General features: G+C 44.4%; 1 long non-coding RNA gene, 1 other non-coding gene and 1 pseudogene across 2 annotated transcripts; 2 read left to right on the top strand and 1 right to left on the bottom strand.

The window, feature by feature from the left end:
- The first annotated feature begins 44,097 nt into the window (after positions 1-44,097).
- LOC128094897 (uncharacterized) lies at positions 44,098-72,593 on the top strand. Its single transcript, XR_008213106.1, has 3 exons — positions 44,098-45,162; positions 63,784-63,973; positions 71,278-72,593. It is a non-coding gene; the product is annotated as an uncharacterized LOC128094897 (long non-coding RNA).
- On the top strand, positions 47,631-47,740 carry LOC128095755 (U6 spliceosomal RNA). Its single transcript, XR_008213366.1, has one exon. It is a non-coding gene; the product is annotated as a U6 spliceosomal RNA (small nuclear RNA).
- A 55,445-nt stretch (positions 72,594-128,038) lies between the features above and the next one.
- Positions 128,039-128,514, bottom strand: LOC128123798 (60S ribosomal protein L21-like; annotated as a pseudogene).
- Between the last annotated feature and the right edge of the window lie 15,665 nt (positions 128,515-144,179).

Here is a 144,179-nt window from a genome sequence, read left to right as displayed (position 1 = left end):
CTTGCAGAGGCCCATAATTTCTTTCCCAGGCTGAGGCTGGGCTGTTCAAAATTGCCTATAACTCCAGATTCAGGGCATCCATGCCTTGTTCTGGCCTCCAAGGGCATCTACACACACACACACACACACACACACACACACACACACACACACACACACATACAGTGTCTGAAAGTTAGACATCTCAAGTACACATGATTTTTACTTCCGTCTCTCAAGGGGGCCAGTCTTAAAATGCCTACCATCTAGTGTGAGAAAATAATTATTTCAATCCAGCTAATTGTCTATGAAGTGAAGATTATTTCATTTTGGCCATAAGGTAGAGGTATATTTTAAAACATCTGCATAGTATTTTATTGTATTTCTTCTATAGTGTGTAACCATCTCATTGTTGATAGGCATTTATAGCTTTTCCAACCTTTGTCTTATAGAAACAGATCTGTAGTGTCAGTATTGATTCTTGATTGATTTCATCTATTTTTTTGTGCATTTGCAGAAGAAATTCCCAAGAGTGAAAAATGGGACAAATGTCATGATTACTTTTATTACTCTTTGCATTTGTAAAGCTTACTTATTTGATGTATGTTTGTGTGTGTGGATGCCCAGGCATGCATTGGAGGCCAGAGGACAGCTTGGGGGAGTTAGTTTTCCCCTTGTACCATGAGGTTCCAGAGACTGGACTAGGGAGATCAGACTTAGTGGCAAATGCCTTTATCTGCTGAGCTGTTATTCTAACCCTGCGTTTGCAATTCAACAGATATTTGCACATTGCTCTATAGAACATTTAAAAAATATTTTTGCCAACAACTGAATGTCTTTTACACTTTTAGAAGTTTTTGGTCTTCATATATCTGGTGAATAATCATCATTTATCTTATCATACATGAAGGTAAGCAACTGTTCACATTTTTAGGGGCCACTAGTATTTCATTTTCTGTCAAATGCCCAGCATAACTTCTTATTTACCTATTATTACTTCTTTTTCTTTTTGAGACAGAGTCTTGTTGTATATGTAGTGTGGCTGGCCTGGAACTCATGGTCCTCATGTCTCCACCTCCACAGTACAGTTATTATATGTATGTGTTATCATACTTGGTTTCTCTACTCTTCACAATGATAAAAGCCAAACATAATTAAAACATAAGCACATACAGAAGCTAGACTTTCTCTTTTTGGTCATTGTATGATGAAATTTTAAAGCAAAACCGCTTAGTGCAAGCAACATCAGCAAGCAAACTAGCAGACACAGACAACCCCAGCAGTTCTTCACACATTGGAGTAGAGAGCCCAGGAAAATGAAGTAGAGCTATAGTAGGTGTGTGATTCAGCGCCAGGATTAGTCCAGATGCAACCACCTCATGAACACCCAGGCTGTGGCTTACTCACATGTGTGAAACAGACCTACTTGGCTGGAAAAATGCCCATCTGGGTCCACAGTGTGCAGGAAGTGCCAATCCAGAGTCAGGCAGAGAGGATAGTACTGAGCTTTCTGGAAAGGGGAGGGTTTCCCTCTAGGCAGCTTGTGAGAACTCACCACTGGCTTCCACCCTTGGCTTTTGGAGAATGAAATGGAAATTTGCCCGGAGAAGAGATATGAAACCAGATCATGTGCCAGGTGATGGAAAGGGCGGGGGATATCTCATAGGCAGAAGAGAAGGTTCCAGGGCCTTATGAGTTAAATTGTCACACAAAGAAAGGCATGCTTGTCCCATGGGAGAATTTGTTATGCCCATTTCAAAGGGGAAATCAGCGATCCACAAACAGGATGAGCAGAGAAGCAAATCCCAGATCACTGTAAGAGAGTCAAAGGGAGAACTTTCCAGAAGAGGTATCCAAAGATGACAAATGCTTCTCCATTGGTGATGAGCACTTGATGATAAGTAATTCTCAGCTATAGATATCTATCTCATGCCCCAGGAAGGGCTTGCAATATCTTATGGCTGCTTGGACTAGCTGGGCAGCCAGGTCCCTTAGAATGTGAGTGTTCTCTGCTTCTTACATTCTCCCTATGGAAATAGAAGATCAGACTTCAGAAGGACTTTCTTCAGGTGAAAAAACTGAGAAGTGATACATGTCATCTCAGAGTTGGTATGTACAGTCAAGGTGGAATTTGTCTGAATGGATCTTTGTCTATGCTATCTTGAGACAGGACCAAGTGAGAACTCAGGAGAGCTGTCTGTGAGGGGAGGTGTGTGAACGTTTTAGACACATCTATAACCCAGATTCTGGAGAACTGAGTTTGAATTTGGGTCCCATCATATCATCCTCATTGCTGTTTCAATTTTCTTAGTTTCAACCAAATCATTATCTCAAATTGTCCCATATCTGCCCCACCAGTCTCTGGAACTTCCCCATCCTCAAGACTCTTGTAGAATTTAACACTGGCACCTGTCCTGCCACTTTTCATCAGGCTTAGCTCTCTGAGCACCAGGGCCATGCCCTGCGATGGCTCACAGTTCTGAAGCCTCTGATGCAGGGCCTGGTTTTCAGCAGGTACACACAGAAAGTGTCTTGTTTCTATCACTCCTGTGCCCAGTTCCTGGGCCCTGGGGAGGCTCCATGAGTTAGCAAACAGAATCTCTCTTTACACATGTTAAGAGAAGGTAATAAATCAATAAAGGTGTTCAACGAGATAAAAAGAAGACCAGGACATCTGCTCTATCCAGGTGGTTGAAATCAACATGTTTCCTGAGGAAGTCACCTCAAAAAGTCTGCTGCTTTAACTGTTGTATGGGGTTTAATGATAAAAATATGTCTTGCACAGGAGTCTGTGTCTGATGTGGAGCCCAGCCAATGGCTTTGCTTCCAGCCATGGGTGTGAGATGCTGGGGACCCTGGTAACCCACAAAGATGAGAAATGTTAAAAGACAAAATCGGATCTTCCTATTCTGCTACATGTAGCCCCGGCCTTAGGACTTTCCCTTCTTTGAGAGGATAGAATTTTAAGCCTATGATATCACTTTGGCCATTTCTATTGTGGAACCTATACATTGAGAAGCTTCAGAGGATGGGCTGGTCCTGTAGCAGCACAGGGCTAGCTGATTTACTGCTGTGGGATGTCTTTCTGTACACTGTGAATATATATTGTTCCCATTGGTTGATAAATAAGCTGCTTTGGCCTATGGCAAGGCAGCTTAGAGGCAGGTGGGAATCCAAGGAGACAGGAAAGAGAAAGGCAGAGTCTAGAGAGATGCCTAACCGCTGCCCAAGGAGAAGCAAGATGCCAGCAGACTCTTAACACCACAGCCATGTGGCAAAACATAGATTAATAGAAATGGGCTAATTTAAGATGAAAGAGCTAGCTAGCAAGAAGCCTGCCATATGCCATGCAGTTTGTGAATAATATTAAGGCTCTGAGTGATTATTTTATAAGCGGCTGCGGGACCGAAGAAACCCTCTGGCTATAATCTGCTTGTTAACCTCCAGCTTGGAACTGATGTGACTGTGGAAGGAGGAATGGAAAGGTGAGGGACCCACAGTGGCAGATGCCAACATTGGGAGGAATTCTTCCCTCCATTTAGGAGTCTTCTACACTTACCCCTGGTTACAGTTTCCCCGTGAACAGGAGGGAGGTTCTTTGACTCTGGGTTTCACTATGTCATTTGCTTTGACCAATGAGTTTTCTCAGATGTGGTAGGAGGAGAAGGTGAACATCCGTAGGCTTTCTCTCTAGTGTCTGTGTCATTGTCACGACAAGTGTATACCTCAGGTTGCCACTGTCCATTTATATAAACCACAGAAGGAAGGGCTGGAGAGATGGCTCACTGGTTAAGAGCATTGGCTGCTTTTCCAGAGGACCCAGGTTCAATTCTCAGTATACACATGGCAGCTCACAACTCTCTGTGACTCCAGTTCCAGAGGACCCAACACCCTCACACAGATACATATATATGTATATATTTGGTTATATATATACATATATATATGACTATAGTCAAAACATCAATGTACATAAACAAATAAATCACAGAAGGAGACAGGGAAGGAACATAGGGAAGAGGGAACCCCAGCTGAAGCTAAAACACATCTGAATCCCAGTTTATCCACAGACCTTCCAACAAGAACAATGAAATTAATGGTATGAGGTTGTTCATTATGCAGCGTTATACTTTAATGGCTGACCAATATAGAGCTGAAAGCTGATATGTGTAGGGGAATCACAGTGATAAAAGTTCCAGTTCCTTTCTCAGATTTTTGGCTAGACCTAACAGTTACAGCTAGCTATTTCATCTCTGTGGTTCCTCTGGTGCTCTTCAGTGCTCCCAACCTCAGAGGAACTTGTGGAATTGCTCCCCTTCCCCCCTAAAACCTTCTCTGGGTTACTTCATATAGTAAGTTGTTACACAGATGACATCTGATAAATGCCTTAGTGTGGTCCCTTCTCAGGTTGACTCTGGGCTTGGCTGTCTTAGTTAGCAGTTTTATCTATTATATATCAAGACCAGGAGGTGAGTGTGTTATCCTGCTTGTTACCATCCCGTACAGCCTGGAGATTCTCATACTGTAATACGGGTCCAGACAGGGACCAGAGGGCAGGTGTTAGGCAACCTCATTTCAGCTTTGTGGGATTTGGGAATTGATGTGAAGGACTCACTGCCTATGAATTGTCTCTAGCGCCGAGATGTCAGCTTATTGCACTATTCATCACCTGAGCAATGCAGTGGAGATACAGTGTGCAGTGGATCCAGTGGCCCTCTGAATGGTACATGCTCTGTTACCCAATTCAGGAACCTCACAGAAGAAATTCTCTTGGGACATTCAAATGCAAAGGAACAGCGGTCTGCAAGTATGTTTTAGGTCAGGTTAGATGGAGGATAACTCGGGAGTGCTTAACATTGCTTAATGGCTGTTGGCAGCTTCTCTGGGCTTTGTGGATTTTGCAGGACATAGAACCCGGGTGCTACCTCTACATGAGCCTGCTCTTTACCATTCTTCTCTGGGGCTCTTGGACCTTCTAACATCCAAAGTACTCCCCTGAGTGGGATTAGCCAAATAGAGCTCAGGTAGAGTCTTGGAGGATAGGGACAGCTCAGGAACCTTCTAGTAAGCATCCTAACTGGACAATATACTCAGTGATGAGATGTGTAGCAGTAAACGTTGTACAGTATGACAGAGGACTAAGTTGTCCCCATGTATACATCTTTCCAGATCATGGAGTGTTTTCATCCAAACTTCAACTCTTTGTTTTTTAACAATTTTTTTTAACATTTTTAAATTATGTATATGGGTATGTATCTGTGTGTTGGTATGTGCATTTGAGTGCAGGGCCCTCAAAGGCCAGAAGAGGGTTCCAAATAACCCAGAGCTGGAGTTATAGGTGTCTGTGAGCTGTATGAAGTGAGTTCTGGCATCTTAAATTTGGCCCTCTGCAAGAGCAGCAAGAGCTCTTACCCACAGAGCCATCTCTCCAGACTCCAAGCCTCAATTCTTAATATTTATATCTAGTAGAACCATTTAAAATGTGTTGTTGGGGCTGGAAAGATGGCCCAGTAGTTAGGAGCACTTGTTTTTGCAGAGGACCTTGGTTCAGCAACATCTCTAATTACAGGGTATCTGATGCTTTCTCCTCAACTCTGCAGGCACAAGGGATGAATGTAATAGACATACATACATGCAGGCAAAATGCTCATACACACAAAATAAAGTAAGTAAATGTACAAATAATTTTAAATGCTACCATACTATTTCATTTTTTTTTTTAAAGATTTATTTATTTATTATGTATACAGCATATATGACTGCAGGCCAGAAGAGGGCACCAGATCTCATTACAGGTGGTTGTGAGCCACCATGTGGTTGCTGGGAATTGAACTCAGGACCTCTGGAAGAGCACTCAGTGCTCCTAACCTCTGAGCCATCTCTCCAGCCCCTATTTCATTTTTAATAGGATCCAACAGAACAGTCTTTGGCCCAAGGCTTGGCGACAGTGTGATGGAGAGGTGTATCATGTAAACCTAGTGACCACAGGTCCAAATGCTGACGGTTGCAGAGCCGTGGGATCCTCCGCTTTACTTTACATTACTTTCTTTTTTCTTGTCAATTGTCATCACTGGTTCCCCTTGAGTTTTCTCTTCAATATGCTGTTTCTAATCACATTAGTTTTTTTTCTGGTAAAATGGAAATCAAAACAGCTGCTTGTTCTGGCAGTTTGGCCGTATACCCAGTAACACCCTCCTGTACCTAGTGTGGGGATGCAGATGCCAATGCCACACAGGGCCCTGCCCTGAAGGAGCCCACATCTGAGGCTGGTAACCAGACACAGAAAGGGTCATGGGAGAGTCTGACTTTGAGAAGACCTCCTAAAGAATCATTTAGAACTAAAGAAGAATCTAGAAACTCCTGCTTTCCAACTTGGGCATGACAGGAGCTCACAACTGGAGCAAGATGAAGGGGGCATGCAAGACTTACACGGTGCTGGGAGCTGCCACTTATAGAAGCAGGAGGCAGGGCGGTGGGTCTCTTCTAGCATCGGTTCTTCCTTCTCTGCATCCTGCCTCAGGGTCACTTGGTCCCCATCTAATGCAGTCAATGGACAGGGATTAAATTTGTGAATCAGCAGTCCAGTCAGGTGGACTGTTCTGTGTGCTGCCCTGTCAGGAACTGCTTGTTGGGAGTCCTTTTCAAATGTAGGCCTCACATATGGAGGTCCAAGATGGCGGGTTGTAACTGAGGAATCACACATAGGGGCTTTGAGTCCCATTTTGCCTCTTCTTAAATGTTTTGAATTTAGCAATATAATGTTTTTTGAATATCTAATGCCTCTATATAGTTCAAATTCCAAGCTATAGCTAACAATTTTTGAGGGGTGGGTGGGTGGAGTGGATATGGTGGGGATCTGATCTTGGGCTTTGCATGTGCTAGGCAAACATTCTACCACCAAACTATCACTTAGACTCCACCTTTTAATTTACTTTTTGAGACAGACCCTAAGTTCAGGCTGTCCTTGAACTCAATCTGTAGTCAACATTGGCCTTGAACTTGAGATTTTTCTGCCCCACCCTGTAGTCAGTGGCCAGGACTACAGGCTAGGCTCTGATGAAACATCATTTTTTTTTTTTTTGGCCTCAGCTGCTTAGACCTCTTTGCCTAGAAGGCACCTGTAAGAAGGGGCCACTGTGTCTTATAGATACCACAATGATTAAAATGTATAAGCATGCAAATGTCTATGTGGGTTACTTCAGGAATTAGAACATATAAGAAAATGTCATCGTGGATTCTTGTTTTCTCCAGTGTTATGGCAAGAGATTAGTTATTCTGTATGTTTTCAACTTAAATACAGCTTGGGGATATTTCCTTTTTCCTTTTTAGAAGGAGAATACCTTTTATCCTTTGACAGTTTTATCCAAGTAAATGATATATCTTGATCATATCCACCCCTAACTCCCCCTCACCCCTCAGGCACTACCAACTTGCTGCCCTCTTTCCTACTTTATTTTGTAACCCACTGAGCTCAATTAGTGCTGCCTGTTGGAATATTGACTAATCCATCAGCTTGACCGTGTGCAGGTAACCTTAGCTGCTGTGAGTTCATGAGTGCAAAGGTTACATCATGTCCAGAATGTGGCATATCACAGCACCCTGTCCCATCCTCAGGTTCTTAGATTCTTTCCATCCTTTTCCCATGGTAGTCAGCTGGGTACATTTCTCTGCCTCTCCCTCCCTCCCTCCCTTCCTTCATTTTTTTCCTTCTTTTGAGACAAGGTCTCACTATATATCTCTGGCTACCCTGGAACTCACTATGTAGACCAGGCTAGCTTTGAACTTACAGAGATCCATGTGCCTCTGACTCCCAAGTGACAGGGTTAAAGGCGTGCACCAGAGTGCCTGGAACATTTCCATCTCTGTTCAGAGACCTGACTCACGTGTTTAGTTACAGCTGCATGGATTCTACTGTATGGGAGAACATTTACACAATGTACATAATACATCATACATTTATACACACATCATATATTTAGCAAACTATCAGCCTTAGATAATTTGTACTCATATGGATTCTTGTATATTGATACAAATGTAAACTATTTTTATATTCCTATGTAAGATAACTTGTATATTGATGCAAATTCAAAACTATAATTGTCATATTATATACATGTTCCTACTCCCATTTGAAATATTTTGTTTATTGATACAAATGTAAAATTATATTTGTCATACTGTATGTATGTTCTAACTCTGTTTAGAATATTTTGTATATTGATACATATTAAGGATATTGTTATGTTGTTCAAATCTTAGATGGCCTTTTAATAAAAAACACAGAGCCAGATATTGGGGTAAAAGCTGAAAGGTCAGAGAAGCAGAGCAAGCCACAGCCACCACCTATAATAACTTTACCAACTCCATGAATCCTTTGACTGAAATCCTCTGAGTCTTCACCCAAAAGGGTCTCAGCTGAAGTTCCTATTTCTTCAAGCTTTATATACCTTTCTCCACCCTGCCATCACTTCCTGGGATTAAAGGCATATGTGCTTCCCAGTACTGAGATTAAAGGTGTGAGCCTGCCTGGCTCTGTTCCCAGTGTGGCCTTGAACTCACAGGGATCTCTGCCTCCTGAGTGGTAGGATTAAGGGTGTGTGCCACCACTGTCTGGCCTCTATGTCTAATCTAGTAGCTGGCTCTGTCCTCTGATCCTCTGGCAAGCTCTACTGGGGTACACAATATATCACCACATTGTTATCATATTGCACTATACATTTCTACCTCCATTTAAGATATTTTGCATACTGTCACAATTTTGAGGTCATTGTCCTTATACTGTACTTCTGTTTACAGATTGCTTGACCTGTTTATGTGAAGCCTTAGTCCTTAGGATATTTGGGTAGATAAGACTTATAGATTAATAGTCAACCATGAGTGTCATATCTGTAGTTATGTTAGTTAGGTTCTCCAGATTTACAGAAACATATTCAGATGGATAGGTAATTTTCAAATACTTCATAGACCTAGAGAATATGACATTTAAATGTTTTGATAACTTAGAATTCTGTTGACTTGAGACACATTTGCTCCTGGCAGTACCGATCTACTCCCAAAAGAATGTTGGGCTTCAAAGATACTCTGTATGGAAGTTTGTCTTCTTCTTGGCACAAAATGGCCTGCTGGGCAAAGAACTGCCCTTGCCTTGACTGCTGACAGTATGAATGCTGTCCTTTCTGGAGGAGCGGGACACAAGGAAAAGTGACTACTGAAACTCGCTAAGACAGGGTAAGATGGTCTTTCAAAATTCCTGCTTCTGAAAATGGTCTGTCAGATATTCTAGGCCTGTATCCAAAAATGGATGCCCCAGTGGTGCTGAGAAACTTTAGGTGACTGTCCAGGCTGCCAGCTGTCTTTGTCTATTCTTACAATTTTTCAGAAGTTGCTCTCTTGCACTTCCTGTTTACTTAGGTAATGTTATTTTCCTTCTCAGGTCTTTGATGGGGTTGAAAACTAGATAATTACAGTTATAATCCTCTCATGTCTTAGCTATGAACATTTTAGATACTAAAGTTAGAATCTTCAGGATAGGACAGCTATTGGAGTAATCTTGGTAATTCGCCATTTACCTATGATCTAGACATTTCTGGACATTTAGCATGTGTTCCTTGTTTGATGTTGTTCTTGTTGGTTGTAGTTCCATTTTTGTTTATGTTATTACCCTTTGCTTTTCCTGGACAATACTTGATAATCATTCTTATTGTATATAGTTTGCATTAGGTTTAGAACCTTCTTATATAGACAAAAAGGGGAAATGTAGTGGTATTTGCTCCGCCAAATGACCTTGGGCTATAGGACCCCAAAGAGGTGGTGCTTCTTGCCATTGTGTGTGACCTCTTAAGGAAAGGGAGAGGGGTCACAAGGTCCCTTCTCCCTGCTTCCTGCTTCCTGGTGTGATCTGTGAGGTGGATTCGCTCCTGGTCAGATCAGAGGACAACTTCAGCTGTCTACTCAGTTCTGTATTTGTGAGTGTAATTCCTCAATTTATCCTAATAAATTTCCCCTAATACTCCTTAAGCATACTCCCATGGATTTCTTGCATTATAGGACCATCTGAGTTGATCAAATATGAGTTTTTATACAAAGCCTGTGAAGGATCTCCCTGTTGGTCATCGTGGTAAGAGCTTCTGTTTTGGTGGGGGTCTGTATAGTCATAGCAGGCTGGTCACAGGGCTGGAGAGATGGCTCAGTGGTTAAGAGCACTTATGCTCTTCTAGAAGGCCTGGATTTGGTTCCCAGCACCCACTGGCAGCTCACAACTACTTGCAACTCCAGTTCCAGGAGATACAATCCCCTCTCTGGCCTCTGCAGGCACCTGAAGATACACCATACACATTTATACACCCAGACACACACACATAAACAAACAAATCTTTTTTTAAAAAAGAAGCCTGACCACAGTCCTTAGAGAGCCATTAGGGTGACTATGACTGAGACCACCCCTGGGGACAATGTCCTTCTTGGGGGAAGCATCTGTGAGATGACCAAGAAGAAGAGCTGGTGTCGCTCTATATAGACTAACGATGGGTCCTGGTGAGGCTCCAGTTCCCAGGGATACCTGGTGGCTCGGGTGTGACCCTGGATCACTCTCACAGCGAGTGGCTCCTACATGTCTGACTCTGCAGTACTGAGACTGAGCACTCAGTACTCAGCAGATCTCTGTAGTCTGAGTGGGGGTGGGGTGGCTTACAGCAAAACCTCTTATTGATAAAATCCTGTCCTTGTGAAGTATAGGATGGAATTTGGAATTCTCCCGTACTCACTCGCAGGGTGGCACGGCCTTTCTATCTGGCAGTTGTTTGTTGTCAGTCACGGACATTTTTGTGATTGTCCCATGAGGTCAAGGGGAGTCATGGGCAAAGGAGGCATATGAAATAGAACTGTTGGTTCTTTGGCCCCAAGAGTAGGCTCAGGACATAAGAATAATGCATCATGGAGGTCTATTGGTAAAATTAATAAGGCCACTCCACGTAGTTAAAAGGGAGATTTATTTAGTGGCGTAACTTACAAATGAAGGGATAGGTTGCAGGTTCTGGGAAAGACGCAGCGCAGTCCGGCGGTGTTCTCTGGAGAACTCTCCTCGGTCTGCCTCTAGCGTCCAGGGTCCAGGAAACAAGAAAAAGCGGCGCATCTGGATCTCGGGTCTTCAGGGTCCTCCCTTGGCCCTGCCTTGTAGGCGTGACAGTTACCGAAGTCTCAGTAGGGGTTGGAACTTCCAGACCAAAGCTGGAATGGCTACCCACTACAGAGGTCAGTCAACATGGAGGGAAACTGAGGGCATTAAAACTAGCAGATGAGTTGGTAGGAATGGAGATTCTACCTCTTGACATAGAGTCAGGGAAGGATCCGGGTTTTTGGCATCACAGTGACCTAGGTCTAAAACACAGGATAACCGTGCCTTGGAGTAAGTGACAACCTCTGTAGGTCTCACTTTCTCATCTTTCCAGTAGGGACACTAGCATGTACTTTGCAGGATTCCCTGGATGCTAAGGAAGGATATGAATCCTATACAGTAAGCTGTGCAAGACCTCCTTGCATTTCCTCTCCTTCTTGCATACAAAGACATAGTTCAGATATGTCCAATTCTCTTCTTCTCAGTGTGTGAAGTAAACATACTCACTCAAAAAACTTTGTAATTGTGCAGTTGGAATGTCAGCAAGGAAACCCTGAAAGCCCCTCCAGTCAGTCAGTTGAGTGTGCACATATGCAAGAAGAAATTGAGTGGAGAATGGTTTGGTTTCCCTAATTCTACCACGGACTTGCTCTAGGTGTCAGTTTTTCAGCCTCCCTTTTCTATTTCAAATGATTTATTTTAAGGCCAACTATAAAAGCAAGCCAATGCTTAATTGTCTCTCCATAAAATGCACCAATTGTTATACTACCGGGGCTCACCAGCTAAAACAGAACCACTGCTTAGAAATCCATAAGGACTGTTAATGAACGATGCAAATGATTCTCCTAACTGCTCAAAGAGTAATAATAGACAGCTCGAACAAACAAGTTTCTGATCCCCAGAGGGCATGGAGACACTGGATAATAATTAGATGGAGGGGCAGAGCAACCATCCCTGTTTGTGTGGGTCTGCTTCCCTTTGTACCCAGGTCTACAGAAGTGGGGAACACTTCTTCCTTACTCTTATTTTGGGGAAGGATCCTTCCCTGCCTGGTAGAAGTAATCCCTGGGTGGTCCTAAGAGGACAGATTCTGTTCCTCTACGTAGATGCCTTTTGAGCAGAGTGGTGGTGTCAACAGTTCCCCTGAGAACAGGGCTTGGATTCATTATTTTTATCCATTGCATAGTTCTAACAGAGCAGAGAGTAGGTGCTGTTTGTAAGAGGTGAGTGTTTTTAGCCACCACTGTGTAAAAACCAACCTGTTCTTGGAATGGTACTTTTTTTGAAAAATTAAATATAGACTGACTATTGGACAGAGCAATTCGTTTCTGGGTATCCATCCCCCGGCCCCTGAATCAAACTTGAAGTAGAGACTTGAGCAGATGTCCATACACTCGTGTTTACAGCGGTGCTGTGCACATTAGCCAACAGGTAAAGACAACCCAAATGTCTGATGAACGGATGAAGAAAATGCACTGTCTAAAAAAGGGTGTGGGGGACTATCGTCTCGTAATGTAGTTGAAGCTTCCAGACTTTGTGAAAATTGCATTGTGGTTTATGTATGAGGGTTTCCTTGTTCTAAGAAAACTGACTTTGAAATACTGAGAGATTAAAAAAAAAAGTCAAGAAGTACCCTCCTTCCTCCCCGTGTTTCAGAGAAGCGAAATCAAATGTATCCATACAGATGTTTGTATACATGAGAAAGAAAATATAAGGGTGAAAAGATGTTCTCTTTTGGAGAAGCTGAGATGTGGGAAAGTGAATGAAAATTGTGTGTGTATGTGTGTGTGTAGTGTGTGTGTGTGTGAGTGTGTGTGTGTGTGTGTGTGTGTGTGTGTGTGTGTGTGTGTGTGTACCTGTGTGCAGGTATGTGCATATAGGTCTTAAGTATCTTTCCTTGGGTGGCTGTCCACTTTTGTTTATGTTTTTGGGACAGGGTCTCCCATTGGCCTGGAATTCAGTAAATAGGCAAGGCTGGATGGCCAGAGAGTCTGAGGATCTGCATGTCTGCCTCACCAGAGCTGGAATTACTACCATGCACCACTATTGGTGAAATTATTAAGGCCACTCCACGTAGTTAAAAGGAGATTTATTTAATGGTGTAACTTACAAATTAAGGGATAGGTAGGTCGCGGAGTCTGGGGAAGGTGTATCGCAGTCCAGTGGTGTTCTCTGGAGCTCTGCTTGGTACACCTCTCCAGTCCAGGGTCCCGCAACAGAGAGAGAGCCCGCCGATCCAGATCTCGGGTCCCCAGGCACCTCCTTTTGCCCCGCCTTGTAGGCGTGACAGTTGCCGAAGTCTCAATGGGGTTTGGAACTTCCAGATCAAAGCTGGAATGGCTACCCACTACATCTCCCCCTTTTTGTCTAAATAAGAAAGTTCTAACCTAATACAAGACTATATACAAAGGAATGGTTATCAAATATAGTCCAGGAATAATGAGGGATAATGACCTAGATAAGATGGAACTACAACCAATGCAAACAATATCAAGCAAGAAACACATACTATAATCCAGAGAAGTATAGAGCATAGGTAAATGGCATGTTATAAAGATCATTCCAAAAGGTGTCCTATCCTAAAGAACCTGAATCTAATACTTAATATGTTCTATCTACTAAGTTGTAACTATAACTGCTAGTCTTCAATCCCATCAAAGACCTGAGAAGGAATATAATGGTACCTGAGGAATGGTAGATGGATGCAAGCAACTTTCGGGAATCTTGCGAGAGTAGACCAAGACAGCTGGCAGCCTGGACAGTCACCTAATGTTTCTCAGTATTGTTGGTGCATTTAAATTGGCTACAGGCCTAAAGTATCTGACAGACCATTTTTAGAAGCAGGAATTCTGAAAGACCATCTTACCCTGTCTTGGCAGAGTACAGTGGTCGCTTTCCTTGTGTCCCGCTTGTCCAGAAAGGATAGCATTGCATTTGTACTGTCATCCGTCGAGGCAAGGGCAGTTCTTTGCCCAGTAGGCCATTTTGTGCCAAGAAGACAAACTTCCAAATGGAAATGTCTTAGAAGCCCAACATTCTCTCGGGATCAAATTGGTGCAGCCAGGAGCAATTGTGTCTCACATCAACAGAATTCTAAGTTATTTAAATGCCATATTCTCTAGGTCTATGAAGTGTTTGAAGATTAGCTGTCCATCTGACCTATGTATCTGTAAATCTGGATAACCTAACTAACATAACTATAGAGATGACCAGCATAGGTGACTATAAATCTATAAGTCTTATCTACTGAAATAACCTAAGGACTAAGGCTTCACGTAAACAAGGTAAACAGTCTATAAGCAAGTGTATGGTAAAGAACGATGACTTTAAAATTGTGACAATACACAAGATGTTATAACAGAGGTAGGAGTATATAGTGCGATTGCAATATGACAATAATCTTAAATATATATCGATATTTATAACAGAGGTAGGAGTATGTAGTGTGATATGCAATATGACAATAATCTTAAATATATATCAATATACCGAATATCCTAAACAGAAGTAGAACCTACATAAAGTATGACAGACTCTTAATCTCAGGGTCATGGGTTCATGCCCCACGTTGGGCGCCAGATATTGATGAAATTATTAAGGCCACTCCACGTAGTTAAAAGGAGATTTATTTAATGGCGTAACTTACAAATTAAGGGATAGGTAGGTCGCGGAGTCTGGGGAAGGTGTATCGCAGTCCAGTGGTGTTCTCTGGAGCTCTGCTTGGTACACCTCTCCAGTCCAGGGTCCCGCAACAGAGAGAGAGCCCACCGATCCAGATCTCGGGTCCCCAGGCGCCTCCTTTTGCCCCACCTTGTAGGTGTGACAGTTGCCAAAGTCTCAATGGGGTTTGGAACTTCCAGATCAAAGCTGGAATGGCTACCCACTACACACTACCACCCTCAGATTCTGAAAATTCATTCACCCACTCTTCAAATGAACTTAAAATAATCACACACACTATCCTATCATTTCTTTAATGCCTGTATTATTTAATTAAGTTCTTCCTCCAGGCCATGGTGGAAGGTTGGGTGGCAGATATGGGATAGTTACCCCATTTTAAAGCTGAGAGAATGGAGGTTCAGCAAGATGAAGTCAATTGCCCTGCCCCTAGGGACCCCTGGTGGCAGCATTGTGACTCAATGAGTGACCATTCTCTCCAGTGTGTGCGTACTCAAATACATCATCACAAACTCTGAGTACCTATTTCATGCAAGGCTTCACCAAATTCTCACTATGATCCTCTGAGTTTTGTAGAAGCGGGCCATGGATGCTTAGAAGGCTGAAATGATGGATCAGGATCCTGCAGCCAAGAGATGGCAGAGCCAGGATTTCAAATCAGGTCCCCTTGAGGCCAAAATGTGTTTTGTCTTGTGCCATGTGCTTCCAGATCAGGTCTAGGTGGGGGACAGCCAGAGTGCTCGGCTGGGAGGCATGCTGCCTCTTTTGAGAAAAAAAGTATCTTCCTATCACATCCACAGTCCCTCTGGTAGGGCAAGAGATAAATGCTAAGATGTGCCACAACTATGGATGGAAAATCTGGAGACGACTGGGGGAAGTGCCATAGAGATGCCACACCAGGACCTGATGATGCTGTTGCCATCAGAGTGGCATTGTGCTCAGGTCTGGGCCACTCTTTGTAGAGGTGGGCTTGGAAGGGGACTCTGTATCCCCAGAAGCAGTTTTGATTGTGATCTCAGAAACTTGGATTCAGAGACCCTCACCAGTGTTTAAAGGATTTACTCACATCCCCCAGGCTCCTCTCTTGGAGGAGTGACTGTGGCCAGACTGCTTGTGTTCATAGTTTTGGCAAGGCAGATTGATCATGAGTTAGATATAAAAATATTCAGGGGAAGACAGTGACTCATAATTGAGGAATCAGAGGGGACACACTCAATGTAATATGGTTTTAGTACAAAATTCAGAGTGACTGCTCTGATCCTTAGAGGAAAAGGCAGAGGGAAAAGGGAATATTGGCTCATTTAAACAACTTGTAGGTGTCATTTGGATTTTTGTGTGAATTAAAAGTACATATGATGTTATTAGATGTGGATATATGGGTCTTGGAATATGTAAATAAGTCATCTTCCAAAGCAGGATCTTGTTTGTTTGTGTGGTGTGTGTGTGTAGGCTAGACGTCAACATCATGTGTCTTTCTCAATTACTCTCCACTTTAATTTTTGAGGCAGTTTTTCATTAAACCTGGAACTTTCTGATTCAGCTAGATTGACAGATCAGCAAGCCCTTATGTCCCTGCCTCCCCATTACTGGGATTACAGGTCCATGTGGCTCTATTTTATTATTTTATTTTTATTTTCTGTGCGTGCTTGGACTCAAACATAGGTCCTCACCCTTGCATGACTAGCACTTTACCAGCAGAGGAATCTCCCTAGGTGATGGCTCTCGGGCCGTGCTGGCAGAATCTTAGTTCATGCTGGCTGGAGCCGAAGGCAGCCGATGTTCATTACCCACATGTCGACTGCAGAATCTGAAGCTAGGGAAACCCTGTGGGTTCTGACTCGTAACCCAGTGTTCTTCACTACACATTCTCCTACAACCCTCTCCTCATTACCTAAGCTGCTTGCATTATAGCTGTGGCCCCCACCCCAGGTCCATGTCCCTTAAACATCTTTGACTATAACTCATAGTAAGAAGAATATTTTACAGTATGATCCAGAAGACATACATTCACACATACTCTCAAATTCACAAGTGTGCATCAAAATTTGCATGTGTGCACACAGGCACACATCCAAGTAGACACACATAAATATGCTGGGTCAGCAGTGTCCCCGATCCCCACAGGAAACAGAATTCCTAGAAATGGTCCTGTGTAGAGCTTTCACAAAAGGCCACACAGAGCCAACCAAGTTGGGTGAAGGAGACAGTTGTGTGGACACTCACATCCTCACAGGATTTGTCACCTTAAGATAGGATAGACAAGATGAAAAAGGACTTTTCTTGGGCCCATAGAAACCTGGAGTCCCGATGGGGGCTCTTGGTAGGAACTGTGGCCTTATGGGTGCACCTTGTGCCAGAGGCCACAGTGTTGTCCTGAGGCTAGGAGAGAAAGAAAGCAATGACCTCATGATTTCAAACAGGTCACCCATGAATCAAACCCACCCAAAAAAATAGCCAGTGAGATACCACTCTGAGGGGGCAGTCTGTAGCAGTCAGACTAGGAACGGTGGGAACAGGTAGTGATATGTGTGGCTAACCAATCTGACAGTCAATGGCACCTGTGCATCAGACACTGTTTACCCACATGCTGGTAGACACACAGCACAGACTGGGCACTGGATAAAGGTGCACTTGGCTCTGGGATTGTGATCCACCATCAGAACATGGGGCTGGTGAACAAAGGTCTGGCTGGATGATCAGACTGGGCTGGCACGTAAAGGCCAGCCTGCCAGCTGTTCCCCTTGTCTCTGCACACACATGCAAGACTGAAATAAAATGTCCTAAAACAATACTTACCTTTACTTCTTACGTTGATCTAGTTCATTCCCTTCCCACCTCACCCCTCCTTTCCCCTCTCCTCCCACCCCACCCCACCCCTCCACCCCTTTCCATCTCATCTCATCCCATCCCATCTTTTCTTTCTTTTTTTTTTTTTAAAGAGGGGCTCAGGCTTTATTGGAAAGAACTTTTTGTTTTCATGATTTTTGTATTCTTTTATTTAAAACTTTTTTTTATTCGTTTTACATACCAACCACAGATCCCCCTCTCATCCCTCCTCCTACTCCCACACCCCTGTCTTTTCCCCAATCCCTTCCTCCAAAAGGGTAAGTTCTCCCCTGGGGGGACAGCTAAGCCTGGTACGTTCGGTTGAGGCAGGACCAACCCCCCCACCCCCCTGCATCAAGGGTGGGCAAGGTGTCTGACCCTAGTTAATGGGATCCAGAAAGTTGGTTCATACACCAGGAATAGATTCTGATCACACTGCCAGGGGCCCCTCAGATCCAGCTATACAACTGTTTCCTGTATGCAGAGGGCCTAGTCCAGTCCCATTCAGGTTCCACAGTTATTGGTCTAAAGTTCATAAGTTCCTACGAGCTTGGTTCAGTTGTCTCTGTAGATTTCCCCATCATGATCTAGATGCCCCTCACTCTTATAATCCCTCTTCCCTCTCTTCAACTAGACTCCCCGATGCTCGGCCTGGTGCTTGGCTGTGGCTGTCTGCATCTGCTTCCATCAGTTACTGGATGAAGGCTCTATGATAACAGTTAGGGTATTCACCAATCGGATTACCAGGGTAGGCCAGTTCAGGCACCCTCTCCACTATTGCTAGGAGTCTAATCTGGGGTCATCCTTGTGGATTCCTGAGAATTTCCCTAGCACCCCTTACCCCATAATGTCTCTCTCTATCAAGATATCTCTTTCATTGCTCTCCCACTCCATCCTTCCCCCAGCTCAACCATCCCATCTTTTCAAGAAAGACTGGTCTTGAGGCAAGAGAGATGGCTCAGCAGTTAAGAGCACTGACTGCTCCTCCAAAGGGCCTGGCACTCACATAGCATCTTACAACTCTTTGTAACTCTAGTCCTATGGATCTAATCTGTGTGTAGTGTGGGGTCCAGCGAGGTCCTGAGATGGGGACAGAGTCTACTCTACACCTCCATTGTTTGGCATATGCAGCTCCATACCCCAAAGCTGATTGTCCCGCTCATCCCTAGCTTTGCGGTCCACAGCTTCCTCACAGTCCCTAGCTACCACTCAGTTCAGCAGCAATGGAGTCGCAGTGGTAACTGGAACCATCACCAGCTACGCTGTAGTGGAGGACAGCGTTACAGCTGCTGCACTTGGCCTGGCGGTTTGGCTTTCGGTCCCACCTTAGGACTTCTCTCCTAGAAAGACATCCCTGGCCTGGTCAGTCTCCCAGTGAGCTCGGAGGGGTGGGGTGGGGCCTTCCTACTACTCAGTGCTTCCCTAGCTCAGGATTCCCCACATTTCTGGAAATTCTTTCTGAGCTTAGGGGGCCCTTAGATGACATAGAGATGCTTGGGAATGGGGCCTGGCTGGTTCATCTCTCCACCCTGACCTCCAGCAATGAGCTGTGCATGTGGTGAGTGCTGACTCCATTCATGTGGAATGAGTGGAGTGTGAATCTCTTAGATGCAGTTTTCAAACTTGCTGTACTTTGCAGGCGTATGGTAAGCTTATGACCTTTGGAAAAGGCTACTTAGTTAAATGAAAACCAAATGCAAGTCCAGATTATATCCTGTGCTGGGCTAGTTTTATGTCATCTTGACACAGGCAAAGTCATCTGAGCAGAGGTAACCTCAATTAAGAAAATACTTATAGAGTAAGACTGGACTAGAGGCAAGCCTATAGGGCATTTTCTAATTAGTAACTGATGTGGGAGGGCACAGCCTATTGTGGGTGGTGCCATCCCTGGGCTGGTGGTCCTGGGTTACATAAGAAAGCAGGCTGAGCAAGCCATGGGGAGCAAGTCAGTAAGCAGCACCCTCCGATGGCCTCTGCATCAGCTCCTGCCCCCAGGTTCCTGCCCTGTTTGAGTCCCTGCCCTGACTTCCTTCAGTGATGAATGGTGTTGTGGAAATGTAAGCCAAAGAAACCCTTCCCTCACCAGATTGCTTTCACTCATGGCGTTCCATCACAGCAATAGTAACTTTAACAGATCCTTTCCACCCCAACTCGTCATTTTGCATCAGAAAACTGAAAGTCACAGAACCTTGGGGGAAAAGGAAATCTAGGCACGATTGCTCCCCAGTTTTCATTGTGTTTTACTTGTAGATTCTTCCTCCCACACTGACCAGTAAAGAAATATACACTTGCTATAAAGAATCAGACAATGTAGAGATAGAGTCAAAATTTCCTGTAAGGCCGGGCGGTGGTGGCGCACGCCTTTAATCCCAGCACTCGGGAGGCAGAGCCAGGCGGATCTCTGTGAGTTCGAGGCCAGCCTGGGCTACCAAGTGAGTCCCAGGAAAGGCGCAAAGCTACACAGAGAAACCCTGTCTCGAAATAAAAAAAACCAAAAAAAAAAAAATTTCCTGTATACCTCCTCCTGAGAACCCGGTCGTCAGAGTTGAGTGGGCTTTTGCAGATTGTGTGTGTGTGTGTGTGTGTGTGTGTGTGTGTGTGTGTGTGTGTGTGCCACAGTGCACATGTGGAGGTCAGAGAGCAACCTCAGGCATTGGCCTTGAGCTCATTTGAGACAGAGTCTCTTGATGTTTCCTATTGTATAAACCAGGTTAACTGGCCTTCAAGCTTCCAACACTTTTGTCTCCAGCTCCCCTCATTGCAGGAATGCTGGGATTACAGATGTCTGCTACTGCATCTCCTTCATGTGGGTTCTGAGAATTTGTACACAGGTCTTCACTCTTGTGCATTAAGTTTCACTCACTGAGCTGTCTCCCCAGCCCTTACTTCCAGAATTTTCTCAGTATATGCAATGTTCTGTGGACAGGTGGCTTCACCATGCAGTCAGTTCCCACTGGGTGTGGAGGCTGTCAGTGCTCACTTCGAAAACAAGTACTTGCCTTGGAAGCAGCTAAGACCAAGCAACGTGGTGCTCCAAATCTGAATGGAACATGTTTGTCCTTTTAAAGAGAGGCTTGACAATGAGACTCGCTGTTTATTCCCTCACTAAATAGACCAATTAGTGTGTAGACAGTGCGTTTGCTCCTCTGCCGGGGCCACAGCCAACTGGACGGGAAGGAAGGAGGGAACCCGGGTGTTTTTCAAGCTCATGAGAGAAATAAGCTGCCCTCCCTCTCTGGCTGAGCGTTCAGGGAGCAGAGTTTTCCCTGCGGCCATCAAGCCCATCCTAGGGGCTGTGGCCCTCCCTCTGCCAGTACACAGATGCGTGTTTTACTCTCTGGCATGACAACGTACTAGGGAAATACAGGCAGAAAGCCCCAGAGAGCTCCATAAAACGACATAAACATGCCTATGTCTAAAAGATACAAATGATCGCCAAGGCTTGAAGATCTCTTCTTCCCTGCTGCCTCCTTCTGGAACAGGGCTTGTTTCTAGGAGCAGCTATCAAATGGAAAAGGGTGCACCACCATACAAAGGCAGCCACATTTGTGAGCTCAGGGAAAAAGCCTGGTGATGTAACTTGATTGTGTTGACAAATTAACCTAATGAGAATACTTTCCCACTAAGAATTCATTAAGCAAAAATGTGCAAAGATGGTATTTGCTGCCTGTTAACCCTTAATTGGCTCAACACCCAAAACACTTAATTGTGACGTGTGTCACCAAAATCCCTAATGCAGTTAATCACTGTTAGACTTACAAAATTATACATCTTAAATGATGATCTATAATTAAAAATTATATGGGATTATCTTTAGCTTGTGCTTTCAAGTGAGCAGCTTCGGCACACTTGAGGAAATGGTGGCAAAGTCAGCCGTGGAAGGAGGTGACTTTTGTGTGTCACCAAGTCTGTGCCTATGGAAAACAGGAAACAGAAGGGAAGTCCTTCTTTAGTAAGTGCCAGACATTTCAAAGTGGTACTGCAGAAGGTGCTGACCCAGACTAGAAGAGAGGCCCTGCCTCCCACGTGACCTAGAGCAGGTCACTTCTTCCTGAGACCCAGGGTCATGATTGAATTAGGTTGGATTTGGGGAAGTTTTGTATTTATAAATATGCATATCCCTATGTTTGTTGGCTCACTCCAAAGACTACTTTCTCACTCCGTGTGTCCATGTATAAAATTTACCACAGACTCCAAAATGTGCTAGAAAACCTAACTGAAATAACCAGTAACAACAAGAAATGTGGGGGGCAATTAGATTTTTCCTCTATCTCCCAACACACCTGCCTTTGGAGGACTCATGGGCATAAGCATCTAATTACCTCCTTCTTCTGTGGTGGTCCCATAGGCAAGGAGGAGACTTTTCATCCTAACTCACAAGCCCCACAAGAAGAAAAGAAAATACTTTCTGTAAGTTAAAAAAAATCACATTCTGGAATTGTGTTAATCTGCCTTCCTCCTTCCCCACCCTGCACGATCCATTTCAGAGTTCAATCCAAATTATAGTAGCATCTGGGCTCCCTGGTGGCCCATCATCATGTACACAATTTTAATGATCTATATTCTGAGGTGCTTGAACAGTGGTCTCCCCATAGAGATCTGGAAGTCTCTGAGGTATGTGTTCAGAAAACACAGGTGGTGGCAGGCATGGAAGCCCCAGTGGGGTTGAATGGAGAGCAGCAGGAAGAGGAGGAGATGAGCCGATGACCACATGGACAGGGACCACAGCCCACTGGACTGTAAGGAAGCCAGTGACATGAGCCGCTGTAGGAAAGGGGCTTTGAGAAGGGCATGAGGCTAGACGGACTGGAGGTGACGTGGCAGAAATGAAGCTCAGCTCAGGTGTTCACCTCTCATTGTGATTACAGACCAAGATCAAAGAACACCAGGTTTTCTGGGTGGGATTGCTCTCATAGGAAGCCCAGGGCATGTTGTTCCCTCAGCAGTTACTGAATGTGTCTTAAGGTCAAGAGACCTGCTGAGCCCCATAGATTCATGCCAGAGGCCCTAGAACCTTCCATTTACCTCCTCCCCCTCCTCTTCCCTCCACTTCTGTCTCAAACCAAAGGGACTCCACAGACACCCACCAGAGCTGACAACTGGTGGCTGGTAGTGTCACAGAGGCCTGTTCTTCACGAGGCTCCTGGCATGGGCCCCTCTATTGCTTGGTTTTGCTGTGCATTGGACTATCCTCCTAACCAATTGGGTGACTCCACAACTCTTGAGCTTACACTGTCCTGGGCTGTCCTATTTCTCTTATTGTTGTGCTGGTGAAGGACACCCACCAATGCCACTGTTGCTGGCTCCATCCCCCTTACCAGAGGGAAGTTACAGGAGATACCACAAGGTAACACAAAACATTCTTGACTTTATGAGCATCCAGGCTGCTGGGAGAGGGATCATGATGCCCATGAGCCATATACAGTATGCCTGTGTGCCAGGAACCTGAGAGAAAGCTTGTGTGGGAAAGCCAGAGGAAAATCTTTCCTAAACACCAGTGCAAGCTACTTCTTTCCTCTCTGATGAAACTGCATAATCAAGAACAGATAATGGCTAAACCCAGCGCTTCTGTTGTTAAAGCAAGAGATGGGGGTGTCCAAAGAACATAAAAAAATGACTAGTTATTTCATAAATGGATGCTTTGTTAAGGCACTGGGCACTAAAAGACTAAGTTAAGACCCATGGATCCTTCCCTGTCCTTGTAATCATAAACACATATAAATCATTCTTTTCACTTGCCATGAAGTGTTTATGATCATGAAAAGTAGGAACCAGGTGTGGCTCCTCCACATTTTGTAGAGCAGTCCTCAACAGATGGACACATAGTTGCTTCCTACTTTTCATGATCAGAAACAAAGCTTGCATATGTTTTTCATAGACACAAAAGAGAGTCTCTATTCCAAGAAGGAACATTCTTCCTGATAGCTTAGGAATCACTTAAGGTGCTTGGGTTTGGTCAGGGGGCAGTCATCAGGGAAGGATAAAATAGGGTGGTGGGCTCTCATAGGGAAAGTCCAACACACAGCAAAATCCAAGCAATAGAGAGGCACATGCCTAGAGCCTCATGGAGAACAGGCCTCGGTGACACTACCAGCCACCAGTTATCAGTTCTGGGGGGGTGTCTATGGAGCCCCTTTGGTATGAAATAGGAGTGGATGGAGGAGGAGGAGATGGAAGAAAAGAGTGTTGCTCTTTGGAGGGCTTCTAAGTTTATTCCTATCTATGAGGTCCTGGGAGGGGCTCTTACACAACTATTCTCCCTCCCCTTGGTTTAGTAACCCAGAAACTTCTTTTAGCTACCAGCAGCAGTCAGAGGGAGGAGCCAAGCTGAGCATTACTAGCTTCGTGAGGTTGGAAATGGGTGGATGGGTGGGATCATTGGGATGCTCACAGCCAACCTTAGAGGCTTGCAGGAGTGGTGCATCACAGCTACCTCTGGTGATCCTGGTAGGTCCCTCTTGTCACCTCTGTAGCCTCACTGCTTCACAGAGATGGCAATCATGGCTGTCACTTGATCATACCGTTGCTGTGAGCTTGTCAGAGAAGGCCTTTGACTGACCCTCAAACAATTCTGAGGTTGTGGGGTAGGCTTCTAGATGAGTGGGAAGCTAGAAGCATGGGCTGTAGAGGGATGAAGGGGGATGCGGACTAGGAAGCCAGGGATGGGTGGATTGATTTGGTGAATATCCCTTGTTTGGGATGATGACATCTCTCCCAAGGTTATTCTTGCCATGACCACATTCATATCAGGAGACATCCAGAAGTAGCTCCAGCTTCTCCTCAGTTTCCCTTTGTGTCTTAGGTTTGTCTCTCAGAGTGGATCTGAGAGTTCATGTCTTCCCTCTGATGAAGACCTATTCTGTGGGGACCAGGGGACAAGTAGGAAGACTTCTAACATCTGCCTGCTGCTACCTGGGATCTCTCAGCTCACACTCTGCAGAGGTAGAGGATCAACCCTCAGTGGCTGCCAGGCGGGGAGTAGGGAAGAAGAGAAGCAGGTTGGAAAATGTGGGGCGCTTACCCACCAACCCCACAGCTCCCCAGAGTTTTCTTGAGTGTGAGCAGCAGAAAATATTAGATAGAAGGATTTATTGCAGAGAATCTTGCGGAGATAAACAGATAGAAAATAAAGGATAGCCTCGAAAGGGCCTGGAACCTTTTCCAACGGGCCCCGACTGTCTCTGCCCCAGGGTTTTTATAGAGATGCCAAGGGGTGGAGCAAAAGACCTCCTCCCCCAGCACAGCCAAGTGCAGACCATCTCAGACACCTGCACTCAGGCCCGTGGTCTAATCATCCTCTATGCGGACCTGCTGGGCAAAGCCACGAGGAACCCGAGAACGGGCTCCCACAGGAAAAGAGACCCAGCTACACTTCGCTGGCTCTGAATGCTGCTGAGGAACTCCCTCCATTACAGGCAAGAATGGAGCCATGAAAACACAGAGGCCAAGCCCTGGCTAAGCAACTGGGCCAAGGGCTGGGTGCCTGGGGCAGTGCTCAGCTGCAGGGTTGAGTGACAAAAAGTGGCACCTTGGGAAGGTGGAGCAGGAGGGAAGTAGAGGCAGGAGGAATTCTGGAAAGTTCAGAGACTATGTTACAAAGACCCACCCGAGCTCCCAGCCCTGCCTCCCCATTTCCTTCAAGAGTCTGACTAATGAAGGTGACTTTTGTCAGGTGGATGAGTAATTAAAAGAGCAGGGCATCTAACCTTTGAGGCCCTTAGGAATCCCAGGTCAAAAATAACACTCTGGTCCTCAGAGACAGTTAATGCCATAGTAACAGGAGAAAAGCCTCCAGGAAGGGCACCAGTGTGGTGCCTGGCACAGCTTCTAGGCATATTTAAGACTAGCTTTGTGCCCCAGAGCAAGCACCAGCTTCTCTGAACCTGTGTTTTCTTATGTGGAAAGTATGGTTGATGCCAGTCTAGATCTCCAGGATGTGGAAGGAGTAGCTACAGGCACAGTGGAGAGGGAGCCCGGCGCACAGTGCATACTTTGTAAGGGTTGTTGTACTCAGAACAGCCTGGTTGAGATAGCATCCAAAATTCTTCCTTCTGTAGACACAGAGAGTTAGCTCAGCAGTTAAGAGCACTTGTTACTCTTGTAGAGGACCCAAGTTTGAGTCCCAGAAACCACATGGTGGTTCACAACTATCTATATCTTCTGACCTCAGTGGGCACCAGGCATGTATGTAGTACACATGCATACAGGTAGGCAAAACACTTATACACATAAAATAATAAAACAATTTTTTAGAAAAGTTCTTTGTGAGTCCCCACAGATGGCAGGTGTTTACAGTTCCATAGGACTGTCTATGCTGGGGTACTATTTCTTGAAGGGCATCTGGACTCACGCCCTTTCTTTCCCTTTCACATCCTTTCAGAATCACTGAAGATGGGTGTTTTTCTGGAACCAGGCATACAAGTCGTGAGTTTCCCTAACCACTTTCCCTCTTATACTAAGAACCAAGCAACGTTCTTGGTCTAATACTGACAAACATTTACACAGTGGCTTGGCCGAAAGCATTACCATGGCAGGGAGCCCCACAAGTAAGTTATATAACTCTGAATACAGTGCCTTTGGGTACAGACCTTCCTTCTATGTTAGGTAGGTCTTCCTGGCATACATGAAGTGAGCCAGTGCCCAATATTCAGCCGAGAGTGCAGAGGACCAGGTTTGTGGGGCCTCTGGATGGAGAATGTCATGATAGGAAAAGGTTTGGATACTCAGGGACAAGGAAGTCAGTTCCTCACAGGCTGATGAAAATTGTCCTTGTGAAAGGCAGCTTGGAGATAGCCGCTGGTGTGTGGTACTTGGTTGGGGAGAGGAGGAGAGCAGGTGTTATTTCCACTCCCTTTCAAATGTGGAAATCAAGCAGGACATTTGTGTCTACTCAAGGACCAGAAGGAATTCCTGGGAGAGCACTGAGCTCTCTCTGACTTCAGAAATCTGTGGGACTTTATTTTTGGGGAAAATCTGATTCTTTCCTCATCCATATGGATTTTTATGTGTCTCTGAATTTAAAGATATACAGTAATGTGGATGAGCTGAGGGGGCAGGTACCTATATCAATGGCCAGAAGAGTCTATCTTAAGAATGTGGATAGAGGTAGTGAGTGTGATGTCACAATGTAAGGGACAAAAAGGGTGCACTGCCTAAGAAGTTGTAGCTACCAAGTCACAGATCTCTAGTGTTCCAGGAGGCAGCTACAGTCCTCCTCCTCCTCCTCCTCTTCCTCCTCCGCTTGTCCTTCTTTCTTCTTTTCCTCCCACCCCCCTTCAAAATTGGCACAGAGTTCATTTTATTGGAAAACATAATCTTATTTTGCTCCTTTCTATTTTAAATTCATTCTTTTTGAGTGGGCTGACACCACGTCTAAATCCATCACATTCCACTGCCCTTGACCATGTTGCATAGTCAGGGGCAGGTGACACATGTCTGTTCAGAGATCTTTCCTGGCACTGTTTAGATTGTTCATCGGCTACAGGTATTGAGTACTATGTAAGCCTAAAGCTACTGGCAATCATGTGGGAGAGCTAATTTGAAAATGATTCAGCTAGAACGGAAAGGAGAGTTTAGAGATGGACAGAAACAATTTTTTTTATTACACAACATCTGTATTTAGCTGTGCTTGAAGGCCACTCCAACTATCAAATAAGCTTACGCACTTTTTCTGATTTCTGTTTATGTCCTTGGCAACCCAACCACACTGGTTAACTCAATGTCTTCAAGGTGGAGCAACCCAGCATCTGAGCTTCCATCTAGATGCAGGGAGACCTGGGGAAACTATCCAAAACATCTCTTCTGGGAATGGATTCATATACACTCTGCTTACTGATGTCCTCTCTGTTGATTTTTCTTGCCACACATAGAAGCTGTGCGGTGCTCTGGTGAAGAGCTGTGGGATATCTGAGATGTGACGCCATCTTTAAAAGGGGTTCACGGGCCATCTTAGAAGGGCAATTGTGGGGAAGTAGCCGCCATTGACTCCCCAAGCTGGAGATGTGAGCTCCAGACCAGCTACTTCAAGGCACAAAGTTATGACTCCAGCAAATTACTTTCCAATTAATGTTATAATTTTTTGTCTTGTATAAGGATGAATATTATTTCTTTAACGATAACAACCCAGGACTTCCAGGTGAGATGGCAGATTAGGTGCTATCTCTGCGTGACTTGGTGTAAAGGAGATCAGGATAAAAAGAGGTTCTACTCCCATGAGAGAAAGAATTGAGAAAAGAACTAGGTCTAGGTGAGATGTCCAAAGAGAAACATCCAGGAGCAGGAAGAGCAGTCTGGAGAGAGACTAACTAGCCATGGAGACTTGGCCAGGGCTGGATGCACTGTGGGAGGAAGAACAGTGCAGGCTGTGAAGATGAACGTGGTGTGTGAAGTGGGAGCCTGATGCTGAGATTCTCCTCCTGCCTTGGAATGAAGCCTGGGAAGAAGCTACTACCATTGCTGCCCACATGAATAACACAGGAGACGTGAAGAGTGTTCAGGGAAGTCTCCCTGACAGGCATGAGTAAATGTGGCAGAGGAGATGAGAACATCCAGCCACTCAATGCACACACAAGTGCTGGGCCCTCCACACCCCACCAGAGACCCAGCAACAGAAAGCCCCATGTGCATAGCACGGTCTCCAAATCACCGGAAAGGAAATTGGAACTGTCAGGCCCAGGGTCTCGAACTGGGGGATTCTGGAAGGTAACAGAGCCCTTCTCTCAGCAGGAAGGACAGACTGACATGTTTGAATTACTGAGCAGAATGGCCTTCTTGCCACCGGCAGCAAGTGCTGGAAAAGACAGTCAAGGGGGAGGGAACCCTAAGTTACAGCATTGTCTGCACCATTTTATTTACTTGGCTTTTATGACTATCCTTTTTTTAAATCTACTCAACAATTCTTTTTCTATCATTTCTTATATTGCTACATGTTATTCATACTTTCCTCTTTCCCCCATCTCTTCATTTTACTGCTTAATTATTAATGCCCTTAGCTCAGAAAATCTATAAGCTACATTTTTCCCAGTGAATACCCCACTGCCACTGTCTCTAACCTTACTGATGATGTGAGGGAAGAACTTAAGTGTCTTCTACTGCAAATCACAACCAGGACATCTGTCAGATCTTGTTATGACAGTTGTCTGCCCCTTTAGTGGTCATAAATACAACATTAAGACAATTTGTCAGGAAGACTCATAAAATAAAACAAGCCAAAAAAGAGAGGAAAAATGGGGGAAAAACTGAACGAGCTATCACTTCCAACAGATGTGCAAAACACAACAAAAAAACACAAATATGCCAGCATGACACTCCACAAGCTCCAAACTCCATAATAGCAAAAACTAAAGGTAGTGGACTGAGATGCTGGAAAAACATTTCAGAGTCCTACTTTTAAAAAAGAGTGAACAAATTGCAGGTCAGAGGTTATGTGTCTGGATTGGTGTCCCAATTCCTCCACTGGAAGTCTTGCCTGGTTACAGGAGATGGCCAGTTCAGGCTCCTTATCTCCCATTGCTAGGAGTCTTAGCCGGGGTCACCCTCATCGATTCCTGGGAGTTCCCCTGATTCCAGTTGTCTCTCCCAGGACTCTCTCCCTCCACCCTCCCACTACTTGATCCCTCTTGTTCCCATCCACACCCCCATCCAGACCTCTCCCTCATCTACCTGTGACATCTCTTCTACTTCCCTTTCACAGTGAGATTTATGTGTCCCACCTTGAGACTTCCTTGCTACTTAGCTTCTTTGGGTCTGTGGATTGTAGCATGGTTACCCTTTACCTTACAGCTAATATCCCCCTATAAGTGAGTACATACTATGTTTGTCTTTCCAGGTCTGGCTTACCTCACGCAGGATTACACTGAGTAATACTCCATTATATAAATGTACCACATTTTCTTTTTTTATTCCTTGGTTGATGGACATCTAGGTTGTTTCCAATTTCTGGCTATTATGAATAAAGCTACTGTGAACATAGCTGAGCAAGTGTCCCTGTGGTACAGTAGAGAGTCCTTTGGGTATATGCCCATGAGTAGTATAGCTGGGTCATGAGGTGGGTCAGTTCCCAATTCTCTGAGAAACTGCCATATTCATTTCCAAAGTGGTTGATTTGCCTGCCTACAAGATATGCTGGGACAAATGTGGTGCAGAAATTATGGGAGTAGCCAACCAATGACTGGTCCAGCTTGAGACCCATACTATGAGAGGGAGCCCATGCCTGCCACTGCCTGGAGGACCAGGACCTAGAGGCTGGACAGCCCAGAGAACCAAAAATGACTGGAAAAAAAGAAAAAAAAAAGAAAATGAAATGATTCCTAATGATATTCTGCTATACTCATAGATTGGTGCCTAGCCCAACTGTCATCAGAGAGGCTTCACCTAGCAACTGATGGAAACAGATGCAGAGACCCACAGTCAAACATTAGCTATACCCCCAGAGAAATCTTGTGAAAGAGGGGGAGGAAAGATTATGGGAGCCAGAGGGACCAAGGACACAAGGGAAAAATACAGAGTCAACTGACCTGGGCTCCTGGGGGTTCATGGAGACTGAACTACCAAACAGAACTTGCATGGGACTGACCTGGGTCCTCTGCACATGTGTTTCAGTTGTGTGGCTTGATCTTCTTGTGGGACTCTGGCAGAAGGAGAGCGGACTATCTCTGACTCTGTTGGCTGCTCTTGGGGCCTTTCCTCCTCCTGGGTTGACTTTTCCAGCCTCAATAGGAGAGGAGATGCCTAGTCTTGCTGCAACTTGATATGCCATGGCTGGCTTATATACACGGGAGGCCTGCACTTCTCAGAAGGGAGAAGGGAGTTGATGGGGGAGGTTGGGGAGAGAGACTGGGAGGAGAGGAGGGAGGGAGGGGAAACTAGGATCAGACTGGGGAAAATTAATTAACTGATTAATTAATAAAAAAGAGTGAACAAGCTGGGCGGTGGTGGCACATGCCTTTAATTCCAACACCCAGGAAGCAGAGGCAGCCACATCTCTGTAGCTGGAGAACTTCTCTCTGGGTCCTGCCAAGCCCCCGCAGTCCCACAGCTCACTTATATAATAAACACACAGACACTTACTTTATTTGTAAACTGTATGGCTGTGGCAGGCTTCTTGCTATTTATTCTTATATCTTAAATTTCTATTAATCTATAAGTTGTCATGTGGCTCGTGGCTTACTAGTACCTTACATGTTGGTACTCCTGGCAATGGCTGGCAGCGTCTCCTGACTCAGCCTTCCTGTTCCCAGCACTCTTTTCTCTGCTTGTCCCGCCTATACTTCCTGCCTGGCTGCTGGCCAATCAGCACTTCATTTATACAGAGTGATATCCACAGCAGATCTCTCTGATTTGAGGCCAGCATACTCTACAGAATGAGTTCCAGGACAGCCAAGGCTGCACAGTGAAACCTTGTCTTGGAAAAACAAAACAAAATAAAAGATTGAACAGAAAACTCAAACAGATGAAAGAAGTAAGGAGACCAGTTCAGGACCAAAAGAAAAAAGAAAAATAGTTTAAGCAGCAATTTGGAGAAGAAACTTAAAAGTATATAGTAAAAACTTCATTAAGGAAATCTGTATCTGAAAAAGAACTCAACAGAAATGTTGAAAATGAAAGTCAATCGATCAAATAAAAACACAGTTGGAATCATGATCAACAGATGAGGCCAAGGAGAAGAATAAATTTCAGGGACAGAGGAAAAAGTTGAGACAATAATGAATTCTGACATACATAAAAATAACAAATATGATCCAAACTGCAATAATTCTGGGATGCACTCAGCAGTTAAACCCTAAGAATCTGTGTGGTAGAAGAAAGAGCTGGAATATAGTCTAAAGGCACAGACATGTTAATTCAATAAAATTATAATAGAAACAATTTCAAACTTAGATAAAGACACAAGCATCCAACACAAGAAGCATTTAGAATTCCAAAGAGATGGCCAGAGAATAACTTCACAATATATCATAGTTAAGATGTCAAAAATATAAAGCAAAGAAACATTAAAATTAAAATCTCTAACTTGGGGAGTGTGTTGATAGCTCACATACAAAGGCAAGCCCATCAGAATAACACCGGATCTCCCTAGAGCTGGGAAAGCATGAAGTAAGATGTTTAAAGGCCTGAACTGAGCACATCCCAACCATGATTGTAATACTCAGCAAGGTTATCTTTAAAAATGGATGGAGAAATGTAATATTCCATCCAACAGATAGTAAATATATATGTTCTTCTCTGTAGCCCATGTAGCCTTCTCTAAAAATGATACATTGTAAGCCCCAAAGCAAGCCTTAAGAAAACAGATTTGGGGCTAGAGAGATAATTCAGTGGTCAAGAGTATGTATTGCTCTTGCAGAGGACCCAAACTCAGTCCTCAACATCTATGTTGGGCAGCTCTAAATTCTGGAATATCTAAAGCCACTGACCTCTGTGGAAAAACACAGTAAGGTACACATACTTGCTTGCATGTGCACACACAGAGAATTAAAAAATTATTATTACTTCTATGTTATTAGATAATGGTGGAATTAAACTAGAAATCAACAGCAAAAGAAACCAAAAAGACTACAGAAATTATTGGAACTGGAAATTGAAGAGTATAAGTTTAAACGAAGAGTGGATCATTGAAGCCATCAACGAAGAAAAAAAAAGAATTAAATATGACAACACAAATGTCTCTGAACCCCAAGGATTCAGCCAAGACAGCTCTAAGAGGAATATTTATAGCTGCAAGTGCTTGTATCTTAAATAAAAAGGATCCAGATATCTAAAACAAGTAACCCAACAATATACCTCAAGTTCTTAGAAACACAAGAACACACTAAACCCCACACCAGCAGATATCCAGAGATAAAGGGCAGACATTAACAAAATGAAGAAAAAATACATAGAATGAATAAAAAAATGTTTTCCAACTAACTAAAAGAAAGAATTACTAATTTACTCAAATTAGTAAAATTAGAGCAGAAGAGGGAGATGTTACAAAAGAATATACTGAAAACTGGAGACTTATTGGGGAATATTTTTAAAAAGATTTTAAAAATCTTTGAAAAAATCTAGAGGAAACACATGAATTCTTAAGCATCTATGACCTACCAAAATTAAATTAAGAGGATATAAACAACTTAAACAGATATAACAAGCAATAGAATTGAAGCAGTAATTTAAAGGCTCCTCCATAGAACAGCAAAAGACTGAATGGATTCAGTGGTGACTGCCCCTCCCCCCGGCCCCCACAGGGTTTGTCTGTGTACCTCTGGCTGTCCTGGAACTTGCTCAGTAGACCAGGCTAGCCTCGAACTCAGAAATCTGCCAGCCTCTGCTTTCCGAGTGCTGGAATTAAAGGTGTGAAACTTTCCAAGAAAGTCCTAATGGTACTGCTTTTCAAACTGTTCCAAAAACAGAAAGTAGAGGGAAACTACCAATTGCATTTTATTAAGCCAGTATTAACCTGATACCCAAACCAGATAAAGGCAAAATGAAAAAGAAAATTATAGATCAATTTATCTGGTGAATGTAGTTGTAAAAATTATGTGCTTAAGAATACATTAAGGAGATCATTCACTACAGCCAAACTGATGTCATGGACAAGGAGGCATCTTTTGCAGTGGTATGGATGACTGCAGACTCATAACTGAGAATGAGAGACATGGAGGGCTTCTGTGCCAACCTCTCCCACCCTCCGCACAAAAGGAAAGGAGAGACAGACATGAGGCTATTGTGGGAAGTCCTTAAGACATGGGGTGGAGAGGCTGAGGTGTGGCTCTTCATGGTTGATGGTTCCTGGTGGGGGTGGTGGTGGGAAGGACTCAGTTTTCTTTGAGGGGCCACTGGGAGTTTGACCAGGCTCTAATAGGTATGTGGAGAATACAAATTGGAGTTAGTGTTTTGTTTTGTTTTTTTGTCTGGGGGGCAGGGCACAGGGGTGGGAGGGCAGACCTCAGAGGAATGGGAAGCAAGTGTGATCGGAGTGCATTGTATGAAATTCCCAAATAATTAATAAAAATATTATATTGAGGGGGGAAAGAACATATCTCAAAATAGTAAAGGATTATGTATGATAACACCATAGGCAACACTATACAAAAACAAAACAAACCCTAAGAAACAAAGTCCAGCACTTCCTTTAAAATTGGAAACAAATAAGGATTCTCATTTTCTCCACTTCTATCCAATATAATACTCAAAATCTTAGCCAGAACAATAAGATAAGAGAAAGAAAAGTCACACATACAGAAAAGTCAAATAATACCTATTTGCAGAGGACATAATCCTGTACTGAAAAGACCCCAGAGACTCCCCCAGAAAACTCTTAAATACTTCCAGCAATGTAGCAGGACATAAAATCAGTAGCTTTTTATAATCTACCAATAAAGAACTTACTATGAAAGAAACAGGAAAAAATGTCTGATGCAAAATAGCTTAAAAATGTCCGGGGAACAAACCTAACCAAAGAGGTGAAAGGTTTCAACAGTGAAAACTTTAAGCTAAGGAAAGAAACTGAAGAAGTCATTCAAAGATGGAAAGCCCAAACATGCTCAGCATTGGCAGAATTACTTTTATGAAAATGGTTATATTACTGAAAATGCTCTGCTTTGCAGATTCAGTGAGACAACCCATCAAAAATTTAATGATACTCTTCAAAGAGGGAGAAAAAACAATCCTAAAATTTTCATGGCACCATGAAAGGCCCTGGACCATCAAAGCAATCCTCAGCAGAGCAATGTTGGAAGTATCATGATACCTGTTTTCACATTATACTACAGAGCCACAGTGAGAAAGATGGTTGACACTGGCACAGAACCAGGAACACAGACCAGTGAAATAAAACAGAGGGTCTAGAAATAAACACATAGCTACATCCACTCAACATCTGTCAAAGTGTCAAAAAATATCTTGGTAAAAAGACTACCTCTCTAACAGATGATACTGGGAAAAGTGGCTATCCAAATGCAGAAGAAGGAAACTAGATCTATATCTCTGATCCTATGCAAAAATGAACTCAAAGTGGGTCAAAGACTTTAATGAAACACCTGAAAGCTTGAACCTGCCCGAGGGAAACAAAGACGTAATACTTTTCCTTGTGTAGGCATAGGCAAGGACATTGTGAAAAGGACTCCAACAGCACAGGAAACAGTCCCAAGAATGGACAGAAGCTCTACATAGAGTGAAGCGGCAGCTTCTAGAATGGCAGAAAATCTTTGCTAATTACATATCAGACAGGGGATTCATATTCAACACATACGAAGAGTTACAAAAATTCGATACTTAAAGTCAAATCTTCCTATTCATAAATGGTCTAAGAAGAATAATGTCTGTATGAAATTCAACAATGAAGTCCATTACCTTTTATGGTAACACAGTAACTTAAAACTAAATTTAAAAAAAGTGAAAGTGTAACACCTGGCTGTATCTTAGTCTATTTCCTTGCCCACTTATTAGTACTCTGCACCTGAATACTCAAGATAAGGAATGCCAGGGTGTCGGCTACTCATTCCAGGAGTGGTGGCGCAGTTGTTAGGGAAGCCATGGAGCCAGCTGAGCTCTTACCTAGTGCTGGGGGCTGGAAGTGTTGTGTAGAGAGTTTAGAGGATGTAAGGATGCCGCTGTGGATGCTGAGCAGGAGAGAGGTGGATCAAGATCACCATCAGTGCACTCTGGCTTCTGCCCAGGCCAACTAATTCCCTAGCCTCGCCATGCCATTTACTGACTGCAGGATAATGCTGTAGCTGGAGAGTTTTCTCTCTGGGTCCCGCCAAGCCCTGGCAGTCCAACAGCCCACTTATAAAATAAACACACAGACGCTTGTATTATTTAAACTGTTTGGTCTAATGGCTCAGGCTTCTAGCTATCTAGTTCTTACATCTTCAATTAATCCATTTCCATAAATCTTTACCTTGCCATGTGGCTCGTGGCTTACCGGCACCTTCACATGCTGCTTGTCCTGGCAACGGCTGGGACTGTGGGGCTTGGTGGGACCTGGAGAGAAGCTCTCCAGCTACAAATGGCGCCCAACAGGTTGGCAAGAGTTTCCACCTAAACCTAGAAAAAAGATTCTAAAATGGAGCTAAAAACAGCTTCCTAGTTGTCTCTCTCAAGTTGGCGGGTTCCTGGCGTGCGAGCATTTGACTGGCAGTATGGCGGGAATGAGGCATCTGCCAGTGGCACATTACGCTGTGTGGTAGATTTAGTCTTTACTAGTATAAAAAAAAAAAGAGGTTTCTGGGCTACACGCTGCTTTGATAGAAGCATAGACCCACTATTTTTGAGAATTGATGGCTCCCAGAGCTGGCGGAAAATGTACCACCGCCATGTTGGGAAGCTGAAGTGGGCGGAGCCAGCAGCCACAGCACCGTTTCAGTCTTAGAATGCTGTAGTTTAAACCAATAGGTTCACAATAAGACTGATTCAGATGGAATAGTTTACAATGTATGGAAAAATGTACGTAGGCTTGAAAGAGAGACAAAAAGGAATATATGCAGTTATATAAACAAATAGATAGTTTTTGAAAATAAAGTCTTTAAAGAGACAGTAAAGATAATATAAAAAATAAGCTACATAAAGATGGCTATCACACAGAGAATCTGGATTATGTTCTCTTTGATATTCGTAACTGAAGAAAAACATTTAATTGTAAAAGCTGTTGAGTTGTGCCAAAATGTATATTTTAAAGGTACCTTGACTTTAAAATTTGGATATAAGGATATGTTGTTTTGGAAAAGAGGCTCTGCTTTTGTTTCTACAGAAAGCCAGAGGCTATGGATTTGTTTCAGATTAAGATACATCAGGTTTGACCAGCCAAGACCCCCTGAAAGGTCTCCGATGACACCATGGCCCAGATGATCCAACATCCAGAACCGTTTCAAGGCAACTGGCTCAGACAATACACCCTCACGGACTACTCCATGATCCTAAAATTTTCTTTGTGTCCCCATAAGATACAGTGCCCCCCTCCAGCAGGAAGTAGTAAGAGAAGCTACGCCCAAATTCCCAAATATACCAAGCTGGCTTGGGAGATGGAATTGGCTCATTCCTTCTCTAAACCCAGACATATTGCTTAAAGAAAAGAATGGTTAAGAGATTCTTGTGTCCCAAGTCAGAAGAGCCCTCTGGTGTGAGACAGAGAAAAACCAATATTTTTATTTAAAACATGTTGATTATAAATGCAATCTCTTTCTAAAAAAGAAAAGGGGATATGATATAGATATATAGGACATAGAGATGACAGGATAAAAGGGTAGATTAATGAACCTACTTTTAAAGAGCAACAACTTGTTTAAAATGTTTTACATTGGTATAGATTTTAGTTTATGTTTAAAATGTTTTACATTGGTATAGATTTTAGTCTATTGATACAAGTTTAAACTTAATTTTGTTATACTATATATATATTTCTATTCACGTTTGAGGTATTATGTTTATGTAACTCATTTAGATTGTAAAGGATAATTAAGAAATACAGATTAATAATTAGTCTTCTATGATAGTCAAACTTATACCATGTTAGTTAAGTTTTCTGGATATACATAGATATATTTCAGATAGACAGGTAATCTTCAAACACTTCAAAGACCTACAGAATATGGCATTTAAAATATTTTTAAAAATTTAGACTTTCTGGACAGTAAGACATGTCTGCTCCTGGCAGCATCAATTTACTTCAGAGAGAAGGATGGGCATCGAAGACACTCCATATGGAGTTTATCTTTGCCTTGGCAAAAATAGCCATTTGGACAAGAAACTGTTCTTGCCTGGACTGCTTGATAGACTGGACATGCAGGACCCATGGAAAGGTGACCACTAAACTTTGCTTGACAAAATGGTCCTTCAGGTTCCTGCTTCACAGAAAAAAACTGCCAGACATTTGTAGCAGGAATCTTAGAGAGTCTTATTAATAAAATCAAACTGGAGCCAGTTATTGGGGTGAAATGCTGGATGGTCAGAGAGACAGAACAAGCCACAGCTAACCTCACCTGGCCAACTTCTCAGCTGATCCTGTTTCCTCAGATTGGAAGCCTCTGTGTCCTCATATCCAAATGGCTCTCAGCTGAACTGTGCTGCTAGAAACCTGAAAGCTTAACCAGCCAAATGCTGCTAGTTTCTGGTCCTCACGCCTTGTATATCTTTCCTTTCTACCATCACTCCCTGGGATTAAAGGCTCGCTTTCTGGGATTAAAGGCATGTGTCACCATGCCTGGCTGTTTCCAATGTGGCCTTGAACTCACAGAGATCCAGAGGGATTTCTACCTCTGAAATCCTAGGATTAAAGGTGTGAGTGCCACCATTTTCTAGCCTCTGTATCTAGTGGCTGTTCTGTCTCTGACCCCAGATAAGTTTATTAGGGTGCACAATATTTTGGGCAACACAATACCACCATAGACATTCTACAAAACACAGAAAAAAAAATGACTGAAAAACCCTAGCCCTGTGGGCTAAAGACAGATGCCCCAACTTTACAAAAAAACTTTGGATGACTGTCCAGGCTGCCAGCTGTCTCTGTCTACCCTGCAAGACTCCCAAAAGTTTCTTGCATCTTTCTCCCATTTCTCAGGTAATATTATATCCTTCTGAGGTCTTTGATGTAGTTGAAGCTAGTTACAATTTTCCTTAGTTATTATAAAAGATAAGTTAGATACAAAACTTTAGACCCTCAAATATAAGATAGGATATCTTCATTAATTTTGCCAAATAAACTAGTTATTATAGACTAGATATCGTAACTGTAATTCTTGCGTGATAATTGTTTTGTTATATGTAATTTTACTATGTGAAAGTTAAAACCTTCCTTTTTGAAAAAAAAGAAAAGGGGAAGTGCTGTGGATATCGCTCTGTATAAATAAAATGCTGATTGGCCAGTAGCCAAGCAGGAAGTATAGGCGGGACAAGCAGAAAAGAGAATTCTGGGAAGTGGAAGGCTGAGGGAGAGAGACGCTGCCAGCTGCTGCCATGACAAGCGAGATGTAAGGTACCGGTAAGCCATGAGCCATGTGGGAACTTATAGATTAATAGAAATGGGTTAATTTAAGATAGAAGTAGATAACAAGAAGCCTGCCATGGCCATACAGTTTATAAGTAATGTAAGCATCTGAGTGATTATTTTATACGTGGTTTGTGGGACTGCAGGGGCTTGGTGGGACCTGGAGAGAAGCTCTCCAGATACATGATGCAGCCTTCACTGATTTCTATTATACTGCAGAACTGGAAGGCTAGTGATAGACTTTGCTTCAGGCCAGCCAGGCCCAGCCAGGGTTTGAACAGTGTCACCATTCCCCTTGTCTCTGCTCTGTTTCTGCAGTAAACCCTCTGTAAGTCCCAATCTGGCCTTCCTGGGAAAGCTTTTTTTGCCACTTGATCACTGCCAGAATTGTGTCCCATGCTCTTTCCAATTAAGTGGTAGAGATCTGATTGGCCTTCCCAGAAGAAGTGCATGTGGCCCTTTCATTGTTATTGTTAGAATTTTATTAGAATTGGGTGAAATAGGTATTTCTTGAAGTAAGCAACACCATGCAAATGTAGGCCAGAAGGTTCATGCTAATATAATGATGGATTTCTCTTTACAAACCAGCCCCATTGGATTGGTGTTGCCCTTCTGCAGTCATTGGATAAGACTATTGATTGGCAGGGTCTTCCTAAGTGTAGGTTACTGATATGGTAGCCACTTAACTGAATTTGCTGCCTCTGAGCTTCTACAGCACAAGGGGCTAGAAGTTCACAGTGACGTTCCTGGAGGAGTTTGCAGTGGTACCTTGGAGGAGACGTTTCAGAAGTTCTAGGGCATATGATCAACTCACTCTGCCCTCTTCTGGACCCCATCTGTTTGCTTCTCAGGAGCACTTCCTCCAGTGAAAGGCCCCTTTGGGGCAGAAGTCCAAGACACTATGATCCTGAGAGTCCTTCTCCATGGTGCCTTGCAGATGTCCTTCAATGTCTTCTTTTGAGAGAAGGAATGTTTTAGGGCTAGGTGTTTCCTTCCATCCTGGACTGAGGAGAGAAACCAATGAAGGAAAGATGGAAGAGGTGACTGTTGTGTGATATTTTGTTTGTGTTCTGACAAGTAAAGCTTGTCTGGAGGTCAGAGGACAGAGCTAGCCACTAGTTAACCATAGAAGCCAGGCAGTGGTGGCACACACTTTTAATCCCAGCACTTGGGAGGAGGAATCAGGAAGATCAGGAATTCAAGGCTACCCTGGCAGTCTAAAAGAGAAACAGATTCAGGCGGTGGTGGTGCATGCCTTTGATCCCAGCAATGAGAGGCTCAAGCCTTTAATCCCAGCACTAGGGAGGTGGAGACAGGACTATAAAGTGGGGAGACAGGATCTCGCCCCCATTCAGTCTGAGGATTCACAGAGGCAGGATCACCCCACCCCCCAATTCAGGCTGCGGATTTGTGGAGGTAAGAACTCTCTGGGGGCTGCTGCTCTGCTTCTCTGATCTTTCAACTTTCACCCTCGGTATCTGACTCTGGGTTTTTATTGTTAAGACTAATTAGGATCACACATCAGGTGATGGCTTGGGATGTTTCACTTGGAATTGAGTTTCCTTTTCCTACTTAACAGCATGGCTGGAGGAGGGGGAGGGACATGACCTGGACATCTGGGGTCTAGAAACATGTCTGACGTGATGGGTAGGTACCAAGCTTCCACAGTTTCCCAGTCTCTAAAACAAGGATCAGTGCTTACAGCCTTGTCTAACCCAAACATCCCAGAGTGACACTAGAATTGAGACTGAACGCTAGTTGTTCCTTTACATTTTTGCCTTATGTAGGTCAGGAAAAGAGGGTTTTTGTTCACATATGATCATACACCTATGCCCCCCAAGTTCCAAGATTGTGTTTATACAAAGATATCTTTTAAGAACGAAGAGAAGTACATTCTTGTGGTCCAGACACAGCTCAACTCTCACAGAGTGGTGACTTTGTTCCTGGTCATGGAAGATCTTCACCTTGGACAAGTCCCTGCTTCTATGACCATTGTTTTTCTCCTCAGTAAAGAGAATACCAGGGCATATACTAACTTTATGGAGCTGAGATATTTGAGCATGCACAAGGCTTTGGAAACCATAAAGAGTTATACAAGAGACATTTGATGGTCTCATCAAATGGACCTGAAAATCGGTTTGACCCTTTTCTCCTGTGCCTTAGTCATGGTAAAAACACAGTGAAGGTCTGTGGAGCGCTGGACTCAAGTTGCTTTTTGGTATTGTAGTGAAAGGCACCGAGTTTGTGCTGTGCTATGTCCTAGCCTCAGGTGTCTGGTGGGGCAGTTGAAGGGAGGGTGAGGGCCAGGACATCAGGGCAACTGGTAACTGTGGGACTCTGGAGACTTTGTGATGCTGAGGACACTTGCTGGCTGTGGATGGGGCAGCTATGAATGCATGAGCTAGGCTGGAAAGAGAGAATTGCTTAGCAGTAGGCATGGTGTGTGTGTGCGTGTGCGTGTGCGTGTGTGTGTATGTGTGTGCATGTGTGTGCGTATGTGTGTGTATGTGTGTGTGTGTGTATGTGTGTGTATATGTGTGTGTATGTGTGTGTGTATGTGTGTGTGTGTGTGTGTGTGTGTGTGTGTGTGTGTGTGTGTGTGTGTTTCTGTTTGTATCTCAGGAAATGTAGTTATTCTACTCTTCTCTTTGGGGAATAAATTACTGTGACTTTATAGCCCTTACAGGAGTTTCTGGAAACTCCATCTGGATGAATCCCAAAACCAAAATTCTTTTCTGAGCTTCCAGCTCCCCCAGATCCCCACTGGGGAGGGGAAAGGGGTCAGCTTCCTTGCCTCTGACAAACTCTGTTTCACCCTCCAGATGGAGCAATCTTTGTATGATCTAAGTCTTTTTCCTTTAGTTTTCCTTCTCCACACGAGTCCAAGAACATGGCTGAGCTGTCCCTTCCAGCCTCACCCCTACCAGGGTAGAGGGGCTGCTTAGCAGTCATGCCACACCCTTAACTAAGATTCTTGTCCAATCAGAAAAGAGCTGGGACTGGTGAAAGCTTCTTCGTCATCTAGTGTCATGACTCTGCCCATTTTCCTTCTAATATTTGCACACTGACATCTGAATGCTTCCACACCACCATCCGTCTATGGCTTAGGAAACATTACTGATGTTATACTGTCTATGAATTGAATGACTCCCACTTTCCTTGTCCCCTGGTGCCAAACGTCTGTCATCCTGGCTCCACAGTTTCCTTCTGTGTTGTTTATGGTGGATGAGCTGAAACTTATGCCTTTGGAATCTGAGGTATTAACTGTGGTAAATCGGCCTTTGGTGCCCAGAGGTAACAATTACCACTCTCATTAATAGATTTCCCCAGCCTCACTCATAAAAAAAGCATGGAACATCTCTGGGGACAGGGTAGGGAAGTGTATCCAGGATCGGGAACAGTCAGGAAACCAGGGTGGGTGTGGGGAGCTTGTGCCCTCTCTCCCTAGAGCCTTCCCAGCAGACTTGAAAGCTGTGTCCTACCCCAGCACCTCAGGGCCAAGTCTCCTTGCATGAGGAAGGTGGGAAGGCCAAGCAGAACTCCGGATCCAGAGCTCTAAGCATTGACTGACTCGGGGAGGAGAAAGGTAGTCTCTTGGGAACATCAGGCTGATCCAGGTCTTGTAATCATGGGGTCTTTAGAGTACTTGAAAACATCAGGGTCTTAGGGACTTCTGAAGGGTCATTCAGCAAGTTGATGGCTGAGCTGGGTGACATGAAGGAAAAGAGCAGGTGGCCAGGCTGCACTGCATTTCTGGAGTCTTTGGCATGCGATCTCTCTTTGGTTGGGAAATAAACTGAATTCTAACTTGCTGTTCTCTAGAGGGTACAGGGGTTGCAGTTCTGAGGCTGCATGGCTGCTGGGTATGGTAGATTATGGGGTTCCACCGTCCCCCTCCTTCTGCACCTCACTGTAGCATGATGGAGCACAGCTGGCTTCCTCTGCCCGTGGTTGCTCTGAGGGATTTTTGAGGTGGGGTCCTATATCTCTTCAGGAATGCTAGTTTGTGAAAAGAATCCTTACGATTTGCATAGAGACCAGTCTCATCTTCAGGCTTAACTTCATTAGCTAAGAGACATGCAGGCCTTGGCTCTCACAGGGTGCCTCTGTCCTTGTCTGCTGAAGACACCTGAGTTCCCATGTGACACATGGGTATGGTGGTATTTTATTTGTATTAAAATGTTATTTGTATGTTAATAAATAAAGTTGCCTGGGGTCAGAGCTATTAGCAAGCCATAGGAAAGCAGGGCAGTGGTGGCATACTCTTGTAATCCCAGCACTTGGTAGGCAGAGCTAGGTAAGTCTCTGTGTGTTCAGGGATACAGCCAGTATTGGATACACATGCCTTTAATCTCAATACCAATCATGGAAAACCTGGAGGTCTATACAGACAGGCCGTGACGAGGCAGTCATGTGGTTGGGTTTACAACCAATGAGAAGGCAGAACAGAAATTCTATATAAAGACTTTAACACAGAAAGTAGCTCTGGTTCGGAGAGGTAGGACCACTGCAGGAGGAAGGGTAAGGTTTTAGCTCTTAGCTCTGACCTCTTGGCTTTCTTCTTTGCATTGGTTCTGTGTTTCTTATTTAATAAGAAGGTCGGTTACATCTACAAATGGGTGGGTGGGTCTCCTTGCTCCTTTGTGTACCTAACAGTGTGCAGCTCAAAGGTAGTTATCTAGCAAACAGTAAATGGTAAATAAAATCCCTTCACATTTCAGCACATGATGGGGTGCTATCCTCCCAGTTCTGTTTAGTTCTTAACTCCCAGTTCTCTCAGATGAGAAAATCAAAGGCTGCCTGATTGCTGGCATGGCCTGACCCTGGGGGAGAGCTTGGCCCAGAGAGCCATTTAGGATGCATGGCAATGGGCAGGTGCCAGGTTCCATGGACCCTGCGCCTCCCTTTGCTCATCTTCCTTTGTTTCCAGTGCATAGTATTCAGCCAGGCAGGTGGCTTTAGGAGTTAGCTTTTGTTTTTGTTTTTATGTACCTGGGAAAATATACACAAAATCATTATTCAAACCATTCTCAAATGACATTAGATACCTTCACATCTGCATAACCACCAGCATGATTATCTCATCTTCCTAGAGAGAAATTCTGCACATTCGTTTTTGTTATGTCTGCATGAATTTTCTCCATCTACTCTTGCTGTGTGAGGAGAATCACACACCTGTCAGGCATATTCATTCTGCATAAAGTCTTCCAAGGTTCATCCATGTAGCTTATGTCCCTCCTCCTCCTCCTCCTCCTCCTCCTCCTCCTCCTCCTCCTCCTCCTCCTCTTCCTCCTCCTCCTCCTCTTCTGGTAGCAGCTCAGGTCCACGAGCTTTCAAGGTTAGCATCCATTTTACCAACTGAACTGTCTCTCCAGCCCAGCAGGGAATGTTGTTTATGAAGTCATAGCACAGCCTTAAAGATAAGGCAAAAGCTCGTAGGAAGTCCACAGGAAATGGAAGTTGCTTGGGTTTGTTCCTAACTTCCGCTCTGTCATCCTGTTCTAGGGCATCTAAGCACCTCGCAGAACCCAGGGAGCAAATCAGCATCCGGCTCAGTCTGCCCCCGCCCCGGGTACGATGAGAAGATGACAGGGCCCAGAAGGGGTGGGTTTAAAGAGTCTCCCTTCCCCACAGCTTGGCACCCAGCCTAAACCCTCTGCTCGCTGAAAGGGTGCCAAGCTGCCCAGCACGTTTGAATTTGCAAATCGTCTCCTGTTTACTATCAGAGGATCTGCAAAGCTGAATCTCCTCGTGGGTTTTCGTGCGGCTGTCATGAGTCCTGTTGGGAAGCGAGCCTTCACAAACCTCAGTGTGTAAGTAACAGGCTGCTTCGTCTGTAGGTGAACGAGTCATAAAAGGATTATTCAAGGAGTTTTTTCTTTTTTTACCCTGGACTGGATTTGAGCATTTGCTCGTTTGGAGGTGGGGACAGGAAACGGCTGAGCCTTTGAGAGTGGGAAGAGAGTCCAGGATTGGAAACCATCGCTTGTTAGGGGACTCCGCTGTACCGCTCAGCTGTGATGACAATCCACTCGAGATATGTTGTATTAAAAGAAAGTGTGGCGTGAGTCCAGCGGTTGAAATGCAGACGCCCACATGTATTTATATTCTCGGGGCCTGGGCCATGTGTGCGGTGACACAGCGTGCTGGAAAGTCGTGGAACTGAAAATAACATATGTCTGTCTCAAGTGCCAGAGGAAATTGTAGCGCTAGTGAGAAGGAGCAGGGTGCAGATTTAGAAAGGGGAGCGAAATGCCTCCTGTGTCACTGTGGTGTTTATCCCCAGGCCCTGGCTTCTCCTCACACATAGCAGGAGCCGCTGCAAAACCGCCAGGAAAACAAATGCTGAACTGTGCCCCGGCCTCCTTCCAGAGCAGGTTGGCTTTAAGCAGCTCTGCCTTGGAAATGAGGTTCTGGCAGACTGAATTTTGACCCTCACTGTGGTTTGCTGAGTACCTGGAAGGCTCGTCCGTGAGTAAGAAGCTGTTGATGGTGCTGAAACTGGGCAGGGAGGTGCTGGCAAGAAAGGAGGTCTCTTTCACCTCAGAACTGCCTGGACTTAAACATGACTCAGAGAGAGGACTGAAGAGGTGGCCAAGTAAGTACTTATTGTGCAAGCACATGGTCCTGAGTTCAATTCTCGGAACCCATGTAAAAAGCAAAAAGCTGGATGTGTGCTTGTAAGCCCTGGAGAGGCTGAGCAGGCAGATCCTTGGGGCTGCTAGCCTATTTGGTAAGTTCTAGGCTAGTGAGAGACCCTGCCTCAACAAAACAAAGCAAAAACGGACGGAATGATAGCACCTGTGGAATGATAGCTAAGGCTGTCCCTTGGCCTCCGTGTGCACATGTGTTCTTGCATGTACATTAATGTGTGCGTGGCGTACTTTTAGTCATGGACACACACACACACACACACACACACACACACACACACACACACACCCCCTTCCCAGAAAAAAACCCAAATCAAGTACTTGCAGTCTTTTGGGAACCAGAGAGCCAACTAGATCTTTTCTGGATTCAGAAACACGTGGGATCACTGCCTTCCTCTGTATAGGGTGCCATCCCTAAAGATGGCTACTGTCTTTAAATTCTGATACTGAGTGTTTCTATAAAGAGGCTACAAAGTTAAAGAAGGAAAAATTGGTCAAAAATACTTTTTTTTTAATTCCCTGAAAGCAAGTAAATGATTCAGCTTCCTTGTTCCCATTTATTTACTCTGCCATTTTGACCATATCAGGCACAGCCCAAGATGTGGAGCACATTGGGTTTTTATAGGTAGAACTGAGCAGAAAGAATGGGATTTAGATACTTTCCTCTGACTCTGGGGTTCATCTTCTTAGAACACCATTGGCAACCTGGAGTCCTCTCTCAGCAACATTATGGTCTGGAACCATCCTGTTAGACCCTCAGCAGGGGCTCCAAGCCACACGATTTTATCCTGTGCACGGGCTTATGTGCAAACAACATCTCACTTCTCTTTTTCTCCTGTAGAGTGGACCTGTTCTCTCTCCTCCCTCCCTGCCCCCAATCCAGTGGATCACACAGATCCTTCCCTTGAACCTTCCTTCCTCCTGCTCATTTTTATCCCAGCCCACAACTCCAGGAGGCATCCCATGGGAACCTGCCAGCCAAGCCTGACAGAGAGGCAAGTAGGCCGTCAAAGCAGATAGGAGAGCTTCAGATCTCACTTTCCCTCTTCTCCTCCGAATCCAGTCCCCGTTCTCATTCCCAACTTTGTAGCAGACTACCTGTTGCGTCCTCTCCTCACCCTCTGCCTCCATCCCACAAGGACTAGGTAGATCTTGGTGGAACACCCTATGGTGGTATTTTACTTGTACTGAAATGTGCTGTGGGAAGTTCTGTATGGCAAATGTGTTGCTAATTAGTCAATAAATAAAACACTGATTGGCCATTGGCTAGGCAGGAAATGTAGGCGGGACAAGGAGGAGAATAAAGCTGGGAAGTGGAAGGCTGAGTCAGAGAGACACTGTCAGCCGCCATGATGAGAAACAGCATGTGAAGATGCCGGTAAGCCACGAGCCATGTGGCAAGGTATAGATTAATGGAAATGGATTAATTTAAGCTGTAAGAACAGTTAGCAAGAAGCCTGCCACGACCATACAGTTTGTAACCAATATAAGTCTCTGTGTTTACTTGGTCGGGTCTGAGAGGCTGTGGGACTGGCAGGTGAGAGAGATTTATCCTGACTGTGGGCCAGGCAGGAAAACTCTAAGCTACAGAAATGTGATTTTAATTGTATGTTAATAAATAAAGTTGCCTGGGGGTCAGAGCTATTAGAGCCATAGCAAGAGTGTGTCAGTGGTGGTGCACGCCTTTAATCCCAGCACTTGGTAGACAGAGCTAGGTAGATCTCTGTGTGTTCAAGGATACAGCCAGCATTGGAGACACACGCCTTTAATCTCAATCCCAACCATAAGACCTGGAAGTCTTTACAGACAGGCAGTGACGAGGCATGGGTTTACAACCAATGAGAAGGCAGAACCGAAAGTCTTTATAAAGACAAAGACACAGGAAGTAGCTCCCTTTCAGAGAGCTCTCTGGGCTGAAGAGGATCACTGAATCAGGAAGGGTGAGGCTCTTAGCTTTGACCTCTTGGCTTTCTTCTCTGAATCGGCTCTGTTTCTTATTTAATAAGATGGTTGGTTACATCTACAACACCCTGCTTTCCTCTCTCCTGGGGACCCCCTCAGCCCACTCCTCCAAGCCCAGCCCTTTCCTTAGTGTCAGCTCCTAACACCTAGAAACATTTTTTACCAGTAATTCCCAGTGGCCATACCTAGCAGGATCCCAGAAGAATTCCCTACCAGACAACACATAGACACCACACTCTCTCAAGAACCAGAGAGGGCAACAGAAACCAAGGAACAAAACACCTGCTCAACAAAGACAAGATCAGATATTAGCACCTAGAATTACAATCACCTCAAACCTAGATGCCTACACTCCAGCATAAAAACACAATCAATAACAGCCACTAGAGCCCAGCTATTGTACTACACGAGGCCCTGAGAATTCCAACATAGCTGAAGCACAATAGAAAGACCTTAAAATAGCCTTTATAAGTGTTTGCTTCAGCAGCACATATACAGAGAAGATTATCATGGCCCCTACGCAAGGATGACATGCAAATTCGTGAAACATTCCATATTTTTAAACCCTTATCCAAACTAACTAAAAGGCAGAGAGAGAACATCCAAAACAACAAAATCAGAAACAAAAAGGGGGACATAACAACAGACTCGAGGAAATAAAGAGAAGCATTAGGTCATACTTCAAAAACCTATGCTCCACAAAATTGGAAAATCTAAAAGAAACAGACAAATTTCTTGATAGTTAACACTTACCTAAATTAAATCAAGATCAGATAAATGATTTAAACAGATCAATAATCCCTGAGGAAATAGAAGCAGTCATTAAAAGTTTCAGTCATGAAAAACATTCCGGAGCCAGATGGTTTTAGTGCAGAATTCTACCAGACTTTCAAAGAAGAGCCAATACCAATACTCTTCAAATGTTATTCCACAACATAGAAACAGACGGAACATTGCCAAACTCTTTCTATGAGGCCACAATCACCCTGATACCCAAACCACACAAAGATTCAACAAAGATACAACAAAGAGAGTTGTAGACCAATTTCACTCATGAACATAGATGCAAAAATACTCAACAAAATACTGGCAAACTGAATCCAAGAATACATTAAAAAGATTGTACACCATGACCAAGTAGGCTTCATCCCAGAGATGCAGGGATGGTTCAACATACAAAAATTTGTCAATGTAATCTCCCATATAAACAAACTGAAAGAAAAAAAAAACCCACACGATCATCTCCTTAGATGCTGAAAAAAACCTTTGACAAAATCCAACAAACCTTCATGATAAAAGTCTTGGAGAGATAAGGGATGCAAGGAACATACCTAAACATAATAAAAGCAATATACAGCAAGCCAATTGCCAACATCAAATTAAATGGAGAGAAACTCAAAGCACTTCCACTAAAATCAGGAACAAGACAAGGTTGTCCACTCTTTCCATACCTATTCAGTATAGTATTTGAAGTTCTAACTAGAGCAATAAGACAACTAAAGGAAATAAAAGGGATACAAATAGGAAAGGAAGGAAGAAGTCAAAGTATCATTATTCACAGATGATATGATAGTGTACATAAGTGACCCCAAAAACTCTACCAGGAAACTCCTACAGCTGATAAACACCTTTAGTTAAGTGGTTGTATACAAGATTAACTAAAAAAAAAAATCAGTAACCCTCCAATATACAAATGAAAAATAGGCTAAGAAAGAAATCAGAGAATCAATATGCTTTACAATAGCTTCAAATAACATAAAATATCTTGTTGTAACTCTAACCAAGCAAGTGAAAGACCTGAATGACAAGAACTTCAAGTCTTTGAAGAAAGAAACTTAAGAAGATATCAGAAAATGGAAAGATCTCCCATGCTCATGGATCAGTGGGATCAACATAGTAAAAATGACCATCCTACCCAAAGTAATCTACAAATTCAATGCAATTCCCATTAAAATCCAAACAATTCTTTACAGACCTTGAGAGAACAACACTCAACTTTGTATGGAAAAACAAAAAATCCAGGATAGCTAAAACATTCCTGTACAATAAAAGAGCTTCTGGAGGTATCACCATCCCCGATCTCAAGCTCTACTACATAGATATAGCAATAAAACCCACATGGTATTGGTAGAAAAACAGATAGTGGATCAATGGAATCGAATTGAAGAGCTAGATGTAAAACCACATACCTATGGACACCCGATTTTTGACAAGGAAGCCAAAATTATACAATGAAAGAAAGAAAGCATCTTCAACAAATGGTGCTGCTGGTCTACTGGATGTTGGAATGTGGAAGGATGTGAAACAATTCATATTTATCACCCTGCACGAAACTCAAGTCCAAGTGGATCAAAGACTTCAACATAAATACAGATACACTGAACTTGATAGAAGAGAAAGTGGGAAATACTCTCAAACACATTGACACAGGAGACAACTTCCTGAATGGAATACCAATAGCACAGGCCTGATTTTGGTTTTATTATGTGCTGTGGGATGTTCTGTATGGCAAATGTGTTGCTGATTAGTCAATAAATAAAACACTGATTGGCCAGTGGCCAGGCAGGAAGTGTAGGCGGGACAAGGAGGAGAATAAAGCTGGGAAGTGGAAGGCTGAGTCAGAGAGACACTGTCAGCCGCCATGATGAGAAACAGCATGTGAAGATGCCGGTAAGCCACGAGCCATATGGCAAGGTATAGATTAATGGAAATGGATTAATTTAAGCTATAAGAACAGTTAGCAAGAAGCCTGCCACGGCCATACAGCTTGTAACCAATATAAGTCTCTGTGTTTACTTGGTCGGGTCTGAGCGGCTGTGGGACTGGCGGGTGACAGAGATTTATCCTGACTGTGGGCCAGGCAGGAAAACTCTAGCTACAATTATGTTTAGGTATGTTCCTTGTATCCCTTTGAAAATATGGTACATTTACACAATGGAGTATTACTCAGCTGTCAACAAAGACACTGTGGAATTTGAAGGCAAATGGATGGAACTAGAAAAAAATCATCCTGAGTGAGGTAACCCAGAAAGACGAACATGGTATGTATTCACTCATAAGTGGATATTAGCTGTAAAATAAAGGATAATTATACTATAATCCACAGACCTAGAGAGATTAGATAACAAGGAGGGTTCATGGGGGGACACCTAGATCTCCCCGGGAAGGAGAAATAGAAGAGATTTTGTGAGTGGGCTGAGGGCAGGTGGGATTGGGAACATGAATGATTAAGTTGTGGGGGCATAGAGGAAGAGAGTGCTGAGAGACTGCTTGGGGTGCATTTTGGGGCTGGATGGAAGCCTGGTGCAGGAGAATCTCCTAGGAGTCCACAGGGAGGACCCCAGCTTAGACTCTTAACAATAGTGGATAAATAGCCTTAACTTGCCATCTCCTGTGACCAGATTGGTGCCTGCCCCAAATGTCATCAGATAGGTGCCATCTAGCAACTGATGGAGGCAGATACAGAGACCCACAGCCAAATATTAGGTGGAGCCCAGGAATCCTTTGGAGGAGGAGGAAGAGAGGGATAAGGAGGAGGTAAAAGGAGTGTAGAAGTCAGAGGGGTCGAGGAACCACAGGAAGGCTCACACAGTCAGTTAACCTGAGCTCATAGGGGCTCCCAGAGACTGAATGGATGACCAGGTAGCCTGCATAGGACTGACTTAGGGACTCTGCACATATGTTACAGTTGTGTAGCTTGGTACTCTTGTAGGACTCCTAACAGTGGGAACGGGGACTACTTCTGACTCTTTTACTGGCTTTTGGGACCCTACTCCTCATACTTGCCCATCCTTGCTTAATACATGAGGAGGTGCTTAGTCTTACTCCAGCTTGATATGCCATGTTTTATTGATACTCATGTGTGGAGGCCCGAAAAGGTTTCCTAGTAAGATCTGAGCTTGCTTTATCCAACAGGGCTGCATTAGAGAATTGTTTGACCACATGTGTGGTTACCAGGTGATTGGAAGGCTCTGCACTTGGCTGTGCTAGGGGGAGGTATTTTGCTCCACCCTATATTGGTATTCCTATAAAAGGGCCCTTAGAAGATACCAGTGGGGCCAGTGGTTAAGGATCCAGGAGCTCCTAAGGTTATCCTGTGTTCCTATCTGTTTCTCTCCCCTCTATCCTTCTATCTAAATATTTCTCACTTCACCATCCTCAAGAGTGCCCTGGGGAAAAAGTGAGAGTGGGTCCCCCACACTCATGGGAGACCTACTCTTTCCTGGATGGAGAGAGAAGGGGAGGTGATGAGGGATGGGAGCAGGGGGTATGACTGGGGAGGGGCTGGGAATGGAGGATAGAGGGGAGCCTGTGTCCAGGATGTAAAATAAATAGATGAATAAAAAATAGCTTTTATGAACATGATAGAGGTCATTAAAGAGAAAATGAATAAATCTAAGAAAACACAAACAAAAACTGGAAGGAAATGAAAAAAAGACAGTTGAAGATCTAAAAGTAGAAATAGATTCAATAAAAAAACCCAGAGGGAAACCTGGGAATAAAAAAAATATTAGTAACTCAAACAAGAACCTCAGAGGCAAGCCTCACCAATGAAATATAATAAAGAGAAGAGAGAATCTCAGGTATTGGAGGCACGACAGAAGGAATGGATATCTTGGTCAAAGAAAATGTTAAATCTAAAGAAATTCTGGCACAAAACATCAAGAAAATCTGGGACACCATGAAAAGACCAAATCTATGAATAATAGAAATAGAGGAAGGAGAAGAAATCCAGGTGAAAGGCACAGAAAATATTTTCAACAAAATCATAGAAGAAAAATTCCCTAACCTAAAGAAGGAGAAGCCTACCAAGGTACAAGAAAATGTTAAATCTCAAGTCATAAGAGAAGCAGATTATGCAGTCTCAGTGGCAGGGGTTAAAGGGAGCAAACTGGTTGGACTGGTCTAGTGCCTGGCACCCAGTAAACTATGGAGAAATGCAGGGAAAATGTAGAAAAACTTGGCTTTCTACATGTTGAATGGCATGACCCTTTTGGTCTGACCCTTTTGGTCTGCACTGGACAGGGGAGAAGCTTTTTATCTTATAGAGAAACTAAGGCTTAGAGAACCCATGGTCATCTGGAGGTGCCTGGTCTGATGAATGGCTGGGCAGGAGTTGAACGCCTCATTCTCCAACTGCTCTTCCACCCTGGCTCTGAGAACAACCTCATATTAGCTCAGATCCAAGTGATAACCTGAGTCTTTCTCACCAGCCAGTGGCTTCATCACTCTCGGAAGCATATCTTAGGAAGGGCCATGCACCCAGAGGCTGAACCACTTGGGCTTCTTGGTCCTAGGACCTCTACTGTGTCCTTGTCTTTCTCCCCTATCTTAGTTACCATTTGTATCTCAAACAACAGATTTCCAAGGCACGCCTACCACTCTTAAGTGTTCTTCCTCATCTGGCTCCTTGTTTTGACAAACCACATCAGGTTTTGTCTGATTTTAGAGCACTGAACATTCGAGGTCAGGAGGAGATTGAAGATGGCTTGTTAGTCAAGCCATCCCAAGACAACTGCTGCACCCCTCCTTCCTTAGTGAGTCCATCTTGAGACACCTTTGGTCTCTCTCTTCTCTGATGTTTTTTGCCTGGAGTGTGTGTCTGGGGCCAGTCAGTTCTTAGGTGTGGGTAGGTCATTCCAGCACGTCCTCAGTTGTTCTCATGACTCTTTCACTTTCATGAGTTCTGGTTCTAGAATATGGGTAGTTGTCCAAGGCTGCCAAAGTGTCTCAACCCGTGTCTTGTGTCCTTATATACCTCCCGGTCATGTTCCTTTCTAGCTCCAGGGTCTTCATTGAGAGAGTGGTTTGAATAGGTCATTATGATCAGCCAATGGCAGGAAGAAAAGTGTGGAGGACAGAGTATATTCTCACCCTCAATCTCTTTCTTTCTCTCCTGACTCCAGGGAGCCAGCCAACAGCTTTCCTCACTCTGAGGTCCTTCCCAGGATCCCTGCTCCATGTGTTGCATGCTTGGGGGGCTCAGGACTTAGGAGTAGGAGAGTCACTCAAGATGGGCAGTGTTGTTGGGCTGAGCCTCTGCCCTCTAGGGAGCACAGAGGCTGTAGACCTGCTCAGGGAGAAGAGTGGATAGTGGTGGGTTGTGGAAAACTAAGGCTGTATGAACAAGCCTTATGGAAATCCACTGTTTAGTAAGCTAATTTTTAGCAACAACTTTGAAAAAAGTATTAAAGCAGAATTACCATGCATGGGCAGATAATGTCACTTTCTACATTCATTGAAAAAATGTTTATGTTTGTATGTGCCACTAGGTGTTCATGTATGTATATAGAGGTCAGAGGTCAATGCTGAATGTCTTCCTCTATTTTCCTAAGTGTCTCATATAGCTCAGGCTGGCCCCAATTGTAAGCTGTAACTGAGGATGAACTTGAACTTCTTGCCTCTTATTCCTGAGTGCTGGGATTATAGGTGTGCATCTTCAGGCCCAGTTTATGAGTGCTAGGCAAGTACTTTTCCACCTGAGGTACAACTCCAGCCTAGAGGAATCCTTCATGTTAATGAGCTACAATGAATCAGTCTTTTGTTTTACGATTATTGCTTTTTATACTCCATTTTTATATCCTAAAAAATGCTTGTCTACCTCAAGGCCATGGAGATATTCTGTTACCTTCTAGAAGGTTCATGGCTCATCATTCACATTTACTTCTATATATCTCACGGGATTGACTTTTATGAGTGGTGAGAGGCTTGACCTTTCCTCCTTTTCCAACTTCCCACAGGAAATTCTATTGGCTGAGAAAATTGAACCATAAAATGGAGACCCTTTTAGGGTCCTTCAGGTCTGTCCTAAGTGTTTTAACTCAGGTTATACTCCAACTGGTACTGTTGTTGTCTTCCTGTTTCCTGATGGAACCAAGGCCACAGGGGTTGTCAGTGCCCAAGCTGGAGTTTGAACCTGGGTGTCCTGCCTTGTGTCCACATTGTAAGCACGACTAGCCAATGAGAGGAAGTTGAGTGTGAAAGAAGGAATCACCCTGGCTTCAGAGAACAGCCATCTGAGTTCTAATCTTGGTTCCTGAGCCAACTGCTTGTGAGACTTTGGACACCTTGATTAAAGCAAGCGAGTAAAATGATACGGGATGTTCTTCTCAGTTTTGACATTTGACAATATTTATTTGGAAGACTCCTAGAGAGACAGTGTGCTTTTGGGAGATGAAAATTATATCATGGGGACAAGGACTGAGGTGTGTGTGTGTGAGTGTGTGTGTGTGTGTGTGTGTGTGTGTGTGTGTGTGTGTGTGTGTGTCCCCTAGTGACAGTGGTGAGAGGCAGAGATCATGTTGAAAGCTGGCCTCTTCCCATAAGCTTAGCACCTTCCTGGATCACCAGAGCTTGGAGATGGCCTTTTAGATTACTTGCTGGAGGAGTGATGTCTAGGTGTTACGTTTTCTAATTGACTTCCCTCCCTTTCTGGGAATTACTTTGAGAGTTTCCGATTTCTCCTCAAGGTGTGGTTCCTGGGAGAGCCTCTGGGCTCTGCCCAGAGCTGGCTAATCGCTCACCAACCACCACTGTGTCTGGTCTCAGCTCGTGACACCATGCCAGACGCCTCCACAGGTTATCTTCCTCAGATTATTGAGGAACTGCACAGGAGCGAGACTGTGACCTTAGGAGAGTTCACAGCCAGAGACTGGGTGTGGGAAACTACTTTTATCATTAATTCACCAACAGCAACACGGGGAAGGGGCTGTTAAAGTAACAAAAATTTCACACAAATAGTATATGCTATTTAGAAAGAAAATTTAGATAAACAAAAAGGAGGAAAGAAGTGAAAAGGCCACCTATAACCCTTTAATCCACAGGTAATCATTTTTTAACATTTTTGGAGTAATTTTTTTTTAGACTTTCTTTGGCTTTCTCTCTTGGGCATGCACTTTCTCTGTGTATGATTCTTTGTTTGTTTGTTCTTTTGAAACAGGGTTTCTCTGAGTAGTTTTGGTGCCTGTCCTGGATCTTGCTCTGTAGACCAGGCTGGCCTCAAACTCACAGAGATCCACCTGGCTCTGCCTCCCTAGTTCTGGGATTAAAGGCGTGCGCCACTGCCGCCCAGTGATTCATTTGTATATAAACATACTTACTTAAAGTGTGTATGCATATATGCACACAATAATTCCATAGTTCTGTATCTGGATTTTTATATTTTCCAGTGTACTGTAGGCATCACTCCTATCACTCAGCATATTTTCTATCTTTTATAGCTGTTTATTGAACCACTAGGGACTGCTTACCATGGTCACTGTTAAACACAGATTATCCTTGCTCATAGAACATATTTCTAACTATTTCCTGAAGAAACTTATGAAATGAACATACCCGAGAAGATTTTCAAAAGACTGTAAAACCTTTTACACTGTCTTCAACATTATCAACACATGTAAACAAACTGCCATAATGGTTAGTGTTGTGTCAGCCTGACACAGACCGAGGTCATCAAGGAAGAGGGAACTTCAATTGAGAAAACGCCTGTCACACTGATTACAGGCAAGCCATGGTGTTGTGATATGTTGTGTATCCTAATAAACTTGCCTGAGGATCAGAGGACAGAGCCAGCCACTAGATTAGACATAGAGGCCAGACAGTGGTGGCACACACCCTTAATGCTATCTCTTGGGAGGCAGAGATCTGTCTGGATCTCTGTGAGTTCAAGGCCACACTGGAAACAGAGCCAGGCAGTGGTGGCACACACCTTTACTCCCAGGACGTGATGGTAGGGCAGAGGAAAGTATATGAGGCATGAGGAAACAGGAACTAAAGCAGTTCAGCTGAGATCCTTTCAGGTGAGGACTCAGCAGCTTTCAGTCTGAGGAAACAGGATCAGCTGAGGAGTTGGCGAGGTGAGGTTGGCTGTGGCCTGTTCTGCTTCTCTGATGTTTCAGTTTTCACCCCAATATCTGGCTCCAGGTTTTTTATTAAGAGACCATCTAAGCTTAGAACAACACATGGGGGCATGTTTTTGATGATTATTGATGTGGTAGGGTCCAGCTCACTGTGGGTGGTGCCACCCATGGGCAAGTGGTCTTGGGCGGTATAAGGTAGCTGGACATGAGCCTGGAGAGCAAGTCAATAAGTTGGGTTCCTCCATAGCTCCTGCCTCCATCCAGTTCCTGCTTTGAGCTTTGCCTTAACTTTCCTCCATGAGTGATTCCTTATGTCCTAAACTCATGACTGATCCTTTGTGCCTGCTAACCATTGATTTTATGTCTTGCCCTCCTCTACAAGCTGCTCTCTCGGCTTCTCCTGCCTTTATCTAACTTGTTCTTTCTCAAGTGCGCTGGACTGGGGAAAGAGATAAATTGTGTGTTGAGATCAGAGTGAAATTAAGAGTGAATAGGAGCTGAGTGGGGATTTGGTGGGACGCAGAGCCGAGTGTGTGCAGAGGCGTGTCCCTTTACCCTGTCTCCCGTCTGCACTGCAGTTTCCTGAGTGTTGGAAGGGTGACAGCTGCTGACAGTATATGGAGACACTGTTACTCATGACAGACTCAGGGACAAATCAGAGTCCAGTGGATCCTGGTACATTCTCAAAGGACTTTTCAGGACACAGTGTGCATTTGCCTAATTGCCTCCCTCAAACCCATCCTTACCTTCTGTAAAGTCAGAATGATGACCTTGCGCCTGTGGCTCTGAGAAGCCAAGTGACTTTTCTGCATTCTTTCCCTTCCTGTTACTCTTTTCTTTTGAGTTAGTGCCTCCTATGTGTATTCCAGGTGACACTGAAACTCATGGTCCTCCTGCCTCAACTTCCTGAGTGCCAGGATGGTAGACATGTGCTGCCACACCCACTTTATGTGGTGATAGAAATCTAATTTAGGGCATCATGCATGCTTAAGCAAGCATACGCTATCCATTGAACTACATCACAAGCCTCTCAAGTGACCTTTGCAAAGACCCCATAGATGTAGGATGGCAGAGCTATGACTCAACCCAGGTCTCCATGGCGAATCTGGTGACTTTCACCTTTTTTTTTCTTGCTCATTCACAACCAAGCTAGAAGCCTCTGAGGGGTCTTTGCATGCTGAGAACTTGCTAGGGGAAGGTACTGGTAAGGGCAGATCCCTCTTACAGCCAAGAACTATACCACCAGGGCATTCACCTATCCCAGAAGGGAGCAGAATGCTTTCAAGGTCCAAAGGCATGGGACTCAGTCAGAGGCCAGATCTGGGGGATAGTTGCTATGAGGGGTGTGGCTCACATGTGTCTCAAAATGTCCTTAGTCAAAAGGACAGCTGGGCAGGAGCAGGGGCCAAGAACACAAAGTACTCATTAGCTTGTCCTGCTGGCTGTAGGAAGAACAGGGCCCCAGAATCCATGAGCTTGGGTCTAGAGCCTTCATGGCTGTGTCCCCGAGTCAGGAAACACTGATTTTGAGCTTCAGTTGAGCCAAGGCTCAGGCTTGGTTGGAACCTTCCAGTTTAAGGGGAAGAGGAAGGACAGCCTTCCTCTGCGTCCCTCTGAACGGCCAATATTCAAAGCACTTTGCTCTTGTTCTCTCCTTAAGACTTACTTTGAAGGCTTCTGGGGCCAACAAAAATGATCTTACAATCCTGCATGTTTTACTCTAGTCCCATTTTCATCCTGATTCCTGCCAAACCCCCTTTTGCACCAAACATAACACCTTGAATTCTCCCGCCCTTAGGTGTCTTCACTGCATTATCTTCATACCACTGCCTCAGTGTCCTGTCAAATTCTGCCTTTATTCAGCTACTATGACTTTCCACCTTCAATGTACACCCTTCCCTTGGTCTCAGTTAAATTCCATGATGCCCATAGCCTGAGATACAAGGCATAGGTGCTCTGTGCTCCTGGACCTCTGTTCTCAGCCTTCTCTTCCTCCTGGCCTGCCACAGTCTCCTTTCTGCAGTGTCTGGGTCCTTCTTCTCTTCACTGTGCTCAAGCATGTGCTCCAGCTGCTCCCTCTGTCTGGAATGTTCCTTCTGCTTGCTGTCAGCATGATGCCGTGGGACCCGCCCTTGTAGACGTGTTCCTCCAATCACTTGCTGCCTCTCTGTCCCAACACCTTTCTATGGGTTGGGGTCCATGTTAGCATCTCGTCTTCATTCCAGATCCCTGACACTATTGTCTCTGGCAGCTCCAGGCCCCACTGAGGCAAACACTTGTTGAAAAACAAATGTATTTTTGGCTGTAGCTGGCCCTGGGCCAAACATAGGAATAGGATTCTCTCTCCTTGCATCCTGAACACATCTAGAATCTTCATTTTGGTCACCAGAACCCCCTGATTACAGCTTATGATTATATTACTTTGAAAAATTAGGATTAAACAATCTGCCCAGAAAGGCATTTCCATGAAGCTAGCTGGCTACTTTCCATAGAACTTGCTTAAGCAGGTCTTGCTTTCCTTCCGGGGGAAAAATCATATTAGTTTTTTTCCAAGTAGAGTTTAGACTATAGATTTGTTTTTCAGCTTTTCTGGCCCTTCTTAAAATTTACAAATTATAGATATAACTTTTCTGTAATGAATTTCATTCTAAAATTTTTATCAGTATGATTTGAGTTTTCTGTCAATTTAAGATTTATGAAACACATTGACATGTCCCGTTTGAGCTGCTGTCATATGTGTTTGTGTGGAATCCTTTTAACAACAACCCATTGAAATTAATTCTCTTTGCCTCTCAGGTTATTTCTAGAATATCTGAAGGGTATTGCAGGCTTTATTGTCCAGGAACAGGCTAGTGTCCCTCCCTATTGGTGTGACAAAGAGTCTTCTCTGAAGTGAGAGGGTGGATGGTGCTTGTCCCTTCTCAAGCCCTGCTGTCCTCTCTGTTCCCTCTGATTGAGAGATGATTTATTTGTTCCAGAATCCCAAATAGCTTATGTCCTTGGTCAGAGTCCTAAAGCCCATAGTGAGATCAGAGTCAAAACCCAAACCTGCCAGCATGGCTCTGAAGCCTATATTCTTTAACCGGGTCCTTGTCCTTCCCTGCAACTATCCCAGGGGACGACAAAGTTTCACAGAGACTTTGATGGAGTTGTCCCATCAATCACCATGAGAGACCATGGAAATCAGATGAACCCCTGGGTTATGATTACTATGAGTGTAGTCAAAGCCTCCCAGGAGCAGGAGAGTGCCTCCTATACCCAGTTCTGTAACCTCTTTGAAGAGTTGGCACTCCATCTTCTTGTCTTGGAGTCTTTTCCTTAGACACTTCTTTTCTAAATTACCACCAATCCCCTAAACATCTCCATCATATTATCTCATTTGTTTCCTTCACAACACATGCCACAGTTAGAAGTTGGCTTTAATGTTTTGGTTGCTTGCAGGCAATGCCTAAAAGGTCTGACTAATAGATGCATCTTGGTAACTATTCTTTCAAATGATACATCATCATGCTTGCATCTTATAACATATGCAGAGCATGCTCCTTGCTGTCCACTGTGATCCCCATGCTTCCTGGGTTTGGGTTATGGAGTCATGGTGATGCTGAGACGCTTTGTGCACAGTGGCTAGATATTTGCTAGTTAGAGAAGTCTTAAGTCTTCTGCCCTTGGGGTGTTGTTATCCCATCAGGAGAAGAGAAGACAACACCCATATTGATGACAGTGCTTGAGCTCTGGAGTTCCTTGTATGACTTGGATATTCTTCTGATATAAAGTACAGATCCCTCTGCCATCCCACTTGTAGGCATTAAGTGGACAACAGCCTGGTGAATGTTCTTCAAGATAAATTTCATGTCATCTTTTCTTGCGCAAAGAGGTTTATTCCATCCCTTCAAAAAATCTGTAAGGTCTCCTGCTTCTATTTTTCAAAACTATATTTAGTTTGCTTTGAAGATGAATAAAACTGAGATGCTACACACTCCTCCCCTGCTTTGCAGTGTCCAGAAATTCCTTTGCTATTAATACTCCACAGAAACAGATTTCTTTGATTTTTTTTTCAGTTTAGAAGATCAAAAGCTGCCAAAAATTGTTTCAAAAGAAAAATAAATCTCAGAGAAGTTGAATTTGGAATTGCGAGGGAGCTTGCCTGTGTCCACTACTCAGGGAGTCATGCAAGAGGTGCTTGCATTGCAGAGCTGGCCTCTTCTCTCTGTGCCCTTCATGCCTGGGCCCTCACTCAGCTTCCACCATCTGCTTTGTCTCATGAAGTCCAATGATACTGGCCCTCAATTTAAACTTCTTCCAAATTGAGCAGGCAAGATCAGTTCCTGGTTCAATCTATTTCGATCTAGGAGATTTGTTCTCAGACTTAAGGGCTTTGAATGAAGGACTTGTTGTTTTTTTTTTTTTTTTTTGGATCTGAACTCTGTCTCTGTCTCTGTCTCTCTCTCTTATATACAGACACAGACACACATGCACACACACACACACACACACACACACACACACACACACACACACACACACATCACAGATACCGTTCAGCATCTCCTTTCTATCTGTGAAGGGTGGCCTGGGTCAAGGCCCCTAAATGCTTCCTATCTTGGCCTGAGATGGTGAAGGGATTGGGATCCATCTCCCCTCATGTCTCTTGTAGACATTCATTGGCTTTTGAAGAAGACTCAGGTCTTGGGAACCAAAGATGAAACCCTCATGGTTAGAGATTAGATACCTGCTTGAAGACAGAAATCGAAGGAGGAAGAGAAGACTCAACGCTTCCCAAGATTCCCTAGGATGATGTGGGGACTGGGTGGAGAGGGCTTCAAGTACATGGTCCCCATCCCCATGTTCTCATGCCTTGGGCCTCAGTATTGGAGGTAGATCTTCCTCCAACCATTAATCCAGCTCTATACTAGATTACACACAAAAATTAAATTGTAAAAGTTGGGAAATGCCCATTAAAAGAGGTTAGTGACAGAAGAATTAGAAAGTAATGATATAAAAGAAGAAAAGACGGCATCATCTATAATCTTTTCCCTGAGAATACAGGGGTGAATAACATTCATTATCACTTTACATTTTGAGTGTGTTGTGGTGTGATGTAGGGCATGCTAATCACACACACACACACACACACACACACACACACACACACACACACACACAGCACATGTATGTACACAATACAAGTTGCTACTGCTAATGCATACACAGATCAGCCCCACCTTATGAAACTTCAATCTTGGAATCTTTGAGCTTTTTTCCTTTACATTGGTGCAAAAATCAATGCATGTTTGGTGGGAACTACCATTCAGTTTTGAATTGGGACATATTTCTGGGCTGTACTATGATAATCAAAATTCAAAAATTAACACTCACTGAACTGTGGATTTTATTTGGGCATCCCAGTCCTTCTGTCCCAAAGTCATTGCTGTAATTCCTCCTGAAGCACTGTGGCTCTCCTGCCTTTCTTTGTTTTTTTGTGATGTTGACACTTTTGAAGGGACATCAATTTTGAGGACTCTTACTGGGTTTTGCCTGGTCTGATTAAATCAAAGCAGAGTGTTTTGGGTAACGGTGCTGTGTGCTGTTTTCAGTGCTTCCTGAGGGACACAGGATGTCCCTAAGGATGTTAGCTTCCCTCATCTGGTTAAAATAATGACTGCTGGACTTCTCCAACATCAAGGTGCTGTGTGCCTGTTTCAGGGGAGGTGTGAGCAAACATCTCTTTACCTCAGTTAGGGCACCAACGACAGATCAAAGAAAGAATTCTACCCAAGTTCTAGTCCAGTGAGATACTGAGCTTATTGGGGTTACTTATGGGGACAGGGGCAACTCAAAGCAGCTTCCTCACCAAAACGTCCCACCCCAGCGTGGATGATGTGAACCTTGTTCCTGAGTATGCCACTCCTCTCTCCAATAGGAATGCTTTAAAAAATGGGAGGACATGGCTATAGAATATGAGGTATTATTTTTCCCCTTTACAATGAATAGATATCTCAGAAGAGATGCCTTGAGAGTGTATCCCATTTCCAATCAAACATTAGTGAGTTATTAGCTTTCCATGGATGTGTCAGAATACCTGAGAAAATCATCTAAGGAAAAAGGTTTATGTTGGACCATGGTTCCAGTCACCTGGCCCACTTGCTTTGGTCCTGTGATGCATTGTCATGGTGGTATCATCTTATGGCACAAAAAGAAACAGATGAAGAAGGGGCTGATCTCAATAGCTCCTTCAAGGGCACACACCACTTTCCAAAGCCTCCACCAACACCAGACAGTACTTCAGGCTGTTGGCCTTCAGCATGTGCCTTGGGGTGGGCTTGGGAGACCTAACAATTAGCTAACTTTAGCATTCACTAGTAGATCCTGTCTGTAACACTTTAGGGCGACTCTCTTCAGCATCCTTTCTAGATTCATTGGATGTAATTTTTCTGTCCTGAAGACCAGTCCCTTCTCATTAATTAACACTAGTAGGCCTTATGATTTGTTCTGCTCCATGGTGATAATCCGGTGCTGCCCTTACTTACATTGTGGTTCAAGATGTTCCAGCTGTGAATCTTTCCAGCCTTCTTTGCTTGGCTTGCAAGCTTTAGTAACACCCCTTTGCCTTCACGTCATTAATTTCCCGTTCCTTCCTTTGTGGTACCTGGAGATGTTTCATTCAGGCTTGCTGTGTGGTTTTCTGGCTGGTCTTGGAAACCATGATCTGGCTAGCTTGTCTCATTTCTACAGGACGTGACCGTTTCTAAGCCCACTCAGCAGCCAGGCTTGGGGAATGTATATGTTTACAGTATTCTGTGTGTGCGCCTGTTTGTGTGCCCACATGTTGTCTTAGTTTCTTTTACATTACTGTGCAGGCATCATGATCAAGACAATTTATAAAAGAAAAATGCTCATTGGGGCTCTCAGTCCAGAGAATTAGAATCCATGATCATCACAGTGGGGAGTGTGGTGGCGGGGAGCATGGCGGCAGGCAGACAGGCTTGGTGCTGGAGCAGGAGCTGAGGGCTTACATCCGATTCATAAGCATGCAGCAGATTAAAAATGACTGCGAACAGCATGGGCTTTTGAAAACTCAAAGCTTACCCCCAGTGACACACCTCCTCCAACAAGGACTCACCTCTTAATCCTTACCACACAGTTCCACCAACTGGGGGTCACATGTTCAAATACACAAGTCTGCAGGGGATATTTCTCGTTTAAGCCATGACAGAGTCATACAGTTTTTATGAATATTATTTTGAGACAGAATTTAGCTATGTAGTGTAGGCTGTCCTTAAACTTGTGGTCCTCCTGGCCCCATCTCTGAGTGTTGAGATCACAGCTGCATGCAGGCTTAGTTCTATGAAAACAGCAATCCATAGGGACCCCATCTTGATAACCACCAAATTGCTTTCCATTTCTGTAGTTTTACTTTATCCCAAATGCCCTTTAAGCCAAGCAATACAACCTGTTTCCTTGGGGCCTGACATCTTGCATTCAGAAAAGTGTGTGTGATCAAATTTATCCCTGTTGTCATGTGAATCAATAGTTTGTTTTATTGCTGAGTAATATTCCACTTTATTTCTACTTATTGAAGTGAGTTTGGGTTGTTTTTGTTTTGGGAATTAACAAATAAAACTGTTTTAGATATTTATGTAGAAGGATTTTTTTGTGAGGGGATTGTGTCTCAGTTTTTTTTCTGGTTGCTGTGATAAAAATCCAATAAAGGCAGCTTAAGGGAAAAAGATTTATTTTTGTTCACAGTTCAAGGACAGTCATCATGTCAGGAAGCTGAAGCAGGAGCTGCGGCAGCTGGTCATGTCTGTAGTCAGAAGAGAGAACAATGAATGCTTTGCCACAGCTCAGATTCTCTTTTATCACGTACACGGTCCAGGACCAACCAGGGAATGGTGCCGCCAACAGTGGACTGGTCTTCCCACTCAAAGGAATTAAGGTAACCCTCCATAGATGTGCTTGGAGGCCTGAATCCAAGGTGGTTCCAGATTATGTCAAGTTGACAATGATCACTAACTATCATAGGGGAAACAAATTTTTCTCTTTAGTATAAATATTTGGTGATTATTTGGTTCTCTGTGTAAACTGCTAAACTCTTTTCTGTGCTAGCTTCAGTTTCCACCAGCAATACATGAAAGTGACCTTTCTCATCCACACTTGATATTGGCAGTTTTTAATAAAAAATTAGTCATAATAGATGTATAGTGATGTTTAATATGTGATGCTAATTCAAACTTCCCCAGTGACTAACAACGTTAAGCGTTTTCATTTGCTTATTGCTGTTTACACATCTTCTTTGGTGAGGTCTTTGTTCCTATCTTTTGTCATTTTAAAATTGGGTGGTATGTTTTATTATTGATGAGTCTGAGACTTTAGGTATTCTCAATGCAAGTTATTTGTTAGAAATAAGATTTGTAACTGTTTTGTTTTACAGTGTGACCTATGCTTTTACTTCCTTGAAAAAAGACTTATTTTGCTTTGTGTATATGAATTTTTCTGCATGTATATATATATATATACACATATACATAGATATATAAATATGTGTGTGTATATGTACCACTTGTGCCTAGTGTCAGTGGAGGCCAGAGGAGGGTGTAGGTTCCCTACAAATGGTTGTGAGCTTCCATGTGGGTGCTGGGAACTCAACCTGACTTCTCTGTCAGAGTAGGAAGTGTTCTTAGCCATAGAGCCACCTCTCCAGCCCCCTAATTGTGCTTTCTTAACAAGTGTCTTCTGCAAGCAAAATTGTACATTTTGATAAAGTTCCACTTATGTTTTTCTTTTATGGATCTTGCTCTTGGTGTTATATTTATTTGTTAACCCAAGGTCACAAAAGTTTTTCCTATGTTTTATCTAGTAATTTCATAAGATCTTATTTGCATTTAGGTATACAATCCATTTTTGATTCATATTTGTATTATGATGAAGTAGAGGTATCTTTTTATGCTTGTATGTTTTTACATATGTATATCCAATTTTGTCACATTATTTTTGAAAAGCATATTCTAAATTTAATTATTATTATATTTTGTATAATCAACTTTAGTATATACATGCATGCTATATATATGCATGTATACATATCAATATGTGTTAGCTCTAGTTGGTTTTTGTAAATTTCTAACAAAAATAAATGTGGGAGGGCAGTGACATAGCTGAGTAGGTAAAGGTACTTTCTGCCAAGCCTGATGACCTGAATTTGATTTTCATGACTCACATAGTGGAGGAAAATAGCCAGTTTTCTCAGTTGTCCTCTGACTACTGTAGCTTGAGTTTTCCTGCCTGGCCCACAGTCAGGACAAGTCTCTATCACCTGCCAGTCCCACAGCCTCTCAGACCTGACCAAGTGAACACAGAGACTTATATTGGTTTCAAACTGTATGGCCATGGCAGGCTTCTTGCTAACTGTTCTTACAGCTTAAATTAATCCATTTCTATTAATCTATACCTTGCCACATGGCTCGTGGCTTACCGGCATCTTTACATGCTGTTTCTCATCGTGGCGGCTGGCAGTGTCTCTCTGACTCAGCTTTCCACTTCCCAGCTTTATTCTCCTCCTTGTCCTGCCTACACTTCCTGCCTAGCCAATGGCCAATCAGTGTTTTATTTATTGACTAATCAGCAACACATTTGCCATACAGAACATCCCACAGCAGACTGCCACATGCATGGTGTGGCAGATATGTGCTCCCCACACAAAATAATTAAATGTAATAAAAAATGGAAGTGGGGAGATGGCTCAGTGAGTAAGATGCCTTACCATGTAAGCATAAGAACCAGAGCTAAAATTCCAGAGCCTGTGTAAGAGCAGGGCACGGTCACTTGCGCTTGTAACCCCAGTGCTACGCTAAGTGAAGAGAGGAGGATTACTAGGGGTTGGTTGTGGTGGTATTTTACTTGTACTGAAATGTGATTTTAATTGTATGTTAATAAATAAAGTTGCCTGGGGGTCAGAGCTATTAGAGCCATAGCAAGTGCGTGGCGGCGGTGGCGCACGCCTTTAATCTCAATACCATAGAGGACCTGGAGGGCTGTACATACAGGCAGTGACGAGGCAGGCACGTGTTTGGGTTTACAACCAATGAGAAGGCAGAACAGCTAGACTATATAAAGACATACACACAGGAAGTAGGTCCCTTTCGGAGAGCTCTCCAGGGCCAGCAAGAGACTCTGTCTCAAGGGAATAAGATAAGATGGGGAGTGATAGAGAAGGACAGTTAACATCTTCCTTTGACCTCCATGTGCACTCAGATGGGCACATTCTACACCTACACCACACACACACACACACACACACACACACACACACACACACACACACAATAAATCAATAAATCAATCTACCTAGCCTATGGTAGTGTTTTTCACACTACCATAAGAAAGAGTGGGTACATTTGATCTAAGTTGTCTGACTTGGGGATACAGAGTCACTCATCTTGTCCCACTCATACTCTACTGACATCTGTGAGATCTGTAGTGATGTCCCTTCTTGCATTCCTGATGTTGATTATCTTGTGTCATTTCTCTTTTTTCTTGTTCGGCCAAGATCTTTGCAAAGAATCAGCTTTTAGTTTGTCTACTTTTTCAATTTCAACTATTTTAGCTGCCATATTTATTATTTCTTCTTTTTGCTTGCTTTGAGTTTATCATGTATTTTTTGTTTGTTTTCTACTTTACTCATTTGATTTATAAAGCTTAGTTTACCCACCTGAGACTTCTTCCAAATATAAAAGATAATATTACAAAGTTATCCCCAAACTCTGCTTTGGCAATTATCCCACAATATTTCAATATGCATCTTCATTTTCTTAACATTCCATTTTTAGTTTCCACTGTGAACTCTTCCCTCTTTGGATTATTTTGATGTGTTTCAAAAACTACCAACTAGTTATTTTTCAGAACATTTGCTACCAGTTTTATGATTTGAGAACCATCTCAGGTCTGCCATGATATGAAAATTTTGATTTCTCTTATTGTAAATTTGTTAATGTTAATAGTTTAGAATAGTCTGTCTTTGTGAATGTGCATTTAAGTTTGAATATGCCCTTAAAACATTGTATTCTTAGGCATGTAAGGTGGCTCAAAGGTGCTTGCCATCAAGTTTGATGACCTGAGTTTAGTCTCCAGGACCCACATGGTAAAATGAGGAAACAAACCCCTGTGAATTGTCCTCTGATCTCCATATACATGCTATTGCATACATGTATCCCTTACCACCCACACACAGAAGAAAAAAGTTATGTTCCACTCTGTAATATGTTTCAAACTTTCAGTTATGTTAATTTGACATAGAGCCTTTATATATCCTTCTGTTTTTATAGCTACTGTTTATTAATTACTGAAAGAAGTACTGATGCAGCATGTAAAGCTCTAGATTGATTTACTTATTTCTTTTTTCATGCTCTGTTTTCAGGTCTATCATGTTTAAGACTGTTATGTAGAGATTTCCTGAAGAACTAGTGAGGAATACTGTTATCTATGATAATACTCTTTATTCTAATCTAATTTTATGATATGAATGTAGGGACTCTGATTTATTTTTGCTAGCATTTCCTGGCCTATTTTCCTGTCTTTGCTCTTTTACCCTTTTAAAAATGAGTTTCTTGCAAACAGCATATAGTTGGGTTTTAATTTTATAAATGAAGTCTTCTTGAAATTCTTGTCTTTTAATTTTTATATTTAGATAATTCACATTTACTGTAATTTTTCTACAAAGTTGAAGTAAAATCTATCATCTTGCTGGCTGCTGTTGTCCCATCTGCTCCCCCCCCAACATATGGTATAAGAATTTTAGAGAGGTATTACCACTTTCTCTAGCTTGTGATGTATTTGCCACTCATTTAAACTTTGTTATGAGCATTTATTTGGTTGCTTCTGTTTTCATGTTAGTTGTCCTTTAGGATAGTTAGTACCAAAAAAAATGATCTTATCTTGCATTTCTAAGGTTTTTCATTTATTTGTTTAGCTTTCCTGGTTTCTGTTTTATATTATATTCCTTCTGCCCAAAGAAATCATTTTAAGGAGTCTTCTTCTGTATATCTCCAACAATGAATTCTGTTTCTGTTCACCAGAACAATATCTTTATTCCTCTTTTATTTAAGAAATGTTCACATTGGGTATAGAGTTCTGAATTTTCCGATCTCCACTTGGCCACATATTTTATCATTTAAAAGCTGTTGCTTCATTATCTTCTAGCTTGAGGAGTGGTTTATCATAATTATGTTTTTAAAGTCCCCCTTTACCTTATTACCTACATTTTTTTGTTTTGTATTTATCTTGCTTTGTTTTCTAACTCTTTCAGATCTATGTTTAGTGTCTGTCATTCACTTGGTAAATCCTTGGCTTTTATTTCTTTCACTTTTTTTCTTGCTCATTCTCTCTCTTTTCTTCAGGTGTTTGCTGTAATTTGGTGGATGAGTATTTGTGTCTTTTCTTTCCTTCTAGGCACCTGTCTGGCTCTAAATCTTTTTTAAACTAATTATTTTATGACTCCAGGTCTACAGTGATTCAAGAAATGTCATGATCATGTATCCTGCCTGGATTTTTTTTCTTATTCAACAGGCAGGACTAATGCTGTTTTCAGTTTTTTTCTGTCCCTGAGTGGAAACAAGGGATCTACAGCATAATTCTTAGTGGTTCTATCTCATTTTATTGATGTGGTATGCCTTTGTTAAAAACTATTTCTTGCTATTTGGTAATTAGGTTGCTTGTATTTGTTTTACTATTAATATTGAAATAATATCTTTGAACATACAGCTTAATACTCTTATATGAGTAGGAAAAGGGTCAAAAGTGTGATTGTAGATGTTTATTGTTCAAGGGATTTTATTGTTCCCATTCTGACTTTCAGGAAATCTCTGATAATAACCAACACTCTATCATAGATGACGATGTTTTCGAGTTGCAGCTTGGGGGCTTTTGGGAAATTTTTTTCATGGCTATGAGTAACAGCTCCTCATCACAGACTTGGACCTGACATTTGCTTGGGGTATGTGGTATTCACACAGAGAAGCCCAGGTTTATATCTGTGACCAGCTCTCACTGCATAGAGCACTTGTCATAAAGGAAGGCCTGGGCCAGGCTGGGATCGACACTGATGAGCTCCACCCAGGCTGTACTGCAGGGCAATCCTCTGACAGCATAAAGATACTTGAGGAGCATTTTGGCAATTCCTGTTATAGGAGTTCTAAAGCACAGAGCAATGACACTCACACAACATGAAAGCACAAATTGAACATGATAGAGATGAGTTTCTGATAAAGTCAACTTCTAATTATGGTGCTAGCAAATAAATAGCAAGCAGTCTTTGGATTTCTTACTTTTTCTTTTCTTTTCTTTTTCTTTCTTTCCTTTTTTTTGGTACTGAAGAGAATGCTGTGGCTGGTACTTTTAGTTTCAAATTAAAGTGTTTAGTGCTTTATAGAGCAGTTGCTGTTTAAACTGCCAATAGTATTTAACATGAATTTACTCACCATTCCCCAGCCTCACACTGAATAATTTGTAACACTAAACCTGCTCAGTACTCCAAAATGCCAGATAAACTTTTCTCATTTGCTCTTAATTTGGCCATGCAGGACCAACATCTGAAGGTTCTTTAAACCACTTTTGAGAATGCATTCCTATGAGTGCCACCCATAGACCCTCTGCTCCTTGTCATTATCCATAATTATTTCTGATCCAGAGCATCCCTTAATGCATGTATCAAACTGGCATTCTCCTCAGTGTGAAGCACATTCATCTCTATTAATTTTACCCTCCCTCCCAGTTTTTAAAGGGGACTGCAGATGTTTGGCTATTAAGAAAAAGCTATTAGAAGTTAACACCTTTCTCTCCCTGGAGGCTGGCATTTTCCTCAGTCTCCAAATGCTACCCTATTTCACATTATCATCTGCTAAGATGAAGTACTAGCGCCTTCTCCCAGTTTTACTTTAGAGCAGCAATGCTATTATGAGCTGAAGATGGGACTCTGCTCAGCCTGTGGCCTTTCTTCCCTCTTCTTTCTTTTCAGATGGGTCTTGCTAGACAGCCCTGGCTGGCTTTGTGCCCTTGCTGCTTCTTCCTCAGCCTCCTGAATGCTCAATGCATGGAACCCAAGTGTGTGCCACCATACTTGACAGAACTGACTTTTAGATATTTATTTTGAGAGTGTGCTTCCAGCTGGTGGGCAGGTGAGGCCTCAGGCGAAAGAGGTGGAGCTGACTTGTAGGAGAGAAAGGGGTCTGCTTCTTGCCTGTCCTTCCAGTGACCCCTTACGCTCTCTTCACTGACTCCTTCCACTTCCTTCCCCGGCCCCTTCCGCTTGCATGATTTCTCTCTTAGTGATTCTACTGTTGTGATAAAAACACCATGGCCAAAAGCGACTTTGGGAAGAATGCTTTTATTTCATCTTATAACTCTCATGTCACACTTCATTACTGAGGGAAGTCAGGGTAGGAACTCAAGGCAGGAACTGAAGCAGAGGCTGTGGAAGAATGCTGCTTACTGGCTTTCTCCTCATGGCTTACTCAGTCTGCTTTTTTATACAACCCAGGACCACCTGCCCAGAGGTGGCATCCTTCATGGTGCTGGGCCCTCACACATCAATTGCTAATCAAGAAAGTGTTCTATAGACTTGGCTACAGGGCAATCTTATGGAGGTATTTTCTCAATTAAGATACCCTCTTCCTAGATGTCTGTTTTTTTTTTCAAGTTGACAACAAAACAAAACAAAAACTAAAATCAACCAACCAAACAAACAAATGCCCCACCAGTACAGTGTCAGTGGAGTATTCCAAGCATCATTGACACACAAAATGGCTAAGGCTGATGTAGCAACAAACCCAAGGAACTACAACTGGCACACCAGGATGGTGATTTTAGCACCATAAGGCAAGGAATACCGGAGGCCTGGGAAGAGAAGAGATGCTAATACATAATCTGCTATGATCTGTTTTGGGATATGAGGTTTTAAGGCTTGTAGGGCTTGGGTTCCAGATCACCTGCTGGGAAGAAGCGCACAGGAATGGGGAGGCCAGGATATAGACAGATGTGGTTGCCCCCTACTGCTAGCTGGAGTTTGGGACCCTCAGTGAGGAGCAAGCTGAGGGGGTGAGCACCAGTCTGGCAAGTAGAGTCTCCCATGAACCTCCTGGGCACTCTGACTGACCCAAGCAGGTCTACCTGCCGAGCACTGACTTGTCTGAGGATGCCGAGGATGTTTTGTCTCATGGTTCTCCCCGTCTTCTCCGTGTTTGTATTTAGGAAGACAGAAGTCAGGGAAGCAAAGCTGAAGATGCTAAACCGTGGACCACCTACACTACAGGTCTCTTCGGTGCTCTGCCCAGGACCTTCACCTGAAGCTTGGACAGTAGTAACACCCAAGTCCCTGTAAAAGGTTCCTGTGGGGAACGTGCCATGAGAATATGTCTGTCAGTAATGCCACGGAAGATGCAGATGAGGAAATGGATTCTGTAGCAAGTTACATCCTGGCCTGGGGGCCCTTTTTGATGGGAACAGGATTCAGTTTGTTTCTTGTTACTGTTGATATCTGTTCTTATTATATTTCAACACCTTGTTTCAGAGGAGTTTTGAGTCAAGCAAAAAGTAAACAAAAGCCATACAATCCTGTACACTTCAGCTATTGCTGGTCACTGTGTGCTTCTCTCTCCTGTGGGTAGATTCCTTGATTCTCTGAAGAAAAAAATCTAAGGAATTAAGACATGGACCAGTAAATATCCCAAGAATATGAATTAATTATGACTGTGGTGATATTTTATCTGTGTAACCTAATAAAGCTTATCTGAGGATCAGAGGAAAAAGTCAGCCACTCTAGTAAACATAGAAGTCAGACAAAGGTAGCACACGCCTTTAATCCTAGCATTCAGGAGGCAGAGATCCATCTGGATCTCTGTGAGTTCAAGACCACACTGGGAACAGAGCCAGGCATGGTGGCACATGCCTTTAATTCCAATGTTAGTTAACCATAAAGGTCTGTACAGACAGATAGGAAGAGACAGAGCTGGGCAGAAAGAGGAAGTGATGTAGCTGGGCGGAGAGAGGAAGTGAGATTGTGGAACAGAAAGGCATGTAGGTGTGGGTATACAGAAAGTAGCTTGCTCTGGAGGCTGAGGACCAGGAACTAGAGGCCTTTAAGCTTTTAGGCTTTTAGCAGTAGTTCAGCTGAGATCCATTTGGGTGAGGACTTAGAAGCGTCCAGTCTGAGGAAACAGGATCAGTTGAGAAGTTGGCAAGGTGAGGTTGGCTGTGGCTTTCCCTATTTCTCTGATCTTCCAGTGTTCACCCCAATACCTGGCTCCAAGTTTTCTATTAACAAGACCGTCTAAGGTTTGTGTTACATATGACAGAATTGTTTTAGTATAAGACTTCAAATCAATACTATTTTTGTAACATTATAATGATCATTTCTCTGGTAGTTCTATTTTTCTGTACACCCCACATAAAAAGTTTGTTTTGCTTTTACAGGACATTGCTTGCAATTTAAAATTGTCACTTGACTCCATTTAAAGACTATGGATTAAGCTTGATTATGCTAAAAATAAAAGTAATATCTCCAACTATTTTTACACATTGTATTGAGAGTCTGTGATTCACTTCTCACAGGCATGTACTGTTCAAAGTGTCTCTCCCTAAGTCCTACCACAAAGGTCAAAAGATCTAGACACTTTTATTCATTTTTGATATCTTGTGTATTGCACACTTTTTTTTTCTTTCTGGAAGAAAGCAGTCTGACAATAGCTCTTAGGAACATGGGTGCATATGTCTCTGACTCAGTGATGCTCCACGAGGGGACTGAATGCGAGACCTCTGCAGCATTATCTGCAACAGAAAAGAAAAAAGAAAACCAAAGGTGTATTGGTATGTTGATGCAGAGTGACCTATGACATGTTAAATGTCAAAAGCAAATGTTGGAATTAGTATTTGTCACATGGTCTCATTTCAAAGCTATATATGCCCACCTGATGATACAATTTGTACAGAGGTTCACATGGAAGATATTTTCTAGGCTGCTTTGAGTCAGGGTCTCACACTATAGCTCAGGGTGACCTTGAGTTCACAGCAAGCCTCCTGCCTCAGCTTTCTGACTTGGACCATTACAATGAGTTGTCAGAGGCAGATTATTAACTTTTCTTTTTGAGATCTTTGGGTAGTTTTACATGTTCTAGAAAGCATGCATAACTGTAGTTATAAACATGAAATTAATAAAATAAGAATCAAGTCACCAGGTGAATTCAAGATTGAGGATTTGGGTGCCTACTTTATATGCAAAGGATATTAAAAATTAGCCATGCTCTTGTTATGGGAAAGGTACCCCCAAGACTAGTCACTTGAGTATACAGCAAGATTTTCCACTTTTGACTTGCTGGCTCATGGTGTTGTGGTGTTCTTACATACAACTCTAGGAAGACATTTGCATGTTAACATCTCTCAGTGTGAATACAATCTCTGTGACAGAGACTGCTCTCCATCTATTACAGAATGCCCCTCTTTCACATAACTTAATTTCCTTCATGATTTAAACAGAAGATATGAATGACACAATAGATAGCAGATAGGGAAGCCCAGGTTTGATTAAGAAAGTTGCTCATCAAAAATGTGATGTTTTTCACATAAAAAACTACTGATTGGCTGCCTGATAATTCACTTGATAACAGTTTTGAAAGGCCCACGGAATAGATTGATTTTCTGATTTTGCTCAATTCATTTGAGCCTTTCCTGTCCATCAAAGGAAGGACCTTGTTCTAAATTAAGGGACAACTAAAATGAGCTCTACCCTTAAGAATCTTAAAACTCTACTGAGATGACTGTCCCTGAGCTCTGGAGTCCTGGGGTGAAATGTGAATGAAGGCTGTTTGGTGACAACATTCACAATCACTTACTCTTAACATTAGCTATCACTTGATAGTGTAGGGATTTGACTTGGTGGCTGTCACATCAGACCACTCCCCTCTGGCTCTCCCTGCAGTGAATGTCACCCCAGAAATCAAGAGGTAGATAGAATGGGGAATCACGGCTACTATAATCCTGTTGCAATAACTTAAAAATCTGCTTCTGCTGATTGGCTTTTCTTATTCTGAGTTGAGTTTGTCTCCTTCATTGCATTTCCAGTGACCTTTGATTGGCTGCCAGCCATCGTGAGTTTGATCTGATTGGATCCTCTGCAGTTTTGCGTTCCTTTAACCCATTTCTGTGCTTCCTCTGGGATGATTTGACTCTGTGGAGTTTATTCTTACACTCCATGAGGTGAGGCCACAGCAGTCTTTGGTCTAGGACTTACAATACCCCTTTGATATATTCTAGGTTGATGTCTAGCTAATGGGTTCCCAAAGCGTTCCTAGCCACCTGTGAGGACTGGTGACTTTCCTGCCCTCTCTGCCACTGATTGATTTCTTTCCCTTTCCCAGGTCATTTCCACACAAGCTTATCCTGTCAGTTTTTAGCTGAAACTCGAGGGGATGTATGGAGCTTCTGAGAGTTCCCCCGAGGAACCCATGCTGCCTGTTAGTTCCTCTCTGAAACTGAGTTTTCCTACTTTGTTTTTTGTTATTTGAGGTGTGTGTGTGTGTGTGTGTGTGTGTGTGTGTGTGTGTGTGTGTGTGTGTGAGAGAGAGAGAGAGAGAGAGAGAGAATCTAGTCCCTATTTCTTTAGTGTAAATCTGTCTGTCTGTTTATTTATTGTTTTGTTTTTTGAGATAATGTCTTGCTATGTAGTTCTGGCTGTCCTGGAACTCACTCTGTAGACCAGGCTGGCCTCACATTGAGACATCTGTTTGCCTCTGCCTCCTAAATGCTGGAATTAAAGGTGTGTGCCACTATGTCCAGCTGGAAATGAAAGCCTTAAAGAATCTCAAAAGGCCAGCTGGTTCCCCAATCCCAGCCCTATAACCTACAGTGACACTGTACACCCTAGCAAGCTCCTAAAGTTGAACAATCTGAAACACTTCTGGACAAGTTGAACACTTCAGGTCTAAAAGAAAGAAGATGTCTAGGTAACAAGAAGTAAGGTAGCATCTGCCATGTGGTAACCACAGGAGTTTCTTGGTATCACAAATTGTCACCTTTCTGTCATTGCTAGTACAATAAGAAGACACACCCTTCCTGGTCCCTGGCTGTCTTCAAGCTTACCTCCCCTTTGTCCTGCTACCTGCAACCATGCTGACTTCCCTCAGTCCCAAGACAGTGCTCAAGGGCTCTACAAGCATTCTTGGTGATGGTTGCAGCGGTGACATCATTTCTCTTGAATGCTAAGCCTGCCTTAGGGAGGAAAGGTTCTTAGAGGCCTCTTCTCTCCTTTAAAGCATTCACACCAGTGTGATGACAGGAGGTTCCATCATCCTTAGGTAACCAAAACTGGAAAGCCATCTTAGATAATGATCCCTTAAATCTGAGATCTAATATTTCATGGAAAACAGGATTTACAAAAGTTCAGTTCACACTACATTTTGAAAAACAAGTCTAAAAAACATTAAGGGACCATGGTGATGGTTCTGAAGTCATGAACATTTGCTGCATAAGCATGAGAACCTGAGTTCAGATCTCTAGAACCCATGTAAAAGCCAGATGTAGTTGCATATACTATAATCCCAGAGATTTAGTTGCCCCCTTGAGGCAGGAGGATCCCTGGGGTAGCTTAGCTGGAGGTTCAGTAAGAGAATCTGCTTCAAAGGAATAAGACAGAGAGTGGCTGAGCAGGACCTGCATGTCTTCCTCTGTCTCCATCTGCACTCATGCACACACACACACACACACACACACACACACACACACACACTAACACACATGTACACACCCACTCACACATGTCCATACACCAAACATAACCATCACACACATTCTCTCTGACACAAAAAATAATTATAAAAATATAAAATTTATTTTTATCTTGTTCTTGCAAATTTTATATTCCAATTTCAACCATGCATTGTACTTTTGGATGATAAAAGGGAATCCATAATTTTCACAACAAAATCCATTGGTGGCACACCATGACTTCTGGTGTCTTATTTACATGTTGTCTTCACTACATAGACAGAAAGCTGTTTATTTAAAATAGAGTCCTGGTCTTTGTGATTTTTTTGCAAGAACATTTCTTAACTACCTAACAGTTCAGTCTTTCTGCCTGACTGTCAGTCAGCTCAACCTCCCTGGAGAAGCTCTGTCTGTCCACTGTTACCAGGTCATTGATGGTCTCATCTGTTTCTGGCTTGACTGGGGTCTTCAGTTGTTCTCCGGCTCTCTCACCAGCCTTGTACAATTCCATAGTCTTGCTAAAATATTCAATTCTTAGAATTTGCATCACACCACAGATAACCAAAGAACCGAAGAGAAACTGACCTAGTGATGACAGCTCTTTGGGTTCTGGTAGATAGTGGCCTTGTGTGTGAGTGGAAACTGATCTTACAAGTAGCTGACTCTGAATATTTTTGAAAGTATTATGGTAATTTTTACTTCCCTATCAAACCCAATGAATGTGGACACTTGGTACGCAAGAACACAAGGCCTCCCTATGTGTAAACATTTGTGCGTGTGTTTAATATGGTCTTTATTATTAGATGTCACTCCAGAAGACTGGGAGATCTGAATCTCTGGAAAATAGCCAAGACTTGATAAAAAAATGTTTGCAAGACAAGTAAATGCACTGGAGACCTATGAGGAGAGAGGTTCCTTGGCAAAGCATCTCAGCACACGAGATCACTCTAGTGTTGATGCTCTGACTCCTTAAGGACATCATGCTGGTTCATTGGCATTCCTTTCTGCCACACACTGGCGTTTGGTGAGATGAACGTACCAGCCAGGTGTGGTGGCTCACCTCTATAATCCCAGCAAGCATTTTACTGACCATGATGACCTATATTGTCAAGTTGACAGGTTCTAGAATCACTCTGGAGACATCTCTGGGCACATTTGTGAAGGATTGTTTAGGTTGGATTGATTGAGGTGGGAAGACCCACCCTACCTGTTACACTGAATGAAGAAGACAAAGCAAGCTGAGCACAGCATTTATAGCCCTTTGCTTCCTGTTGGTGGATGCATGGTGACAAGATGCCTCAAGTTCCTGTTGCCATGCCTTTTCTGCCATGATATATCCTCTTGAACTATAAGCCGAAATAAGCCCTTTCTCCCTTAAGTTTTGATCAGGTATTTGGTGGAATTAATTAGAAAGGTAAGTAATACACGATTGAGTCATCTCCTCAGCCCCCACATTTGTCTTCATAAAAAAACAATATCTCTCATCCAAAAGTCCCCAGATAAGAATAAACAAACATTTAAGTAAAAGTCTTACAGACTGGACACACAGTAGGTAGACTCTGGCCTGCCACAGACCTCAGTTTATGCAGTGACTGTTTCTGAACAGGTGCCCCTCCTCAGCACTATTAGCATCAGGGGCCTTCTTAGCACCAACCCTGAGTTAGGAGAAGAGAATCGCTCTGGCAGACTGTGGCTCACTCTCCACCCCCTCCATCCCCAGGTGCAGCAACAACCCAGTTTCAAGAGCTGTAAGTCCCACTCAAAGCACATATCTTGATGCCCATTATGATCTAGTTCAATCATAAACTATAATAACAAACTCCAAAAGCAAAAACAAACAAACAAACACATTAAAACAAACAAACAAAAAACTTTCTCATTTTTTCTCCTACTTAGGACACACCAAGTGCTTTCTGTGTTGAGACCCTGGGGTGTCTTTTTCAGGAGGTGCAGCCCCAGCTCTGCTCTGGCATCCTCTGAAATCTTGGCATCCAGCAAAAAGCTCTGTCTGCATTTATGTACTGATGGTCATTTCCTTTCTTCTCATGCCAGGATTGGTCACAGCTCCTCAGTACTTGGCTCCTTCCAGCTTCAGATTTTAGAACAGGATCCAGCCAGACTGTCAGAAAGGTCCTGAGTCTATGCAGTCTGCTCTGCTTGTGTCTTCATGTCAGTCAGCTGATTCCAGAGGCTGGCCCCTGGCAAGAGAGCTTCAGATCTCAGCTCTGCTTCAGTAGGCTCTGACTACCCTTCTGCATTCATGGGTGTTTGTTCATAAGCTGAGGGGCTGAGGAGATTACTCAGTCAGTAAAGTGCCTGCTTTACAAACACAGAGACCTAACCCCGATACCCAGCCTTGATCATGGGCATATGTTACCCTGGTGCTGTGGGGAGAGACCAGCAGAGCTCTAGTACTAGCTGGTTAGTCAGTCTAGCCAATGGGTAACTTCTGGTCTCAGTGAGAGACCCTATATCAAAATATAAGATAGAAAGCAAGTCAAGAAGATCATAGACATCAACTTCTGGCCTCAGTATGCAGATGCAGACAACATATACCATACACATACTCTATACACATCTACTATCATCTATCTATCTATCTATCTATCTATCTATCTATCTATCTATCTATCATCTCTCTCTATCATTATCTATCTATTTATATGTCTGTCTATCATCTATCTAATCTATTTATCATCTATCTAAAATAGAATCACAGAATGAGATAGAACTATTAATAGAAGGGCCTTTAATCAATATTCACTTGCCTCCATTCATTTTTTTTCAGTGAAGAGTTTTATTTGGTGGGGGAAGGAGAGAAAGAAAAAAAAAGAGAGATAGGGAGAGGGAGAAGGGGGAAAGGGGTTCAAGAGGTACTCACCTTGTGGGAGGAAAACAGAAGGGAGAGGAGAAGAGAGCACCTCCATTCATTTTAGAGGGGAAGAAACTAGACACCAGAAAAGCTGGTGACTTGCCAATGATTACTCTGTGAGTCCAGGGCAGGGTCCCCATCTCCTGACTTACTCAGAGATAGCATGATAAAAAGTTAACTTTTGTTGGGGAGGGGGTGGACTAACCTCAACTTAGTTCTATGTCTTTGATCTAGAATTCTCCTTATATGCCTATAATTTGTAAACTTGTTATTTTCATGGTGTCCCAGAGTTCCTGTGTTCCATTTGTCAAATTAAAAGAATATTATTTTCTTTGAGTGAATGATCCAGTTCCTCTACCTTGTCTTCAGGCCCTGATATTCTGTCTTCTTTGTGATCCATTTTCTTGTTGAGACCGTCCATTGATTTTTTTTTTTAGATTTATTGAAATTTTCATTACAGTGAGTTTTCATCAGCTTTTTTGCCTCCTTAGTCAATTCAATGTACACATCTTAAGTTGATCTCATTATTTCAATCAGTCATTGTTGGTGCTTTCTAGGACTTCAATCAGGATTTTATTTCTGACCTCTGTAAGTTCATTCAGGAGTTTATTCATGTTCTCTTTGAATTCTTCAAGCTCTTTGAACTTGTTTATAATTGTTCTTTTGAATTCTGTGTCTCACGTTTTGTGTAAGTTTTTCTTGTTGGGGAATGTTGCTGTGGGGTCTCTGGGGAGGCGTACTGTCTTGGTTTTTCATGTTGCTTTCTTCTTGAGATGGGACCTGGACACCTGAAGTTAGGTTGTTGATTGTATCTTTTTATGTGAGTTTTTAGCCCACAAGGATAGAGTCCTGATTCACAGCATCAGGCTGAGCTGTTTGGCAGAATCCTGAGGAGATAGAGCTAACTGCAGTGGGTCCCTTACCAGGACCATGCAGGTAGCTAGTTGCCTAGGTGGCTTGAAGAAGCCCCAAAGGTGAAGAGTTGAAAGAAGCAGTTCTCTTGCCAGGGTCAGTCATGATGGCTGGGTGCCTCGAAAGGGTCCTGAGTTGGAGGCGGTGTATACCCAGAGTGAAAATAGAAAGGGTCTCTAATGGGAGTAGAGGGACACCTTGTGGACTGGGTACCACTGAAAAACCACCAGCGTGGGACCCAATGAAGGTAGGCAGGATCTTGGGGCTCCTAGAGAGAATAAAGGCGAGAACTCTATTTGGCAAACTCCAAGAACTGCAGGCAGGGTGTTGAACAGTCTAAAAAGGAGGAAGAAGGACAGACCTGGTGGTGCAGCCAACATGGGGTCCAGAGAAAGGCTGGAGAGATATTAGGTGACCCAGCAACATGACTGATGCCGGTACACGTAGGAGGGTGTTGGCCTCTTTCCTCCTTTTAAGTTGTTCATGTCAAGTATTCTGTCCTAGCAACAAGAAAGCTAACTATCATATCGAGAATAGGCTGGCTGTCTTCCCTAGACAACACTTTTAAAACTTGGGTTTATTTAAGTACATTTTACTTTTAACAAAATCTACTCCTTTCCGGGTGACTCTATCTATGAAGTTTTGCAGATAAATACAGCTGTGCACCTCCATCAAGATGCAAACTTCTCACGGTGATGATCAATACTAATTATCTTCTTGATGAGCTCTGGAATCACCTTGCAGATGCACCTCTGGAAATGAGTGGGATGGAGCTCCTAGACTGGTGCAACCAGGGTGGAAAACCTACCCTAAACCTGGGTGGTACCATCCTGGTGGGTGGGATCCTATACCAAATAAAAATGAGACAGGGAACGTTCATTTCTCTGCTTCCTGACTGTAGACACAATGTGGCCATTCGCCTCACACTCCTGCTGTGTGTGCCTTCCCCTGCTGCGAGGGATTGTGCCTTCACATCCTTTCTCCCTTAAGTTGTTTGCCAGTCATTTAGTCAGGACAACAAGAGAAGTACTTGATATGTTGGTCATCCCAGAAAGCCCTCCCCTTTGCCTTTGGAGTCTGTTCTTCTTCCACCCTGCACCACTGGCAATGGTTGATCTGTCTCCTGTCCCTAAAGTGTTGCTTTCCAGTGATCTCTAAATACAATCACGCACTGAGGAACCTTTGCATGTCTAGACTCTTCCACTTAGCTCAATGTTTTTGTGATGTGTCTGTGTTGTTTTATGAATCAGTGGTGTGTGCTTGAACGTGTGAGTTATCTCCACTTTGGGGTGGTTGTAAATGGAGATTCTGTGAGCATCTGCATGGTGGCTTGCTCTGAGTGTTCCTGTGCTGTTTCATGTGCCAAAGGCCAGTGCTTCATGTGGTCACACATTTCTGTCTCAAATAGCTTTATTGAAGCTGGTGCCTGGCTTAGACTCCCACTTCTGGAATACTGTTCAATGTAGTGGTTAAGTTTGTCAACTTGATTGGATCTAAAAACACCCAGAGAATTCATTAGTGAGGCACTCCTTTGGGTGTGTCTGGGAGAGTGTTTCTAGAGAGGATTAACTGAAGTGGGGAAAACTCATCCTCAGTGTAGAATGCACTATCCCCATGAGGGGTGCTATACTGATTAAAAAGAGAACTAAAGGAGAGTCAGTTGAGCACAATTTCTTCCTCAGTTTCCAGATCTTGAAGTTGTAAGCAAGCAGCCTTCTACGCCTGAGGCCACGCCTTGCCCTTCATAAAGGACCGTATCCTGAAACCATGAGTCAATAGATCTCCCTTCTTTCCGTTGCTTCTTGTCAGGCATTTGGTCACAGTGATGAGAAAAGTAATGAATACAGTTGTTCGCCATTCCAAGCAGGCACTCGGGTCCAGACTGTGTTCTCAAATCACCACTGTACTCTCCAGGACGCTTGCTCCTTCCAGAGAGTGTTGTCATGCTTAGACCACATTTGACCTTCTCTACCAGTAGCCCTTCTACTGCTCCCAGTGAGAGGAGGAAAACTGTGAGTGCCCTCTCTGATGCTTTCACTCCAGATCTGAGGGGTGAGTGAGATTTGCCAGGATTTCTTAACCCCTGAAATGGCACCTGGGAAAAGCAGTGGGGTCAAGCTCAGTCATTTTGCCCAGTTAATGGTTTTCACTTCCTCCTTTGGCTGACACTTTTCAAGTTCAGACTTAGGAATGAATATCTTTTCTTTTGGCTATATTTTCTTTCCATTTTGCTTTGGAGTGAATTTCTTCAGCTCTTTGGGCAGGGGCATTCCACTCTGTGGCTGAGGCTGGCTACAAACTCCTGACCCTCCAACCTCTACCCACTCCAGATTTATTTTAAATTGTTATTGTTCTATATGAATGTTTAGAAATTTTCTCAAATACTTTTTGGTAGCAGGATATAAATAATCCCTAACACAGGAAGCTACTGGGTTTGGTCAAGGGTTACCTGGGACCCTTGGGATGCATTGGTGGTTGGGAGGTGACCAGTGAGGGTATGGAGGAGTTGACAAGTACCTTTGGATAAGTTGAATGGTAGCTTGGCTCAGTTTGCTATTGTCACTCTTCAGGGAGCTTAGTGTCATTTTATGAAACGTAAATAGTATTGAGGAGTGTCACAAACTCAGATTCCTTCAGAGGCTAGGGAGGTCCTACTAGCTAGTAGAATAGGTAAGTAGAGGGCAGTAGGGCACAGTGGGGATCACAGCAAACCAGAGAGCCACCTGTCCCATCTGATGATGTGTTTCCCCTCTACTCTAGCCAGTGGAAAGGTAGGTGTACAAATCTTGCTGGGACTTTAAAGAGAAGGCATGATGCAAGCAACCAGGCACTTGGCTGTGGTTGATATACTGTGCACCCCAATAAACTTATCTGGGGGTCAGAGAACAGAACAGTCACAATATTAAACATAGAGGTTAGGCAGTGGTGGCACACGCCTTTAATCCTAGCATTCCGGAGGCAGAGATCCATCTGGATCTCTGTGATTTCAAGGCCACACTGGAAACTGAGTCAGGCAGGAAGCAGAAAGGTATATAAGGCGTGAGGACCAGGAACTAGAGGTCTTTTTAAGCTTTTAGCTTTTAGCAACAGTTCAGCTGAGATCCATTTGGATGAGGACTCAGAGGCTTCCAGTCTGAGGAAACAAGATCAGCTGAGACGTCATCGAGGCGAGGTTGGATGTGGCTTGCTCTGTTTCTCTGATCTTTCAGCTTTCACCCTAATACCTGGCTCCAGGTTTGTTTTTATTAATAAAACCTTTTAAGATTCGTGCTACACTTGGCCTCATCATTCTCTTATGAGATGCCATCTTCAGATGAAATCTTCAGTAGACACCTCAAAACTTCAGGAGGAAAGGGGTAAACTTGGGATTGGTATGGCTGCCTAAAGTGGGGACTTCAAGAGGCCCTTACTCCAAGGCTCCATGGCTCTACAGGACAAGTTGGAGATCTTAAGATTAGATCATAGGCAGAATTCTTCTTCCCCGTGCTGAACCCCTTTCGTGCCTTATGTGCTCATGGGAATCATCCCTTGCTCCTCGTGCTGGATGCATTAGTTTCACCCAACTACAGTGACTCTGAACCAACTCTACACAGCGAGCCTGCTTTACAGAGGAGAGAACAGTTTCCAGGGGCCATGGTCTCACCCACTGGGGGCCCTGAGCTCTTTGCACCCACACGAGTGTGTGTGTGTGTGTGTGTGTGTGTGTGTGTGTGTGTGTGTGTGTGTGTGTGAATGTTCATGGTTCCTTGGGGGAAAGCAGGGTCTATCTTCTTGGACTATTTCTAGTTTGTGCTATTCTAGAACAGAGACTGGCAAATAACTTCCTGTGGGTCAAGTGCAGCTGGCAGTGTGCATTTTATATCACAGAACTAAGAATGGTTTATATACTTTTAAAATACTGTGTTTTTAAATGACCATTCATTGCTTGGCCACTTCCAGGAACCAAAGTCTGGATAGCTCAGAGACCTAAGATAGAACCAAACACGAACAGAAAAAAAAGTCAGTAAAATGATTCCTAATGATGATAGAACCTGGCATAGTCATCATCAGAGAGGCTTCATCCAGCTACTGAGGGGAGCAGATGCAGAGACCCGCAGCCAAACATTAGACAGAGTTTAGGGAATCCTGCGGAAGAGGGGGAGGAAGGATTGTAGGAGCCGGAAGGGTCGAGGACACCACAAGAAAATGGCCCACAGAATCAGCTAATCAGGGATTATAGGGGTTCATGGAGACAGAACTGACAAGCGGAAAGCCTGTATGGGTCTCACCTAGGTCCTTTACATGTATGTTATGGTTGTGTAGCTTGGTATTCTTGGGAGACTATTCACAGTCAGAGTGGGGTTTGTCTCTGACTCTTTTGCCCGCTTTCGGGACCCTTTCCCTCCTGATGGTTTCCTTCATACAGCCTTAATAAGAGGGGATGTGCCTAGTCTTATAACTTGATATGCCATGTTTGATTCACATCACTGGGAGGCTTACCCTTTTCTGAAGGGAAAAGAGGGTGTGGGGCATTTACCCACCAACCCCACAGTTCCCCAGAGTTTTCTTGTGTGCGAGCAGCAGGAAATATTAGATAGAAGGATTTATATTACAGAGATGAACAGATAGAAAATAAAGAATAGCCTTGAGAGGGCCTGGAACCTTTTCTAACGGGCCCTGACTGTCTCTGCCCCAGGGTATTTATAGAGATGCCAAGGGGTGGAGCAAAAGACCTCCTCCCCCAAGCAGAGTCAAGTGCAGACCATCTCAGACACCTGCACTCAGGCCCGTGGTCCTAATCATCCTCTATGTGGACCTGCTGGGTAAAGCCATGAGGAACCCGAGAATAGGCTCCCACAGGAGGGGACATGGATCTGGGAGACAGGGGAAGTTGGTGGGAGGGACTGAGAGGAGAGGGGGGAGGGGAAACTCGGTCAAGATGTAATTTATGAGAGAAGAATAAATAACAAACAAATAAAAATTATCTATACAAATATGTAAGAGTTACAGTGCAAAATTGATAAACTTTTAAATAATAAATACTTTTTCATGTAAAAAGAAGACCACTCAACAGAAACTGTATGTGATAAACAAAGCCTAAAATGGCGGCTTCCTGGCTCCTGAAAGTATGTTGAGGATTCATTCAGTCTGAGCCAGAGAGTAGGGCAGGATGGAGCAGCCTCAGGACAGGGGCTGCATCCCTGTGAAGCCTGGGGCTAGTTGAGTGGTTTGTATGTCTCCCCCAAGGCCAGGATCCCTGAGAGCTGGATTGCTCCCATGATTCAAGTTCCATCTCAGCCATGCCAGGATTCTGCCAGGCTCCAGAAACAAGGTGGCAGCCATATGGTTGTTCCATAGGAGTAAGTTCTGGAGGAGTGATGACCGGGCTCAACTTCAGGCTCAAATAGTTCCACACTTCCTCTCTGAACCTGGGTCTGTTCTGACTTTTTCTGGGGTAAGTCAAATGCCTCTGCTTCAGCAAGGTCCCATTGCTATGTCCCATATGTCCACAGTTCTGGTAGGCCACTCTAATCAACCAGCCTGCAACCCTAGAAGTCTGCCCAGGATGCATCCCTTATCTGTGGTGCTCAGTGTCTGTAGGGCATGGTACCCTTGTTACTCCCAGAAGCCATTCACAGCCTACATGGAGATGCGAGCTAATTTAACCTCTTCAGGGACCTATAAAACTGTAGGATGGTAGGTGTGGCCAGCTGATCTGGGACTCTAGGGGTGCTATCCTTGGCAGAGAGGGAGAACTCACTGACACTAAATTCTAGAATTGCTTTGGTCTCAGGTCCCACTGTGTGTTGGAAAGTCAAATCCCTTCAGTGGGACTCAGTTGCCCTATGATAAAGAATGAACTATATCTCTGCTTTTCACAGTGGGGTGCTTGAAGATTAAAACAAAACAGAAGTTCAGTTTTATTTTACTCCGTGTGTGTGTGTGTGTGTGTGTGTGTGTGTGTGTGTGTGTGGTGTGTGCATGTGTGTTTTGAGACAAGGTCTCATGTCTCTTGGGTTGACTTTAAACTTGCTATGTGGTTAGCACTGGCCTTAAACTCTTGATCCTCTTGACTCTACCTTTCCAGTGCCAGGATTACAGGCCTGTGCCACCCACCATGGCTGTTTTACCATTATCCGAGGATATGAATGTGACTATTATGTTTAATCTGGTAGTTACCTAGCTGGACATGTCTGTAAGTACCTGAAGGACTTTTATTTTGGCGCTGGGGACCAAACCCAGGGCTGTGCACATTCGAGGTAACACTCTGCACTTCTGAAATTTTAGTATTTCATGAATGTGTCAATCAGAACTGCACATTTGGATTCTCAAGGACAAGTGTGAGAAAGTACACACAGCTGTACCTACTGGAGGACCATGACATCATGGCTCTCTGTGAAAGTTTTTGTGACAATCAGAAGGGAGAGCTAAGCAGAAGAGTTGAGCCACCGGTGGGACTCTAAATATCACTTCACTGAAGGCAGATGGATCTACACTTTATCAGCCTCCACACAGGGACCTGGAATCCTGTTCTGCAGAACTGCCAGATGCCTGTTCCTCCACATTGTGTCCTCTCTACCCTGTGAGTGTTGGCTCCAACAGCTGTGCCTGTTCCTCCACATTGTGTCCTCTCTACCCTGTGAGTGTTAGCTCCAACAGCAGCTTCAGTCTTCTTAAGGAAGAGCTAAAAGCTTGAGATGCTTGCAACTAATTGTATCTCTCTGTAGCTTATTTAAATAACATTGAAATCAAAATAACCTACGGTAATGCAAGGGCCCTGTGGACACTAGATACTGCATTTCCTTCCTAAAAATGGTATGCACACTACCTGAGAGTCAGTCTCTAGAACAGGCTTCAAACCATCTACAAAGGACCAGGAGTGAACCTTTAGGGTTTGCAATTTAGAGAGTCTCTGTAGGAATGACTCAGCTCTGAAAAGCAGCTGTGAAGAATCCACAGCCAAGCCTGTGTCCTAATAAAACTTTATTTACAAAACCAGATTCAACCAAAGGTTTCTGATCCTTGTCTGAAAGATCTTGGGGCGTCTTTCTCCTCAAATTTGGGACTGTTTTGTTTCTAGTACTGGGGATTCAGTCAAGGGTCTCAGGCATGCAAGGTAAGCACTCAGCCAGGGAGGTACACCCCCAGCTCTGTTTTATTTTCTATTTGTGGACAGGTTCTCACTAAAGTGCCCAGGGAGGTCTTAAACTTGTGATCACGTCCTCCTCCTCCCTGAGTGCCCAGCTGGCCTTGTCTCCTGGCTTCTCAGAGCCCTGCTCTCTGTTCTCTAAGCTCCCAGAGGCACTCACTGGAGGATGGATAAATGGCTGACTGGCAGCCACAGTGAGGAGGGACTTTCTCTCCACACTCAGGTCCTGGCTTTGGACACTGGGCTCACTCCTCCTCAGGCCTGGATTCATCTGGACTTTCCTGGTGTCTTCCCCTATGACTGCCTCTGTGCTCTGTGAAGAGTCATCCCTGCCCCCGTCCATACCTTGCCCACATTTGGAGGCTGTTAGAGGAATCAGCCTGCAGCCTGGCCTGGGCAGGCTGGCCCTTTTATCTTTCTTTATAAATCACCCTCTCCCTCCTCCTGATCCCGTCTGTCCAGCTTCTCTGAACCTCCTCCAATTTGTCTCCAGTGAGTGGTGCAGAGTCCTGCCTGCAAGGCCAGGTGTGGCCATTCTGAGGTTTGAGGGGAAGGAGGGCCCCTTCTCCATCTGCCGTCAGGCGCCTTTGCTGGGCTCTGCTGGCTTTAGCCCAAGTAGTTTCCTTACTGAACAGTCACTCAACTTTTATTTCCTGAAGTTCGTGCTCAAGTGCCAGGTGGGAAGACCATGGCTGTGCCACGGCTTGAGCCCAGGAGTGTGTGCGGTCTTCTTATGCATTTTGCAAGCTCCACAGAAGAAACCAATGGGGTCTGAGATGGACAGTGTGGGGTAGACACAGCAGGGAGAGCAGGGCCTCTGAAAAGTGACTTCTGTGCTGAAAGATGAACAGAGCTGTGGGGAGGAAGAATCCATACAGAGAAACAGTGTGTGCAAACGTCCTGTGGTTTCGCTATGCTTGACTTGCCAGGGCTGGGAGATCTGTTCTTAGGGACTCTGGGCATGTCAGTGCTCTGAGGCATTGAGGACAAAAGTGCTCATAGGCCTGATGAGCTTCATGGCCATCCTGATAGCATCCACCTAAAGGAAAGGACCATGTGCTCAATTCTTCATTAAATTTATTAGTGTGCAGGGAAGACCTTTTGCAGATAAAGAAACAGAGGCTCAGAGAGGTTCAGTAATTTGTTCCATGTCACAAAGCTTTAAGGAAGGAGAGCTGTGAGTCTAATCCAGACAAGTTAGACTCGGTGCCCTTGGTGTGAGGCAAAAATAATTATTTCATTTAGAATTATGTGTGTGTGAGTGCCACCCCCATGAGTATAAACACATGCGTGTGGGAGCCCAGAGATGCCTGGGGCATGAGCATTAGAGGCTGTTGTGAGCACCCTGAAGTGGATGCTGGGAACTAGCTGCCTCATGCTCCTGCTCCAGTCAGGGAGCAGAGAAGACAAATGCTGGTGTTCAGCTGACTTTCTCCTTTTTATCTAGCTGGGGACCTCAGCCCACGGGATGGTGTCATCCATCTTAGGGTGGGTCATCCATGCTCTGTTAGTTTACTGGAAACATCCTCACAGACATGCCCAGAGGTATGCTTCTATGGTGATTCCATATCCTGCCAGGCTGACAGCCATTATATAAAAGCAAAGGATTGGTGACAGGGGTGAAGATTAGGTCAGATGTTTGGCTCTAACATCTGGGGCAGGGGATTGCCTGTCCCCAGATTGGGTGTGGAGGTAAGGAGCAGGCTGAGGAGGATGTCTGTTGCACACAGATTGTGAGGAGTCCATGGGCACCCAGGGGCCATGTCCTGGGCAGATATTGTGGAAGACAGAGTTGGGAACATGGGAGGGAAGCATGGTGGGCTATCTCCGGTGTGATTGTCTCACATCTCAGTAGGGTGAGTGCAGTGACAATCTCCCCACCTCACTCTCCAGTCTACACCAGAGAGGGTCCTTGTGAGGCATCTTTTGTCTATGGGGAAACTAAGACCCAAGAAAATATAGCTACTTGCTCTAGATCTTATGGCCAGTGCATGGTAGTTCAGGAAGCAAAGTATGTCTATCTATGTATCTATGTATTTATCTATATATGTATCTATTATTTATGCATTTATCTATGCATTTATATATCTATGTATGTATCTATCAGTTATCTATCCATCATTTATCATTATCTTGTTTATTTATATTTTTGAGACAAGGTCTGACATGTCCCAGGCTGGCCTTAATTTTAATATTTATCAGACCTAGAACCCCTAATCTTCCTGCCTCTGCCTCCATATTAAAGATGTGTATCACCTCACCAGGTTCACTGACATCATTTTAGAACCCAGGCTGGACAAAACCCACATCTCTTTCTCATTGTCTGGAAAGCAGAAAACAGGTGTTATTCTGTCTACAGAAGTTGTCCTCCAGCTGTGGGAGATACCCTAGAGGGGAGAGCATAGCTGTTGTGTTGGTCTCGCTGGGAGGAAGGGATTCTCCTTGCCCAGGTTTCAGTCCCACCAGAGATGCCCAGGAGCTCAGGAGTCTGGAGGGCCAGGAGCTGACCTGCAAATGTGGGTCACCTGGCCTCCATCAACACACACAGATGCATGTGGGAACAACTCCCTGAGTTCCCTCCCTGTCATCTCCTGGCCACCATAGATCAGAGGTGCAAAAGCACACTTCACAGATCCTTCACTGAAGGCTTGTAGGATTTGGGCCTCGTCAGCTGGGCATGGTGTAGAGAAGGAGGTAACATCGAGGTCAGAGTAGAGAGAAAGATGAGCTTAGGCAGAGAAGTGTGAAGAGTCGTCTGCCCTCTCCCACTAGTCCAGGAGAGATGTGGAGGGTCAGAGGCCAGCACATGGGGTCCCACCTGCTTCCTGCTCTCCCTGACATCTAAGAAGGGCTCCGTTGGTACTTTGGACTGAGCTGGTATCTTGGTTCATGTCTGCCATGGCTATGCCTTTTAGTTCTCGCCCCATGCAGAACAGAAGAGTGCCACAGCTTTGAGAGGCCCAGAAAGCACCTTGACTCTTTGCTCACCGTACTCGTGATGAACTCAGATGACAGACCGCCAGAGGCTCCCAGGGGCTCCAAGAATCCTGGTGGGTTGTGAGGTCTATGCAATCACTCGGAATGAGGCAGCCTCAGAGGGCCATTCCCGGGGCTCAAGGCTGGTGCAAAACTCATTTCCTCAGGTCAGAGAAGGGGAAGGGAAAAGCATGTCAGATTCTTACAGGCTTTCAAGATAAGGAAAGATGGGGACAGGTAGTCACTTGCCCCAGGCCAGCTAGGTCATTTAGAGTCCAGCCAGGTGATAACCTCCATCTACAAGAGCCCTTGCCACACTGGGTCCCCAGAGTCTGGGGTTGACCTCCTTCTCTGCCCCAAGTTGAACCCCTTTTGACTATTTCCCACAATGCCACATTCTTCCACATCTTCAGTGCTTTGCCTGTGTCCCAAACACCTGCCATTCTTCATATCCCAGCTGTGTTCTGCCTGTGGGAAGCCTGGGCAGGCTCCTGTCCTGCCTAGCACAACCCATGCTTCCTTGCTCTGTGTCCCTATGTCAACATTTATGCTTCCTCACTTCAGGGGTCATATCTTCCCTTGCACCAAAACCACTTTTAGATCACAGACTGTTTGGGTGGGAGCTCCACCTCAACCCTTGGCACCCTATACCCAAAGAGTCTGGAATGTTTAGAAGGAGTCTGGTGGAAGATCCACCTTGGCTCCCCTCCCCAAGCCTGCCCCTTCAAAGCCTGCCAAACACAGCTCCTCCCCCAGAGAGGCTCAAGACCACTCCCACAGGGCATATATAAGCGGTATCCCAGAAAACAGACTCGTGGTTCTGGTCTCTCCTCTTCGCCTGGGAGTGTTTTATCCATTAAACTTGGGCTTTTCCTGAGTTGGTCTGACGAGGCCTTCAGGAGGCCTAAAACTTATCACAGACCATCGCATATACTGCTTGACACACAGTGGGTCTTCAGCACTATTTGTCGATTGATTGAGTGAATGTACGGCAGACTTTGATTATGAGCTACTCAATTAGATGACTGGCTGACCTGCCTGAGGGCTTTTCCCCCAAGATTTTCTTCCTAGTACTACGTCAGACCTACCCCCTGTGTTTCTCTAAGCTGGAGACCTCTACATGATTGCTTCACTCCACCTGGTTACAACTCATAAGCTTTCATTTGGGCTTTTTGGGTACGTCTTTATGGAAGCTCACCCTGGTCCCTAGGAGGACAGGGCCACAGTGATCTTGCTCAGCAGTGGCTTCTAAGGACTGGCCTCATGTAAACACATAGGAAGCTCTGCCCTATTGAAGGAGGGAAAATAATGGGAGTGCTGCTCAGAGCCCTGGGGTCAGTCGGCCAGAGCCAGGTCTGGGTTTCTGAGCTCTCCTGAGTCTCACGCTCATTACTTCTGTGATCCAAGAGAAGAAGCCTCCCCTCTGGGCCCTCCCTCCTGCCAATTGGGAGTGATTTTGTGTGAAGCTGGGGTGAGGTCCTGAACCCCATGTACAGACAGCTGGCTTCTAGGCCTACCAAGCTTGTGCCTGCAAGTCCCAGAAACAACTTCCTGGTCAGGCTAGCTGTAGCCCAGGAGCTCCACCCACCTGTTCAAGGGAGACTGGAGTCAGGCCCTCCCGATTCCAAAGCTTAGAACGTGTCTCTTCTTGTTGCATCACCACGAATTTCAGCCCCAAGGAATTTCAGTGTCTTGTAGGATGCTCAAGAGGGATGTGTGTCCCCAAATGGCTGCACTCCTCTTCAAAGGGAGGCGTGTCTTTACATCCTCTCAGCAGGCCACACACAGAGGAGGAAGCAGCCCTGCAAACTAGACCACGCCATCCTGGCTATGTCTGTCTACTTACACCTTCTCTCCCCACTGGAAGAACGGGCGGGTTGTGAGAGCCCTTTTTTACATTTCATTAGGAGGTGTTGGGCTGAGTGTTAAAGAACAGCTCTGTTCTGTCCCTGGATCCAGAGTTCGGGGCAGCACTCTGCAACCATTCCCAGCAACCCCATCAATTCACCTGCCTCTCTTCCCCATACAGCCTGAACTACCAGAACTGTATGCCTAAGATTCTGTGTGTTTCCAGTATGGGTCTGAAAAGTGGGCGGTACTACCTCCATTTTTACATAAGAGAGACCCTAAACCCAGAGAGGTTCAGTGACTGCTCCAAGGCCACTCAGTTAGGCCATGGCTGAGCTGAGTTATAAGCCTAAGCCAGCTTGCCTCCGAAGCACCTGTGCTTCCCTTATCTCCAAGCTGACGAATGACTATCTACCTAGAGAAGGAGATGCTGGTATGATAGCTACTGCTCCAGAGGATCTCAGTGTAGAGAGAGGGGTTGAGAGGCAAGAGGAAGGAGATGTGGGGACTGAGTGTATATGATTGGTACAAGTCCCTACAGCTTTCATCAACTTCTTAATGTCCCAGAGACCCTGATCTCTGCTGCTCCATGCTCTTGGAGAAAAACACAGTATCCCTTAGCAGTGCCTCTATTCATTATGATGTAACCCATCACGTGACATTCTTAGGGTATCCACATCTTCATTCTGCTCTCATCTGGGAACCCAGGAAGATGCCATCATCTTTGCATAGGAACTCAGAGACCTCACATGAAGTCTTCATTAGGGAGAATGTCACCCTGAGAACTCTCCAGCCTGGCTTTCAAGGGAGGAAGAATTTGGCATCTCGGGGTTCAGACATGGCCTATGGCTTATGTCAAAGACAGGGGCTCAGAGGAGAGGACCAATGCTGTTTGTTTTCTCACATTGCTGGTGACCAGCTTAGATCTAGAAAGCCAGTTCACAGGAGAGAGTGTGGCTCATCACCTTGTCCATCTTGGAACGCTCTGGAGAATTCAGGCTCAAAGTGATCAGTGTTTTACCAAGTTTCCACATGTAGAATGCTTTTCAGCATTTTTCATTACACTTTTAAGGCTCAGATTGATGAAGGCAAGGTAAGAGCCAGACCCTGGGGTGGAAGAGACAGAGGTTTAGTAATGAGTTCAAAGTTTACAAAACACAGAAGCCAATGTGGCTTCAATACGTGACGTGACCCTGTGTAATCCTGGAAACGACTCTTTAGAACTCATTCTGGCCTGACTTCAGAGTCGAATGGATGCTGGGACACCACAGATTGACTTTGAGAAGTGGGTTGGTATTGCAGGAATTTTTAATTTCCTGTAACTCAGCGCAGTTTTCTCCCAGGGCGCTTTTGGAGTTACTCTACTGTGCGTTGACCACGTTGCTGCTTCAGGAATGGCCCAGAGAAAAGGAAAACACCAGCCAGGAAGAACATTAATGGGATTCCCCTGGAAAACGACACCATCAAGAGTTTAGAAAAATATTTCCAGGGAAATGAGGGACCCGCTATTCAGAAGACAGAAACCAGTGACTTGACACCTCTGTGCTTTAAAAAGCGGAATAAAAATGGCGTCACTTACACTTTCCAACTGAAAGAAATTTGGGAAGAGCAGATTATTATTAATTATTTTAATAGCTTCTTAATTAGCCCTTCAAACAAGTTTTTAAAAATCCCCAAAGGTGTCTAATTTGCATGACATGTTTTTACTTTTCTGTGCATTTCATTAACAGCCCCTTTAAAAAAAATAAAACCCCAAAACCAACACTTCCAGCCCCACCCCCAGTACCCCAAAACAAAACAAGCTAACAGACAAGAGAGTAATGATTTTACGAGGTGGATTTGAAAAAGAGCTACTGCTCTCCAGAAGCTTGCATTTTTCTCTCCACCTCAGTGGCCCCAGGGTGCTCATGGGAGTTCCCTCAGAGTCACGGTGACCCTGCAGAGGATGGCTGACTCCAAAGGGGCAGGGACTGGGGGGGGGCGGCTGCGCCTTCTGCCGACAGCCAATCTGCTAAGATAATGGACTTCGGACGCATCAGTGGGCACATGGCCGGTCAGGAGGAGCTGACCCGGGGACACTGAGAGACCAGTATGCGGATGTCTCTCACAATGTGTGAAGCCAGGCAGAAAAGTGGCACATTTGATTGAGAACAGAGGACAGCGCTGAAATCGCCCCCCCCCCCCCCCACCTCCCCTTCTCCAGCTCCTGGCGGATGTAGGGCTGGGAAGCTGGAGGTGGCACTTAGCAGCCCAGGGCATGGTGCGAGGGATGGCCTCAGAACCCTGAAAGAGCTAGGCAGGAGGGAGGGGCTGACTGCTGCTTTTCCCTGCCTCCCCTCTCCTCCCTCCCCCTTTCCATCTTTGTGACTGAGGACAATCTCAGCCTCATCTAAGGTATACCAAGTCCAGGGCAAGGTCTTGGCTATATCATCTCCCCAAATGTTCTCTACCCTATCAGAAAAATGATCTCCATTATCTTCCCCGTTTGGCAGAGATCAGCTGTTTAATAGCTAACTTTTAATGAGCAGTTACTATGCAGCAGACCTAGGAGTCAGTTAATTATCACCACACGCACCCATTGTACAGGAGCTTCCCTTCCACAGTGGAATTTCCAATGAGGAAATGGGATCTCAGAGAAGCTAAGTGACTTACCTTGGTCACACAGCTAATGAGATTCCCAGACAGGCCTTGAATCCAGGTTGAACCTTAACTATCATCGTCTCTTAAGGTCCAATCAAACCACTTGTGTTCTTCCAGGAAGCCTTCTCTGGTTTTTCATAAATCTACATTTCTTAAGCTTTCCTAAGCCAAGTTTCATTATTTGTGCTGCCATTTGAAATTTGACCCCCTATCCCTGCTACACACTTTCTTGATTGTATTTTCAACATGCTTCAGCTCAATGCCTGCATGCCGTAGGTACTCAAGATCTGCACCAAACAAGCGTAGGACACAAAACAACTTCAGCTGTGCACTAGGGCACTGGATAAAGTCGATTGTACACTGTTGGGGGCTGAGGGTCCAGCGCTGCTTATTAGATTTCAAGGTGATTTGTCTTCCTGCTTTTTTTTTTTCTTTTCTTGCCTACTAATGGAAAATTCTCTCCAAAGTCACACTAATTAGCACTCAGAGGCTGTTGTGGCAAAATCTTCCCAAAATAGCCCCAAGTGTATCTGCAGGAGGGAAGAAGGGCAGAGCCAGGGACAAGGTATGTGGATTTGACAGGCAGAGAGAGCTTAAAACAGGCAAACTGGCAGCCTCCACCTGTCCTGGAACATGGGTGGGAAGTTGGCAGCCCCAGGGTGGAGTCGACTGTATGTTTAACCTGAAGGCAGCAAGTGGAAGGGATGTGTCATGTTATCCTTTCAACAGAGAGTTCCAGCAACAGAGGCTCGCCCAGAGCAGGAAACATGATTGGCACCTTTATCACCAGATCGACAGCTAAGCAAACTTCTTTCTGGTAAGAATGGGGGCTCAGCAAACTTGAGGCAGGAATGGACTGTGGTACAAGAGTATGTGCCCACGTGTGTCCCTCTCTTTGTTTTATGTCACTATGAAGTCTTGATAGTCAGGAGCCTGCCATCACTCTTCTAAAATCCTCACAAGCAGATGGCTGTTCGTTATCACAGCAGAGGAAGACTGATGTGTAGAGAGCATCCATCGAAGGACTGAAGTCATGTGGGAGAGCTGGCTCAGTACCAAGGTGGAGAATCTCTGGATGCTTGTGGGCCAGCGAACCTGGAATAACCACAGAGCCTGTCTCAAGCAAGGTGGGAGGTGAGACTGGCACAATCGTCCCTGACACACACACACACACACACACACACACACACACACACACACACACACAAAAAAAAAAAAAAAAAAAAAAAAAAAAAAAAAAAAAAAAAAAAAAAAAAAAAAAAAAAAAAAAACGCCCTGAATGGCAGGAGTGGGACACTGGTGACAGGACACTCCTCGCTTGTTCACCTCCACTGCATTTGTAGATATGAGTAAGAAATAAACTTTCATTTATTTTATATGAGGATTTGGGATTGTTTGTTACAGCATCTTGACTTGGCCGATGCTGACTGATGCGTTTGCCCATTTTGACGTTCACCCACTTTTTCTCTGTCATCTCTTGGATGCCTGTGGCTGATCCTTCTTCCCTCTCCTCATTTGAGCTTAAAATACTACTGTCCACAGTAGAGATATAGCCCAAACTCTGTAGAATGCATCCCTCACTGATGTTCTGCCATGCCATGCTAATATCTTCTGTGTACTTACTCACCCTCTGTCTTTCACCCCTCAGCATAGTTTCCATGAGGACAGAGGCCTTGCTGTGGCCACTACTGTATACCTAGTGTTTAGTATCAACATGGAAAATTGTTTTAGGGAGGAAATGAGCTTGGAGATACAGCAGACAGGTGAAGTGAGTTTATCTCCTCATCCTCCTGCTAGGCACTCTCTAGACCCTCATTCTGTTCTCCAGTCCAACAGGTACAGGTTAGGGAGGTTTTTCAAGGCCTCTCATTAGCAGTCTTGCAGAGGATCAGGAAGCCTAAGACCAGGCCTGGCAAGTGCCTCTGAGGCAGGAACAGGTTTGAAGAGCTTGTTTTAACTTCAGGCTTCGTGACTGTGTAGGCTTGGATCAGTCACTTCACCTCCTGAGGTTCCATATTCTCATCTGTGAATGTATATACCCCTATTCTTATCCCAAGGGTTCTTAGTGTATTGTGACATACAAATGACATAGTTCACATATAATGCTTAGCATAAGACCCTCAGGATCCAGCTACTGGGCATGGTACCCAGGGAGTGCTTGCTAGGCAAGGCTCTACTACTGAATGACAGTCACAACCTTGGCATTAGGACCACAGGTGAAGTTGATACAGTCTTCTGAAGGAATTCCAAGTAGAGAAAACTCCAGAACCAATCCCTAAGGAAATGGAGGCTTTGTAAACTTTCCCTGTCTCCTGCTTATCAGGTCCTCGACACCTTCCCCACCTTTATAAATGGCTTTTTTGGGAAAGGACTTAGCACCAAGCGGGGGAGGGAGAGTCCCAGAGCAGTTATTCCCATCACAACTTTCTTCTGTGGCTCAGAGATCTTAGGAACCTGACACAGCCTGTTGGCTTTGGTGCACACTGGAACCCCTGAGGCCTTCCTCCCAGGCAAATTGTCATGGCCAAGGCAGAAATACCAATGTTCTGTAATGAAGTGGTTCTCAACGAAGGGCAATTTTCTCCCCAGGGGCCTCTGGGCAATATCTAGGGTATTTTCAGTTGCCACAACTAGGGGATAGGAATGATATTCTTATTTGAAGGTAAGGGCCAACAATGGTATAAGTACCCACAGTGTCCTGTAGCTCCACTATAAGGCGTGATCTGTCCCTAAATGTCAACAGTGACAAAATTTGAGGAAAAACTGACTAAAGAAACTTCTGAGATCGGAAGGGGAATTGGTTTCAAGGTCTAGTGGCAGCCATGATCCTCTCTTCCACATGAGGCCACAGAAGGCCAATGACAGTATCAGCTGTATTGTGTCACAGCGGCCAAGATCTTTCACAAGCACTGTGGTTGTATGTGTTGTTTGTGTGTGCACTTCTGGGTGATCCAGGTGCACACATACCACAGATATGGAAGTCTGCAGACAATCTATTGATCCTTGTATTCTTTGAGACAGGGTACTTTGTTGTTCTAATGCTGTTTTCTTAGCTGCCCTGGGTGCTCCGGGGACTCGCCTATCTCTGCCTCCCAGCTCTCTTTAGGAGGTCTACAATATCCAGTTTTCATGTGGGTTTTACAGATTGGAACTCAAGGCCTGACCTTTGCCTGGGCAATCACTTTTATCCACTAAGCCATCTCCCAGCCTGAATTGACCCAGAGAAGGTGGGTGTGGTCATCCCATCTTGCAGATGTGCTCATGGCCTCTAGTGTGGTGTATCCTATGCAAAGTTGTACTTCCGGGAAGCTAGCAGTGGCAAGTTTAGATGGCACAGTATCTGTCTGCCATCCTGCCTTCTACAGTAGCTTTTTCCCCTGGGAGAACTGGCCCTGAAGTTGCCCCGTGTGCGGGGAAGGAGAAATCCAGGACTGTTCAAGAGAGATGATATCCCAGCTCACCCAAATAAATAACTCAGTAAATTCCACTTGACTGAGTCTCACTGATCAAAGTAAAGGATCATCAGGAAAATCAGTCCTGTGTCTTGGGAACCACAACAGGGTGGGTATGAAATTTTAACCAAGGCATTTGGCTGGGCAGCCACACAGCAGTACACTGGGGCTACAAGGGACTCGGATGATGCTAGAGGACAGGAGTAAGCTAGAGAGAGGTGCTGCCTGCTGCCTTTTTGAGTGAAGAGACAACACTGACTTTCTAGTGAAGGAGGTGACAGCCTTCTGGGTTCTGTTCTGGGTCACCTGTGGGCAGTGGGCAGCTGGCTCCCTGGCAGAGACAGAGATCAGATACCAAGTTCTGACACTGGGGCCTCTAGACCAAGAAATTCGAGGCTGGCCAGGGCTCCTCACCCATGACACCCTGAACAAGCAACGATCTATCTTCTCCCACCACGCCACTCTCCACAGTGGAGAAAACTGGCTCTCATGACCAGCATCCATCCATTCTTATGATTGTGGGGAATGGGCTCATTGTTATCTGCTGTGAATCTGAGGGGAGGGGGCAAAGCACATGTGCCCAAAGATCAAAGATCTTCTCATGTAGAATGTTGGAGGAAGAGGCAGACATGTGACCAAGTGTGACACATGCCACAAAGGCCTGGTAGACATCAATCAGATCTCTTGTAGGCCAGGGCATCAGCTTTCCTCGAGACACGGCATGGGATGACTTTTGCAAACGGGGAGCTTTTCCTGTCTTAGATTTAATTCCAACCCATCATGAAGCCTTTCAGAAAATAGACTGGAACTGTGGACTTTCCCAGGGAAAGAGAATAAGGCTTACCCTTCACAGCAGCAAGGGTAACTAGGGGCTTGTTCATTTCACCCACCAGCCTTGCAAAGAAACAAGTCCTGTTACATTCCAGGCGTTGCAGAAGCCCCGGGTGAGTGGAGCCTTCACAGAACTCCAGGGCAGCTGGGAGGTGGAACTAAGATTTTTGAACAGAGATGGCGGCTGTCTATCTTGCTTCTCTTCTCATTTGGATTATCAAGGACGGGGCAGGTGAGTGTTAGTGCCACTCTCTGAGCCCACAGTCCTCGTGCCACATGGCTTGGTCACCTATTCCCCGATTCAACTCAAAAGCTCTCTGCACAGGGATGCTTTCCAAGTCTGTGTGGTCCTGGCTCTAGTCTCCTTCAGTGCTCTAATGTCCTCTCTTACACTTCTGGAAGGTTCTTAATAGCAGGGCTCTATTAGTTATTATTATTTTAATCTCCAGTGATGTCTGGCATATAGCTGGGGCCATGTAACTCTTTGCTGGATGAACCAATAATCAATGATGTCTTGGTGGGTTTGTTCCTTTTCTTTATAGGAGTCAGTGTATTTGCAGAGTCCTTTTACCTCTAATCTCCTAAATGTGCCTTAGCTGATTTGCACAGCCCAAATCACCCTTTGGATGAGGAAGTCAAGGTTCAGTGATGCAAAAGGGCTGAAGATGGGTCTTCCCCTAGTTCAAGGGTCTTTCTTTGAACTGTCCGTTGGAGTCTCCTAAGGGCCATGAGGAACTATCAATGAGGGATTCGGCTGCTGTGTATGTGTGGGTGGTGGACCCTGAATCAATATGGTTGAAATGTCCCACCCCTTTGGCCAATTTCAATGTACAACCTGCATGGAGGATACAGATTAAGCTACAGCTGGATGACAGGAGGGTTGGCTCCCACTTGTGTTTACCCATAATCTACCAGAACCCCAAAGAGAGGCTGACATCACCGAAGGTCACACCTCAAGGGGCGGGGAATAGCCTGGAGCAGCAGTCAGCCCCCTCAAGTACACAGAGCTGCTTCCCCTGCACAGGTGAAGCCATTCCTTGAATCCCCCAAGCTCCTGCACCCCAGCTGAGGGTACCAGGCAGACAGAGAAGGAAGCAGCCATGTCCACACACCTTATTTGAGGCAGCCAGACATCAGATTTCCTCTTCTCTGGAGTCACCTTTGTGGGAGCTCAGCCTCACTTATGGCTCTCATGATGTTGAGACATTTTGGGAACAAGAAGCATCTTCAGACCTGGGGCCTGCTCAGAGGCCATCTCTAGGATGCCAGAGTTTTGGGGGCCACATGTAGAAAAGGCAGCCCTTTGTAGGCCATAGAAGCAAATAGGGCCTCTTGTGGGTGAAGTGTGGCCTTAGTGGTCTGCCCTTCATACCCATTCCTGGGAAGACTGGGGCACTCCACCCAATCTGGCTTCATGATGGATGTGGTGAGGCGACCAAATGCCCCTCATTAATCACAGGCTCCATCTGGCTCCCCACTTGATGACTTTCAGCTGACTTGAAAAAGACCCAATTAGATCAAAACATTTTGACAATTTATCTTATGGCGTGAGGGCCGAAGAGAGCCTATGATTTCATCATCCAGGAAGGAAGAAAGAGTTTGGTGAGTCAAGGGGTGCTACAGGAGGTGCCCCATGAAATCAGGGTGCACTCTACTTCCCAGAGGCTGCTGGCCATATTAATACCTGTCCCAGGGCCCAGGAGAGTGAGGGTACCTTTTGGTTTGAATGGGAGAAGCCCAGGGCAGGGAGGCTGGGTGGGGCCAAAAGATGAGCAGTAAGAAAAGAGCAAGTTCTTGGACAGCTTGGCACAAGGTGTAAGCACATGGCAGACTTAAAAGTGGAGATGTGACTATGGCCACTCTTGATCCAACTAGTTCTTAAGACATGGGGATGTCTCAGCTTGGGAGCAGAAACTCTTCATTTTTAGGTGCTCCTGCTCCTACCTACACATCCTGAGATGAGCTAATGTAATCCTAGTAATTACTATCTTCTTGCCAAGTGGGAACACCACACATTCCCTTGGTGGTGCATCTGTGGTAAGAAATCATGAGACCTCAGCTTTTGTTCTTGACTTATTTTTCGTTTGTGAAACAGTATCTCACATAGCCCAGGCTAGCCTAGAACTTGCAGGTTGCAGTCAAGGATGACACTGAATTTTTTATGTCTTTGCCTTCACCTTCCAAGCACTGGGATTGCAAGCAGGCATCACCACACTGGGTTTATGTGGCCCTGGAGATGGAACCCAGAACTCTGTGAATGCCAGGAAAGCACTAAATCAACTAAGATTTGTCCTTGGACCTTTGATCTTTGTTCTTATGCATAGTAGCTTCAACTTCTCCCCTTCACCCACCAGTGTGTCTGCTCAGCAGCCCCAGGAGGGAGGCCTGACAGGCATCTTACCACAGCCTCTAGAGCTCTGCTCTACCTGTACACCCCACAGATGCTGCAGGCTGAATAGCAGACTGTGCCTCTCTTCTAACTTCCCTGCCCTGGCCCCTGGAGTGAAGGTGGATATGCCGGCAACAGACTAGGGCAGCAACCACTGTTTTCTGGCCAGGACTTCCATTCTCCCTGCTAAGCTGAGGAGGGGTGGGTGCCCAGCTTGCCCCTGCCCTTTCTGAGTACCTCCAGGTTCGCTCAGGAGCAAGGAAGACCCCCAGACTTTGTGGGAGGGCTGACATGAAACACCCCAAGGAAGACTTGCCCCACTATATGGGTTACTTTCCTCATAGCTACTACAAAATACCCGAGAAAAGCAACTCAATGAAAGAAGGTTTATTTGGGGTCATGGTTTGGGATAAAAGTCTTTTATTGTGAGGAAGGCATTGTCATAGGAGCATGAGACATCAGGCTACATCCAGTCTGAGGTAAGCATTTGAATTATTTTTCTGTTGCTGTGATAAAACACCATGAGCAAGGCAACTTATAAAAGAAGGCGTTTAATTCATTTAATTTAGTGTACAGCTTCAGAGGATTAGAGTCCCTGATGGCAGAGTGAAGGAACAGAGCTCACATCTCGATCCACAACCATGAAGCAGAGAGAGCTAACTGGGATGGCATGGGCTTTTGAAGCCCCAAAGCTCACCCCCAGTGGCATACTTCTACCAACAAGGCCACACCTACTAATTCTTCCCAAGTAGGCCCACCAACTGGTGACCAAGTCTTTAACCACATAAGCCTACAGGTGCCATTCTCATTCAGACCATCACAGCCAGGAAACTCACTTTCTCCTTTTTATTTCCCTGGGACCTCAGTCTGTGAGAGATGGAGCTGCCCACATTCAGGATGAGTCTTTCTTCCTCAGGGAAACCTTTCTGGAAATACTCTCCCAAATACACCCAGGGTGTGTTTCCTAGTAGAATTTAAATCCAGTTAAGTTGAAAAAAAAAGATTAGCAATCCTGCCCCAGAGAATCTCCCCCTCTTGCAGAGGCGTCACTGGTTACCCCACCTCACGCTATGTATACCTGCAGATAGTTGTCCATCAGCACATACATTCCATGGTCATCTTCCTCCCATTGCCTGTTTGGAATGTATAGACACGTGTGCACACACCTCAAAAGGTGTTGCCACATATCTTATCCCACTTCCTCACTCAGAAGTGCTTCTCATGTATCCTGCACTTTGTTCAGAGACACCCATGCCACACCCACATACATTCACCATACTCCATGAACCTCAATTATGGTGAATGCAAACACACACACACACACACACACACACACACACACACACACACACAATTTCTCTCTTATATACACATACACACACACTATTTCTCTTACATACACACATACAAACACTATTTCTCTCTTATATATATATATATACACACACACAAACACTATTTCTCTCTTACACACACACACTATTTCTCTCTTACACACACACTATTTCTCTCTTACACACACACTATTTCTCTCTTACACACACTATTTCTTACACACACACACTATTTCTTACACACACACACTATTTCTTACACACATACACTATTTCTCTCTTACACACACACATACACTATTTCTCTCTTACACACACACATACACTATTTCTCTCTTACACACACACATACACTATTTCTCTCTTACACACACACACACACACACACACACACACACACACACACAGACACACACACACAGGATAGTAGGTTACCCTACACATACCTTTGTTCAAGCTCATGTACTCCTGTGCAGGCATGTACCTGTGTTTCTTCTCATAGCTAAGGCTGGAGACAGAGCCTGGCAGATGATCAGGTGCAGCTTTCATCCTGGGAGGTGCCATGCTTTTAGAGCATGAAAGTGAAGTTTGCCAGCCCTCCTGAATCCCTAGCAGGCCTGCCTGAGGAGCTCCGGTGACTTGCACACCTTGGGTGTCTTGCCAGAGGCCTACATAATGCTTCTCTCTCTCCTTTCCATTTCGCTTCTTCTCACACTTGTTTTTCTCATGCCTCTTTCTAGCTGGTTCTGCTACCCTTGCTGAAATTCAGTTTCTTTTTAGAGTTTTATGTTCATCCTCAGCCAGGATCTGGGGTCTTTCTGAAGCTATCCTTCAGGAGCCACAGCTGGTCTTTATCACATCAGGTGGTTTGAACAAGTCTCCCACATGTAGGAATGTGCCTACCTTTCTACTCCTAGTTTGAAGAAAATGAAGGAGCACATTTCTGCCTGGCTCACCCTGGGTCAGAGTCTATCCACAGGACCATAGCTGATCCTAGGTGATGTTCCACTATGCTCAGTCCAGACTTGGAATGGCTCCACTATTATGGCTTGAGTAGCATTTTTTCTCCCTTGACCCCTGAAACTTCATCCCTGGAAATGAAACCACAGGATTCCTGTACAAAGAGTTTTTGTTGCTAGTAACAACCTTAGGAGGTAAAACTCATTCTTGGAACAGATGTTCCAGCTCCAGAATCCTGGCCTCAGGTCCTAGAAGAGTGTCTTACCATCTCCAGAGAGCTGGGTGGACATTTTGGAAGAGTACTCCAGAGGAGCTGAAGGGAGCCCTGCTTACAAGTGTGGGCCTGAGGCCCACCTTAGGCACTGAACTTTCATTTTCTAGGTGCTTGCTCTGCATTGCAGGTGTGAGAGGTGGCTGACTTACGGGTCTCTTATGTGAGCCAGATCAAAGACCCCATTCAAACACAGTTCAATGTAGACTCTACTCTCTCACAACCCTTCACTGCATTTTTTTATTTTTAAGTTTTGTTTCTCTGTACACTCATTGGCTAAAAATGCAGATCCTGGCCCTTCTGGGTGGATTCTGAGAGATGTTCCAATTAAAATCTCTTTAACAATATCATCCTATACTCTTTGCCTTCCAGGACCTGCACAGGGAAGCTGTGGTAGGGGAGTGAATTCTGGGAAGGTGGGAGCTGCAAATCTTTGAACATGAGCTGCTCCAGCTGTCAATTCAGTTTTTCCAAAGGATTTTAATGGTACTTCTGAGGGAACTGGCACGAGAAGATTGCTGACTAAACAGATACATAGCAGTAAGAAAACCCACCATAACTGCCACCACCATCTTATGTTTTGAGGATGTATGGTAATGAGGATGTATGTAATGACAGCAGCCTGGTTGGCCTCCTTTAAGTACTTCTGATGCTCAGGTCACAGCATTCATCTCTCTTTACACGTCACTAAGAGTGTTCACTAGTTCCATGATGCTTCTGTTGGATAGGCAAGGGCTCCAACCTCAGACACTGAGGAACTCTTCTGAGGGCACACAGCTAGCTCAGAATTCTAATCGAGGCTTCTGTGATTCTTCCAAAGTCTCGGTTATTGACCACTGCACCACATGTATCAAAAAGTGCCAAGCTGCAAATGACCTACATTCTATCAACAGGGAAGAAAGGATAAAGGATGTAGTCCGAGCTGTGGAAATCAGAGAATTGCTTAAAATGATGTATGCTTGTGTGGCTTGATATGTAGTGATGTCTTAGATTGTGCCTGAGAAGGAAGGCAAACTGCTGAAGAACACAGCAATTTCATTTATTCTCAAACCACAAAGAGCTCCATGCATTCACATACACAAAGGTACAAAGGTATGAAAGGACATGCCAAACACTGATACCTTAGGGAGGGGACAGAACTTGGGTAGAGGCCAAAGGTATGTTAGTCTATCTGCATTTTTAGCACTTTATAGATGAACTTGGCTTGCTGATTTCCCCTCATTATCAGAGAGGAAGCATTTAGCATGGCTGCATTGTGCAGAGTCTGGTTGTTCTGGTATACAGCTTGGCTCTGCTGCCTATGGGCTATGAGGTCCCCAAGCAGGTCATTTATTCTCTGTTTCCACATTTTTAGAGGGATAACCACCTCCACCATTGCAATATTACACATGCCAGAGATCCTACAAGGGTCCCAACCAAGACCTATTGCTATTTCGTGCTGGTAAATTCTTTGTTGTGGGAGGATGTTTGGCAGCATCACTGAGTTCTACTCAGTAGCTGTCAGCAGCAGCATGCCTCACCCCAATCATGGCAATATTAATAAAAGTATGCCCAAGAGAGACTACCCCACAGGTGAAAACCACCTGGATTAGAGTAACTTAGTTCCTTCAGAATACCTAGGACACTCCTGACACCAGAAGCAACTTGGGTAAAAACGTTCTCATCCATCCAAGAAGGAGAGAAACAAGGGTGATGAATCTCCATCTAGCCAAGCAAAGGTGTTGTGACTCCTGCAGGAGTAGAATCTGGGGTGGAAGTCAGGGTGTTTGGGATCTGCCTCTGTCTTCACCTCTGAGGTGCTGGGGGCCTTTGGGTACTGGTTGACACTTAACGTCCCGTCTCTATGGAATGTGAAGGTCGAGCCAAGGCTGCATGCAGCGATCCTTTTTCGATCTTTCAAAGCCACAGTGTTGTGGGGTTCAACCTCTGTCACCTCTCTTAGGCAGCTGCCCCAGGACTGGGCTTCCACTCAGCCTGGCTGAAGAATCCTCCTCAGATGTACCCCTCCCTCCCTCCACAACTGGGGAGCAGATGCAGCCTGGTGACTCCTGCCCAGACACAGGTGGTACCACCTGTCACAAGTGCCTTGATTCTTGATCGTCCTACAATCACTTTTGGCCCCCAAACAATTTGCTGGGTGAAGGGAGAGGAGGAAGAGAGGGAGGGGAGGTGGGGTGGGGTGGGGTGAAGAGTGGCTTTGAAGTTTGCAGCCGTCTTATAGAAACCATCTTCAGTCATTCCCCATTTGGGTGATGTCAGGAGAACACATTACCATCTGAGATCAAATGCAACAGCGAGAATCACTTGTTGCGCACCAGGCTGTAGTCATATATCAAGGATTCCAGGCACATGCAATTCGTAACTTTCCCCCAAACAGATTGATATTTTCCTCTTCCACTTTGTAGGAGGAGACATCTGACTTTGCTTCAAGAGCAGTTTGGGAGGCGGCAGGGAAGTTACAGCAGGGCCTAGCGTCTTTTTCAGTCACGCAACTGGTGCCGGTTCTGTTTCAGGCCTCTTTGTGTTCCCGGCAGCTCCTTATGGACAATGTAGTGGGAAAGAAACCCAAAGTCACCCTGTCAGGATCTCTAGAGTTTGGCCCAAGCAATGTACAGAGCAACGGACACTGGATTTTGTGGCTTATTTCTCCTGTTATACATTTTTGTTTCTTTTGTTTGATCCTTCTGTGTCTTCTCAGCGTAGGCGGAATTTAGGCCCAGGACAGCATGTAAAACCGGAAGACGCCTGGTGAGCTGGCTCAGGTGGGAGAGTGCCCATCTTGCAAGCATGGAGGCCTGAGTCTGAGTCCTAGAACAAATGAAAATAAATGGGTGTGGTGGTGCCCGCACGGAGTCTAGTGACAGGAAATCAGAGAAGGATGACCCTGGGGCCAGACAGCCCAGCTGACTCAGTGAGCTCCGACCAGGGAGAGAGCCTGTCTCAGAAAGCAAGGTGCAGTGGCTGGCGAGGTGTCTCCAGGAGGAAAGGCTTGCTGCAAAAGTTGACAGTCTGAGTGTAACCCACGGGAACCACATGGTGGACAGAGAGAAATGATTCCCACAAGTGTGTCCTTGGAAACACACACACACACACACACACACACACACACACACACACACACACACACACACACACACGACTGTGATTTTTTTCTTCTTGAGATCTTCAAGTGGCAGAGCAGTTGAACCTTTTCTGGTTTGTTTGTTTTTCCCACAGAAAAGGAAGTAAGAAGGAAGTGAAGATCAGGGAAGGAGAGTAGGCTCCAGGTGCCATGAGGTCTGACCTTGAGCAATTCACTCACTTTCTCTGGAGGCTATTTCCTTTCTTTGTGAACAGAGAATGAGGAGACCCATCATAGCTTTTTCCTGGAGCTGAGAGTTGGCAACACGTGACAGAAAGTCCTGCAGAAAATGCTCCCCTAAAGTCACAGCCAGAGATAAGCTGCTGTGGCTTGTGAGGGAACCATGCAGGCCATGCCACCCGACTGAGCTGACTTCCCGTGTCAGGCAGCCTTCTGAGAGAAGCAGCTTAAAAAATCATTTCAAATATTCAGTCCATGCCTGACTGGCTTCATTGCTTGTGGGCCAGTGGTGAGACAGAGCACCAGGTGGAAGGCTGTGGTGGGGCAGAACTCTCATGGCAGCTGGGAGGGAGGGAGGGAGTGGGGATGGAGGGAAGAACAGAAGGGAAACGGGGGAAGGAGGGAAGGATAGACAGATAATGTGGTTGAAGGAAGCTGGGGCAAGATACCTTTCAAAGGCATACCCTGGCGACCTTTACCTTCAGTCACAGCGTATCTAAGTCTCCACCACCTTCCAGCAACGCTCTCGTCATTTTGTGACCTTGTCAGTGGGTCAATCAACTCAAGAAGTCAGAGCATCATGATCTAAACACCCCAGAGAACCCTATTAGCTGGCAACCAAGTCTTTAACACACAGCTGTTTCAGAGGACGATTCCTATCCCAGCTGCAACTACCCTTTCTCACATGCCTGGGATGAATTCACACAGCCTGAGCTTACAGCAGACACAGGTCAAGTCTGAGGGCCCATGTGGCATGCGTGTGCTTGGAGGGGGCACTGTGTATCCAGGGGAAGGAGGCAGGCAGGTGACTCACCCGCAGGTTGTAGTCCCCTGGAATGAGGCCCCAAAGAGGACAGGCTGACATTGACCTTTCCCCATAGCCTCTGTGCTGGGGCGCCTGGAGCACAGGGTAAATGGTTAACACCACCCACCCACACCTCTTAGCCACATCCCTTCTGTGATTCCCAGCTACTCTCAAGCAGTCCAGCTGGCTCACAACAGATAGCTCGCTCAAGGGTTTAATGTGTGTGCCTCAGCCAGTTGTCTGGGGTAAAGCTCAAGCTTTATTGATTCTATGCTGTGCAACATGGCTCTATTCTTCAGCCTCCCTGAGCCTTGGTTTTTAGCCTTTTAAGGTTTTTGTTGTTGTTGTTGTTGTTTGTTTTTGGTTTTAATCACAACTTAACGTGCACACAACTCGCAAGTGGTAAAGTCTGGTGAATTTACTTCTCAGCATGAAAAGCAGAACTCGTTTCTCACCTTGGCGCCACTTTCCCCAGACCCTTGCTTCCAGGAGATGTGACTGACATCTTGAACGGGTGTCTCTTATCACCTCTGATCAGTCACTATCCACCTTGTTTTTTGAGGTAGGGTCTTGCACTAGCCTAAACTAACCTTAGAAGGGGTTGCTGGGCAATGAGTTCCAGGCTCTCTCTGTCTCCATGTCCCCGGTACTGGGATTATAAGTGGGTACCACCCTACTCAGCTTTTTCATGTGGGTTCTGAGGATGGAACTCTGTTCTGCTTCCTCGTGAAGCTTCCTTCCCAGCTCTCGTCACTTTCCTGTAAAGTATTAACAGCAATGACCCCTTTAAAAAGGTTGTCCAATTGCCACCCTAAATAACACATTGCTTATTTTTTAGCTTTGTAAAAGCAGTATAGAGGTGAGCTCGGTTCCTAGCACCCACCTCAGGCATCCTACAGCCCCCTGTAACTCTAGCTCCAGGAGATCTAATGTCCTCTTCTGGTCCCTGGAAGCATCCACACACACATGAACTGAAACTTAAATACACAGACACCGTACTACACACATAGATACTAACGAATCCATAAAAGCCGTCTCTGATCATGGGAGATTTTCTGTGCCCTGCTTCCCTCTCACTGAAAACAATGTATCTTTTTCGTTTTTGTGAGACAGTGTGATCTCACCCTCAGCGCAGGCTAACCTGGAATGCACTAGTAGATGAGGTTGGATTTGAACTCATGGAACTCTTCCTACCTCAGATTCCCGAGTGATGGGGTTATAGGTGTGAGCCGCCACACTGTGATGACACTTTCATGGCTCATCCCTGTTGCTCTGCTTCTTTCTTCTTTCATCTTTTCTGTGGAGACTCCACCGTTGCACAAGCACGACACAATTCTCCATTCCCCTTTGGATGGGTACTGGGGTTGGTATCCTGTTGCTGTGGGATGTCTTTCTGTACGCTGTGAATATATGTTGCTCTCATTGGTTGATAAATAAAGCTGTTCGGCCAATGGTGAGACAGAATAAGGTTGGGCGGTACATTCAAACTGAAGACGTAGTTGAAAAAGGGTGGAGTCAGGCAGAAGCTGCAAGTCATCTCCAAGAGAAGCAAGATGTGAGAGAACAGGTAATGCCACAAAGCCACGTGGCAAGACACAGATTAATAGGAAAGGGTTGAGTTAAGATGTAATAGCTAGCAAGAAGTCTTAGCCACAGGCCATACAGTTTGCAATTAATATAAGCCTCTGTGGTGCGTGTGCGTGTGCGTGTGCGTGTGCGTGTGCGTGTGCGTGTGTGTGTGTGTGTGTGTGTGTGTGTGTGTGTGTGTGTGCGGTTTTTTGAGACAGGGTTTCTCTGTAGCTGGAACTCTCTGGTCTTGAACTCACAGAGATCCGCCTGTCTACGCCTCCTGAGTTCTGGAATTAAAGGCATGTGCCACCACCACTTGGCCTGAGTTATTATTTTATAAGCGGCTGCGAGAAGTCGGGTGGGAGAGATTCGTCTGGACCTTAGTGCTAGGTGGGACCAAGAAACTTCCCTACATCCTGTTTTACTACAACTAGAAAAAGCACTTCTGTGAATATTCTGGTGTATGTACATATATGCAGATACTCTGAAGAGGAATTGCCACATCTTAGGGAGCAGGATATTAGCTTTATGGGGGAAGCACTAAGTTAGATTCCAGCATGCTTGAAGGAAAACTTTCTGTTTTCATTTGGGATATGGATGCCTACCCCATGGAGTCTGCACAGAGGAGCTGTTTGAGACGCACAGTCTGGGGCCAGCTGCTGCCTTCCTATCAGGATTTGAGTCCTATCAAACCTTCTATGATATATGCTGCTGCTGCTGCTGCACTGGGACTTGGCTGGAATTTACACCTGTGACATGGACTTCAGGGTTTTAAACACCATTGGTCATTTCTGTTCACACAGCAGCTTGGTGTTATCTCACAGCCTCTCTCACTAGGCCCCAGTCAGAGCAAAGCCATGTTGTCCACTTCCAACAGTAAATGCTCTCTGGTTTTATTGGGGGCCTGTGAGCACACAGAATTGGATTTAGTGGTTGGAATATTTTAGTCAGAATATCCCAAACACACCTTCTAAGTACTTCTGGGCCCACAATAGACAGTAGGCAGTCCTATTAGGTGGTACTGAATGTCTAATGAAATTTCAGTTCCATCCTTGATGGAGAAACAGAAGTAGGAGGATGGAGGGCAGAGGAAGGACCAGTGTGGGAAGTGGGTCAGAAATGCTTTTGGGTACAGTAAGCTCTGGGGGGACATCTGAGTTAGCTAGGTCATGGCCATCAGAGGAAGAATCTAAAGCCAGGACAAGGAAGTGGAGAGAGCTATGTGTTGGTAATGTCCTTTCCATGATATAAGGAAACCCACCTTCTGTGAGTCCTTTAAATGACTTTGAAACTATTTTTCTAGGGGTCAAGGGTAAAAACAAGTGTCCCTAATACATTCTGTAGTCCTTATCAGGATATTATCAGGCAGACATCCAGCTAGGCAGAATCTATTGCTTGACTTGAACATTTCAGTTTGGGTATGGCTCATGTCTCGCTCACTACCTTCACCTAGAGCACATGAAAGCCTGACTTCCTCCAGCCCTGGCCCTTGCACTCTGGCCTTATGCCCAGAAACCCAGGATTTGGGCAAGTGCTTGGGTGTGCAGATGGATGGCCAGTGAATGTGCCTTTTTCTCTGACCCAAAGGGCTAACCCCAACTGTAAGAAAAATAATTGGCTTGGTTTTCTAAAGCTGAGAACTTCCTAAGAACCCTGATTCTGAGCTTTTCTTAGAACTTCACCAGAAACCTAGCTGTTGATCACTGTGAGGGCATCACACTGACTGTCTCTCTAGGAGGTAAAATTCAGTTTTTGATGAGTTAAATATTTCCCACTCATCCCCATCTCTGCAGTTGATAGGTAGACACCAGGAGAGCATGTAAACACAGTTCTCCACAGCTTGTCACCAAAGACATTCATCACTCATGGATGAGATACCACACACTGGTTCAAATTGAAAATTTCAAGCCAGGCCTGGTGGTGCAGTTCTATAATTCCAACTACTTGGGAACCCTGAGGCAGGAGAACCACAGGTTCAAGGCTAGCCTATTTTTTGCAGTGAGTTCAAATCTAGCCTGGGCAACTTAGTGAGACCCTGTATCAAAATAAAAAGAAAAAAGTAGGGTATAGATATAGCTTAGTGGTAAGTCCCTTGCTTACTATTTGTTGTGATCTGGGTTCAATCCTTAACACTGCAAAACAAACAAACAAAAAAATCACAATGGAAAACAAAAATACCAAAGTGAAAATTTCTGGATACTCTCTGACATCAGGATGGTGGTGACTCAAATATTCCTACGCTGGAGCCCAGATCCACATGTCCAGACTCTGAGATGATGACGGATGGCATGTGACTTCATCTGGCATTTGGCTCTAACCTGACACTTGGGTTCCCTCAAGTGTCTCCCTGAAGGTCCTCACTAGTTGCCTCAGGAAGGAGGTGGTAGGGCTCTGAGCATTCCAGACATGCCAACAAGAGGACTAGAAGCCCAGGTCAAACTCCTCACCTCTCCACGTGGAGGTGATCTCAGGCAAAGTGCCTCACATCTCCACACTCAGTTGGATATTTATAAGACAAACAAAATCTCTCAGGAGCTTTGAATGGACCAGACAAAAGCTGTCCAGGATGTGTATATTGGAGATTCAGCTACTCACTTTCTGTCCTCTTTCCCAGTCATAGAAATCTGAACGGTGACTTTAGGAATCCGGATGTGTTCCATGGAATACAATTTGGGAACCACTGAACTAAATAAACCTCCAAAGTCTTTTTGTTTGTTTATTTGTTTGCTTGTTTTTGATGACCTTCAAAGCTATTTTGACATAGCTGGGTTTGGAGATGTAGAGTGTTATGGGCTAAAGTATGTATGTCCCCCAAGTTAAGTCCTAATTCCCTGTGCTAAGAATTCGACCTAGTTGGAGATAAGATCTTAAAAAAAATTCTCTCATACATTACATCCTGACTGCAGCCTCCCCTCCCTCTCCTCCTCCCAATACCCCCTCTACCTCCCCTCTCCCCTAGATCCACTCTTCCATTTCCCTTCAGAAAAGAGTAGGTTTCCCAGAGATATTAATCAAACATGGCATAACAAGTTACAGTAAGATGAGGCACAAACCCTCATATCAAAGCGGAACAAAGCAACCCAGTAGGAGGAAAAGGGTCCCAAGAGCAGGCAAAAGAGTCAGAGACACCGTTCTCCCCTGACTCCCAGTTAGGAGCCCCACAAGAACACCAAGCTAACAACCATAACATATATGCTGAGGACCTAGGTCCAACCCATGCAGGCTCCGTGATTACTGCTTCAGTTTCTGTGAGCCCCTATGAATCCTGCTTAGTTGATTCTGTAGGCTGTGTTCTTGTGGTGTCCTCAACCACTCTGTTTCCTAAGTTATTCCTCCCAGTCTTCCCAGGGGTTCCTTGAGCTCTGGGTAATGTTGGGCCATGGGTCTCTGGATCTGCTCTCATCAGTTGCTGGATGAAGCCTCTCTGATGATGATTGGACTAGGGACTGACCTATGAGTATAGTGGAATACAATTAGGAATCATTTCATTGACATGCAATTAATTAATTAATTAATTTTGGCCAGTCATGTTTGGTTCTATCCTAGGACTCTGGGCTATCCAGTCTCTGGCTCCTGGCCATCCAGGCAGTGGCATGGGTCTCAAGCTTGACCAATCATTGGTTGGCCACTTACACAATCTCTGCACCACCCTTACCCCAGCACATCTTGTAGGTAGAACAAATTGTGCATCAAAGGTTTTGTGGCTGGGTTTGTGTCCCAGTCCCAACACTGGAAGCCTTGCCTGGCTACAGAAAATGGCCAGGGCAGGCTCCATATCTCCCTTTAGTAGGAGTCTTTGTTAGGGTCATCCTTGTAGATTCCAGGGAGTTTTCACTGAACTAGATTTCCACATCACCCCTCAAATGCCCCCCAATTCCAGTCTTCTCTCCCAGTACTCTCTCCCTCAACCTCTGCCTGATCCTTCCTGTACCCATCTCCACCCACCCCCAATTCACCCACAAAATCTATTCTATTTTTCCTTCCCAGGGAGCTTCCCTGCTTGAACCCTACCTGCTGCTACTTAGCTCTCTGGGTCTGTGGATTATAGCATAATTTTCCTTTACTTTACTAATATCCACTTATTAGTGAGTACATACCATGTTTGTCTTTCTGGGTCTGGGTTATCTCACTCAGGATGAGTTCATTTCTGTTTCCATCCATTTGCCTGCAAATTTGATGATGTCATTGTTTTTTAACAGCTGAATAATACTCCATTGTGCAAATGTACTACATATTCTTTATCCATTCTTCATTTCAGGGACATCTACATTTCCAGGATCTAGCTATTATGAATAAAGCTGCTACGAACATAGTTTAGCAAGTATCCTTATGTTATGGTTGAGTATCCTTTGGGTATATGCCCAAGAGTGATATAGCTAGGTCTTTAGGTAGGTTGATTCTCAATTTTCTGAGACTGCCATATTGATTTCCAAAGTGACTGTACAAATTTGCATTTCCATCAGCAGTGGAGTATTCCCTTTGCTCCACATCCTTTCCAGCATTAAGTTGTCACTTGTGTATCTGACCTTAGCCATTCTGACAGGTGTAAGGTGGAATCTCCGAGTCATTTTGATTTGCATTTCCCTAATAACTAAGGATGTTGAACACTTTTAAAGTGTTTCTTGGACATTTGGGAGTCTTCTATTGAGAATTCTCTGTTTAGATTCCTTTTTTTCTATTGAATTATTTGTGTTTTTGATGTCTAGTTTCTTGATATATTTTGGGTATCAGTCCTCTGTCAGATGTACAGTTGGTGAAGATCTTTTCCCATTTGTAGGCTGCCATTTTGTCCTATAGATGTTGTCCTTTGCTTTACAGAAGCTTTTTAGTTTCAGGAAGTCCCATTTATTATTGTTGATCTTAGTGTCTGCACTATTGGTGTTCCATTCAGGAAGTTGTATCCTGTGCCAATGTGTTCAAGGCTATTTCCTACTTTCTCTTCTATCAGGTTCAGAGTATCTGGATTTATGTTGAGGTCTTTTATCCACTTGGATTTGAGTTTTGTGCAGGGTGGTAGATATGAATTTATTTGCATTCTTCTACATGCAGACATCTAGTTTTATCAGCGCCATTTGTTGAAGATGCCTTTTTCCCCCATTCTATAATTTTGGCTTCTTTGTTGAAAATCAGTTATCTATAGGTCTGTGTCTTGAATTAAATTCTGTTGACCCACCTATCTGTTTTTATACCAATACCATGCAGTTTTTATTACTACATCCCTGTAGTAGAGCTTAAAATCTGGGATGCTGATACCTCCAGAAGTTCTTTTATTGTACAGGATTGTTTTAGCTATCCTGGGTTTTTTTGTTTTTCCATATGAAGTTGAATATTGTTCTTTCAGGGTTAATACAAAGAATTGTGTTGGGACTTTAATGAGAATTGTGTTGCATCTGTAGATTGCTTTTGGTAAGGTGGTAAGGATCCTACTGATCCATGAATGTGGGAGATCTTTCCATGTTCTGATATCTCCTCCAATTTCTTTCTTTTAAGATTTGAAGATCTTGTCATACAGGAATTTTACTTGCTTGGTTAGAGTTACACCAAGATGTTTTATATTATTTGTGGCTATTGTGAAGGGTGTTGTTTCCATAATTTCTTTCTCAGCCCATTAATCATTTATATATAGGAAAGCTACTTTTTTTAAAAAAGATAATCTTGTATCCTGCCACATTACTGAAGGTATTTATCAGCTGTAGGAGTTCCCTGGTAGAATTTTTGGGGTCACTTCCATATACTATCATATCATTTGTGAATAATGATACCATTGACTTCTTCCTTTCCAATTTATATCCCCTTATCTCCTTCAGTTGTCTTATTGCTCTAGCTAGAATTTCAAGTACTGTATTGAATAAATTTGGGGAAAGTGGGCAGCTTTGACTTGTCCCTGATTTTAGTGGAATTGCTTTGATTTTCTCTCCATTTAATTTGATGTTGGCTATAGGCTTGCTGTAAACTGCCTTTATTATGTTTAGGTATGTCCCTTGTATCCTTGATCTCTCCAATACTTTTATCATGAAGGTTTGTTGGATTTTGTCAAAGACTTTTTCAGCATCTAAAGAGATGATCTTTTTCTTTTAATTTGTTTATATGGTGGACTACATTGGTTGATATTCATTGAATCTCTGGGATGAAGCCTATTTGGTCATAGTGAATAATCTTTTTGATGTGTTCTTGGTTTTGGTTTGCAAGTATTTTATTGAGTATTTTTGTATATATGTTCATGAGTGAAATAGTCTGTAATTCTCTTTGTAGAATCTTTGTGTGTTTTGGGTATCAGGGTGACTGTGGCCTCATAAAATGAATTTGGCAATGTACCTTTTGTTTCTATGTTGTGGAATAATTTAAGGAGTATTGGTATTAGCTCTTCTTTGCAAGTCTGATAAAATTCTGCACTAAAACTGTCTGGCCCTGGTCTTTTTATTGGGAGACTTTGAATGACTGACTGCTTCTATTTCCTTCCTTAGGGGATTATAGATCTATGTAAACTGTTTATCTGATCTTTCTTTATCTTTGGTAAGTGATATTTATTGAGAAAATTCTCCATTTCTTTTAGATTTTCCATTTTTTTGGAGTACAGCTTTTAAAAGTATGATCTAATGAACCTTGAATTTCCTGGATGTCTGTTATGTCCCTCATTTTGTTTCTGATTTTGTTAATTTGGATATTCTTTCTCTGCCTTTTAGTTAGTTTGGATAAGGGTTTGTCTAGTTGATTTTCTCAAAGAACCAACTCTTTGTTTCATTGAGTCTTTATATTGTTCTCTTTGTTTCTATTTTATTTATTTCACCTCTCAGTTTGATTATTTCTTGCCATCTACTTCTCTTGGGTGTGCTTGCTTCCTTTTGTTCTAGAGTTTTTAGGTGTGCTGTTAGATTACTAGTTTGAGATCTCTCCATTTTTTTTTTATGTAGGCACTTAGTACTATGAACTTTCTTCTTAGTACTGCTTTCATTGTGTCCTATAAGTTTGGGTATGTTATGCATTCATTTTCACTGAGTTCTAGGAAGTCTTTAAGTTCTTTCTTTCTTTATGCCTTGACCCAGTAGTCATTCAATATAGCTGTTCAATTTCTATGAGTTTGTAGGCTTTTGTTGTTTCTCTTTTTGTTGAAATGCAGCTTTAATCCATGTTGGTCTAATAGAATGCCGGGGTTTATTTCAGTTTTCTTGTATCTGTTGAGACTTACTTTGTGTCTGAGTATGTGGTCAATTTTGGAGAAAGTTCTGTGAGGTATTGAGAAGAAGGTATATTCTTTTGTGTTTGGGTAAAATGTTCTGTAGATATCTGTTAGGTCCATTGGGTCCATAATATCCTTTAACTTCTTTGTTTAGCTTTTGTCTAGATAACCTGTCTGTTGGTGAGAATGGGATATTGAAGTCTTCTACTATCAATGTGTGAGGGTCAATGTGTAATCCCGGGTTTTGGCACCAAATGAATGAAAAAAATGAACTAAAAGGAGGAGGCCATGACCATTCTTAAAGTATGGAGACGATTTTTATTGTAGATATTAAGGAGAAAGCAGGCAGAAGGAAGAGTCCAAGCTGAACATGGCTGGCAGACTAAATCAGTCCATAAGAGGAGAGAGGGAGACAGAGAGCAAGAGAGGAGCCACTGACCAAGAGAGATGGCCCAGGCCAAGAGAGAGAACAGTACAGGCAAAATCACAAACTTATGTAGGGATCAGGCTGGGGAAAGGGAAGCAGAAACCCAGGTTTAGGGTAGGGGAAGGAGTGAGAAGTGCTGGGAGGAGTGAGTGAGTACTTGTCCTGGGTTTGAGACCTAACAATTCACAGGAATGATGATGACAGACATGATGGTTGGGACCTGCAGAAGGCGCCCCCCCTCCATCTCTGTCTGTCTGTCTCTGTCTCTGTCTGTCTGTCTGTCTGTCTGTCTGTCTCTCAGTCTCTGTCTCTGTCTCTCTCTGTCTGTATCTCTCTTCTTAGCATGGGCAAGTCTGGCTGTGGGACATCTGAGGTTTGTTGGAGCCAGAACCCAGGTTTCATGTCTTCCTGCTCAAGTTGCAAGCATCATAATAATAGTCAGCAGTGGGAGTGTTGTGTGAAACTAGCAATTTTCGCTTCACAGGTATTTGGAAAGAATCACAGTTTTTCACCTTTGGAAACTGCCATTTGGTTTCATGAAAAATTCAAGGTGAAAAGGAATGTAGGTGAACATGTTCAATTATTCATTAGCTTGATTTTGGCATAGGTGACAGTGGTTTTCAGTCTTGGTCCATGGTAAGAGGGGTTACTATGGTGAGGAACCACAAAGGATGAAGAGGATGGTGGAAGGTAAATACAGGTGTGAAAGTCATGGTGGTGCTCACAGATACCCTAACAAGGGAATCTTTTCAGGTAGGGTAGGAGGGGTTGACACCAACTCTAAGACATATTATTGTTCTCCTTGTTGCCTCTGTTTTTCTCTTTGTTTGAGTGAAGGCTAAATAGGATCATTACCTAGTTTATAAAGATGACCTCAAATCCCTACTGGAGCCTCAATAATGGGTCATGAACATCTGGTCAAGGGTATCCAAGGTCAACTCCTTGGAATTTTTAAAATATGGATTCATTTGCTAATTTACTCAATCACTTGCCAAATGTCTCTTTGACAATGTGGGTGTGGTTACCATTGACACTACAAAGATGTTGGGGGGGTATGGGAGATGGCCACATTCAAGGGCAAGACTTACAAGGGAAGCAGAAGATGTGACATCTTTACACTTCAGTAATTGGCAGTGTGATAGAACAGAATTCCTATTGTGGGATCATCTAGCCCATTATTGAGGCTCCAGTAGGGATTTGAGGTAATCTTTATAAACTAGGTAATGATCCTATTTAGCCTTCACTCAAACAAAGAGAAAAAACAGAGGCAACAAGGAGAACAATAATATGTCTTAGAGTTGGTGTCATCCCCTCCTACCCCACATGAAGAGATTCCCTTGGAAGGGTATCTATGAGCACCACCATGACTTTCACACCCATTTTTACCTTCTATCACCTTCTTCACCCTTTGCAGTCCCTCACCATGGTTACCCTTCATACCAAGAACAAGGAAAGAAAAAGATACAGGGCTAAGCACAAGGTCTGGCTCACCAAAACAATGACAACAACACAACTTAATAGAAAATTTTAATGCATTCTGGGTGTGATCTTATGACTCAAGAGGCTTAAAAGTGTAATTCTTCTGAGAAACCACGAGAAAGAAATCGTCATAAAGGTGACTAGAAGCAACAACAGCAATAAAGATCTCAGCACTAAAGTCCTTCCTGTGGGCATATTTATAATTGCCCCAAGCTGAGTGCCAGCCTGATCAATATCGGAGAGATTGATTCAATAAATGATGGTGTAGCTGGGGGGTCAGAAGATTAAGGTCCTTGGGTGAAACCTACCAGCTTTTGTCAGTAAAATTTTATTGGGACACAGCCCATGTGAATGGTCTGTTGCTCCAGCATTATTGTGGCAGGGTTGAGTCACTGTGATAAGGAATCATATGTCCCAAAGATGAAAAAAAGTGCACTATCAGGTCTTTAAATAAAATGTTTTCTGATCACTGCTAAAGTCATATGAAAAAATACTAGACAAGCATAAAAATGACATTGAATTGCTAGGTATGGTAGCACAGATTATAATTCCAGCACTATGGAAGTTGAAGCTGGCCTAGGCTACATAGTAATATCCTATCCCCAACACAAGCACAAACAACAAGCTAGACAAACTACATAAAAATTATGTTATGAAATGCAGGTTATTATTAATAATTTGAAAAACACGACTACAACCAACTAAATGTCTGTAATATTTATTGGTATATATGCATTATCTATAGCGCCAGGTTTCATTAAGACATTCAAGCATTTGTGTGCTCTAACTATGTTCACCTCGTTTTGTAGTGGATAGCTGTTCTGATTATGACCTTGAAGCACTGCCCCTAGAGAGATAGCAAGTAACTGCTACACCTGCCTATGACCTTGAAGTACATGCCCCTGGGATGTGGCCTCTCAGGACCCTTAAGACCTGGGATGATCATATGTGGCTGTCTTCACTCCTTCATGGTTTGAATGCTGAACGGACCAGGCAGAAGATCAGCGTTGACCACAGCTTGGGTTTTCAGGCTGTAGTAAGTTTTATCCTCTAATAAATTCCTTTGCTTGTTATACAGACTCCTTGGATTTCAAGCTGTATCTGGCGCCCACTCCTGCTTTCATGTCACATATATAGTGGGGTGCTGAAATCACCTACTATTGGGTTTGTGTTAGTCAATGTCTTTAATTCCATTAGTATGCTTTTTATGAAATTGGATGCCCTAGAGTTTGGTGCATATATGTTTAATGTTGTGATATTTTCCTAATTAATTGATCTCTTAACTGGAATGAAGTGCCCTTCTTTGTCTTTTCTGTTTAGATTTAGTTGGAAGTCTATTTTGTCAGATATTGGGATGACAATGCCTGCTTGAAAAACTTTTTTTTTTCTATCTGTGCTGGCTGGTCTTTTGTCAACTTGGCACACACACAAACTAGAGTCATCTGAAAGGAGGGAACCTCAATTGAGAAGATGCCTCCATAAGATTCTGCTGTGAGGCATTTCTTAATTAGTGATTGATTGAGGAGGGACCAGTCTATTGTGGGTGGCATCTCTGGGGTAGTGGCCTTGGGTTCTATGAGAAATTAGGCTGAGCGAGGCATGAGGAGCAAGCTAATAAGTAGCTCCCCTCCATGGTCTCTGCATCAGCTCCTGCCTTCAGGATCCTGCCTTGTTTGAATTCCTGTCCTGACTTCCTTCAGGGATGAACAGCAATGGTGAAGTGTAAGGCAAATAAACCCTTTCCTCCCCAACTTGCTTTTTGGTCATGGTGTTTCATCACAGTAATGGAAACCCTAACTAAGGCACTATTTTTTCACTTTGAGTAGAGTCTATCTCTAAAGCTAGATGAATTTCTTATAGACAATGACCGATGGGTTTTATTTCTTAATCCATTCAACTAGCCTGTGTCTTTTGATTGAAGAGTCGAAGTCATTACTATTTAGAGTTATTATTGAAAGGCATGTGTAGATGGCAGTTATTTTGATTTTTTTTTTTTGCTGGTTTGTGTTTAGATGTGTGCTTTTTTTCCTCATTAGATTATAGCTTCATTTGTTTTATTTCCAGGGTCTCTTGGTCATCCTTATTCCTCTCTTAAGTTCTGAGTATTGCCTCTAGTATTATGTTCAGTGGTTTTATTGTTGTTGTAATGAATTTTTAAGGAGCATTTGGATCATGGAGTCGCCTGGGTTATTTCCTGCATTGAGGACAGGAAGAGAGGGAGGAAAAAGAGCTCTGCTCAAGGTCCAAATTAGCTGAGCACTTTCCTGTGAGATCCAGTTTGCAACTTTTGTTGTGTTCCACTTCCAGGATGGTGTCACAAGGCTGGGTGGGAAATGGAGTTCTCTAGCAATGCATATTGTAAAAGCCATGATGCCATAAAGAAACATGGGAGGATGTCCATAACAGGTGTAGTTGCTAACTCATCTGTTATTCTTCTTGAGAATCTAGGAGGTGAAGAAGGGGTGATGCAGAGATGTGAGAGAAGTGAAGAACTTGGTTACAGGGCACTGCCTTCCTTGTTACCCATGACCACGTCAGATCTCTGGAGTGTCTGAGAGGACTCAGGACATTCTGCCCAACCAAGGCAGCCAGGACACCCTGTTGGGTCTGTATCACATGCACCAGTAGAACTCAGTAGCCAGAAGTCCATTCTGATAACTATACCCTGGCTCACACAGTAAGTAGAGTTGTGCCCTCAATGTAGGAGATGCTGTGACTTATAAACTCAGGGTCCATGGCTTTCCCCCATTGAAGCCAAAGGGGACACAGAGACAGTCTCTCTGCCTCCGGAAGGGCAAATGCCTGGGTCTGAGGTACACAAGGTTCTTCACTTAGAGTTAAAACATGTTCATGGACTCTTCTATTTGCCACTCTGGCTTCCTCCTCTCTATCAGAACTGCCTTCATTTAGGGACTTGGAACGGAGAGACTCCATGAGACCAATTTGTGGAAACTTCTGAGTCTGAGTTAACTCCAGTCAGTGTGGCACCCAAATCTTTTGCTACCAGGTTCCAGCTACCTGCCCCAGGAAGCCTTCTGCACAGAGGCATGAGTGCAGTCATGTGATCTGCTCTTGAGAGCAGGTGTGCAAGTTGTTAGAGAGGCTGATGGGTGCCGAAAATAGCCCAGGATTTCTGGCATTCTGGAGGGATCAGAAGATGCCTCTAGTCATTTCTACCTGGATGACTTCTGTTCCCATTAGTCAAATGGGAAAACTAGTTAAAGAAAAACCAGAGGTGGAGACACTGTCATCAGTAGGTACTAAATAAATTCTCCTTCATTCCTTCCACTTCCTTTTTCATAGAGGGTACTTGAATGGCTCAGTTGTGGTCGCCACTTGACAGACCTGGACCTGGAATCTTTCTGTGTGCATGTGCAGGTGCACATTCATTTGTGTGTGCAAATGTGGAGAACAAGACACCCCCAAGTGTCATTCTTCAGGTACCATTTACCTTGTTCTTGATACAGGGTTTATCACTGACTTGGAGCTCCCCAATCAGGTGCAGCTGGCTGGCCAGGGACCCTCATGTATCTTCCTGTCTTCATTGCCCCAGAGCTGGGATTGTAAGTGCATACAACTGTAACTGACCTTTTCATCTGGATTTTGAGGACTGAACTTAGGTTCCCATGCTTGCATGGAAAGCACTTTGCCATCGGAACCATTTTCCCAGCCTCTGGGCCTGAAATCTCCTCTGGGTTCTCTACTTGTCTTCTACACTCTACCCTCAGGAGGGTTGGGGGTTTCTATTCTGTGTGACATTGAAGGCCACACAGAACTTGTCCTTTTTGCATGAGACTGCTACCAGAGACTTGGTCTCCAGGCTGCTGTTGGTAGGGAAGCCAGGCTTCTTCCACTGTGAATGAAAACTTCTGATCTCTTCAAATTGGCAGAGCCTCTCACTCAAGCAGAAAATGCGACATGATATCAAAGGCACATGGGGATCAGAGGTATTAGGAGGCCTTTATTGGCCTGTCAGATCTCATCTCCAGGGGCGGAACTTCTTTACCTGATCTCTGGAGTAATGTTCTTGCCATTCCATTCCCTGGCCCTGACTCCTCTCCTGGATACAATGTCAGTTCCTGCTGTGAGAAGGACCTGGAGGCCAGGCACCCCTCTAGAGCTGCTAAATATGGAAGACCACTGATAGCTGAGCCTAGCTGGATGCAATGCCACTACCCAAGGTAACTTCTGCCCCCAGACTTTCATACAAGGAGTGCATCTGCCCTCTATGAAGTGGACTGTCCCCTCCAAACCACCTGTTCCTAGGCATATAACTCAATGTGTCCCTTAGAGATGCATATGGAGACAAGAATGAAACATGGGTAACTTATCCCATGGGGACCAGCAGCTACTCCCCTCAGGGCGTGTTTCTGTGTAAACACAGCTTTTATTAGCTGTTTTCATCATATCTAGGCATCGAATCTCAGTCTGTACTGTGCACCTTTCTAACTTCATCCGTTCTTGTAGGTGTTGTAGTGATGTTTCATTGTGATTGGATACATAATTTAATGACTGTGTTCTACTGATGCACTTCACCTGTTTTTTTTTCCCAAGTAGCTGGAGCTCCATGACCCTGTGTAGCCACAGGGCAGCCATAAGCAGTCTGCTTGTGGGAAACCCATGATTGGATGCCCATGTGCACCTGGTCATGGGCAGCAGCTGTGCTTTTTCATAGCCATCTGTCATTTGAAGTCCTCATCCCAGCCTGTTGCTTTGTTGTTATGGTGCTGATCATCCCCCATGACTTTCAAGGGCTATTAATGCTGGTCACAAGGTGTCTTTTGAAGTTTCATTTCTTCAAGCCAACTAGGAAGCTATGTGAGCTATGCATGCAAGCCCTAGGCACCATACTTGACATGGAATAGTGCTAAACTGACAGACTGAGACTATGGGATGGTAGTGAGGTGTCTAGGTTGTAGAGTTAAGGAGACATCTCCTTTCAAATGCCAGTTCCACCCTTGTATGGCATCAAGAAAAGGCTTCTCTTGCCAATTCAGGTTTTGGTATCTGAATCCCCCCCACATAGCCCATCTCAGCCTTGCCATATGTCCCACGACTCCCCTTCTGCTCTGCTGACTATCCTGGCCAGTGCTTGCCAAAGACTGACCCTCAAGGGTATTTGAAAAGTAATTTGTTGAACTTTTGTCACAAATCTATTCAAAATGAAATATAGTGGAAAATATCAAGCTGGGTATGGTGGTGCATACCTGTAAGTGATCCTAGTATTTGGGAGGTTGAAGCAGGAGGGGTGTCATGAGTTAGAGGCTACATGGGCTGAGATGAATAGCTAGACAGGACTAGAGTGAGATCCTGTCTCAAAACCAAACCAAACCAATGAGAGTCTCATCCTACATGATGATTGATTCCAGACACTAAGGTGACAGTTACAATATATGTCTGAGGGTTTGATGGGAAATGCATTTCTTTCTGGGGGTCAGAGTTTTGAAAACTTCTGTCAGCTCAGCATCATCAACAGTACCAAGAATAACACCCCATTTCCTTTTTACTTCCTTTATTTAATGACTTCTTCCAGAACCCTTCACTGGCATCCTGACTGAGCACCCTCGACTACCTCTTACCAGACGGATGGCTTGTTCCATGTCACATATGTGCTTAGTGCCTCAGTTTCCCCCATTTGTAAAGCAAAGATGGTACTGCTTAGATGCTTGGATTGACGTAGAGATTTAAGTTCAAGGTCAATGAGGAGTCCCAGCCAAGTCCTGGTGAATTCTTGGGGAGTTATGAGAGATCTTGCTCATGCCCTGACACTGTGGCTGTTGCTTTGCCTTCTGATGGTGTCCTTTCTTGCCTGACTAGTCATCCTCTGTGGCTAATGAGTTCTGTGCCTGGCAGCTGCATCAGGAGCTTCGAGCCCCAAGCACTGTGCTTCTGTCCCCGAGTGCTTCCACCCGTGACATTTTGCCTGGTGTCTGTCTCTCCAGCAGTGCCTGCTGGCATTTGCTCACCATCCTTGGGAACACCATGCATGATGGCCACTACTCAGGACTTTTGGGTTGTGAGCCTAGAGTGGGGAGGGACCCTGGGCATCTCTGGGGTTAGGGTGAGGCGAGAACACAGGCATCTGAGGAGGGTCTTCTCTGTCCCTGCCGCTTTGTTTTTTGTTGATGCACAGCTGGTTCAGAGTTACCAAACAGATGCAATTAAGAAGAGAAAAGGCAGTGCAGGAGTGGGAGGACGCAAGGCTGCACCTTTCACAGGACACAAACTCCACATGGAAGGACAGAGATGAGGTAAACATCCATGGATGCAGGGCTTCCTAACAGTGGTGCTCTGTCTTTTGGGCCCCTCTTCCCTGAGGCTTCCACCATTAAGTCTTCTAGAAGAGACTCTCCAGCACGGCTCAGGAAGCTCTGGTCTCTGCTCAGATGCTTGGCCTGGACCTGGGACCCATTCACCTCCTTTGAGAGCTACTCTGTGGCCTTACAATCCCTGTAGCCTATTTCCACAGGTGGGTGATTGGTGCACATGTGGTCATGTGCATGTGCAAACACACACACACTGCACACACAAACTGTTCACGTACACTGCTCATACACACTGCTCACACACTGCATACACATTGCTCATACGTATTGCACACACACTAAACAGACACTTGCAAACACACTCTGCACACATATACACATGCTGCATTCATACAAACTGCACACACACACATTGTACACATACACACAAACTGCACACATACACACTGAATACACACTGCACACATATACAAACTGTACACACACACACAAGCAGCACATACACACATGCATGCACATACATAAATACACACTGCATATATATATATCTACACTGCACAAATGTGTGTGATGAGGAAGCGTACAGAATTATGTATGGACATCCATGAATGCCAAATATTCTTGGAGAAACAGTACAGCACATACTAAGGAATAAGGTGTTTTCTTAGATGCGTCTCACTCTTCAAATGCCAGCTCTTTTATAAGAAGCCTTTAGAGCAGCCGGGCGGTGGTGGCACACGCCTTTAATCCCAGCACTCGGGAGGCAGAGCCAGGCGGATCTTTGTGAGTTCGAGGCCAGCCTGGGCTACCGAGTGAGTTCCAGGAAAGGCGCAAAGCTACACAGAGAAACCCTGTCTCGAAAAACCAAAAAAAAAAAAAAAAAAAAAAAAGAAGCCTTTAGAGCACCAGATGGCTCTGGCCTACCTCTTCCTCTCTTTGGCCAGTTCTTTCTGTCCTCTGCAAGCAGTGTATGTAAGGATTTGGGTCCATATCTGAGCCATCTACACATTTACAGCTTCACAGAGAACAGTTTCAAAATGAACTCTCATCTGCATCCTAGGACAACCCATTCTCTGAGCAAGGGCATTCCAGGAAGAAATGGAGGATAATGAAGATTTACGGCCTTCAGTCTAGGCAAAGCCAAGAGAACTCCTGCTTCGATTACATAACTGTTAAGCCTTAGTTGAATAAATGAGTCAACAAATCTTATTGCTGAGACTTCAGAATCCAATAGCCATGGGCTTAGATCCTTGCTTTGTACTGCATGAACTTCCACAAGGCCTTTAGTCTTCTTGATCCCTGCCTCTTCTACCTGTGAAATGGGCACTAGAATACCACATTCTTTAAATATAGACTTATCCTAGCCAAGAGACTCTAATATTACAGTGGTCTCAGCAAGGTAGATCTCTTTCCCTCTTATATACCTGAAACAGGAGAGCAACCTGCTGGTTGGGGAAGGTCTACTGAGGAGGGTTTTCCAGCACCCAGAGCTCCTCCCACCCAGGCCCCGCCTTCTGAGACTGCCTTCTTGTGCATGATCACAACCAAACCATCACCACATTTGTAGAACAGCAAGAGGAGAGAGGGGTCACAGTAAGGGCTTGCCTTTGGAGTCGAGAAACGACCCAGGGTTGCACACATCACTTGCAATAACACCTCCTCCATCTAAATGTGGTCACATGGCCAGACTAGCTGCAAAGGAGCCAGGGGAGTTTCAAGTCTCTATGGAGGAAAGGAAATTTTCTCTCGGATGGACAACTAGCTGTCTTATCATGAGCTGCCTCATATGGCGTTGGTGATAGGGATGGTGTGCAAAGCCCAAGATCCGACACACAGCCAGAACTTGAGAAATGGGAGCTATTATTTAACAATTTCAAAGGAATTCTCAGGGTGAATGTTATAATAATATGAATTAGTATTATTATGCTCCTTTGGTGTGGCCAGGGATATGGAAAAAATAGTCACAAATTTTTGGACAAGATTTGGAAGAAGCATGTAACCTTGAAGGCAGAATTCGCATAAAGGATGTGCCATTATCTCTGGCACATCTCAAGGTAGTGAGTGTCTTGGAGGAGGTTAAGGCTTTCCAGGAGGGTCCCTTAGGTGAGGGCTTGCACATAAGAACTCTGCAAAGCTGGAGGCTGTCATGATGAATGTGAGGTAACAGTTCTGCTTAGTTTCTCATTCTGCCAACACTTATGCTTGTCATATTCTGTGGAAGTGCTCAGGAGGGAACAGAGCAGGCCAGCAGGGCATGCAGCTGTCATGTGCTACCTGTATGAGTCCCACCACCTCCCCTTTCTGAGTTTTATCTTGTTCACATACATAATAGAGACGTAGACACTTCCCCTGTGGGGTGGCTACAAGCTGAAGCAAGATAATGGGTGTGTTGCAAGTTCTGAACCTCTGCATGTGTGAGGAATTAGGGTAATTAACTAAAAGTGGGGGCATCCATCACTGGCAGTCAGGTGTGTCCCCCACCCCCCAGGGGCTCATGTGGTGGGTGGGTGGGGCGTTCTTACCTGTCCAAGAGACATGCTTGCCCATCCGCTCCCCTGGGAGTGGCCACAGAGCTGTCGGACCTCATCAGTGTGTCCTTTCTGGAAACTGCTTCCTCTGTGTCACGAAACTGGCACAGTTCTAACCTCTGCTTCAGGAGTTGTTTTCTTTGAGTTTGCTAAATCTGCTTTCACCTAGAGAAGACAGAAAGCTCTGCATTTCCTCCTACCTTGGTATCACCATGGCTCCCAGGCTGTCCTTGTCTCCCCATTAACATCATAGTTGTCCACACCCCTTATATGTCTACACCCCTCAATTTCTCCATGTAACTTTCAGGAAAGGTAATTGACTTCTCAAGATTAAGGCAAGCAGCCAAACTAAGGAGCCAGAGGTAAACAGCCTGGTTGGGTTGTTGGGGCAGTGACAGGATTTATGGGGCAACACTGAATTGAACCCCTGGCCTCTTGCCTTGCTTTGGTTATCCCTAAGGGTGGGCTGCAAAAGTTTGTTCTGAAAAGACCCAAGACAAGGATTTTTTTTTTCGGTCCAGGTCCTTTCTTTCTTTCTTTTTTTTTTTTTTAATTTTATTTTCTTTTTACATACCAACCACAGATTCCCCCCTCCTCCCTCTTCCTGTCCCCCAGCCTTCCCCCCAAACCACCCCCCATTCCCACCTCCTCCAAGTCAAGATCTCCCATGGGGAGTCAGCAGAGCCTGGTACATTCAATTAAGGTGGGTCCAAGGCCCTCCCCGCTGTACCAAGGCTGTGCAAAGTGTCACACCTTAGGCACTAGGTTCCAAAAAATCCGCTCATGCACCAGGGACGGATCCTGACCCCCTGTCTGGGTCTCCCCCAAACAGTTCAAGTTAATATGGAAACAGATGCAGAGATCCATGGCTAGGTGCCAGGCCGAGCTCCAGGAGTCCAATCGATGAGAGAGAGGAGGGATTCTGTAAGCAAGGGACATTGAGATTATGATAGGAAAACGTACAGAGATGGCTAGCCAAACTAGTGGAAACCCATAAACTGTGGACCAATAGCTGTGGAGCCCCCATGGGACTGGACTAGGCCCTATGGATACTCGAGACAGTTGTTTACCTTTATTTCTTTTTGCACATTAGGCCATGAATTCGTATGGAATGGGCTTCAGTTGCTCAGGCTCCTTCCTGTTAGTCCTCACAAAGTGTGTTTCTCCAGGTGAGGCATGTTGGCGCTTCAGCTGAACCCAGGTGCCCTTCTCTTTGGCTTCCTTTTTCTTCTGATTGTTCTCTTTCACCTGCTTCAGGAAGCTGTCTTTGCTCTTAGAGTGCTTGATGTGCTCAACCCACACATTAATTCTCTTGGCGAGAGTCTTGCCCTTAACGTGTTTACCATGAGGCCCACGGCATCCTGGGAGACATTGTAGACTCTTCCGGTTTTTGCTGTGGTAACACTTATGGGGCATTCCTTTTTGAACAGTGCTAATTCCCTTGAGGTGTACATTAGACCTTCTTGTAGATTCACATGTATGTGGACAAAGGAACAACTCCATGTTTCCTAAAAGGCCTAGAGAACATATAGTGAGTCCCCTCCTCTTCCCTTTGTGTTTGTCATTTGGGCGAGTTACTGAAAGGCAGCTGCCATGGCCGAAAGGCCAAGCTCAAGATCTTATGTTGGACATGAGGACACTTTAGCTCACCTTAAATTGTCTTGGATGGTGTTTTTGTTTTTTTCTGGTAGCTGGAGAGAGTAACGCAGAGTGCAGTCATGACAGCACTACACATTGTCCGTCTCCTGCTCATTGCGGCTCTAGGAATGGATGGGTACATTTTACAGATGTGGAGTGAGGCTCTGGGAAGAATCTGGGTTTGCCTGAGACAAGACCAACGGCGGGAGTACAGCTCTTAGTTGAGTCCCATGTCCAGTAGGCTTCCCAGCTAAGAGCTGGACTAAGAGGCTGGGAGGGAAACACTGTCTTAAATAACCCTCAGTGGATGCCACAGCCCTTGCAGAGTCCCTATTCTGGGATATCCTTGTTTGGGATATCATCATTTTGGGATAGGTACATCTCTGGAGTGTATCCTATTGAGGGGCATCTCCAGATAGCTAAAAGTCTGATTTGGACAGCTGTTGTTCAGCCCTTCTATACCTAGCATTAACATGCTGGGCTATTGAGAGACCAGAGCCCATAGAATCCACTGGCCCTTATATCTGTATGCTGTGAATGTGTTGCTCTGATTGGCTCATAAATAAATTACTGTCTGGCCAGTAGCCAGGCAGGAAGTATAGTATAGGCGGGACAAAGAGAGAGGAGAACTCTGGGAAGTGGAAGGCTGAGTCAGCTGACAGCCACTGCCGTGAGAAGCAAGATGTAAAGTACAGGTAAGACACAAGCCACGAGGCAATTTACAGATTAATAGAAATGGGTTAATTTAAGATATAAGAACTAGATAGCAAGAAGCCTGCCACGGCCATACAGTTTATGAGTAATATAAGTCTCTGTGTGTTTACTTGGGTCTGAGTGGCTGCAGGAGCCAGTGGACACAGAAAAACTCCAGTTACAGCCCTTTTCTGTATGGGCACCCCCCTGAACATTAAGGCATTCAGAATATGTTGAGGCTGAGGAGATGGCTCAGTGTACTCGTTGTGTAAGCATGAGGACTGGAATTTGGATAACCAGTACCCACATAAAGCTTGTAGCACATGTCTGCAGTTACAGCACTTCTGTGGTGAGCTGGGAGATGGAGACAATGAGAGAATCTAAATGCAGTGAAGAACAACCAGAGATTCTGTAAAGGTGGAGGATGAGGATTAACCTCCTAGATCATCTTCTGACTGGCACAGGTGAACCATGGCATAAGCACCTGTGTTCACACACACACACACACACACACACACACACCACACACACACACTTACACACACACACACATTAAAAGGAGAAAAAAGTATTTTAAATATCTGATCAACATCTTAAAATAACAAACAGTACCTAGTGTGTTGCCAATTCATAATCTATGGAAACAGGGCTGTGTTATTCATCAAAGCATTGCTACAAGTTGATAATAGCTGTACATATGTAATAAGCCATTCACAGAGGAAATGCAAAGAGCCAATGAGTGTACGGGAAGTTAATCACTTTCACTAGTAATCAGAGAAATGCAAATTAGAGCAACAATAAGACTTTGTTTACATTCATCAGATAGGCAGAAATTCCAAGCCTGATACTATCTAATGATGGCTAGGGTAGGGGAATGCATACCTTTGTCTTTTTTTGTTCATAAGAGTATAAATCCAGGCAGCCAGTTTGCAGAGGAATGTGGGAGCTACTATTAAAAACACAAGAGACACACATACCAGCGGTTAGTTGTTTTCCTTGCTGATAAGCCTTATAGTATTCAAGATGAGACACATAGGGTCTAAAATAACAAAAACACTGGACATTGATCAAGTGTCTGAACATGAAAAGATGCTTTCTACAAATAATGAAATATTTACACAATGGGATCATGTACAGCCAGTTAGATAAATTATCAGAAGGACATGTACTACCGGGGACAAGGTCACTGTGGGCGGCAGGAAAATTCATATTTTAACAAGTTTCCAGCTGATGCCAGTAGCAAAATATTATAGTCTGAGAGGTCTTTATTAGTGTGAAACACACATGCAATAAAAGTTACACTTATTTATCTGTGTGTTGGGCGTGTGCACATGACACATCACTTGTGTGGAGGCCAGAGGACAGCTTGGAGGAATTGGTTCTCTCTTTTCACCATGTAGGTTCTAGGAGTCAAATGCAGGTTCTCAGGCTTGGACCCCCCATTTTCCCCACTGAGCTATCTTGATGGCCCAATGCACAGGCTATGATGGTTATTCTTGGTTGTTAAGTTGACAACATCTGGAATCAACTAAAACTCAAATGACTGGGTACATCTATGAGGAATTTTTTTTCCTTAATTAAGACCCACTTCTAATCCTTTATCTTTGAGGTAGGAAGATTCACCTTTAATTTGGGCCACACCTGCTGGCAATCTATATAAAGGAAATGGAAGAAGGAAATTTCCTCGATTTGCCTGCTTGCTTTCATTCGCAAGTCCATTCCTTCACTGGCATTAGAACCTACTTCAGGATTCCAGGGTATACTGAAGACCAGCTGAGACATCCAACTTCATGGACTGAACAACTACTGGATTCTTGGAACTTCCATTGGTAGACAGCCATTGTTGGACTAGCTAGACCACAGCCTGTAAACCATTTTCATAAATCCACAAGTGTGTGTGTGTGTGTGTGTGTGTGTGTGTGCGCATATATGTATATTCACTCTATAAATTATGTCCCTCTAGAGAACCCTGATGAATAGACAGGCTTTGCTATCTTGTTACAGAGTTATCTACACCTGTAAACATAAGGAAACCCATCTAAGAGTTCCGGGAGGGAGGCAGTAGCCTCTTTCTTTGGGGAAGTCATGGAATGGAAATCAGTGCAGTAAGGGCCAAAAAACAGGGGAAGACTCTGAAGCCACAGAGTATGGGCTGAAATCTCATTTTTCAGCTTGCTAGCAGTGGGACCTTGTGACAATTCTCTACTTCTCTGGCTTCAAGATTCTCCTCTGGAAAACATTGACAGTAATAGGGTTGTCTGGGAAGAATACAAGTTAAGGCCCAGAAAGGACTTCATTCAGTATCTCAAGAAAATAAATGCAAATTCATTGGTTTTGTTTGTTTATTTTGTTTTTTGTTAGTGAGACAGTCTCTCTCACTTTTACCTAGAACTTGTCAGTTTGGTTAGGCAGTTCTCCATGAAATCCTAGAGGTCTGCCTGTCTTCACCTTCCCAGTGCTATGATTGCAAGCTCAGGATCCCCCTCCTCCCTTTTTAAAGACATGGGTTCTAGGGGTAGAAATCAGGTCTTCACACTTGCATAGTAAACACTTTACAGACTGAACCATCTCTCTGTCCTCACCCAGCTCTTTCTTTCCATTTCACACATCATACCTTTAAAACTAAAGTTTAGAAAATGGCATCTGATAGTTTCAACCAGACAGCAGTATTCATGGAGGCTGCACACTGCAGACACAAGGGCACACTCTGATCACACATGAGTTTTTGCATTTCACAGGCACATTTATACTGTAGCTATAAAGGCCTGCTAACACAGCTCTATTCTTTTCTTTAAATTAAAAAATTAAAATGTCACATCTGTGTACTGTACTTATATTGTTTCCTTTAACCCTTTTTGTATGCCATCCCTCAAATTTATGACCTCTTTTTCCATTGTTATTATTTCAACCACAATCTTTAAAATGTCCTTTCTTCTCCCTCCCCACAGTTCTCAAACTGCAGTTGCTTTGGAGTTTTCCACCCTCAAACCTGCCTGAGTGTCTCCACCGACAGCAAGGCCTTCCCTTTGCTTACACTTCTCTCCCAGTTCTTTTAGGTCTGTATCGATTTAACCTCTAATTTTCACTTGCCTGATTCCTGATTTTGTCACACAAACAAAAGCCCTGAGACAAGCCCCCAGAGAAACCCAGCTCTCTTTCCTCTACCACTATTTCTCAGCAACTTACTGGAGGAAACCAGAGAGAGCCCAGCCCTGGGAGTTCGAGCATGTGGAAGGGGCAGGCCGCTGTCACACTAGATTCATCAGGAAAGCAGTTTAATTAAGCCTGAGTGTCAACAGGCCTGTTCTTAAAGCAAGTCACTGCTACTATAAAAGGTTCCTTTTCCCCAGGCACATAATCCTATTTTTACATTGAGCAATTGGCCATGAAACCTTCTTGCATTAAGTAGATATCAAGTATCTCATGTTCTGCTTAGCAAGAACAGGGTGACGGTGAAGGGACACTGAGAAGCCTCCTTTCTTGTTTTGTTTTCCAGTTTTCACCATGTGTGCACTTGTTTCGTATTGATCTTTCTGGATCCTACACTAGACGACGGATGTGCTATCTCAGTTGATCACTGACTCTGGTCATGAAGTCATCATTTCCACTTTTTTTTTTTTCTAGATGAATAAGCTGAGGCTTAGAGAAATCAAACGAAACATCATATAGTCTCTTGGTTTGTGTGTAAATGGGAGCTCCAGTGATCTGGTTCTGTTTTGTGGGACCAGAAAATTGCAAAACTGAGTTTCTTAAAGTCTCAGCCCTAGTTTTTCACCTGCAGATATGACTGTAAATACCTAGCTGAGGAGACTGTTGTGGAAACTAAAACTACTGCTGTGAGGTATTTAGCTCACCACAGGGTATGTGTAGTGTGTTGCAAGCCTTACTATATATAGGTTAAGGCAGCAGGAAAATCATGGCCAGATCAGTGTATCTATGGCTGATTTGTAGATTAGATCACTTGTTAACCACTGCACACCTTTCTGATTCATCACTTTGTAATTTAGGTAATCTATTGGTACAAGCACAACAAAGCTAAAATCCCCAGACTCTCTTGCCACTTTAAATCTGCATCTGACTCTACAGATCCTCATACTGTGGGAAGTGGACGGAGCAGGAGACTTTGGGGGCCAACACAAGATCAGATGTGTGACAGGACCAGCAGAGTGTTGGTATTTGTGGCTGAAGCTCCTTACAGTGAAGAGTCTATTATTTAGTAGCAGAGGTTCTGATGTGTGGGCTGCAGAGACCTTGGGTTTAACAGTACAGAGCAGTTGTTTCTTCCTCTAGAAGAAGGTCCTCTTGGCCATGCTAGATCTGTTAGTGACCAAATTCAATTCCACTAATCTTCCTAGAAAACCTGTGAACTCTATAATCAACCTTAATACATCCCTTTCTACTTAAACTGACAAGGTTCTGTTGTTTGAAAATAAATTCACAGATCAACATAACCTCACCCAGAAATATGGACCAGGAAATACCCTTCTTGAGTATTTGAAGCATCTCTCAGTGGGTGGCCAATGCTTTGAGCCAATGTATTTTATACCTACCTAATGCATTTCCGGCTGCATCATCAAGACAAGGAGCAGAGGCATGATGAGAAACAGAGATACTTTCTGAATTTTCATTTTATGAATTATCTTAATTATCTGTAGTCACTTTAAGTAGATGGTGCTAATGTGCCAAATATGTGTTACTTCATTGCCTATGAAGTAACAGGGACATTTAAACTTCAAAACCAGATTATGACCCTAAAAGTAGGAAAGCTTCCATGCCTCCCAACATTGGATTATGTCTATGACTGACAATTGGTGTTGTTCTAGTGGAAAACCAAAATATAATGTCTGGACAGAATCAACAGGGGTTCTGCATGGCAAAGAGTTGTTGTGAGGAACCTTACACACAGAGAGATTATGTAGTCTGATACTTCCAGGTCTCAGGATTGTCACATGCTGAGTGACCCCGGACAAGCTAAAGGTAGTCTCCATGTGTCTGTATTAGTTATTTTTCTGTTGCTGTGTTATAAACCCTGATTTAAAAAAAAAACAACTTAGGGGAGAGAAGACTTGTTTAGGGTCATAGTTCCAGAGGGAACAAGGTCCATTATGGTGGGGACACAAGGCAGCATCAGTGTAGAAGCCTGAGGCTGGCAAACAAAAGCAGCGAGAGAAAAGGAGTGAGAAGCAGAATAGGTTAGGAAACCTTAAAGCTCACTCCCAGGGATATACTTCCTGCAGCCCCACCTCCGAAAATTTCCACACCCTTCTCAAACAACACCATCATTTGGAGACCAATTGTTCAAATATATGACATTATGGGGGGACACTTGTCATAAAAATTGTGACTGGCCTTCTGGCCCTGTGATGAGAATCAATGAGACCAGCCTCCGCTGATAGAGCAGGCACCTCCGATTTTCTTCTTACCTGTTTTAGTTCACAGAGAAGTCTAACCCAGCCAGCTGCTGTAATTATGAAATATTGTATGTGACTTGGATTTTAGGATATCCAGCAGTGTTTGACCTATGCCAAGGAGATTTTCTAGGGCCACAATGGGTAAGGCTTTTCAAAAATCAAAAGCTCCTTTTGAAATGCAGGCAAATCTTCATGGAATTTCTTAGATATATAAGATGGGGGCACATGGCTTAACCTCAGGCTGAGGAGGAGGCTCAATTGTTAAAGTGCTCTCAGTACACGAAAACTGGAGATGAGACCTTCAGCACAACCCACTAAAGTGCTAGGAGGATATGGCAGCCATGTTCCAAAGGCAAAGATAGGTATCCCAGATGAGCCATATCAATGAGCTCTGGGTTTGACTGAAAAGCCCTGCCTCAAAAAATATAAGGTGGAAGAGCAATGTAGGAAGATTCCCAACATTAACCTCCAACCTTCATGGGCACATGCACAAGCATGCACCTACACATATGTGAACATGCACACACACTTGCACATCACACACACGCATATACACAAAGATGAAAAGGAAGAATCAGCCTTTATACCTGCCAGCACAGTATGCATGTACTATATCAAAATATTAGAATTGTATGTGTATGTCTTTTCATACATATATGTATACATAACATTTCTCTAGCTGCATGATACATATACATATCCAAGATAGGAACTCTATCTGTGTGACTAGCCTCAAGGAATTTCAGTGAGCTTGTGATAAGCAGGTGACTTTTAACATCCTGGAGTCTGGAGAGGGTCCCCTTTACCATGTCCACCTCAGTCCTTAAATCTTCAGGTCAGCTGCTAATTGGCTAAAGCAGGAGAGCACAGAGCAAATGGATTACACATGCTGAGCGACCCCTGACATAAATCTACCACTTTGGGGTGGTTCCTGTGAGAGACACGCAGCTTGGCAATGGCTGTGCTGTATTTCTTCCTTAGATAAACAAAGGAATATTTCCACCATTGTCCCTGAAATATCTAACAGTGCAGGATGGAGTTTATCCAGTGAACTCTGAAGGTGCGTGGAGACAGGAGAATGTAGGGTGACTTCCATGACGTCTTGGTCAGGTTTTGCAAACTTGCCTCCTTTTAGTTAGGTGTTTTGATACTGGTACAAATGAGCTCTCAATGGCTAAGTAAGAAGTTTGGCTGTATTCTTAGACTCAAGTTTCCTGAGAGTTAGCTTAGCTATAAATTAACTAGTCTCCAAAAAAACATAAATAAATGAGTTGCCTTGTTCGGAGATGTCTCCAGTAGGGCGCCGGCTGTTCTTCTGAAGCTGGTGGCTGCGCCACTGCCCAGCACTTTTAGAAATACTTATCAGTGACATATTGAGAAAAATTGTACCTACAAAAGCAACGTCTTCTTCCATGCAAATCAGGCCCCAATTCCCCACAGATAAGGATCTTTTTGATGGCACGTCTGCAGAATCCCCAGCTCTTAATTCTTTCATTAGTATTCCAGGCAGCTGGTAGCTGAGTAACAGAGAAAACGGTCTGAACTGCTGTGTCTGAGCCTAATATTGATTTGTTTAATAGTGTCAGGAAGTCAAAATTCACAAATCTCCTGTCGATTGTTTATGAGGCAGTTAGCAGAGAATTGGTTGCCCTTGCTTAATTAATAACTCATTACTGAAATTTGATTATATGCTTGAATGCTTTAAATGGGTTCTAACATGGTGGAAGCGGAGTGGGGCGGGGACGAGGTAAGGCACTCTGCGGACAGCTTCCCTCTGGAGGCTTCTGCCATGAGAACGTCCCCACAGGCGCTCCAGGCAGGCTTCTTCCAACGCCCCCTCCCAGGTCAACCCTGTTGCTGTCACAAGCTGTGTTTTAAAGGCGGTCTAGAGTCACACAGACTAGAGACTTGCTGCATTTGAAATCTGAGGTGACAAGCGTAATTGATTGGTTCCTTGATCAGGAGAGACGGATATGTCAGAGGGTTGTTGATGTATCCAGTCTGGAGGTAGGGACTATGAGGGAGCGGAGCCCAGGACATTGTCTGTGTCCTAAGCATATTGGTCTCAAAATAGAAGAAAACAGCATGACTAGTTGTTACCCTGGACAGACAGAATGTGGAATCAGAGCCGAGGCCTGCCTGATGAGAACTTGAGTCTGGGGCTCTGAGGGAGGCATTGCTCCCTGTGCCTAGTGCCAAGGACAGATGGAGAGATGGGGGTCCATGTTAAGGTGATGCCTGAGGACAAGGGTGTCTGTGCTCTGTTTCCACATTAAAGTGGGGACTTAGAGCTAAGACTGAAGGGCCAGGCTCAGCTGTGTGTGTGGAAGGGAAGCTCTTCCCCACTGCCTTCATGATTCCCACAGAACTCCTGGGTCATCCTGCTCTCCCATCCACGTCCCCAGTGTTGATGCCAGTCAAGCCTGATGGGCCCATGCGTCTCTGAGCCCCCTCTGTTTTCAATTATGTGCAACCAGGGTGAGGAAGCAGAAGAGGGGCATAAGTGAGCTCCCTCATGTACTGTGGAGGGCTGGGTGATTAAGGACGGATATGAAACTGTGGAGACAACTGTGCCTCCCACTGAAACGTTGCTGTAGTGCAGGTTTGGGCTAAGTTCCTAGTCTGATTGGAGGACATTCCTTCCTTCATTCTTTAACCCTTCTGTGGGTTAAGTCTATTGACTGGGCTGTCCAGGTTACGAGCAGCCATGGGCTGTGTGACAGATACCTCTTATTGGTTTCTGTGGCGGGTATAGTGAAGGCTAAGAGGGACCTGCTGGGCTGGCCAGCCACCTGACGCCTTGCTGGTGTTTGCCATGGGGCAGATTGGTCAGAGGACCCTACTGTGTTATCTCAGATGATTTTTGTTCTGGAAGAATGGCAGGATTACATTGTAGATTCCAGACAGCTGACTCACAGGGAACCTTCTAGAGCAGCACAAAGTGAGAGATGCCTGGCAACCCTGAAGTGAACAAAGGGTACTGCAGCCAGGCCAGTCTGTCTCATGGAGGGGGCACTGTGATCACCCTCCTCAGGAGTTGCCTGTTGGGAGCTGAAGAGCAACTGAGGGGGCCTGGAAAGCTTTACAAAGGACCATAAGGTATGGCCGTGGCTTGCAGGGGTAGTGGTCACTGCTCACAGGGTCCGGAGAGCTTCTGAAAGGAGGTAGGACCAGCATGAGGCCTTGAAGGATGGGTTGAATTTCATTGGGTTGGGGCCCAGAGCATTCCAGGCTGGCCCAGGAGCAGGCTGGTCAGAGGTAGGTTTCAGGACCAGCGACCGGCCAAGGTAATATGACCGGCCTGTCTTCTGCCTGTGGTCTTAATTGAACCAGCCAAGCTTTAAAAATGAACAGTTGATCATTTGATTAAGAAGGGCCTTTGACTCTTTCAAGACCCATGGAGACTGATTCTTATCAGTGTGGATTGGAACGGTGTGTATGGAGGAATGCTGGCTAGACTTGGGAAGGACTGTTTGTGCTGGCCCTGGGGCCAGACTGACCTGTACTTTCTCAATGTTGGGTCCTTTGGTAGAGTGGGTGTTCAGGGCTTAGGCCAGAACCTGCCACCCTGTGAAGGGTGCTCAAGTCCCAAGCCTGTGCTTGTTCCTCCTGGTGAAGGAGCTTCATTATACCGGCTTTAAAGGTACCTGGGCCTCTGCAGTAGGGATGCCTCAGCAGCAACTTTCATATGGCTCCCTGCTCCAGCACCAGGAGAGTTTACTGCTGTTGGCCGTGAGGCCTATTTGTCAAATTGTTGTAAAGGACTTTGAGTTAAACAGAGACACACACACACACACACACACACACACACACACACACACACACACACACACACACAAATAGAGTTAACTCTTAAAAAAAAACACACTAATTTATTCTGCTTGATTACGCAGCTGGAATGGGAAGGTAGCTGCTGTTTGTGGTTAAATAACTCCTGACAATTTCTTAAAGAAATGATCTTCAAAGCTTTAACGGGTCAGTGGCTCAAGTACAAAGGCAAGATTGATTTCCATCCTCCTACTCTTTGTTCCCAGAGTTTAAAACAGACACGTTTGGGTAAATTAGTTTGTCTATGTTATTAATGGAAGAAGTTATTAAACTCCCATAAATATATGCTGGTATCTTTCTTAAAATGCCAAGTTTGTTTTAAAGGAAGGAGAGAAAGTCAGAAGGAAAACACGGAGAAGGTCAGAGGGGTGGATTCATGTTTTCTGTTTTTCTTCTCTAGAGGTGAATTTGGATTGGTTAACTGGGAAAAAGGATGACTCTAAGGGCTCCCCAAGTGGTAGGGGTCATATCCTGGGTCATAAGACTAGTGTCAGTGGGATGCAGGGGGTGGGGTGGGGTACTGACCTTGTCCTTTCCTTAGCAGAGAAGATGGCATGGGGCTATCCAGCTGGAATTCAAGGGTCAGATACTATTTAATGGCAACTGAAATTTTTTCTATGCTTTTCCAAGGCTGGGGAGATAACTCAAGAAAGAAAGCCACATCGAAGCAAACCAAACCAAACCAAACCAGTAGAGCACTGTGACGTGCGTTTGTAATCCCAGCACTGGTGGAGCAGAGACAGGAGGATTCCTGGGTCTGACTGGAAACCAGCCTAGTGGGATTGTTAAGTGCCAAGCCAGTGAGAACCTGCCTTGAGGCGGACAGTATTCTGAGGAACAACAGCCAAGGCTGACCTCTGGCTTTCGCATGCACCCTTATGTGTAGATGCTCACACATACACACGAATGGGCCCTTTCAGGATAAGGGACCCTAAAATCTGACCCAGCTGGCAGAGGCAGCTTCCCCAACTCACATCTTAGACTAGAGTGCAAAAGAGATTTGACTATAGGACCCACCATGAGGCATTGCCCATGTTTCTGGGGCTCACAGCAACAGGGTGCTTACATAGGTAAATCTCCTGACTCTGTGGGGTTCATGAGTTACAAGCCATGAAGTTTGGCTTTTTTTCTGAGTTCACAGACACACACACACAATTATTGAGTGGTCAGTATCGCTGGTCTATTACACACTGATTCATCCTTCCCAAATGTCTTTGCCAAGCACATCCATACCTACACTCACAAGAAACAGAGACACAGAGTTGTATCATGTCTGGCATTGCCATACAGCAAGTAGGACATGTGAGCCTTGAATCCAGATAGACCGACTGACTCCACCACTGGGGCTGTGTCCCTACGCATTCTGCATTCTCTCTCTTCATACATTTGCAGACTAGTTAATATGGGCACAGCTATATCACGGATAACTACAATATTGGGGTCATGCATGTAGCTCAGTAGTAGACAGCATGCTTAACGTGCAAAAGGCCCAGTTTCTCCACTTCCTAAAGATTAATAATTTCCAAAACAATACCTCTAGTTAGGGACAAAATATTAAACACATTTTGGGGACAAGGATATTTCATATTTATAGCCCAACTCTCTTTCAGGGATCGTATGAAATGCCCACCAGCCTCAGTGGATGTTGGCAACCAAACTCTGGTCCTCTACAACAGCAGTATGTACTCTTAACCAATGAACTGACTCTCCAGCCCTGGTGCGCCCTTTGAAAAGCCTGAGCACGATGGTTTACAGGATTTCAATTGCTGCTCACGAAGCCCTGCATCTCCTGTTCCTTCCTGTCCCTTTGCCCCCAGATAGTTTCATGCTAAGTGGAGAACTAACTGACTTAAGTACATTCAGTTCCTGGGTTCAAATTCAGGTTCACCAACCCCTGAGCTCAGCCTGCCTCATCAGCCCTGGAAGCCTCTAGGCTATTGGCTGTATTGAGAACTGAGCTCTCCTTTGCCCCTCCAACATTCATTCTTTGAAGCTGCTTCTGGATGAAAACTGCATCCAAATGAAAATGGGCTCCTTTTTGTTGGATAGAAGCCACTTCAAGGCCGTCAGGAGGACTGGAATTTGGCATAAGGAATTACTTTAGCAATGTTTTTGTCTGTCTCTACATTTAATTAATCTTTTAATGTTCTGATCACTTTGATGCATTAAGAATTTTAGTGTGTAAAACATCAGATACGTCTCACAGAATATTGACATCCAATAACCATGTCACTGAAATGAACTAACACATCATTTATTACTAATACATCAGCCTACCGCTTAGCTTCCATGCCCTTAGTCTTCATGTGTGTTTTCAAGAACACCTATGTGTCACCAAATGTCACCACATGTGTGTCATCCCTCCAGTGGGGCAGGGAACAAATTCTTCATAGTAGATGTGTGAAGACTAAATGAATGAATGAGTGTCTGAAGAATTGGAAGAGGGTTGGCAAGGGCCAGGTGCCTATGAATTTCAGTTATTATTCTCTTTGAAATTCTCTAATGGACATTATTCATTTCTTCTTCCCCTTCCCCTCCCCCTCCCCCTTCCTCCTCCTCCTCTTCCTCTTCCTCTCCTCCTCCTCCTCCTCCTCCTCCTCCTCCTCCTCCTCCTCCTCCTTCTTCCTTTTATTTTTGAGACAGGGTTTCTCCTTGTAGCCCTCGCTGTCCTGGAATTCACTCTGTAGACCAGGCTGGCCTCAAACTCAGAGCTCTGCCTGCCTCTGCCTCCCAAGTGCTGAGATTTTAAAGTCATGTGCCACCACCTCCTGGCTTCATCCCTTCATTTCTTTATACCTAATCATCAGCAAGTTCTTTGCAAGCCTAGACCTTGTACTTCCCCCTGTGTCCATTTGAGTCCTGCTGCATACACTAGGGAAATGAGCCTATGCATCAAGGGAATGCAGAGTGTAAGATGCTTGGCAATCTTGGTCCTAGGGACTCATTTGTATACTGGCAAGCTTAAGTGATCACGATGGGCCATCTTGAAGATACTCTTGGGAGGATCTTGGCACTGCATAGCTTAGTCACAATCCAACTTTCTACATGTCCCATCCATCTCTACAGAATGCATACAGGGTTTGCCTCACTCACAGCTGCCAACACGACACTAAGGTCTCAGACCTCCTACCCTAAGGCCTATTGTGCACCTGAGCATCTCTGGGGTCAATGGATCCATTGGGAACACTGGAGACATGTCTGGTGAGCCTCCTTCAGCCCTGCTGGCTGCTGCTTAGCGAAGGAATTGTCACTTTCCTCTGGGCACCTGACTCTGTGGGCTGACACAAGCCACTGTCTTTCCTGAGTAAGCATCTTCCTCTACCTGTAGTTAGCTGAAGGGGCAGGAGGTTTTGCCTTTGTCAGATGGGCAAGGGATAAATGGACCATTGAGCACCATCTGCCAGATTAGCTGCACCAAAGTTGGTGGTGGTGGTAGGAGGTGGAAGGCAAGAGACAGAGACAGAAAGAGAATGAGAGACCTCTGAAGGACAGGCTCAGAGCGGTACTAGTTTGCTTCTACCATATTCTACTGGCTGTGTTAGCTACTCTCCTCACTTCTCTGACCATATGCCTGATAGAAGTAGGTAAGGGAGGAAAGATTTGTTTGGGTTCATGGTTCAGAGGACACAATCTGTCATGGCAGGGAAGGCATGTCACTGCAGAGGGCTGTTCTACAGCAATGGAAATTTTCATCACGGACTTCTTTCATGGCAGTGGCAGACCGGAAGCAGAGTTTTCAAGATGAAGTTGGGGCTGGGCTACAGTCCTCAAAGGCCTGATCCAGTGACCCAGTGACCCACTTCTGCCAGCCAGGCTCCAGCTCATGAGATTCTTCAACCTCCCCATGTAGTTTCACCAGCTGGGAACCAGGTGCTGAAAAACATGAGCTCTTGGGGGACATTTCAGGCCCTGACCATACACTACCTGAAGTCATAAGGGTAGCCTAGACTAAAAAACATATTCTACAAGAAGATATACTCTGCCTTCTGAGGGGAGGAGCCACAGAGTCCCACTGTGGAAGACTGTGACTGTGGGCGGAGATGATAAGTTAGAAGCTGATGGAGATAGGCAGGGCTGAGCAATCAACAGCTCTTAGAAGAGAGAAGTAGATGAAGAAGCTGTAGCCAGGAATGAGCTGTGCTGAGGGTTCTGAAAGTCAGCTTAGCTTCCTGGTTGCCTGTTGAGAGCAGAATTTGGCCTGATTATAGGAATGGTCTACTTCTGATCAGCCATGCTGCTTTGGAGAGTCACTGAATACACTTTAGTCTTTATTTTCCCATCTGTAACATGGAATTGCAGTTCATATCTGTTATGGCTTAGATATGAAGTGTCTGCCCACAAGGCCCACATTTGAAGGTTATTTATTGGATCATGAGGAACCTGATCTATTTGATGTATTGATCTACCAATAATGTCATTATTGGGAGGTGATGGAAACATGCGGTGGGGTCTCCTAGAAGTCGTAAGTGACTAGGGGCATGCCCTTGGGGGCTTTGTCATTTTTTTCTTTTTCTGTGTAATGTATGCATGTGTTCACATGTGTGTGCAGGAGTTCAGACTTTTGCAGGTATATGTGGAAGCCAGAAGTTAACCCTGGTGTCTTCTAGATCACCTTCCTTTCTGCCGCCACTGCCTCCTCCTTCTTTCTTCTTCTTCTTCTTCTTCTTCTTCTTCTTCTTCTTCTTCTTCTTCTTCTTCTTCTTCTTCTTCTTCTTCTCCTCCTCCTCCTCCTTCTTCTTCTTCTTCTTCGAGGAACAGTCTCTCACTGAACTTGGAGCTGGACAGCTCAGCTAGACTGGCTGGCCAGCCACTGAGGCCTTGGAATCTGCCCATCTGACTGGTGGTGCTAGGGTTACAGGCATGTACTGCCAATGTGGGTGCTGGGGATCGAACCCAGATCCTCATGATGGTACAGCAAGAACTCAGCCATCTTCCCAGCTCCTGAGGTGGTTATTTCTTATTCAGGGTCTTTCTCTGTCTCTTTCTCCTTCCTGAGTACCATTAAGTGAACAACTTTGCAACATGCTTCTGCCACCATGATGCTCTGCTTCATCACGTGTGTCTAGCAGTCGACTGAATCCTCTGAGACCAAGAGCCGAACTTTGGTCTTTTCTCCTTGTTTCTCAGCTGTTTGCTACAGTGCTGGAACTCACACATTGCTTCAGAGGGTCATTGTGAGACCGTCTAGCACATCTCTGACACAACGATGAAATATGTCTACTATTTATCAAGTAGCTGTTATAGCGAATAACAGTATATGTAACAAAAACAATAAGCAATAATGAGCAATTAGAATTTCCCACTTGCAAATGGGCCTGGAGTTTTCTCTCCTGGAAGGAAAATGGTAGCTCGGAATTATTCCGGAAAAGCAAGTTCAGCATTAGAATCAGACACAGGTCACTTGAGCCCCCCTCCCTGGCTTCACATGTTTCACAAGGCTCTGTTAGGGTGTGAGTAACACTGGTCTCTATTTCTATCTCTGGCCCTTGATACAGTGCCAGGGAGAAGAGGCCTTATCCAGGAAGCAAGGAAGCCCTTCTCCAGGCTCAGGAGAGTCACTCTAGTTTTGATCCCCACACTCTAGTGTTTTGGGCTGGGAACAATCAGGAGGGTGGCCAGAAAATACATTTGACTTGTTGCCCAGCAATCTTGAAAATAGC

This window comes from Peromyscus californicus, unplaced genomic scaffold, assembly GCF_007827085.1.
Source record: "Peromyscus californicus insignis strain IS unplaced genomic scaffold, ASM782708v3 Scaffold_4__1_contigs__length_199733344, whole genome shotgun sequence".
NCBI lineage: Eukaryota > Metazoa > Chordata > Mammalia > Rodentia > Cricetidae > Peromyscus > Peromyscus californicus.
Note: the sequence above shows the minus strand (reverse complement) of the source record. Positions and strands in the feature narration are given on the sequence as shown.